We start from the raw sequence: 107071 nt of genomic DNA on the forward strand, positions 1-107071 counted from the left end.
CCTAACCCTAACCTCCCGACCCACAATCTAACCCTAACCTCCCCTCTCATAGCCTAACCCTAACCTCCACTCTCATAGCCTAACCCTAACCTCCCCACCCACAGTCTAACGCTCCGCTGCCGGACTGTGCAAAATGTCAGCATGTTGACATTTTACATATTAACATTGTAAACATGTCGACATTCTGTACAAGCTGACATGTTCATTGTTGACATTTTAACAATGTTGATATAACTGTCGACCTTATGAATATCAACATTGTAAATGCTGACACTTTGATTAAATTTTCACTTATGTCTATTTAGATATACTGTACATATCTACAATCTCCCATTTGCTCTGAGTGATTGCTGCATGCCTTGCATCATTTACTTGAAGGGTTTCTTTGAACACCCATGACATTTTGCAGTAGAAAACACCAAATTAAATCAGCTATTCTATTATTTTTTTTTATTTCTCAGGCTGCTATTCAAGATTTATAATTCTGCACAGTGCCATGTGTCTACCTTGGCAACCACAGTCACCTGGCACAAGCTGTAGTGAACAGGGAAGCTTTGGAATGACCCCTGAGATCTGTTTGCAATGTAGAATACTCCCACTCTGCCTTCATATGACATGCTGAGTCTGTGCATTTGGCTGGCAGACACAGAAAATAGATGTTTAAAAGGACCAAACTTACTAATTACAGACAAGTTGTATATGGGATTTAAACAATTACAGCAGTGTCTAAGAATAGTTTATATGAAACCATAACATTTAAAGTAAGAACGTTTTGCACTGCATAAAGGCTCTGCGACAGTGGGGACTTGATTTAGTTAAAATTTAAGGTGAGCACAGTCCATTTTGCAATCTCCTACTGCTCAGGTGCACAATTCATTACAAGGAAATAAACAGTCTGCACAACTCTATATTGTAAAGTATAGTATAATTAGATCAAATAATTTTTCCTTTACTGAAAGGAGGAATGGGATAACAGAAACCAAGTAACATTTGTGTACTTTGGTGCAGAAAAAGAAAATTCTACCAATAATATAGTGAATCTTTGCATGTATAAATAGTATATTCTAATTCTTGAAAAACAGCTAAATTAACCACGAGATGAGTTGTGTGGTCTCTTCTTGCAGGTAAAGTGCACAAAGCTATTCACTTGCAGACCAGCGAGCAACCCACAAACAGCCCCTATGCCGTTGTTAAAGCTTATTTCAGGTTGCAGCCTTCGGGTATGCAATGAGAAATAAGTGTTCACTGCTGCATCTGGACCTATTTGCAGGTTGTTCACGGATTTGTAAAGGAATAGCTCCATGGGATTTGAATTGCGCCACGTGAACTGAGGGCCTGATTCAGAGATTAACGCTAATGCAATCGCAGCTGCGATCTCTTAGATCGCATTAGCGGAAATATGCTAATGTCTTCCAAAGCCCTTTCATGCATGCTTAATGGCTAAAAATTAATCAATCTGTGTAAATATCGGCATTGCATAAATCTCGGAATCAGGCCCAGACTGCAGGACCTAACCTGTGGCTAATTGAATATGATCCAAAGAGTGTCAGAAGCCGATTCACTTAACGGATTGGTTCTGTAGCAACTTTGCATGATGTGTTTCCACAAGATGATTATGGTTACAATCTTCACTATTTTTTGCTTGTATCTCTTAGCAGGGGCTTTTTAAGAGAGGAGAGGGCACATGTGCAGACTCAGTGTGGGCCCCTTCCTCTCTGGCAGCACATTAGATCCCGACAAGGTGTTAGAATCGACTGCACATGCAGTCCTTACAGTAAAAACATTCTGAGACCATTGATGTGCGGGGTTGCTTCTCAGCCAAGGGAGTGGGATCACTCACGATTTTGCCTAAGTACACAGCCATGAATAAAGAATGGTACCAAAACATCCTCCAAGAGCAACTTCTCCCAACTATCCAAGAACAGTTTGGTGATGAACAATGCCTTTTCCAGCATGATGGAGCACCTTGCCATAAGGCAAAAGTGATAACTAAATGGTTCGGAGAAAAAAACATCAAAATTTTGGGTCCATGGCCAGGAAGCTCCCGAGACCTTAATCCCATTGAGAACTTGTGGTCAATCCTCAAGAGGCGGGTGGACAAACAAAAACCCACAAATTCTGACAAACTCCAAGCATTGGTTAGGCAAAAATGGGCGTTCATCAGTCAGTATGTGGCCCAGAAGTTGAGTGACAGCATGCCAGGGCGCATTGCAGAGGTCTTGCAAATAAGGGTCAACACTGCAAATATTGACTCTTTGCATAAACTTAATGTAATTGTCAATAAAAGCCTTTGAAACTTATTATATGCTGGTAATTTTACTTCAGTATACCATAGTAACATCTGACAAAAAGGTCTAAAAACAGTGAAGCAGCAAACTTTGTGAAAACTAGGGGTGTGCATCGGCCACTTTTCGTGTTTTGGATCTGGATCTTTCTTCGTGTTTTGGATCTGGATTGGTTTTGCCAAAACCACCCTTCCGTGTTTTGGGTTCTGGGTTTTGTGTTTTGGATCTGTATTTTTTTGAAAAAAAGCATAAAAACAGCTAAAATCACAGAATTTGTAGGTTTTTCTGCTCCTATGCTATTATTAACCTCAATAACCTTAATTTCCACTCATTTCCAGTCTATTCTGAACACCTCACACCTCACAATAGTGTTTTTATGTCCAAAAGGTTGCACCGAGGTAGCTGGATGACTATGCTAAGCGACACGAGTGGGCGGCACAAACACGTGACCCATCTAGGCGTGATACTGCAGTGGCAGACAGGATGGCAGTTTGAAAAACTAGGCCCCAAACTGTACATAATGCAAAGAAAAAAAAGAGGTGCAAGATGGAATTGTCCTTGGGCCCTCCCACCCACCCTTATGTTGTATAAACAGGACATGCACACTTTAACAAACCAATCATTTCAGCGCCAGGGTCTGCCACACAACTGTGGCTGAAATGATTGGTTCGTTTGGGCCCCCACAAAACAAGCTGGCAATTAATCTGTCCCTGCACAAACTGGCTCTACGGAGGCAAGATGTCATCCTCATCCACCGATTCCTCACCCTCTTCAGTGTGTACATCCTCATCCTCACAAAGTATTAACTCGTCCCCACTTGAATCCACCACCACAGGTCCCTCTGTACGTTCTGGAGGCTGGTCTCCCTGGAAGAGCTGATAATTCATTTTGATGAACATCATCTTCTCCACATTCTGTGGAAGCAACCTCCTACGCCTTTCGCTGACAAGGTTCCCGGCTGCACTAAACACTCTTTCGGAGTACACACTGGAGGGGGGGCAACTCAGGTAAAATAGAGCCAGTTTGTACAGGGGCCTCCAAATTGCCTCTTTTTCCTGCCAGTACAGGTATGGACTGTCTGACATGCCTACTTGGATGCTGTCACCGATATAATCCTCCACCATTCTGTCAATGGTGACAGTATCATATGCAGTGACAGTAGACATGTCAGAAATTGTTGCCAGGTCCTTCAGTCCGGACCAGATGTCCGGACCAGATGCCCTGCATCACCGCCAGCGGGTTGCTTAGGATACCTAAGTTTTTTCCTGGCAGCCCCAGTTGCGGGAGAAAATGAAGAAGGAGCTGTTGACGTGTCACGTTCCGCTTCAGCTGACAGTGTGTTCACCAGCAGGTCTTTGAACCTCTGCAGGCTTGTGTCGGCCGGAAAGAGAGACACCACATAGGCTTTAAACCTAGGATCGAGCACTGTGGCCAAAATGTAGTGGTCTGATTTCAACAGATTGACCACCCTGGAATCCTGGCAAAGCGAATGAAGGGCTTCATCCACAAGTCCCACATGCCGAGCGGAATCGCTCCGTCTTAGCTCCTCCTTCACTTTCTCCAGCTGCTTCTGCAAAAGCCTGATGAGGGGAATGACCTGACTCAAGCTGGCAGTGTCTGAATTGACTTCACGTGTGGCAAGTTCGAAGGGCTGGAGAACCTTGCACAACACGGAAATCATTCTCCACTGCGCTTGAGTCAGGTGCATACCCCCTCCTTTGCCTATGTCATAGGTGGATGTATAGGCTTGTATGGCCTTTTGCTGCTCCTCCATCCTCTGAAGCATATAGAGGGTTGAGTTCCACCGCGTCACAACCTCTTGCTTCAGGTGATGGCGGGGCAGGTTCAAGAGTGTTTGCTGGCGCTCCAGTCTTCGGCACGCAGTCGCTGAATGGCGAAAGTGGCCAGAAATTTTTCGGGACACCCAAAGCGTCTCCTGCACGCTGTCGCTTTTCAGAAAATTCTGCACCACCAAGTTTATTGTGTGAGCAAAACATGGGACGTGCTGGAATTTGCCCAGATGTAATGCCCGCACAATATTGGTGGCGTTGTCAGATATCACAAATCCCCAGGAGAGTCTAAGTGGGGTAAGCCACTGGGCGAGATGCTGCTACTGGTGACGTTGCTGCTGTTGCTACGTAAGGTGATACATCTATCCAGTGGGCTGTCACAGTCATATAGTCCTTAGTCTGCCCTGTTCCACTTGTCCACATGTCCGTGGTTAAGTGGACATTGTGTACAACGGCATTTTTCAGGACACTGAGGACACTTTTTCTGACGTTTCTGTACAGTCTCGGTATCGCCTGCCTAGTGAAGTGGAATCTAGACGGGATTTGGAACCGGGGACACACTACCTCCATCAATTGTCTAAATCCCACTGCACTAATGGCGGATACCGGACGCACATCTAACACCAACATAGCAGTCAAGGCCTCAGTTATACGTTTTGCTTCAGGATGACTGCTGTCGTACTTCATCCTCCTCGCTAAGGACTGTTGGAGGGTCAATTGTTTAGTAAAAGTAGTGGTGTTCCTACTTCCTCTCTGGGATGATGAACGACTCCCAGCAGCAGCAACAGCAGCAGCGGCAGCAGTAGGCGTAGCAATGCAGGATCCTCCGGAGGAATCCCGGATAGGAGAGTCAGTCATGCCAGTGACATGGCCTGCAGGACTACTTCCGATCCTGACTAAGGAGGAAATTGACGAGGAGGGAGTTGACGGTGTGGTTTGCAGGCGCTTGGATACGACAGGACAACGGGATTTAGGTGTCCCTGGACTGCTTACGGTCTTAGCCAAAGTTTCTGAACTTGACAGTAACTTTTTATGAACGCGCTGCAGGTGCCGTATAAGGGAGGATGTTCCTAGGTGGTTGACGTCCCTACCCCTACTTATTTCACCTTTACATATGGTACATATGGCAAGACAGTTGTTGTCCGGATTTGGATAGAAATATTGCCAGACCAAAGAGGTGGAATGTTTGGTCTTCTGCCCAGGCATGACCGTGATGGGCTTTTTCATCCCACGGACAACAACTGTCTCCCCCGGAGCCTGATTTAAACAAACCACATCACCATCAGAATCCTCCTCGCCAACTTCCTCCTCAGCGCCAGCTACACCAGTATCCTCATCCTGTTGTACTTCAACAGTGACATCTTCAATTGGCATATCAGCAAGTGGACTGTGGGTGCTCCTTTCAGCACTTGCAGGGGGCGTGCAAATGGTGGAAAGAGCCACCTCTTCCCGTCCAGTGCTGGGAAGGTCAGGCATCGCAACCACCACCACACTTGGACTCTCCTTGGGGATTTGTGATATCTTCTTAGAAAGCACAGTTCTTCGCTGTGCTTTTGCCAGCTTAACTCTTTTGATTTTTTTAGTGGGAGGAGGGCTTCCATCATCATGTGAAGCTGAACCACTAGTCATGAACATACTAGGGATCGACCTTAGCCGTTCCTTGCCACTCCGTGTCGTAAATGGCATATTGGCAAGTTTACGTTTCTCTTCAGCTGATTTAAATGTTTTTTTCAAGGTCATTTTCCTGAACTTTGTCATTTGGGATTGTATGTGCCCTCTATTATGACATTGGGCATCGGCCTTGGCAGACGACGTTGATGGCATGTTATCGTCTATGTCATGACTAGTGGCAGCAGCTTCAGCACTAGGAGGAAGTGGTTCTTGATCTTTCTCTATTTTATTTTTATCGGAGAAAGTTTGGTCCTCCATTTATGTTATATCGATTTGATATATACGTGCGGCTAAACACAGAAAATATTTTTTTATTTTTGCTGGAGAGTAGTGCACTTTGTGGGTTACACCAGCCTTTAAGAAATGAGCCAGCCGGCTCTTTACTTATGGGACACAGGCGCACGCTTGGCGCTGCTCCTTTGTTGATGCACGTGCGGCTACTGCGCACACAATTCACAAACACAGAAAATATTTTTTTTTTTGGTTTGGACTGGAGTGTACTTTGGGGGTTACAGCACCCTTTAACGGTCAAGCCAGCCGGCCCTTATGACACAGGCGCATGCTTGGCACTACTTTGTTGATGCACGTGCGGCTACTGCGCACACAATTCACAAACACAGAAAATAATTTTTTTTTTGGTTTGGACTGGAGTGTACTTTGGGGGTTACAGCACCCTTTAACGGTCAAGCCAGCCGGCCCTTTACTTATGACACAGGCGCACGCTTGGCACTACTTTGTTGATGCACGTGCGGCTACTGCGCACACAATTCACAAACACAAAAAATATATAATTTTTTTAGCACTTGGGGGGAGCACCCCTGATGGACAGAGCACCCCCTGGACAACACTACAGCACCCCTTTAGGACTGGGACACTGCACAGGACTTTGGAGTGGACACAGCCCCTATGGACAACTGACTGCACAACACAGTCCAGCCAGCCCCTATGGACATTGAAGTAGTGGACACAGCCCCTATTAACAACAGCAGCACAGCACAACACAGCCAGCCCCTATGGACTTTGAAGTAGTGGACAACAGCAGCACAGCGCAGCGCAGCGCAGCGCAGCACAGCACAACACTACTCTGCACTACACTACACTACACAGCCCAGCCAGCCCTAACTCCCACCCTCCCTCTTCACTGTCCACAGCCGAGTGAGAAAATGGCGCCGACGCGGGTACCTTATATAGGATCCAAAATCTGCGAGACTCGGAAGGCGGGAAGATGACGTTTTGCCTCGATTTCAGAATCCGAGTCAGGCGGGAAAAGTCGAGCCTGACTCGGATCGGACTCGGGTCGGGGGGGCTCGGGGGGGTTCGGATTTCAGAAATCCGAACCCGCTCACCCCTAGTGAAAACCAATACTTGTGTCATTCTCAAAACTTTTGGTAATGGCCGTACTGTCAATGCTGTTGCCATCTCTATTCCTCCTTTGTTGATCTCCACTGCGTCCTTGGTAACAACAGCTGCCACCGAAACATGGGAAACAACTGTCCTGGCTCTTTTTTACAGAATTTGCAAGACACTAATGAGAAACAATGGGCTATGCACAGTTTTTTCATACGGACAGATAGTCACAAGAGTGCCTGTGCATTATACAAGCAGAAGCCATCTCAAGAACCAGCAGTGGAAGCAGGGCTGGAACTACCATTAGGATGCTACCTGAAGTGCTGGATACTTGGGGGCGCTGCGGAAAGAAACCGAAAATGACTGCAAACTGCAGACAAATGGATTACCAATAATAATAATAATGTATTTAAAATAAAGCAAAAAAGTAATCATAAAATAATGTAACTTTTATAAAAAAATATATATATGTGTGTGTATGTATGTAAGTATGTATCTATATATATATATATATATATATCTATATATATATATATATATATATATAAAATCTGTTTTTAAATTTTCATTGTTTCTGTACCTGGAAGCCCAAGACCAGGTTCTGTATGTGCCAAAGAGTCCACGACTGGCCGGGAATGCAAGTTGCTGTTTACTGCTTCCATGCTGTATCCCTGGGGTACTGGGCATGGAATGGGATTGTATTACCTGCTGTTCAAATTCCAACAAGGAGAGACCGACAGGCTGAGGTAAGTACTCTAACCCTCCCCTCTCCACACACCTTTAGGGGTGCTGAACCCTAACCTCCCCCCCTAGTACCTAACCCTAACCTCCCCCCGTCAATGCCTAAACCTAACCCCCGCTCCCTAAACCCCTTAACCCTCCGGGGGGGGGGGGGGGGCCTAGCCCTAACCTCCCCCCGGGGGTGCCTAACCCTTTTTTTGTTATATAAGAAAAGATTTTGGGGATAGAAATGACAAAATGCAGTAGAGACCTGGCAGAGCATCACCAAGGATGAAACCCAGCGTCTGGTGGTGTCTATGCGTTCCAGACTTCAGGCTGTGATTGCCTGCAAAGGATTTGCAACAAAGTATTAAAAAGTGAAAGTTAGATTTAGGATTGTTTAGTTTGTCCCATTACTTTTGGCCCCTTAAAAAGTGGGAGGCACATATAGAAACCGTTGTAATTCCTACACCGTTCACCTGATTTGGATGTAATTACCTTCAAATTAAATCTGAAAGTCTGCAGTTAAAGCACATCTTGTTTGTTTCATTTCAAAGCCATTGTGGTGGTGAATAGAGGCCAAAATATGAAAATTCTGTCAATGTCCTAATATTTATGCACCTGACTGTATATGCATTAAGATGGTAACAACAGGGGTAGCTTAATTTATTTCTATAGTGCGTATTTTCTTTTAATGACCAATACAGTAGATTATACAAATATTTTTTTTACCTTTTATTTTTTTTTTGTTTCCAATATTCTGCAAAAGTGGAGTTGAATTCCCAAGCTTGGGTTTAAATTCAACTGCACATAGTTGAAACAGCAGAACCAGGTCATGCATGTGCATATGTATTCTTGTTAAATAAGTAATAATATTTAAAAAGATAAGTCTATGGACCAGATTCATTTAGACGCGATAAGCCCTGTTTTGGCGATAAATTATCGCTTTTGCGATAATTTTGAAATCGTGCAATTCAATTATCGCATGTGCGATAATTGCATAGTCAGAAACCGGCGATAAGTTTTCACCATCTCAGAGCAAGTGAAAAAAATGCAAAGTCCATATCTTTGGCTAAAAATGTGGGGATTTGTTTCAGAACCCTATGGACGCCCCCTCCCCCTACCCCTAATGATATATTAGCCACATTGGGTATAAAGTAGTGGGCCTGGTATTTTGGGGGGCTGTATGGATGGGACAGGTGTTTTAAACATTGCAGATGGCTGCAGCAGTTGTATTTTTAATTTATTTTTAAAAGTGCACTTTATAGACACAAAAATATACTTGCACCCATTTTAATGAACCCCCAATTTACATCCAGCAGTTATTTTCTTACAACAAATGAGAGTTATGGTAAAACTTACCTTTGTTAACTCTCTTTCTTTGAAGTCTATAGGGTCTAAGGGATACCTTGGGGTGTAGATGGTGGTTAAGGACTGGACACCAAACAGTTAAGCTTCTGAGCTCCCAGAATGCTCCGGTCCTTCCCCCCCCTATACGCCGCCCCCGAGCCTGAGGCAAAAAAGTTTAACAAGCCCATGGCAGGAGGAGGAGAGGAGAGAAGGAAGACTGGTATACAGAAGAATCACACTCTCACATCAAAGAAACGGGAAACCGGTGGCCATAAACATAACCCATAGCAGCCAGGTGCGTCAGGGCGGGTGCCCTGTGGACGCCATAGACTTTGAAGAAATAGAGTTAACAAAGGTAAGTTTTACCATAACTCTAATGTTCTTCAGGGTTCACAGGGAGTCACATGGATACCTTGGGGATGTCCCAAAGCAGTATTCAAGGGTGGGGATGCTTCTGAGCTGAGAGGAGAATCCTGCATCCAAAGAAAGCATCTTGAGAGGCAAAGGTATCGAAGGCATAAAACCTAAGAAAGGTCTGCACAGAAGACCACGTGGCTTCCTTACAGAGCTGTTTAGCTGAGGTGCCACGGCGAGCTGCCCACGAGAGACCCACAGAGCGAGTGGAATGAGCAGTGACAGAAGCTGGCACAGGAAGGTCCACCTGTGAGAGAGCCATACGAAGCCATCTGGCCAAAGTCTGTTTGTTGGCAGGCCAGCCCTTCTTCTGGAATCCATATAGAACAAATAGAGTATCTGTTCTCCGAAGAGAATTGGTACGGTCCACATAGATCCTGAGGGCCCGGACCATATCCAATGAGGCCTCACCGGCCGAGAGGTTTGGTGACTGAAAGGCCTGGACTACAATTTCCTCATTAATATGGAAACAAGAAACAACTTTGGGAAGAAAACCAGGGTCAGTCCGAAGAACAGCCATGTCCTGATGAATAATTAGAAATGGGGAGCGACAGTAAAGTGCATCCAAGTGTGGCACCCTACGGGCGGAAGCTATAGCTGGAAAAAAAAGTCTTCGCTGAGCCACTTGAGTTCCGCAGATTCCAAAGGTTCAAACTGAAGGCCCTGAAGGGCTTGGAGAACCACTGACAAATCCCACGGCGCCACTAGCAGGACAAAGGGAGGTTGTATACGGAGGACACCCTGAAAGAAGGTTGGGACATCCGGTAAAGAAGCAAGGTACTGGCACTGTGATTAGTGCAACCCAACAGTATGTGACAGTCTTCACAAATGATACACCAATGTGAAGCACATTAGCCCTCAATACACCGGTATGCCAGGGCTATAGAGAGGGATAAAAAAAAAAAAAGGATAGACATAAATTGTACTGATTAGGAAGTACCAGACAGACTGACAGCGCTAGCATAAGTCACATTCCATAGACAAAAAACATGTCCCATTAAGGCTTCATTCGACATGATCTGAAATTTTACAAACCTACTGAATTTCTGCCATTCAAACTCAAAAAAGCAATGAAATTCCGATCATTAAGTCTGATGCCATAATGGACGTGTTCTTTACGCAATACAGATATGCTATGCCATCACACCCTGTGGTTAACCGCAGGGAGAGGTATGTACGGGGGGCCGGACCCAGCGTCTCACCAGTGAGAGTTGTGGCTGAACCTGGAGAAGATGGCCGCCGGAGCTCTCTGAGGGGGCGGGGGCAGAGAGCATCTCAGAGCAGCTAGACCTCGGAGGAATGGCGCCCTGAGCTGAGGGGCCGCTGTAATAGGGAAGGCTGACCCCCCCTAGCTGATTTTTGAGCACAGGGACCCTGGCTTCCCGCACCATATGTACCCTGTTGGTATAGTGGATCACACGGATGGCGCCGGTGTGCACACTCAGCACCTCCGGTCTGTCCCCAGAGACCGGAGGTAAGACTGCCCATTCACGGGTTACCGCAAGTGGTAACCCACCTTACCTGTCCCCTGGCTTCTGGGCTACAGTCTGGGATCCTCCCGCGAGGCCAGCTAGCTATGTCCCGGGAACCTGCCGAAAGTGTCAGCATATAACAGCTAATTGACACAATTTAAGAAACCAAAATACTTTTATTACGGCCGTTAATACACTTCTATATTGATTTCATATGTCAGGCTTTTTTGGGGTTACAGAATGATTTCAAAAAAGAGGGGAAAATTTTTCACAGGTTTCACCATGAAAAATGATTGCACGTATGCGTTAACGCACCAAACCAGCGATAAGTGCGATAAATTTGCTGGCGATAATTTATTGATTTATCGCGTCTAATTGAATCCGGCCCTATGTGTGAGGAGCTAAGAACAGTGTTGGGTACTGGATCCCAGAAGTCGGGATGCTGGCGGTCAGAATACCGGCAGCGGAGTGGTGCCTAACTCTAGTCCCCCCTGTCTGGAGCCTAACTTTGACCCCTCCCACAGCCTAAGTCCCACCGGGGTTCCTAACCTAAGGCACCTAACACCTATCCGTCCCCTCTATACTTACATTTGGGATGCCGGCTGTCGGGATTCCGGCATCGGCATCTCCAGCCATGACGGAATTCTGTCTCCGGTCTTCCCACACTGATTGGGATTCCAGCTCGAGATCCCGGCAGTCTGTATCCCGGGTGTTGGTATATTAACTGCTTCCCGATGTTCATGGTGACCGTGAGGAGGTATGCTGGTATGCTCACGTAGTAGGACAATTATTCATCTCCACATTCCAATGCAATGGCAGTTGTAATGCATAGGTGATTTGCATACAAAACACGGACAATATAGCTATCTAATTAATTTGTGGCTGACTGTTTTTATTACTACTGTAGATATTTGCAATGGTGGACATAACACTCATGAGACTACTATACATGCTGGGACTTACGCTGTGCTTGTATAAGTTAAATAAACCAAAGACACTGTTATTGTGTCACATAGTGGCCTAATCTTCATACATATCATACATATATACCAAGCTTATGCATGCCATTTGATGTTAAGGGCTCTATTCATGCAGCAGTGAAAATCTCTATCACTCATTCACTGTAATAACAGGGCTTTTCACTGCTTTGTTTAATTCACAGAAGGTGTTACCATGGACAAATCTGAGATTTCTCCAGTGGTGCCCCCGATTTAGTGTAAATATCACTTTCTTGAACACTAGTATGGTGAAAGCAATTCAGAGAAGTATGGAATAGTCAACTTTTAGTTTCACTTCTCTTGAAATATTGGCATCTATTGCTGGCAAAATGGGCCTCGATGTGGGAGAACAGCAGTGAAGACTGCTGCCTTCCGGTCATCTCTCCGTGCTCTCCACCCCCTTCAGTGACTGCGGGCAAATCAGATGTGTCCCACAGTGTTGGAAAATCCCAGTACTGTGCCCAAAATGTTTATCTCTATGGGGCTGACCGAAGTAGAGGGCAGTGACTTCAGGATGTGTCTGCTGCCAGCTGTCAGCATCTAATGGGAAGCCAGCTGGCCTGGCACAAGAGGTCAGTAGGAGGCATGGATGATCGCTCTGTTAGTTGGGGCTGCTTTGTTTCAGACCTTTGGCATCCGTCTACACTACGAATGCACAATTGTGATTTCATTAACAGGGTTTGGCACATCGCTGGGACGGGCTTATTTGCTGGATGAAATTATACCTGAATCTCCTGGGAAAAAAACAAATATTTTTGCTATAATGAGTAGCGAGCTATGTGAAAAGATTTCACATCAGTATGAGCCCTAGCAGTTTCATGTCTTCAAATGGCTGCAACTTGTCTCTGAGTGATGGATCTTTAAAATCATATTGTGCCAAATTCTTTTTTGTGTTATTTCTGACAACTCTTGCACCCGATACATAGACATTAACTATTGCAGAAATCATTCCATTTAGTGGAAATTGTTAATGAAGTTGATTTTCAAAAATGCAAAACGTGTGCATCTTGCAGTTCATATGCTACTTGTTCCTATATTCGCCCAAATGCACCTGTATTTCTTCTTCGGGGTCCATGGGGTCCACAGCTATTACATTGGGGGTATATTGATGTATCCAGGTACCAAACAGTTAATCCAACCTCTCAGCTCCCAGGATGCACCAGGTCCTCCCCTATATACCCCGCCCCTGGTTACAGGCAGTCAGTGTACTGTTTGGTGCGAGAAGACACCGTACTTAGCAGTGGGACTGTGGGGCAGTTCCGAAGACGAGCTTTGTTTTTTTTTCCTTTGTAAGGGCAGGCGGCACGTGTTCCTCTGTCTGTGGCAACTGAGCGTCTGATAGATGCATGGGTCTCCTGCTCCATCTACCGGCTCCGCAACGCTGGTCAAATGACTAGTGCTTTCGGCAGGGGCTTAGGCTCTGGACCGCGACTGGGCACCAGGGATGCAGGTAAGTAGGGTCGTGGGTGGCCGCTGACACCACGGTCACAAGCGTTCCGTCCTCCGGCATGGAGACTGGCCGGAGGACTGCTGTGTGGGCAGCCGGGGGAACCTGGGTCTGCTTTCACAAGACCACCGGGACTTGATGTTCCTGACAGCCGGGGGTTATGGCGGCGGCCATGTCAGTGTGCTGGGTGGGTCCATGCAGCATAGGAGAGGTACGCTTTCCTGGCGGCCCCTTCCCGAACCTGAACTACGGCCCTCACCAGGTTCCCGCATTTGGGTTGCTCTTCCCAGCCTCCAACTATATGAGCCTGCCACAGATCACTCCTGGGTGCTCTCCATGGCTGTTACTCAGGAGGTATTGGGTCAGTATCCCTGTATGCTTCTCCCTTGGGACCGGTCATACAGAAGCTCCATATGCTACTAAGCTTAAGGCTGTTCGTAGGTCATTGAGGAGTCTAAATTGCATAAGCTCTGCTGAGTGTGTGTATATATAATATATATGCATTATTTGTGACTTGTTTTAAATCTGTGTGTGTGTTACAAAGTGTTAACCTATCACTACTGTTTCTCCTTATTGCCTCTGCAACAGGTGTGGGGTGTTTAGGAGAGAAGCATTGTCACGTGTGCTCAGTTCCTTGCATAGATAATTGATTATGTCCAAGGAGTCTGAAAGACAGGTGTGCTGGTATCATGTATGCTCTACCTCTGCTTGGGTAGCCAGGTTATACAGATATCCTACTAAGCTAGTGTGCTTTGTTGTAGTTGATTGAGAGCCTATGGCATAAATGCATTAAGTTTTGCTGAGCTATGTTGCCTTTGTTTGTCTGGGAAGACTGTCAGTTATAACTATACTTCACATTTACTAGTGTTTGTGAAGGTGAGCACATTACATTGTTGCCTTTGTAAAGGAAGTGCTCCAATTGGCCCCAGCTGTGGGCTGAAGGGGCTAAATTGTAAATTACATATACTGGTGAAAACTGGGCTGCCCATCCCCCTCTCCTAATTAATTAGGAAGACTCTGTTTCAGTTGAATACTGACTGGGGGGAAGGGAAGTTGGTCTATCCCTGAGTATGCCTTGTTACTAGGAATCCTACCAACTTGGGTTGATTATGATTCAGTACCTATTTGGCAATATATGCTTGAAGATCTTGCCAAACTGATGTGACCTTATGCTACTGTTGAAAGTTTTTCCTTTTTTCTTCCTAAAAACCCCAATAATTTGTTACAGAGTGCTTCATATGTATGTTTTCTGTGAAGGTGGTCGCTGGGCATTATTAACACTACTCTTGTTGTAGGTTACTTGCATCTCCCTGTATACCTCTCCTTGGATGGTCAGGTTATAAAGAACTTGATATCCTACTTAGCCGTGGTGCTGTTCGTAGTTGACTAAGAACTTATTGCAAATATATATCCCTCTATATGAGTCGGCCAGGGAGCACTCTCGGGTGCTCTAGGTGGCTGTATGCTCAGGAGGTCAGGTCAGTCCCTGTTTGCCTCTCCTGCGGTGTTCAGGTCATACAGAGCTCTCTATCCTGGTGTTTGGTAGTTGACTAGAGAGTTTAGTGTGTGTGTATAGATATATATATCAAATTTTATATCTATGTGCATTTCATATGGCTTATGAAATCTGCCGGGTTAGGCCGGCTTGTCAGTCATAAGCTATCACGGGGGTTTCTCCTCATTTACCCTCTACGACAGGTGTGGGATATATTGGGTGTGAAATTATTGTCACATTGATATTCAGACTTTGAATAACTTTAGAGTTATCCAAAGAAACCGAAATACAGGTTGCAGAAGGCCCTGAGCGGGTGTCAGTATGGCCTGTAAGAGATGTCCTCACAGGATTTAACACAAGATGTATTATGTGGTAGGAGGCTCCTTGGGTTGCCTTTGCCAGAACAGGGCGCAGGTTGCAGACAGATTGGCGGCTCCTACGCGGGCCCTGATAACTGGGTACCTCAGCAGCTGCAACCTACTATATTTATGCCCCCTATGCATCCGTCCTGAAGGGACATGTATACTTACTCTGGTCAAAGATGGCTTCGTTCTCAGCAGCTTTCCAGCAACCGCGGCAAGCAGCTAGGCCAGTACGGCCAATATCCAGAAGGCGGTCGGTCTCGCACGCCGTCCAGCCCTCAGATTCTGGACATCTTCTGGTGATTAGGGGGATACACGGGTCTCCTCTCTAGAGTCACTCTCAGGAGAGGAAGACCTGTTTCCTACGGCACATGTCCCCTCCCTAATTAGAGCGGTCAAAGCTGTGCTACACATTAATGCTATGGAGCCAGTACAAAGAAAGGCTCCAGTGTTCAAACGCCAGAAAGTTGTGAAAGCTCAATTTACCAAATCTGAGCATCTATTCAGAACTTAGAGAGGAAGTAAGGAGTTATCTGGATAGGAAAATCCATATTACAAGAAAGGTTGAGGCTTTATATCCCTTTCGAGTACCATCGGCATCCACCTTTAAATGTTCCACTGATAAGAGACTTGAAGCCTGTCTCAAGGCAGTCCTTTCTCTATCAGGAGCTGTTATCTGCCCGGCCTTGGCTATGGCCTGGATTTCCAAATAAAGGCACAGGCAATCTGTCTCTCGCCATAAGTACGACTGTCCCTGTCATGGGGGTTGCAGATGTACCATCTTAACAAGGGTCGTCCATTCTAGATTCGGATTGGGTACTCCTCATGCGATACCAGCCTCCGCGGATGGGGAGCAGGGACAGGTCGACACACATTTCAGGGAAGATGGATGACAACGGAAAGTAGTCTGTAAACGTCCTGGAACTAAAGGCAGTATTCAAGAGCGCTTGTTCAAAGCTCAGGAAATACTGAAGGAACAGGCCTGTCCAACTACAAACCAAACATTCTGATTTGGGCAGAATGTCATTTTCCAGCGAGATCAGCTGTGTTTATGCCGGGCGTCCTCAATTTGGAAGCGGACTTCCTAAGCCAGTAGGATATACATGCCAGAGTGGGCTCTTCATCCACAGGGGTTTCGGAGCCTTGTGGACAGATGGTGACTTCCAGTGGTAGATCTCATGCCCCAGATCAGTGAAACTTTAGACTGGCGTATTTTGTTTCTTCCGGTTTTCCCCTCTTCCAAGGGTTATCAGGAAATATAAGCAGGAGAGTGCAACAGTAATACTGAGCCACTGCTTGGCCCGGACGCCATGGTTTCACCGACCTACAGAGTCTCTCCATAAACACTCCGTGGCCTTTTCCTTCAAGGCTCAGCCTGGTAACACACAGGGTGTTCCTGCCTGTATCCAGATCTTCCTCGTCTGTCTTTGACGGAGTGGCTCTTGAGACCTCTGTCTTAAAGGGAAAAGTTTTTTCAAAATCTGTAATTCACAGAAACCTTCCTCTGGCTACATTTATTAAAAAATTTGGCACTTATAGTTTCAGCGATGTAAACTGAGAAAAGCTGAACCTAGGGTGGTTAGGGTTCTCAAGTGTTTTCTTGTTGTCAGGCTGGTTTGGACCGGGGTCTCCGTCTGGCCACCCTGAGACTTCGGGCTTCTGCACTTTCAGTTGGGTTCAGCAAAGGGTGTCCCCATTGGCCTGACGTTAGGATATTTTCAGGGTGTTCTGAGGTGTCAGCCTCCTTTTGTCCCCCCGGTAGGCCGTGGGGTTTGGTGTTGGTTCTCAGGACTTTGCAGGCTCCTTTAATCAAACCCTGAAATCAGTAGACCTAAAGTGGTTGACAGCGGAGACAGTTTCTTCTGGCTATCGCTTCTGCCCGTAGGGTCTCTGATTTAGCAGCCCTGTCTTTTCGCCCTCCTTGGCTGATATTTCATCAGGATAGAGCTGTTCTTTGTACTAGGGCCGGGTACCTTCCCGGTTTCATGGGAAATTAAGAAATTGTGGTTCCGGCTTTACAAGCTTCAGGCCTTTCGGCTACTGAAGCATCACTGGATGTTGTTTGTGCATTACGCATCTATGTAGATCACACCAACTCCATTAGGAGTAAGGTTTTTTCTTTTATTTTATTCGTGTTGTATAGCTGTCATAGTTGAGGCTGGCCAGCTAAGAGACAGACTTGGCCAGATGGTTTCATAAGACAATTTCTCAAGCATAAACACAAGCTGATCTTGTTGTGCCGAACACCATCACAGCACATTCTACTCGATCTGTGGGACCATCGTGGACGATGCGTTGTGGAGCCTCTGCAGAACAAACATGCAAGGCCGCCATGTGGTCTTCCGTCCACACCTTTGTCAAATTGTACACATTTGCCTCTCAGGATGCTTCCTGCGGGCAGAGAATTCTCCACTCTACTGAAACACTGGAGCGTCCCCGCCCTAGGGGTACTGCTTTGGTATGTCCCCAACGTAATAGCTGTGGACCCCATGGACCCCGAAGAAGAGGTCCATGGGTTCCACAGGACACTCACTCTAACGCACCTGGTGTTATTGGTTAATTCTGTGTATCTGTGAGTGTTTCCCTCTTTGAGATATTGGTCTAGAGAACATGGGTTCTTCCTTCTTATCTGTTTTGCCTTCTCTTGGTTGGCCTTATAACGAACTGACTGCCTGTAACCAGGGGCGGGGTATATAGGGAAGGACCTGGTGCATCCTGGGAGCTGAGAGCTTGGATTAACTGTTTGATGCCTTGATACATCCATATACCCTCAACGTAATAGCAGTGGACCCCATGGACCTCGAAGAAAAAGAGTTAGCGAAGGTATGTTATACCATAACTCTTATTTTATGGGAAAGGGCTGAGCTCTGCAAGTCAAGAAAATAACGTCTAATGGGAGGGGCAACATTTGTGATGTGAGCTTTGGTCTTGGTACATGATTGCACCTAGTTATTCATTCACATGAAGAAAATAGATTTAGTTTAAATAAGATTGAGGAGGTAGAGGACACATATAGAATTGGATTTCCTGTTTAGCAGTGAGATTGCAAAGCTTGTCTGTATCTGTATAAGGCAGGGGCATATCAAGAGAGGAGGGGGCCCATGTGCAGTCTGTCCGGGGCCCCCTCCTCTCTCTCCGGCGGCCGGCAGTGCACTGAGTGCAGCGCCGCACCGGTACACTCTGGGCACTAGTCCAACGGGAAAAAATAACTTGTCTAATAAATACAGTATGAGCCATTTTTCCTGTAGAATGCTGAGAACTCTGCTAAAATCTATGACATTAATTTACATACTTACTAGAAAAAAGTGTTAATAGTATTTTATTAAAGAATTCTCTATTTAAAAAATATTCACGGTTATGTGAAATGTGTTATGGTACAGTATATGCTCATTTTAATAATCATTTGTTATTGTGAGGCTGGAATTGCTTTCAGGGTCATCTGCAAGGCCTTTACTTGGAGTCCAGTAATAATGTTTCTTCAGTCCATGAAAAAGCTCTGCAAGATAGATGCGTCCATCTACAATATACGGCCGAACATCTGTTGAGGAGGCACTGAGACGACCAGCGGAAAGAAGGTTCGAAAATGCCTGAAGTAGTACATGGAAATCAAGTAAGTGCTTTCTCTGTTTAGGCAACGTTGAACAAAATAAATAGAAAACATGCAGGCATCTATAATTGTGTAAAATATGGGGGGGTTCCAGTTGCCTGGAAACTTCCCTCCCTAGCCCACAACATGATGAATAGAAATAGCATATAATACTAAAGTTGATTGTTTTTAAGATCTCCTCAGAGTCACAAATGAAATGATTTGGCACCACCTGTTGATCCTTAAAATGTGTCAGCCAGTAATGAGTATACTTGTGCACCAACTAGGGGATCTGGAAAACATGCACTGTTAAAGACCATCTATAGGGTCAATTATTAATACAGTATAACAATACACTATCCATCCAGCATATAAGGAGACCAATCTGTACATATGCAGTATGTCCAGGGCAGTGCAAGGTTCTTTTTCTTCTCTTACTTGAAACCAGCAAGGATCATAGTAGAAGATAGGGCCAGAGGTAATAGCACACAATTTGTGGAAGCTGGCGAGACAATCTCTAGATCTAAAGCAGCAATTATTTTAAAGGCAAAACCAACCTGGTTTTTCCTTTTGAACTAATTGTCGCTTTAAACCTAATAACTATCTTGCCAGAATGGCAACAGCTCCTGCAAATCGAGTTTGTTACATTTGACCCTTAGAATTTAGCCTGGGACCAGTAGAGCCATTGAGGACTTCAGCAACTGACACATCCCAGGTAAATATGTTTTAGTTTTCTATATTAGCTCCTTTTAACCATACCCAAAACACATATTTTTTATTTTTTGAATGAGTTTTTCTTTTACGTTGTATTATAATTGCAAATTTAAAAAAAATACAATATACCATGCAAGCATCTTCATCAAGTACATTTCCCCAAATGTAGATGTATACTAGACTATTATTTGCTTTAATTGCATCTGCCAGAATCTTGAGACCTTGTCCAGTGATATTGTTGCTCACAATTGCTAATCTAATAGGGAACAAAGGAGAAATACTGTTAAATATAAAAAAAAATGAAAACATTTCAGACATTTGGAATTTCTATTCTGGAACATTAAATGCTAAATATTTAGGGAATATTTTATGGGAGTATTAATGTCAGTCTGTATGAAAGTGAAGAAATTAGGAACGATGGTGCCCATTTATTAATGATCGCATTTTGCAATGCGATCAGGGCATGCAGTACCGCCCATGATCGCATTGCAAAATGCGATCATAGCGGCCGAATGTATGATCCGGCCCGTTCCTGCGATGTGGCCGGAGGTTGCTGCGCATGCGCAGTCCCACAGACTGGACATAAGCGGCTCCCATTGCCGGCGGAGGGACCTGGGAGATACCTCCGCCGGCTGAAATGCGGTAAGTCCCCATAGGCTACAGCGGCTAACGCTATCTTCAGATAGCGTTAGCTGCTGGTGCCAATATCGGGAATGCTTTGCATTCCCGATATTGATACATTTGGCAGCATCGCATCCCCCATAGAAACCTATGGGGGAGAAGGCTGCCAGCGGCAATGGAGGGATCACAGCAGGTATCTCCAATACCTGTTGCGGTCCCGCCTTCATACATCCGAGGGATACTTAGTATTTGAGGTAAACACCTGTTTTCGGGGAATTTACCTCAAATTCCCTTTGATAAATGGGCCCCTATGTTTTATATTTTCTTCCATTATATTGTTATACTATGGGGAGTGTAGTACTGACGCTTTGAGGCTGCTGTTGTAGGAATGAATGGCTTCTGCAAGGTAGATTGCGCCTCCATCCTCCATCCTGTTTGATGTCAGGTCTAAGATCTCCAGGGTTGTATTTGTCTCCAGAAATTTGGCCAAAAAGTTAACACCATCACAAGTTATCTTATTGCTGAAAGGGTAATAGAGAAGCATATTTCAGTGTGTATAACGTTAGTACTAATCACAAGCCTTGGTGCATATGAGTGCTGCATTTTTCAAGGCTAAAAACTCCCCCAGCGTTTTAAAGTCATCAGGCGTCAGTATCATGGGATACTTTCCTCACTGGCCCCTCTTCTGCTCTGTGTCTGCTTCAGTTTGTTGATAACCTGGGTTTCAAAGCCTCTGTAATACCCTTTCAGACTAGCAGCAAAATCCTGGGTTATTGCATGTGAAAGTGCAGCAACCAGGGATTTTGCTTTGTCTAAAAGGGTCCTTAAAAAAAAAAACCCCGAGATCTACCTGGGTCACGGTGTAGTGTAAACGGGTAACCTGGGACCCATTTACAGCATAGGGGGAGCCGGCGCTTGGAAATGATTTCATCTCTAAGCACCGGCAGTGCACTTGTGTGCAATGACATGGCCGACCCGAGAATAAGCAGCCGGTCTGAGTCAGGTCGCATCCGGGTTGGACCTGCATTCAAAATCCCTGGTGTAACCCAGCATTTTGATATGAAAGGGGTATAAAAGGTAAAGGTGCGGCTGAATGGGATGTCTCAATGTAAACTGAAGATTTTGAACTACAGGGTAATGTTAAGGCCCCCATACATCAGCAATTGATTGCAGCAATTCTGCAAATTGCAATCGATTGTGTATACAAATCTTTCCCTTTTTTCAATCAATTGTGGCAATTCTGCAATCTGCAATCGATTGAAAAAGGGAAAGATTTTTATACACAATCGATTGCAAATTGAAGAATTGCTGCAATCAATTGCTGATGTATGGGGGCCTAAACATATAATTCAATATAGAGTGTAAAAGCAAATGGTTTAACCTGGCGCTGACCAATATATGCTAAAACTGCAGCTCTCAATATAGAGTGTGCCTAACAAAGTCATCTCGCTTCATGAGGAACCAGTCTACTCAGCTATAGTATTTGTATTTAAATGAGTCATGCAGTGGAGTGGAAGCTGTGACATTAAAGATGTTGCTTTATTAGCAATTTGTGCTGTGTATGCATATATAGCGTTACATGAGTGTTTGGAGTTCATCATTTGTTGTGAATTATTTGTTTGTTTTTAATTGCATGTAAACTGGTTATTTTAGTTCACTACATTAAATGTAGTGAACTAAGTATGTACATAAGTAATTATGTACATAAGGAGGAGGTTTATCGTTTAGGCCAGGAAAGGAAAATAGTAGTAGTCTGTGTCACTTCTTAGAGGTGGCGGGTGTGGTATGATAAGTCGACAATCAGAATGTCGACAGCAGAATGTTGTCGGTGTTTGAATGTCAACAGTCAGAATACCGACATTGGCTTTAGGTCAACAGCCAATATGTCAACATTAAAAAATATCACATGGGTAAAATGTTAACATGTTCATATTGTTGACATTTAAAATGTCAACACCAGTGTGTCAACATACAATTTTTTGCTTATTTTAGCCTAACGCTAAGACATTCTGGTGTCGACATCACATTATAGACGTCAATATTCTGAACCTGCCGACATTCTGGTTTCGACATTCTGAATGTGGACATGCTCACAGGATCCAGAGATGGCACCTTCTCCAACAATATTGTGTCAATCACCCTATATAACTAGGGATAAATCAGAGCCGGTGGCCTAGGTTGTGTGCAGAAGAGAATGGGCACTAGAACCACATGTACATCATTTGGATTTATCATTTGCGAATTATTGAAAGGAACGTTACCAGCTTAGGTCAAGATATTTCAGAGTGCTGTTCTCACATAAGCCTTCACACAGACGCTCAACTCCAGAATCTGTCATCTCATGTTTAGATAGATGGAGCTCCTTCAGAGTATCATTCACCTTCAACATCAGAGCTATGTGAATCGTCGTGTCTTCCTTAAAGAGAAAATACAACAATATCCCTGTCAAAATATAGTTTTTTTTAACAGTGTAAAAATGTAAACCCGTACATACAGTACCTGTTGCACATAGAATAACGGGCGATTTAGATTTATAGACTTTATAGAGTTGCTGTGTTGTAGAACTGTGGCAAATGCTATTAAACTTTGGATACCCTGTAAGGACACACACAAACACACAATTCAATATATCAAACTAATTAAAAACATAACTTTAATAAAACTTTTACATCTAAAAAAAGTGCCAAGCTTTAAAACATTTATGCACACAAAATATGAATTTATTATCTCAAATGATATCTATGGAAGTAATTGTATTGAAATGCCGGCGGTTCAAATACCAATTGCGGATGCCCGACAGGATGAAGATCCCGACTGGGGCAGGGAAGTACTATTCCGCTCCCCTGTTTTCCCCTAACCCTCCATTAGGGGTGCCTAAAACCTAAAACTCCCGGGATGGTGCCTAATCCTAGCCCCCCCTTCCCGCACCCTAAACCCAACCCTCCTGGCGGGTCCCTAACCCTAACAAATTATTATTTATCCTAACAAAATGGAGAACATATCACCCATTGTTGTATTATTTATGTGATGTAAATAGGATGCAGTTTCTGGTGATGAAAATGATATGCAGCATGCCTATATTCTGCGTGACTGCTGACACTGTAACCTAGCATTTCGCATGCATATACACCCGCAGTAGCACACAGAATATAGGCATGTGCATCAGTGGCATATGAAGGTAAAAAGTTACAGTACGTGCTATCAAATCGCACGGTCTCTCATGCATTGCAGTACGTGCTATCAAATCGCACGGTCTCTCATGCATTGCAGTACGTGCTATCAAATCGCACGGTCACTCATGCATTGCAGTACGTGCTATCAAATCGTACGGTCTCTCATGCATTGCAGTACGTGCTATCAAATCGCACGGTCACTCATGCATTGCAGTACGTGCTATCAAATCGCACGGTCTCTCATGCATTGCAGTACGTGCTATCAAATCGCACGGTCTCTCATGCATTGCAGTACGTGCTATCAAATCGCACGGTCTCTCATGCATTGCAGTACGTGCTATCAAATCGCACGGTCTCTCATGCATTGCAGTACGTGCTATCAAATCGCACGGTCACTCATGCATTGCAGTACGTGCTATCAAATCGCACGGTCACTCACGCATTATGTTTAACGAGACTTGTAGTGAACAGAGGTAAGATGAGTGTGTACACATTTGTATATACACTCCTCTGACCTTTAGCTCTTATGTGTAAATTGACTAAATTGGCATATTTAAAGTACAGTATCTTGTTGAGGAGCATATCATGATAAATAAGGCTCTACAGCTGCCATGCTTGGGATGTGTTCTATGAACAACTTATACTAACTGAGCTGAGGGTGGTAACTAACTGATCATAAGTGATAATAAATAATAATGATAATACGTGATACTAAGTGAGATGAAGATACTAACTGATGATACTATTTGAGGGACGAAAAAGAGACCAGTTCCTGCATGTGGACATACCAAGTCACAGTCTCCAAGGTCTAGTTCTTCAAGGGTGGCATTAATTTGCAGCATATTAGCAAAGAACATCCCGCCCTTGTTTCCAATTTTGTTGCCTGTCATCCTCAGGCCTCTAAGAGTGTCATTCCTCTGAAAGAAAACAAACATCACGTAAACATGAAACAGAGCAATATCTATTTTATTAGTCTTTTTATAGCGAGATCGAATATAATAATAATAATTCTCTCTGCTTCTGTACACCAGTAAGAAAGCAATGAAAGGGTTATTGGCTAACTTACAGCACTGCTATTTAAGGGCTGTTGGAAAGTTTGCTGCAGGTTTCCTCACAGATGGAATCTCAATTTATGTGTGTAACATAACCCTGAGGGGGTATAAGTCTCTCTTTGGCATTCAGGGCTGCCAAGACATCGGGAACGCCCCTGGGACTAAGAGGGAGTCGTCACATGTCTGGGTGTGGTCACAGCCCATTCGGGTCCTCTGCAACCGCAAAGTTGCACCACATGCAGAGGGGGGCGTGGCCCTGCCTTCTTGGGGGCGCTACACCTCTTGCACTCCCAGGCTCCCAAAGAATTCTGAGCTCTTGTACATTGCACCCACACCCCCACTCTAGGCGTCCTTCAAGGTATTACAGCTCCTCTTAGAAACATAGCGAAGCCTTTGTCCTATATGGCCTACCCTGTAATAAGCAGATGGGTATACATTGTTTGACTTTGTGTTTGTGTGGTTTTATCACTGTTTCATTGCACTGCTATTGCAGTTACTAGATAATTCTTTCATCGCTATTGGGACATATTTATTTCCTAATCACCTATGTCCTCACACTTTCATTTGAGGAAGGAAGGGACCTGGACAGTATTTTAGATTTCTACTAACATGGTGTGATGATGTTACTAAGTTAAGGAAAATAAAATTGTATAAACTTTCATTTTATGATAAAACTGAAGACTTAGTAGGATATTGAAAAGATGTGAAAGTGTGACAAACATCAAAAATCTAATTTACTTACATGTAAGGCTTTAGCAATGTGTTCAGCACCGTCTGTTTCAATGTCATTTCCCATAAGATTTAAATGATGGAGAGAGGAACCATCCTGACAAAATAAGAAATATGGTCGTCTGTCCTGGCATTAGCATTGCATTAACAATAACCTATTCCTATAACAGCACACGCATAGTTTTAATGTACTTTTTACAACATACCTGAAGAAACTTTGCAATGTGTACAGCACCATTATCTGTCAAACTGTTGAACCTCAAATCAAGATCTACAAAAATGGTTTTATATAATGATTAATATTGTAAGATGGCAATACAAAGATCACACTATAATACATACAGTAGATGTACAATATTACATTACATTTTACTGTAGGAAAATACCATACAAAATTATTCAATATCTAACAGTGACATTCAGTATAAATGTCCCTGTTGTACAGCTCTGCATACTATGGTTCAGAGTTTATTTTATTTATTAACAGTTACTTATATAGCGCCCGCATATTCCGTTACGCACAAGACAGTTTTGCAGTCGGATCACATGAATTTTAGCATCTACGGGTAATTCAAAGTCTTACACATCTCAGTAGTATCTCACTTGCGGATGAAAGGGTGTAACTGGATGGCAATAGGGCAGTGGTTCCCAAACGCAGTCCTCGAGGCACCCTAACAGTTCAGGTTTTAAGGATATCAATGCTTGACCACAGGTGACTTAATTAGTACCTAAGTCAATTTGATTTAACCACCTGTGCTCAATCATGGATATCTCTAAAACCTGAACTGCTGGGGAGCCTTGAGGACCGCGTTTGGGAACCTCTGCAATAGGGCATTTACACGTAAACTTCACTGGAGACGTTGTCAGAATTGAGGGCTATGCAGCGATCTGTCTGACTCCAAATGAATCTCTTGCACCAGATATATAGGCACACAGGTGTGTAGCTAGTAGCAGTCCAGCCTCATAGACGCGTGTAACTTGCATACAGGTAAATATATTCTGTTATTTCCGTGCTCTGCAATGTGGATGCAAGTATGTCATCTCTAACAATACATTGCATTTTCTGTGATGTCTTTTACATAAATCACAAAAGACCTACTTGTTATATAGAGGTTTTGTTTCAATATGTGAGAAATGATCAGGAAATCTTCATCTGTAATTCGCTTGCTGGCCAGCATATCATTATTTCCACAGATATTTAAGGAAGAAATATATTGTCTAGAGAGAAGACAAATTGCAATTCAATAGCCAGCACAATAACCTTTATATGAAAGACATAGAAATATATATCTATATCATATGGAAATACACAATTTTTGTGTGCACTTATTTTGACCTGACCTCCCTTCCCGATAAGAGACTCACTGCTTCATCTCTGGCTAGAGAGGGCTAGGATGCCGTATATAAATGGCCGTGTGCTGCCTCTCTAAGGCAGCGCAGGGCTACAAGGATATCGGAGCTCCTATCTCCCTCTCTGCATCCACCCTCCCACACATGGCGCTCTGAGGCAGATACTTCCTTTGCCTATGGAAGTTAAGTCACAAGTCTTGATTCCTTACTCTGGTTTAGAACTAGATGTTTCTCTGTTTGCATTATGTAATATCATTATTGATCTGCTCTATATTCTTGCAATAACTGAACTTGCTCCCTCTTCCATATGACTAAACTCTAACCCTGAGTGGTAACTGTGCAGAGTACCAGTTAGCATATTAGCGCTAATGGAAAAGGGGTTGCGATAGATGAAAGCAACCAGTAGTGCGGCTCCTGGTGTTTACAGAAAGCTTTCTGGGGAACACGTCTTGTTGCAGAAGTATCCTGATAATATAAATCTATATGACTTAATCATAAGATATTTACCCAGGCAGTTCTACTTGTAGAAGCATTTCCTCAATGACAGGATTAATGGCTTGATTTAATTCAGTACATGCCTCATGATATTGCTGGCTCAGACCTGTAGACATGGCTAAAAAAACATTTTAATGACATTACTTTTGTTTTACAGCATTCAATTGATTAGTACAAAATACAAATCCTGCAGATTACATCAAAAAGTTGAAAGACAAGAAGCTAAAATGATATCATAGAGGCCTCATTTACAGCTTTTGATGCATATTGCACTTCGAAATGTAGAATATGTGTACAAATGTCACACTTACTCGCCCAGATCGCATTAAGTATGTGAATATTGATAAATGGGCCCCTTAGTAGTAAATGCAAATATAGCATTACATACACAATACTGTATAATGTAATTAAGTGTCATAAACACAAGGGACAATAGTTTCTAAATAGTCATTGATAAATGTAGATGTGGAAACTGCAGTTTTTGCATGATTGTATGTGTCCCCACTATGTACTAGCAGCCTAATGCAGGAGATTTCACTGAAATCTGCAAAAAGCTAATTAGTGAAGCTTTTTGGAGTGTGGCCCCATTGGTCTATTCCATGCCGAGATGGAGGCATTCTCACAGATGAGGGACCGTGCGATCCCTCTCCCACAGCATCTGTCCAGCTCCGGTAACTGACACTACGCACACACAGTGTTGGATTCCCAGCTGGAGTCTTTCACGAACGTGACAGACTACTCCAATGTTGCCAGGATGTAACTCGCAGGGACAGTACCAGGAATAATCTATTTCCATATTACCTCAGGAGCTATTTTGGGAGCTCCGTTTCTGCCCTAAGGCTGCTATCTTATTTACCCACACGTACCCTTAAGGTGCCAACCATATATCCTATAATAATATGCTGGTGGGGCATTACATACACAAAGATGCATACAGCTCAAAATAATGCCGTAGAATGGCATTTACTGATTGTAGTGTGTATACAGATGCGTGTGCATTCTGTGCACCTCAGAATCAGCCCCACTGTGGCTAGTGAAACCACTCGTATGGAATAAGGGTCTCATGCAGACTGCAACGTGAATCCTGAACATAGGTGTAAATGTAAGTAGCAAACATTGCGCTTGTAGGTTATGTTCCGTATTGTAAAATGCCAGCGCAGCAAGGAAATTTTTTTTAGTAATACATTTTTATTCACACAAAACAAACATAAATATAGTAATAGAATGCATAAGTGGCCCAAAAACAATATTATGGGTATATGGTGAGAATAAAAAAGTGTAGATACAGCGGCAAGGTGCTGGTACAGCGCATCATGCCAGCCATCATAAACAAAAGAGCAGCCCCAATTTATTTTAAAAAGTTAGTTCCTATGGCGCAAACTGCTCTCCCTCAAGCCACCACAGTCTCATGCACACCATCACCTATAATGTGAGCTATACAAGCATAAAGAGTAAAAGTAAGAACAATACCAGACATACAGATGAGATACAAGTATCCTTTTTTTTCACCATATGGCTTGAGACGCAGCTCCGCCACGGATGGCGATTCCTGGACTTTCATACTTACAGTATTTCAGAATTCAGCGGGAGATGTACTAAGCTCTGGAAAGTGATAAATTGGAGAGTGTTAAACTACCAGCCATCCAGCTCCTAGCTGTCATGTTACAGGTTGTGTTTGAAAAATGACAGGAGCTGATTGGTTAATAGTTTCTCACTCTCCAATTTATCACTTTCCAGAGCTTTGTACATCTCCCCCTTAGGGGCCCATTTAGCAAAATTTTCGGGGTTTTTTAGCTTAAATACTAAGTATCCCACAGATATATTAAGGAGGGACCGCAGCAGCTATCTCCGATACCTGCTGTGATTCCTCCATTACCGCTGGCAGCCGCCTCCCCCATAGGTTTCTATGGGTGATGCGATGCTGGCAAATTTACCAATATCCGGAATGCAATGCATTCCAGATATTGGCCCCCACATTTAACGCCATCTGAAGATGGAGTTAGCCGCTGTAGCCTATGGGCTACACCTCGCATAATTAACAGGCGGAGGGATCCGCCGGGACCCTCCCTGGATATGCATGTGCAGCATCCCCTGCACTGGCCGGCAGCTCTCCAGAGACATCGCAGGGACAGGCTCCTTTCGGAGCTTGTGTCCCTGCATGTTTAGCCGCCGGTTCAAATCCTGACAAGGAGAAACCGAGAGGCTGAAATCATGACAGGCTGAGGTAAGTACTCTAACCATCCCGTCACCCAACCCTAACCCGCCTTTAGTGGTGCCTAACCCTAACCTCCCCCTCTAGTGACTAACCCTACCCCCCCCCGTTAGTGCCTAAACCTAAACCCCGCTCCCTAAACCTACCCCCCCCCTTCCCCTACCCTTACGACTCCCCAGGGGGTGCCTAACACTAAGTCCCCTCGGGGTGCCCTAAACCTAACCCTCCCCCCCCTGCAGCTAACAGAACGGGCGCCCGTACTTACCTCGATCGGGCCCGCTGCGTTCTGTATTCCGGCGTCAGCAATATGACAGGCGTCGGTATCTTCATGCCTGTCATAACTCCTTAGCTGGCGTTCCGGTCATATAACTACATCCCGTTCAGTGCAGGCACCCTCCCTCATCCCCGAACATGCACAACCTGTCGATATCGACAGGTTGGCCTGCATGTTCAGACGATGACAAATGTCGACAACGATGAGCGGGAACGCGCATCGCTGGTCGTTGCCGACATTTTTATGCACAATTATGGTGCGTACACACTAGATGATATGCTCCCTGAGCGATATCGTCTAGTGTGTCCCCGGCAGGGTGTGCTCAATGTCGTTCATGACATTGAGCACACCCGCTGAACGATATCATTAACGATATCGTTCAGCGCCGGGCTCTCTTCCCCCATTCCCCAACATGCAGCAACCTGATGATATCGTCAGATTGGCCTGCATGTTAACCCGATGAATGATGACGAACGACCCGCGGGAACGCGCATCGTCGTTATCGTTCATCGTTTTGGTGATAAAAATGGACGATAAAGTGGACGACTGAACGATAACGATATCGTTATCGTTCAGTCGTCCACTCTAATCGCCCAGTGTGTACCCACCATTACTGCACGATTAATGAGCGATTGAATGATCTCGTAATCGTTCAATCGCTCATTTTTTTGTCTAGTGGATACGCGCCTTTAGTCCATGGCACCCCAAACAGAACTATTTGCCGTGATTTGAGGATAGATGTAAGTGGACACATCTGTAATCAGGTTATAATACAGGAGAGCTATACATACACAAAGCAGACACACACTCTGGGCCTGATTCAGACCCACTCGCGAGCGCTGAGCGCTCGCAAGCGGGTCGATGTTGCTCAAGTGCGCATGCGCACGACGGAGGCGGCTCCGTCGTGCGCATGCACGAGACCCGAATAACGACGGCCAAGCCGTCGTTATGGGTCTCGCACCAAAGGGGGCGTGCTGTCGATGGTAATTGACAGCACGCCCCCTTTGGTGGGCGTGCCGGGGGCGTGGCTGCCCAGACGGAGGCGTTCCCATGGGAACGCTTACCGTCTGGGGCTGGCCCCACTGACATCACTAGTGATCAGTGGGAGTGCTTTTGGCTCTGATAGAGCCAAAAGCACTCCTGGGCTTGCGGCAGCGAGACCTTACCGCAGGGTCTCGTCGCGGAATTGGTATGAAATACCGCCTGCCGCATGGCCGGCGGGTTCGATTCCCGGCAGCGGCAGCCCGACATCAGCAGAGATCCCGGCAGCGGAAGCCCGACAGTGCTGGAAATCCCGATCGTGGATAGGTAAGTATTGTCTAACCTAACCCCCCTAACCCTAACCCTCCTTAGGGGTGCCTAACCCTAACCACCCCCTTCCCCGCTGCCTAACCCTAAGTCCCCCCCCCCCGGGGTGCCTAACCCTCCCTCCCCCTAGCCTATCCCTCCCGGGGGGTGCCTAACCCTAAGTCCCCCCCGGGAGCCCTAAACCTAATTGTCCCCCCCCCCCCCCCGCGGCTGTCCACTCGCGGCGCCCGGCATTGCTACGATTGGGATGCCGGTCTCCCGGGGTCGGTGACATGCCGGGCGTCTACATCTAGACGCCCGGCATTTCACCCGTGCCGTGATATGATAGTCAAGCAGCTGGCTGCCGGTATTTAGGCAGTCGGCTTCCCGATTGCATATCCTCGTCGCAAGCCCGATGGTATCGCGACCATCATTTTGGCCGCTCGCTATAGCTGTGGGTGGTCATCCACAGCTATGCGAGCGGCCAGGAGGCCGCTCCAAAAAGGAGGAGGGACCGCCCTGATTCAGAGCGAGCGCTCTGTCAGAGCGTCCGGCTCTGAATCAGGGCCTCTGGGCCTGATTCAGAGCCGCTCGTAAGCGGCCGCTCGTTCGCTCCGAGCGATGTTCGCACATCTGCGCATGCGTATGGGTTGTAATGCGCGTGCGCCAACCAGTCAGTGTGGTCGGAAATCGTGAGCTCGCAAAATAGCGAATGCCTGCTAAACGGGCGTTTTGAGGGTGTGCATAATTAACAAAGCAGCGTCATCGACCACGTCAGTTGGTTGTCTTTTAGCCTGAACTGCTCGCATGATTGCGGTAGGAAAATGCTACCACAAGAATAGCGAGCAGTTCATACGCCTTTCGATGTACTCGATTAATCTAATAAATAGCGGAGATGATGTATGATGCGAGCGGCCAAGGGGCGTCTTTACAAAATAGCGAGCGCATGTTTCGTTCGCTCGCTCGCTCAGACATAGAGGCGTCAACAGACCGCAAAGAGCGAGCGCTCAATTTAAATAGCCAGCCCCTTTTTCTGAACGAGCGAGCGCAAATAGCGTCCGGCTCTGAATCAGGCCCTCTGTTAGCAACACGGATAGTACACAGGTAACTACCGCACAGATTACGCCGCTTCCTATAGCGCAGGTAGCAGATGTATATAGTATATACAGTATATATTACCTGGCTGCTGTAGTCAGGAAGAATGTTATGTCGCTGCCTGAGCCCGGTCTCCGGCTGGGACTGTTTGCCTCCCAGTTGTCATGACCACGGTGCAGCAGCCGCCCGACTCTCTCCATCTGCTGCTCAGGCGGGATAAGTTACCGGTCCGGGGCTGCCGCCGCCTCTGTCAGACATTGCACCGTGCGGCGCTGGGGGACGCGGAGGCTGCTGTGCAGGTAGGAGGATAATCAGGGTTATTACAAAGTAACTAATAATAATGCAGCAGGTAACCTCACTGAGGCCTCTAATATACAGACTCTCTCACATTGCACTGTGTTTGGGATATGAGCAGCAGGGACACTGACAGCAGTATTGTAATATTATAACTACGGGCTTGATCCCTGGTAACGCTGTGTGGCATACATACAGTAATGCCAGCTACCAGGGGCACTACAGGCTGCAATGCTAATAAAGGCGATGTAGCACATTAGCAACTTCTTCACTTGTCCTTTCTTGGAAAGTTTGATACATTAGCAACCTGGACGTTTTATTCACTTGTTTATTTTGTTTACGAACCAGCACTTATTTCCTCTACAAATAAAATGGAGGATTTGATGAAAAGTGTAATGAGAACACACGGGGCACACAATCACTGATGAAAAGTGTAATGAGAACACATGTGGCACACCATCACTGATGAAAAGTGTAATGAGAACACACGGGGCACACAATCACTGCTGGGAAGTGTAATGAGAACACAGGGGGCACACGATCACTGCTGGGAAGTGTAATGAGAACACACGGGGCACACCATCACTGATGAAAGTGTAATGAGAACACATGTGGCACACCATCACTGATGAAAGTGTAATGAGAACACATGTGGCACACCATCACTGATGAAAAGTGTAATGAGAACACACGGGGCACACAATCACTGCTGGGAAGTGTAATGAGAACACAGGGGGCACACGATCACTGCTGGGAAGTGTAATGAGAACACACGGGGCACACCATCACTGATGAAAGTGTAATGAGAACACATGTGGCACACCATCACTGATGAAAGTGTAATGAGAACACATGTGGCACACCATCACTGATGAAAAGTGTAATGAGAACACACGGGGCACACAATCACTGCTGGGAAGTGTAATGAGAACACAGGGGGCACACGATCACTGCTGGGAAGTGTAATGAGAACACACGGGGCACACCATCACTGATGAAAGTGTAATGAGAACACATGTGGCACACCATCACTGATGAAAAGTGTAATGAGAACACACGGGGCACACAATCACTGCTGGGAAGTGTAATGAGAACACAGGGGGCACACGATCACTGCTGGGAAGTGTAATGAGAACACACGGGGCACACCATCACTGATGAAAGTGTAATGAGAACACACGGGGCACACCATCACTGATGAAAAGTGTAATGAGAACACACGGGGCACACAATCACTGCTGGGAAGTGTAATGAGAACACAGGGGGCACACGATCACTGCTGAGAAGTGTAATGAGAACACATGGGGCACACGATCACTGCTGGGAAGTGTAATGAGAACACACGGGGCACACAATCACTACTGAGAAGTGTAATGAGAACACATGGGGCACACCATCACTGATGAAAAGTGTAATGAGAACACACGGGGCACACAATCACTGCTGAGAAGTGTAATGAGAACACATGGGGCACATAATCACTGCTGAGAAGTGTAATGAGAACACATGGGGCACACAATCACTGCTGGGAAGTGTAATGAGAACACATGGGTCACACAATCACTACTGAGAAGTGTAATGAGAACACATGGGGCACACACTCACTGCTGGGAAGTGTAATGAGAACACATGGGGCACACAATCACCGCTGGGAAGTGTAATGAGAACACATGGGGCACACAATCACCGCTGGGAAGTGTAATGAGAACACATGGGGCACACAATCACCGCTGAGAAGTGTAGATCACAACTAATGTGGGCCATAAATCTACAGCCCGATGCCCTGTTCTGCCGGCGCCATATCGATTGAGCGATCAAAAAAGGTTGATCAGCAGACAATGTGATTGGCTTTCCGTCGGTGGGTCAGAAAAATAACAGCATGTTAAAAATATCCGACTCGCCGATCCCAATAATTTTTGGTCGGGATCAGTGAATCGAGGATTCCCAACATAGAAATTCCTCGATTCCACGACCCCGATGTGGCAGAATGGGGAATTGTGGCAAACAAGCGCAGATGTATGGGCTCCATTAGAATGTTATATCTTAAAAGGGGGGCGCTTAATGTTGAAGTACATTTCACACAATTTACATTTAATAAAGATTAAAAATATATACCTGTGCACCTGCTAGGTAGTCTGGAAAACATGAACTGTTTGGGGTCCTGAGGGCAGAGTTTGAGAACCACTGATCTATGATGATGATGAAGCACAGCCTAAGCCATCATAAAGCAGAACGTAATGGTACAATGTGTGAGGCGTTTGTACTTGTGGTTCCTCTAGGATGTGGCAGCTAACAATCATCTAACATCTGCTCAGGGGTGTTCTGAGATATCTGTTTGGTATTAGGTTATGAGGAATATAGGGAATTCAAAACTACATTAGGGACATTGGCATTGTTTATAGTCTAATAATGATCTAATTTACACTATTTCTATTTTATTACATGCATTATGTGGCCAATTCTGAGTTGCACGCAAGTCATCTGCAATTACACATGCACCTAGTCCATAGAAGTAAATGTGGATGTTCACCTGTATCAGCCTGAAATCAGACATATCTCTGCATATGCAAAACTCAGCATAAGCTGCAATTCTGTCTATACACCCTTAACACTACCTTACTAAACTGTCTATGTGAGAATGCCCCATTGCCGCCCAGGTACACCAATTCAAACGCAAGTTGAGTTATGACTTAGAAGCGTACAGTTCTGATTTAAACATCATCTATGCAGCATGCACAGTGCTAACAATGTGCCAGATCCATCTACACAGGTTGTGCGGATATACGTGCAATTCTGCATCATGTATGGTCCTACACTACTGTTAGGCAAATATAGGTATTTGCCTGGGGCACCAAAGTTATCTAAATGATTTTAATGCTTCACAGTGAACCCACAGAGATCTCTGGCCATTGTTATGAAGGAGAGCTAGCCAGCAGCTTTTTATATGTGATACTGCTGTCTGCTGCTCCTCCACAGGGTGGAGCGGTACTATTTACCCGGGCCCGGGCTTGATATAGGGGCCTGGCGCCGTCCCCTCCCTCACTCCCTCACTCCCCCCACCCTGTGTGCTGGCCTGCAATGGGATACTGCTCGTGGCTGCTGAGCAGCAGCCACAGCAGTCTCCTATGCCTGTGGGGGGAAGTGACACACTGATCGTGCCCCCTTCTGCTTTGCGCCAGGCTGAGGGGCTCACAGCGCCCCCCTCCCTTGCGCACAGCGCTGCTTCAAAAGTGTTCTCTTTTTCTTTAGCTCAAGGGGAAGTGACCACTCCTCCCGTGATTAGGCCACACCCCCTTCACCTGGGCTCTCTACGCCCCTGCTCCTCCATACCAATGCGGCACTGTAAAGGCGCATATTCACTACACGATATAAATGGACAATTGAACGATAACAACATCGTTATCGTTCAGTCGTTCATTAATCGTGCAGTGAATATGGCGGCAACGACCAGCGATGCGTGCTCCCGCTGGTCGTTGTCAGCATCTGTCATCGCCTGAACATGCTGCCCAACCTAACGATATCGTCAGGTTGTGCATGTTCGGGGATGAGGGAGGGTGCCTGCACTGACCGACATATCATTCAGTGTGGGCCCAACATCCTCTGCACAGTATAATGAACAATTGAACGATAACGATGTCGTTATCGTACAGTCGTTCATTTGTCGTGTAGTGGATATGCGCTTTAAGTGAGGATGCCACACTTATTCCCCGCCTAGCAGGGTACAATGTAGTAGGGATTTATGTAAAGTGGCCGGCACACTCTGGAAAAAGACTATCCAGGTCCATTTTATATGCTTAATAATTCTATTTCTGTTTTTTTTCTATTTGTAGATTATAACATAAGTAAAAACAGGACTGAATAAATGCCTGAATTTAGTCCAGATACACTTGGTAATATGGCCAATGTTCGCTTTTCAAAAACTGTGACCTCTGTTTTCCTGGACACTAAAGAGCAGACATGGGAGACCGTTCACGTAAAACAAGAGTCTGAGTTACGCAGTCCCCTGAAATATCGTGTCCTCTTCATGGATTCAGCTCAGCAAAAGTATACAGAAATCCCTGCTCCTGTTCTAGATCTGGAAGACCTTGAAGAACTGCACTTAGAGAAGAACCAGATTAAAACCCTTCCAAAAGAAATCTGCCATCTTCGGAACATTAAAGTTCTGTACTTAAATGATAATAATATAACCCATATTTGTGAGGAGCTCGGAGAGCTGAAGAATCTCTGCAGGTTAGACCTCAGCAGCAATCCGCTTACATGCAGTTCTTTGGATGTTATAAGCAAAGTACATCAGCTTCGCGAGCTTAGACTATATAATGTAAACATGGAAGTATTTCCAGTTCAGTTATGCAAAACCCTCCATCACTTGCATCTATTGGGTCTGTCCCACAACAACCTAAAGTCACTCCCATCAGAAATAGTTAATTTAATACAGCTGAAAGAAATCTATCTGCAGAATAATAAATTTGAAGTATTCCCAAAACAGATATGTGCTCTTCACACTCTAGAAGTTGTTGATCTTGAAAAAAATAAGTTGACCTCTCTACCTGTTGAAATTGGATCTTTATCCAGTCTTGTTAAGTTGTTTGTAAATTACAATAAGCTGTCATTAATTCCAAATAAAAACTTTCAGTGCGCAAAGTTAGCTGTTCTGGATGCCTCTGGTAATCGCCTGCACAAACTTCCCCACACTCTTAATGAGTTGAAAGAACTAAATGAACTTGGACTGTCAAATAATGAGTTGAGAACATTTCCATCTAGAGTGTGTGCATTGCAATCTCTCAGTGTTCTCTATCTGAAAAACACTGGCTTGTCCACGATACCTGCTGCCTTTGCTAAATTGGAACTGATCAAGATATTAGATCTTAGCCAAAATTATTTCACTGAATTTCCCCATGTGATTTGTGAACTGAAGCAACTGCAAGTACTATCATTGGATGATAATTTAATGTGCACGGTAAGAACACATAATACCTAGTTCCTTAAAGTAAACTTATTTAGAAAAAGTGATGAATACAATTTACATTTGATTGATGCAGTGGAAGCGATGTAGTAATGCTGGCGTCTATGTGAACCAGTCAGCCTGTATACCAACATCACTATATATTCTTGCTGCAAAATGCGCTATAGAGCAGTACTTAAAAACAGGTATACATTGATGTTGCATTAACCGTTTTAACACTATTAATAATGCACATTTAACGTATTCTCTTTATTTGCGTTTGGAGCTCACTGTAGGTAACCACAAAGCTTTTACCCGTAGTAACCGTGCGGTATAACCAAAGAGCTAGTAAATGATGGTAACCACTGTATTGGGGCGGTTCGGTATGTTTTGTCGACATTCATCATGTTGACATTGTGCTAATGTGGGCCCCGGTGTTGCGGCGCTGACTTACATGCATTTCAGCTCTGTCAGTGCAGCGGTGTCTTCTGGTCCGTCAATGTGAGCTGATACAGAGTTCTGGTGGTGTCATAAATTGCAGTGGTTCTGGTGGTGAATACACTAGCATCGCAGCCTAATGCTAACCCTACCCCCACAGCATAACCATAACCTAATCCCTGTAGCCTAACCATAACCTTCCCCCGCAGCCTAACCTTCTCCCCACAGGCTAACCATTACCTTCCTCCCGTAACCTAACTCTCTCCCCGCAGACTAACCATAACCTTCTCCCCGCAGCCTAAACCTATCTTCGCAGCCTAACCATGACCTTCCCCCGCAGCCTAACCATAACCTTCCCCCGCAGCCTAACCCTCTCCCCACAGGCTAACCATAACCTTCTCCCCGCAGCCTAAACCTACCTTCGAAGCCTAACCATGACCTTCCCCCGCAGACTAACCATAACCTTCCCCCCGCAGCCTAATACCTAACCATAACCTACCCGCAGCCTAACCCTCCCTCCGCAGACTAACCATAACCTTCCCCCCCACAGCCTATCCATAATCTCCACCCCCCGTAGCCTAATACCTAACCATAACCTTCTACCCGCAGCCTAACCATAACCTTCCCCCCCACAGCCTATCCATAATCTCCCACCCCCGTAGCCTAATACCTAACCATAACCTTCTACCCGCAGCCTAACCCTCCCTCCGCAGACTAACCATAACCTTCCTCTCCACAGCCTCATCCATAATCTCCACCCCCCGTAGCCTAATTCCTAACCATAACCTTCTACCCGCAGCCTAACCATAACCTTCCCCCCCACAGCCTATCCATAATCTCCCACCCCCGTAGCCTAACTCTCTACCCGCAGCCTAACCATAACCTTCCCCCCACAGCTTAACCCTCCCTCCGCAGCCTAACCATAACCTTCCCCCCGCAGCCTAACCCTAATGACAACATTCTGCATAATATTGGCCTTTCACATGTCAACATTGTGAGCATGTTGGCATTGCTCAGATGTCGACATGATACATGTTGATATTTCAACAATGTCAACATCATAACTGTCGACATTTTGAATGACAACATGGTGGCTGTATCCCGTACTGGGTATGGTATCACTAGATAATACTTTCTAGTGTTGTAACTGTTTACATGCATTTATCTAATATTAAACATTATTTTAACATAATTATTTAATGCCAGAATGTAACTTACCTAACAAGTACAGATCTTATATAAAGATACATTAGAAACTATGTTTCTACTTATATATTTTCAAGTTAACTATACTGAAATCACCAACATAACTATAATTTCAGAACGCAAATTTTTAGCTTTAATCAGCAATACAATGTCTAAAGAACATCCCAAAATGCAGTAATGTGTAAATAATAATGCTGTAGAATATTACTGGACAGCCTATGACATACCCAAATGTCTGCAAAGGGGACAGTTAGGCACCAGCCTCCTTCTCTGCTCTTATTATCAGAGATGAGCGACTGTAGTGATAGATTAATGGTGTCTTCATCAATGCTGAACATTGCAATCACAGCAATGCATTATGTCATATAGCACGATGGGATCTATTTATTAATAGTTACAATGTCCCCAATAAAGTTAACATTCTATATTGCGGTATATTGTAGCGATTTAGAATGGTTTTAGTAATTTATCAATCCGGGATTAACGTTGCCAGCGAATAGTTCAGGCAATTTGCACACGGGCAGTGATACTTGACCCTGAGGGGATGCTGTATAGTGTCTCTGGCTTTGCAGGTCCCTATTGCCAGCGAGCACTGGAAAAACAGGGATCAGTCTTCTCAAAAAGAAGGAGGCAGAAGTAACCCCTTTCTCCTGCAAAGAAATTAGGGAAAGGGGGTTATCACTGATAACTATGTGACTGATAATGGTATATCACTAACTTACATAATCAGTCCTATGATGATTCTCACTACAAAGGCTAATTATCCTGCAGGAGGACAGACTGCTGTACTATCATGCTTAGCTACCTCTCCTCTCCTCTCCTCTCCTCTCCTCTATCACATTATTACAAATATATTAGTGGTGCTGACTTACCAATGGAAATTTATTTCTCTTTGACCTTTGGGTCAAAAGATCTTGAGCCATGCCCCCAACAGTCCAGGTCTTACTGAGGCCTTTCTAAAAAAAATTAGATGTTGTGTTGTGTTGTAGGTAAGCAGAGGGCTTTTACTCTATGAAATTATAGGGTGTGATAGAATATGTTCATGATCAAAATGTCAACATTCAGAATGTCAGCATGAATGGGAGGTAGACATGTTACATGTAGATATTCACATAATGGTTGTTCACATTGTGAATGTCGACCATGCAGATTTGCGGTGCCGAGGTGATTATGGGTAGATGTACTAAGCCTTGAAAAGTGATAAAGTACCAACCAATCAGCTCCTAACTGGACTATACAGGTTTTGTTTGAAAAATGGCAGTTAGGAGTTGATTGGTTGGTACTTTATCACTCTCCACTTTATCACTTTTCAAGACTTAATACATCTCCCCTATTATGCCTAGCACTAAGCTAGCCCTAATGGCAACCTAACTGTAACCCTAAAATCATTGTTGACATTCTGAACGATGATTCAAAAGTATTAGTGGGAAGTGATGTTTTTACTTTGGGTTCCTACTTAGGACTGCAAATGGTTCTACAAAGTTTTTGTAAGGTGGCATTTCAAAATATCAAAAACAATGTATGTCCATGGCTATCAAATATGTGTATTTAGACTAAATATATACGTTCAGCATCCACATATTTCTGTCACTTGAATGACTACTCATTTTGAGAAAGCACCCAAGAGGCATAATGCAGCGATTACCGGGCTGTTCATCTGGTAGTTGGGGTAACACAGTTTTACCCCAATGTGCATATTAAATATAGAAATCTCTATCTATCTGATTTGGTGAGAGTATCATTATTTGTTTTTACTGTTTCTGATTTATCTTGCCCTAAAATTACTTGCATAGGTCATGTGTATGTATTAAATTTACAGTAGACAAAACCACTATTCATTAGATTTGCGATAGTTGTTTTTTGATTTATAAAATCTCTCTTCAGTTTGATAAAAAGGAACCTTTCCTTAATCTAGATTGCGCCAGAGGTGAAGTGGTTAAACAAACTTACCTACCTGGGGATTACTGGGAACAGATTTGCTGCTTTCCCAGAAGAAGTGTTCCTGCTGGAGTCCTTGGTAAAACTGTATATTGGGCAGGATCAAGGGATGCGACTCACAAGCGTACCAGAAAACATTTCCATGCTCAAGGTAAAGTATGGCACATTTCATTTTATTTCCTGTTTACATTATGTAATAATGAACAAATGGAGCATGCCAGAGATATAAGGACATTTCTAGATATAGTTTACTATAATTCCTTCTCTAATGCATGGCAACTCTTTTTGAATGTTCGGGATGCTCCTAGATTTTGGCGAGTCAGTGTGCAGAGGTAGAGGCCTCTGGTGATGTGTATCATGTCCTCTCATCCCTACCCACCAACAGGAATCACATCATTTAATTGGCTCACCATGAATTTTAAGACCGTCATCCTGCTTCTCCTGGAGGATATGTTGGCAAGATACCGTACCTAATAGGAACCACCTGGGGGATGGGCTCCTAGTGCACCCAGTGTCCTTTCACTGGTACTTGGCTTTGTGTTACAGTACGTCTTTAAATTGTACTACAGGTTGAGTCTCCCATATCCAGAATGCTTGGGACCAGGGGTATTTTGGATAACGGAATATTCCCTATTTTGGAATATTTGCATTTAATAATGAAATATCTTGGGAATAGGACCCAAATATACAAACAGAATGCATTTATGTTTTATATACACCTTATACACACAGCCTGCAGGTAATTTTATACAATATTTTAAATAATTGTGTGGCTCAAACAAAGTTTGTGTACAGAACTGAAATTAATTTGTTTCGTATACACACAGCCTGTAGGTCATTTTATACATTATTTTTAATAATTTGTGCCTTAGACAAAGTTTGTGTACATTGAACCATCAAAAATCAAAGGTTTCATTATCTCAGTCATGCCAAAATTATTCCGTATTTCGGAATATTTGGATATGGAAGACTCAACCTGTACTGACAAGCAGTCTGCTGTGTATAGGAAAATATCTCACTCATCATGAACACAAAGTACTCTACTTAAAATATGTTGAGTTTTCAACCTTCTGATACTTTTACACTTATCACATTTGTTTGTGTTTGTGTAAGTAGCTCTTTAAAGATGGAAGTTTATATGTTAATTTTAATAGTCTTTTAATATAGCTTCATGTAAAGGGCACATGTAGATATTATAGGGACATGTTTTGGCTGAAATATGGAACAAGTGCAATCTTTCTCACTGCATTAGTTATATATATATAGTATGTATACTTTTGAGGATGAACACTGGAATGAACTGTTCTTGTTTAATCCAGAATCTGCAAGAGTTGTACATTGAGAACAATAATCTTGACTGTCTTCCATCCACATTGAGCCTGATGCAAAATCTTGTAGTCCTGGATGTCCACAATAACCTTCTAAAGAAACTGCCAGATTCCATCTGCCACATCCAAGGTATTATTCCTTTCTGACACGGATTTGTGAGAAAAGGGGGGTTGGCCAACCGCACAGGTTATATCGATAGCCCTCAGGTTTGAGTCATAGCTCATCTGTGCATTTATTGTGTATGCATAAAGGGGTGCTACCAGCTACACAATTACATGGGAAAGCGAGGAACAGTGAAGTATTGTAGGTGCTCTAATCCATTTAGATGATTACAGGGAAAGTAAATCTAAAATATAACTTTTATTATTTATACTAAAATTTTACAAAACACATAACTAAAAAGAGATATAAAAATATACAAGGTGAAAAAAGGCAGAATATGTGAAATAAAATAGAAAAGGGATAAGAGCTCAAATTACATGATTATATGAAAATAAATTTCCACAGTAGTCCCTAATGCTGGGCATACACGGTCAGATATAATGCCTGTCAGACAGACATACATTTTATTGATGGTATCGGTATGTAACGCCGGCTGTCGGGATGCCTCCTGTCAAAATACTGACAGCGGCATCTGATGGCTGGTATCCCGACAGGGGGTCCCTGCACCCTTACCCTACCCATTAGTGCCTAAACCTAAGTCTCCCCCCTTGGTGCCAAACCCCCCCCACCCGTGGTGCCTAACCCCCCCCAAAAAAAAAAATAGAACCTAACGCTAATCCCACTATGCTATCTAACCCCCACCCCCACCCCACGGCAACGGGCGTCCCTAACTTAATTAGTTTGGGCTGGCGTCCTTCTGGATTCCAGTGTAGGGATTAAGATAGGCATCGGTATTTTGATGCCTACCTTAAATCCCTCGTTGGGATTTAGACCGGCGGCATTGCGGCCACCGATCTCTTATTGGCAGCCTGCCACCCAGCAGATATAGTGGCCATACACTCAGAGATATTTCACAGTGTATATGCTCAAGATATCTGGGTTCCTTCACAGGATACATTTCCCCGTTCCTCTCATGTGAAGGAACAGGTGAAATGTCCGCCTGCGGCTGTGCATACACTGCCTGATGTGGCCAAATTGTAACTTACAAAATATCGCATTTGACAGACATTTGCTGATCAATCGCACACATACACAGTAATTTATCAGGGCGATCCGCCGATATTAGGTGGATCTCCCAGATTATTAAATATCCAGCATTTATAGTTAATTATAGGGACACTATATATAGGTCACTATCAAAGTTTATTATGTGATGTCTTATATTACTTCTAATAAATAATATTCAAGATTTTATATGTTGTCCCCTTTATGAAATATAGATAGTACATTGAAAACTCTTAAGCTGCATACACACACAACGACTTCAAGGGAAAAATGAACGAAAATCGTTTACTAAAATCGTTCAGTTACTAAATGTAATGAACGATTTTTTTGAACTACAAACGATTTTTGCATATTCCCTTACTGAAAATCGTTGAGTTGGTCAGTCTGACTGAGCTACAACTACAAACGTGAACGCGCATGAACAATAATCGTTCATCGTTCATCGTTTTAACTCAGAAAATTAACGATTTTTTCAATGATTGAACGATAAACGATATCGTTATCGATAATCGTTCAAAAAATCGTTGTGTGTATACACCTTTAAACTGCATATACACACAACAATTTTGTTACCAACGATTTTCTGTCAGATTATCTGTCAGAATTTTTAAAGTGTAATGAATGATTTTTTGAACTACAAACTATTTTTGTAACTTCCCTTAATGAAAATCATTCAGTTGGTCAGTCAGAATGAACTACAAACGGGAACGCGCATGAACGATAATCGTTCATCGTTATAACTCAGAAACTGAAAGTTTTTTTCAACGATTGAACAATAACGACGTCGTTATAGTTAAATCGTTCAAAAAAAGTTACGCATGTATGATTCAGAAATCAATAATTTATGATTACCTAAATACAATGAGGACCCTTACGTGAGCCCTTTATGTGTGAATCTATTCTACAGTATATATTAAATGTAAATAACATACTGATATTTTATTATTAAAAAAAGCCCAAAGCATTGTGGGCCCGATTCAGACCCGGCCGCAAGCGCTGAGCGCTCGCAACCGGGTCGATGTTTGGCCACAGGGCATGTGCACGACGGAGACGGCTCCGTTGTGCGCATGCGCGAGACCCGGCTAGCAAAGGGTGCTCTGTCGCTCCGGGTCTCGCGACGAGCTGTCGATGGTGAGTGACAGCTCGCCCCATTTGGTGGGCGGGCCGGGGGGGGGTGACCGGCCAAACGGAGGCGTTCCCAACGGAATGCTTGCCGTTTGGGGGCGGCCCCACTGACATCACCAGTGCCAGAAGCTCTCTGGGGCTTGCGGCCACAAGACCCTACCACAATGGTCTCGTTGCTAGCCCGATGGTCGCGATGGTTTTGACCATCGCGACCATCAACCTGGCCACTCGCTATAGCTGTGGGTCACACAGCTATGCGATCGGCCAGGAGGCCGATCCAAAAAAAAAAAAGCCCTGATTCAGAGCGAGTGCTCTTTCAGAGCGTCCGTCTCTGAATCAGGCCCTCTATCAGCTGTGATGTATAAATCATCTCTCAAAATATTAATGCGGTCCTAAAATATTAGTGCATCATTTAAATGTAATATATTCTGAAGAATAGATCCTCATATAAAGGGCTGACATAGGTCCTCATTGCTAGTCAGGTCAGGTATATGTGCATATGCTTATGCATACAGGTCAACATCATTGCAATTTTGTTAACATGCCTCTATTGTACTTGGCCTACAGTATGCTTGTCTGCCTCTTCTCGCCTTCACTCCTTGTATCCAAGTGCAATAAATCCAAAGTATAACAGGCCTTCAAGCGCATGTATAGACATTTTTGGCGTGCTTGCACAGTGCGAAAATACATATATTGTGCAAAACAAAATAACAAAAACATGTACATGAGCCCCTATATCTCTAACTCCACTAATTGTCTTTTTCCTTATTCCTTAGCAGTAGCTGCAGCCATAAACCATTGCACTGTCCTTGCAAAACTGACACAGACTCAGCTGTGAGCCCTGTAGTTGAATGAAATCTATATAATAATTGTGTAATGCTGTCTCGTCTCCACAATGCGTGTTTTGTGGAAGCTGGGCGTAACGCCCTATGAGAGAGGTGACCCAGGTATGCCTGGTCCACTATACTAGTACATTGAATATTTCCATTACTTCTAGAAATTATGTAATATTTAGACTGAAATAAGATGCTTTCTTACCAACTTAGTGGTCACTTAATGAAGACTATAGGCAAATAGGACATAGGCATGTACTTAGTCAAGTGTGTTTGATCTGTTTATCCAATCATACTGTGCCAAATCAAGTCCAAATGAATTGGATTAGATTTTGATTAGGTATGTGGAGCCCACCAACACAGTACAATAGTTGGTTAATCAGACCATCCATGTAGCTTTAATTAGGTGGCATAAAATTAGCACAAAGAGGAAGGGAAACCGGCAGCAGCCAAATAAGATGGAACTTTACTACTGCTCAAAATGTGCGATAATTTTCTTATTTCATTTACAGATGTACCAAAGGCATAAAGCAGCAGATTATAATTTCACTGTTTTGTGTTCAGGTTTGCAACAATTGTTTCTTCAGAACAATCACTTGTCCAGTCTACCAGACAATATGGACATGTTACACAAGTTGGACCAGCTTTTACTAGAAGGGAATCCAATGCAGGATCCGGGGTTGGAGGTGTGCAGCCTAGGGAAAACTGCTGTTTGGGAGTACTTAAAAGAAAAAAGACACAAAAATCTAATGGCTACAAAGGTAACAATTATAAGTACTCTATTGGCTCGATTGAATTGACCGCAAATTAAATAGTGCCGGGAGGGAGCTCCCAGAGCTATTAAATTCTGCTTGCTGTTAGGTCGTGGAATGCCCGTTCTCCCGCCCCTCGCGCCTTAAACAGGGTGTTTAGCCGCGACAACAGTCATTCTCCAAGTAAACTTCCCGGCGCGCTGCTGTTTTCCCAGTGCTAAGGGCAGAAAGAAGCATTGCGCCTGTACTTTTGTCGGATTTCTGCTCACACCCCTGGAGGGGTGCGAGAGGAAATCCTTAACGGCACGCTGAATTGAATAGTTCTGGGAGCTCCCTCCCGGCACTATTTAATTTGCGGTCAATTGAGTCGAGCCCTATGAACTATTTCAATAACATGAATTTAAGGCAGAGGTTCCCAAACTCGGTCCTCAAGGCATCCTAATAGTCCAGGTTTTAAGGATATCCATGCTTGACCACAGGTGACTTAATTAGTACCTCAGTCAATTTAATTTAACCACCTGTGCTCAACCATGGATATCTCTAAAAGATGAACTGTTGGGGTGCCTTGAGGACCACGTTTGGGAATCTCTGATTTAAGGCAATATGCAATGAGGGATTGGCCATAGGCCTTACTGGGACTTTTCCCGATAGGCCGTTGTCCTAATGGAGCCTCCTTTTTTTCATCCACTTTTTTTTAAGTATTTCATTTTTGTTGGGTAAAACGAGACTAGTGGGCGGCAGTTCATGGCCACCCGGAGAAAGTTACTTTTCGATCCCCTTGTAGGGCCGTGCAGCCTATTGCTGTAGTGCATGGACCCTACCTGTTCTCCGAATCCCCCTCCCCCTAACACTCCATGGTGGGAGCAGGACCTGACCACTTCACTATACTGTACACATGGTGCCACGGAGTGCTGTTTGTAGCAGGATAGACATGACTCATACAGGAGTGTGCTGTGCTGAGTGCATGTGGATAAGGCAGCTGAAGTGTGTTTGTGTGTGTAGGGGGGACGACGACTGGGGTGCAAGTGCCTAGTTTATGAAGCATTCCTGTAGTAGTTAAGAGGGAAATGTATTCAACTGAGCACCACTGTTTGTTTATGTACTTATTTAAATATGTACCATAATAAAGTACTGTTAGTATTTTTCTTGTAAGTTCCAGGCAACTAGGGATGGATTTAAAGAATAAGATCAGACATCTGGCAGATGACGACTTTCCTCACCATGGAGGGTCTTTCTTATATGAATAATGGCCTGTTGTGCAGGTGGCAACACAATATCTAATATTTCCTGGCTTAAACCAGTAACCTACTCTTAAGCTGGGTACACACTGACCGATATATTGGCCGATCAATTGATCGGCCAATATATCTGCTGCCCGTCGGCCAGTGTGTACCAGCGATATGTCTGTGAACGACGTAGTTCACAGACATATTGCATTGGCTGTGCTGCACCGCCGATGGACAGATATATCTGCAGACCACCCGTACACACACAGACGCGGGGAGGTGGGCGGAAACTCCTCCGATCCGCCTCCTCTTATACACTGAACACAGATGATGGCTGTTCAGTGTGTACGAACAACCATCATCTGCAGATATATCTGTTTAGTGTGTACCCAGCATTAGACCTTTGCTACAAGATATTTACTTTAAAGCTGCCTTCACTTTTCATTTGGTGAAATCCAAAGTTTTTCCATTTTTGTCACATGAGGCTAAATCTTATCTGAAGCGCTTTTCAAAGCTGCCAAGTGCCTCAGCAACTAAACTTAAATGGCAATTATAGTCTGTACAAAACCATTAAAATGTTGTGTTGCCTATAACTACCTCTTTAAATCCAGCTTTGGAAACTGCCGAAGACACAGCAACTTTGAAAAGCACTGCAAAGTAAATTTAGCCCATAGACTTTATAATATAAATATTCACCTCTTATTTATTGGTTTAATTGATTATCCTGATGGTGACATCAGATTTTTGTCATCCTAGACTGTTTTACGTGAATCCTGATACATTTTCTTTTTCTTTGGAGTTTCTCTGTATACATGAACCACTAGTGGATTATCGCTAACTCTGGAGGTCCATTTGTCACAAGATAACTTCTTGCAAATCAGTTCTGTTCACCCATCAGCCCATGCCTTGACCTTGGGATACTGTGTGTATTTTATGGCGGTTCCTGAGGTGCCATCTTTAATATATTGCGGTCTTAGGGATTCTCTTTGTACTGTATTTAGGTATGTTTGATTGGCGCTGAGTTTCATACAAAAAGGATCCAATTGGATATGCAGCCAGGAACAGCAGGGGCTTTTCAACAGAGCTCCTCGGACAAACGATATGAAGAAAAAGGGGGTTGGTTCCGGCGCTTCCTTTAGATCTACGGGTATCTTGATGTTTCCCTTTACCTCGCTGAATATTTTTCTACCAGTAAAAGGAACTTTCCCTTATTAAACATACTTTGTACTGTATGGCAGACACCGCCATGCTCTATATATAGTATGGCAGTCACTGGGATATTATCTGTACCATATGGCAGTCACTGGAATATTATCTGTACTGTATGGTGGTCACGTGGATACTCTTTATTGTATTGTGTTCACATTGGTACTCTTTGTGTTGTATTGTGGCTATGGCTAATAGTATACGAACCCCACCTATGTTTGTGTTGGGCCTCGCCCACAGTTTATTTGGTCCTGCTTACATCAGGCCATTGTAAGAGGTTTTTCCAGGCCTACTTTAAGTTCCCAATCTGTCTCTTGTAATGTGAATGCACAACACAATAACTTTCTGTAATGTAGGCAATTCAATACGTTTTCTAAAACAAATTATGTGTGAGTATATGTTCATTTGGGATGCCAGAGCTGGAATCCTGACACCAGTCAGAATCCCAGATCCGGCATCCCGATGGCTAGTATTGGTGTTAGGGTTTTATTTTAAGTCACATCTTGCTACTCAGGATAAGCTCACAGTGCCTAAACCTGTTGCATGTGTTTCAACTGATATTGATATCATTGATTGACATAAAAGCTGGTTTTATGTTTACCAATGCGTGCTGCCATTTTTTCTATGGACCTATATAAGAATATTATGTGTTTAGAATACCTAGATTGATTCTCCCCAATACATTATTGTTATCTCTGGTGCCATTTCCCTGCATTTCAGACCAAGCAATCATTAGTGGTCTCTTCCCACCAACAGCTCTTAAAGACTTTATTGAACATTCCATTATGGAATAATTACAGCTCCCTCCTCACATGATGCTATAAAATGTACTTCTCTAGTGCATCTATAGTAATATAGCGATAAAGGAAAGAGAATGGTGGGTACAGTGACACTTTTATCTATCACCTCATACAGTATGGTGCTCCCAATTCTTTGTGTTTTTCCTTTATTTCAGATCCAGGCGTTGTGGCGCGGGCTGATGGTCCGGAAAGGACTCGGACCCTTTGCTTCTCTACTTCAGATTGGTAAAAATGGAAGTAAAACGAAAAAAGATAATAAAACAAAGGGTAAAGACAAGAAGGGTGGTGTAAAAGGAAAGAAGAAATAGCATAGAGCTGTCATCTGATTAAACATTACAGATTATAGCACATTTTACGCAGTTTGAAATTTGTGATTCAGACAGCTTTGTTTTATCATTAAACATAGGTATAACAGCATACTACCTACTCTCCCAGACTGTCCGAGAGACTCCCAAATTTCAGCGAGACTCTGGGGACTTTTCCAGCATGCTGCTCAATACTACCCACTTCCACAGTGATGTGGGTAATCCAGGTGGCTTGATGATGCAATCTGCATTGAATCAAGTCATTGTGGCTTCGTTCCCTACTTTGCAATGCTGGGAAATGCTGCAGAGACGTTGCCACAATGATGGGATCATGGTGCCAGGACCCCTGCACTACCCACCTGGCTTTCCCCTCCTGTAGGAAGCAGCTTAAGTGTTGTCAGCAAGTATGTTATAATGTAATATATTTTATTAATAATTCTAAAGGTTTTTTTTTTTTTTTTTCAAATGTAATTTTTATGTTTTGGTGTATAACCAACACACAGGTACCCAATTCTACATGTATTTCAGAATAGATTGCAAAGATGTATGCTTAGTAAAGTTTTGAGGGATGTCTAATTTGAAACTAAATACAATAATATTGTATGTGTATTTCAGAGCACCATTTGGATATGGTGCAATATCTGTGTGTGAAGACTAAGCCAACATATAGGACCCAATCAGTCAAAGAATACAGCTGTCTCTTAAAAGTAAAATTATTTTCATTATATGGCCATTGTGAGAGATCACTATATTTGTCAGTGATATCCAATAGGCAGAAGATAATATCACTTGGTGTCTTATCTAGCTATAGTAATGTGTTGTAAAGTCAGTGGCCTCTTGAGCCCAAGTGCTACATACTTTTAAAGCAATGACAAATGTGCCATTAGTATACCATGTTATAGACTAATTCTTTATTATGTCATTATAATCTATAACAAATAAAGCGTGCAAGAAATTCAGAGAATTGAGCAATACTCCACAGCACTGTGAAATATGTTGGCGCTGTATAAATAAAATACAACATCCTGAAAATACGCCAGCATTTAACCTTAAACAGAATACATGCAACTAGGTGGTGTCTCAATGGATTCATTCTAAGTAAAGGCCAATAATTAGGTTATTCAGCACTTAAAATCTAGAACATAACAATCTTGCTTGCCACCACTAAAACCTACATTCTCATTAGGTGCCTATTAATTTTAATTTGCGGTGGCCTGAAAGCAGCTGTCCGGGTTGGGTATGAAATACCGACGGCTTAAAAGCCACCGGTTCAAATCCCAACCCTGGAATCCTGACAGATCAAAATCCAGGCGCCGGCTGGTAAGTATATTTAACCCTCACCTCTCCCCCCTCCTAACCCTCCCTTGGTGGTGCCTAACCCTAGGACTCTGGGGGTAGTGCCTAACCTCCGCACCCTAAACCTAACCCTCCCGGGGAAGGGGGGTGCCTAGCCCTAACATTCCCCTTCTCCTAGCCTAAAAATAACCCTCCCAGGGGGGTGCCTAGCCCTAAGTCCCCCCGGGGGTGCCTAAACCTAACCCTCCCAATGTGGCTAACAGCTCGCGACGCCCGGCTTACCTACGTTCGGTATGTCGGGCGTCTTTTGGCGTGGAGCTAATGATAGGCGTCGGGATTTAGGCATCTTTATTTATTCCCATGCCGGGCTTTCAGTGTTGGGATTCTGGCATTCGGCATTTCGACCGCCGGCATTCTGACTACATCCACAGCTGTCCAACGATCCCTAAACTACACACTTTTGACGCTAATTAGTAGCAAACGTTTACAATGACAGGCAGGGTCAGAGGAGGCAAAATGGTTTCCTCTTGGCACCCTGTACCTCCTTCCAATAGGAAGGAGCCTGACTCTGTGGCTTCAGCGTCAGTTCTCGCAATCTAGTTCCGGAAACTTTCAGTTTTTGTAGCTTGACGAATGAATGGTGGCCATATCAGGACTCCAATGTGGAATGAGCCTTTTACTTTTTCTGCACGTATAACAAGCTTGTTCACTTTAATGAGTAGACCCATTATACATTATTAGAGAACTTCACACCCTGCGCAATAGAGATCAGTGTATATCCTTCTTCCTCAAGTCCTTGATATATGATACCACCATGTAAATAGTGTGATGACCAAACTCTTTGAATGACAGTAATGGTTATATTTCAGAGCTTGGTCAGACAAGTACTTATTCCTAATTGTTTTTGTGCTTTTTAGAGCATAGAAATTAAGGGCCAAACAATGAAACCAAGCCAAAGTGTGTCAGAGTTAGACACATACAAGTGCTTTTTTTTTCTTTATATTTTTTAATGTTTTTAATGTGTTATTTTTCACTTACTATTCATAATGCTATTTGGAGAGTTCTGCAACACAATTTTATGTTTACAAAAATGTGTTTTATTGTATTTATTACCCACAAAAACAGCTCTGTTTTAAATACACAATAAGATCTCATAAAATCTGAAAGCTTTAATCACTGGTAAATGAGTACATGTCCATAATTTAACATAAAGATGGCCTCTCTTCTTTGGGAGATCAAAGAGAATATTTGTGATAATCAGTGTTGGGGCTTTGTGAAGACACATGTAATACCTGTGTTTTTTTCATGTATAATTGTATTTGCTTTTATACATAGATCAGTCATAGTGAATATTGATGTTACATTCCCTATGGATACGGTTCAGCTGCTGCTGCTCTGCTGCTGACAGTACCCAGCGCTGCATTCCCAGTTCCCTGAGTTTAGGCAGCTTTTGCAGACTGGATAGTAAGTGAATGAACCATGGCCCACAGTCACGGGTAGAAGCAGGTCTCAAGCTAATATCTAATTCAACAGCGTTCTTCAGAGCAGGCACACTCTCATAGAAAAGAGACCAGCCTTCATCAGGGATGGTATCATTGTAGGCAAGGTCCAGCTGCTGTAAGTTGTCCAGATGACCGGCTTGTGCTGCTGATGCTGGAATACACAGAGAACACCTAATTACTTACAGCAGTTTGTATGATGTAAGTAATATTATTGTGGGTTAATGTATATTTGATATTAAGGATTCTAACTTTATTTATCTATACTAATATTATAAGAACATGGTGTATGTTTGTTCCATGAAAACTGCATCACTTTGTAGTGGAAACTCCTAGAAATAACCTGCACTTTGTTTCATCTCAATTCATCAAGATAAATCTGTGCAATAACAAAAACAAAATGTATTGACATCATGGATGTAAGAGATAGGTGTGGCAGCATGCACACAGCCGGTAAGGGGTGGGGGGGAGAGGTGAATAGGATAGGCTTACATAGCAGTCTGTGCACAGGGCACGCAGTAATATTGGTGTTAGTGGTGCCACCAGTCTGTATAGCGCTGCTGGTCACGTGGGCCACTATGCAAAGCAATAGAACTAGTACACGAGGTGATTTCATTGTAGGAGAAGCCACGGGCAACAGCTAGTATCAAATAAGTATAATAGAAAATCTAAGGAACAATACAGTATTGGGTCTCAGACAGTAGGAGAAATATGCAATACTCCCTTCTTCCTATTACTTTAGCCAATCAACACATCTCTTACCAAATGTGCATTATTATTATATACATTTAATGTCACCCTCTTTTTTTTATGCCATCCTCTATAAAGCAATAGCTTCCACCTGTGTACAATCTGGCAGTATATAGAGGGAGCACATTATAAAGAAACTGACAAGATTTAGCAGTGATGACAAGAGGGTGTATTCTGCAGATGCAGAACATATGTAATGCTGGAAATATGAAGACAAAAGTCCTTACTTTGTAACTAATTGCTTTCGCCATTATAATATGAGTCCATCAAAGAAAATTATGCTACGTGTATGCATTTCTAAAAAGGCGCACATAGAGGGGTGGAACTACCATTAGTTGTCTTAGTATCAAGGGGTGCATTTACCACTGGTCCCAGGGCCATCTCTACCTATAGGCTAAATGGGCAGTTGCCCAAGGGCCCCTGGATTCCAAGGGCCCGTGGCCGATAGCACCCCTACCCCCATCGCATAGCTGCCACCGCTGATAGTCCTGCATGGGGAGGAGGCAGCAGCGGGTACTGACTCAGGGCCCATAGCCGCCGCTGCACCCCTGCTAGTGTCCCCTGGGCCCCAAGTGTAGGGTAGACCGCAGTGAAAGCGGTCTGCCCTACACAGGCATAGGGGGATTACTACTGGGGGTAATGCATAGGGGGGGCCACTACTGGGGGCACTACATAAGAAATTTGTTGTACTGTACATGTTCAGACTTTGATTTGTGTTTTTTTCCTGTAAATGATTTCTGTTTTTCTGCCGATAGCCAACACCCCCCCCTCCCCCGGCATAGCCTCCACTGATAGCATCCCATCCCCGGCAGAGGATTGTTTGATAGGGGCCCCAGTGCATTGCTTTGCCCAGGGGCCTGCACTGCTGTTAAGACAGCCCTGACTGGTCCCACAGATGCGGAGGGAAGTGAAAATAACTTGTCACCTCTGGCTTACTGCAGCTCCCTCTAGTGAGCAGGTCATGACTTTTGTCATAGTAACCAAAAGGAAACAGTAGGCTGATTTATATTGGTTACTATAAAAGCAGTTACAGTCTGATCAATACAGGGAGCTTCAGTAAATAAGAGGGGAGAATTGTCTGTTTAATACGCATGGGAGCCCATACAACATTTTGTTGTAGGGTACACAAATCTCTAGTTATGGCCTTGTGCACACAATGTTAGCATGTTATCCCACCAATTTGGTTTGACACTGTTATGACAGATACTTGTTAATATGAAATGTACAGAGATACCTAAAACGGCCAGATCTTGTGTAAGCAGATTGCAGCTGCTCAGTAGAAGGCTTTGGAGAACAGTAGCATTTTTCAGAGTTTCTGAAATCAGTTTCAGGTTTCCTCCAACACACTTATTCCAGGAAAGATCCAGCTTTTCCAGGTCCATTAGATAACGCGAAGCTTCAGCTGAGGATACAATCATTGTTTTTATTATCTGTTATCAGATTCATAATTAAGCACATAGTTTGCATTTAGGACCAGAGTTTTAGATAAAAAGGCATCAATGAGATGAAGTTGAGGTGACAATTTAGGAAAGCAGTAGATCACCAGTTTCCCACCTGTTCCTCTATTGTCCTCATAGTTAGCCCCCTTCCCTAGATCAGTGTCATACACAGCAATCAAGATCTGCAGATTAGGTAAGTATGGTGGTGGGCTATTAGTGTAACGTGATAGCGAGGGTAGTAATGTGATATAGGTTTAGCTGTTAATATATTGTAGTGCAAGCTATTAGGTTTATGTAGTGGGGCTATAACTGTAAGTTGAAGGCTGGTAGGGACTATAAACGTAAGGAGGGGTTATTAATGCAATGTAGGAGTCGAGCACTAATAATGTAATGTGGTGAAGATTAGATGTAATGTAGAGGCTGTTGATGGCCATTTATTTAATGGAGCAAATATTGTAATGCAGTAGGATAATGGGGGCTATCATTGTAGTGTGAGGATTGGTGGTGCTATTTATATAATGTAACAGCATGAGGGGGCAGTTCATTTCATATGAAGTCTAATATGGGATTGATGGGGACTATTTGTGGTAAGGATAAAAGGGACTCATGACATAATGAAAATCTGATTGTCATGTTATGAAGTTTTATATGCTGGTGAGGGAGGTGAAAGCATGGAGACACAAATACTCACATGTGTCCCCACAATGTTTATAAGTAACCCTATATGCATTACAGTGTTCACAAACAAAGACCTTTCGGGCTGGAAGCAGTAAGAAAATACCAATGGAAAAACAATTTTTCATAACTACTGAAAATATTTTTTAAACAATAAATCCATACCTAATCCTGCAAAAGAGTCTTTCTGTAAGGCGCAGTTGCTGAAAATCACAGATTTCAACTTTGGCAAAAAACGTAGCCTGCTGAAGAGATGTTCAGGGGAAAGTCCGACGTTTCTGTTGGATGATATATCCAAGACTTGGAGATTGGATAGCAGGGGTATGACTTGGGCTACAAAACAAATATATACATTTATTGTAAACATCCTCTAAAAAGTGTTATCGCTTCTACTGTATAGATCATGTTTACCTGATTTTTAGCGATACAATTTTCTCCTAATGTTTTTATACAGTACTACAATGGCAATAGAAAGTTTGTCAATTATTGTATTTTTATTTCTGCATCAATTTGACTTATACGGATCTGATCATAATATGGGTCAAAGTAATTCAGGATAAAGATATTTCTAAAGGGTCCTCATCTTTGTGCTGTTTTAGCCTATTATAATTCTTGCTAAAAATACATACAGTAAGGACACTCATCCTCACTATTTTAAATGTTTATTTACATTTTTAAACCCCACTTTCACCAGCTCAAGAGCACTCAACAATTGTAGCATAAAAATGATATTTTAAAATAAAAAGTAATTTAAAAAAAAGTATTATTGATAATAATAATAATAATAAAAATGTTAAAAAGCACAATAAAATTACTCAGTGCTGCAACATCTTCTCCGGTAAGGCAGCACTGATGAATATCCAGTAGCTCCAGCTGTTTGAAAGCGGTTAGATGCACTGCAGCCTCTTGGAATCCACCCCCTGTTGCCTTATTGCATGAGAGGTCCAGCCTGCGTAAGAATGGCCAGTACTGGAATGCAGAACCTGGAGGAAATAAAAGCAATGTTTGTTCCAGTTACAGTTCAACAAGTATCAAAACAATAAGGTCACAAGTAATTTGTATATCTTGTGCTTTTAAATGAGAAAGTAATATGGCTCAAATGAAGAAAAAATGGATGCATGCAGTTGGACAATCTCCTTGAGAAATTCTTTAAAATATTTAATCCCCGCACACAGAATTAGCATAGATACATATAACTACATGATACACTTAATCATATGCTGTAATAGGATGCATTCATGATACTGGTGGGCGCTATCCCGCCCGATGATATCCAGACACTGACATCCTGACATGGGACTAAAGATAGGCGTCGAAATCCCAACACCTATCATTAGCCCCACTACAAAATCCCAACACCTGGCATACCGAACGAAGGTAAGCCGGGTGTCTTAGCGTTTAGCCGCGGGGGGTGAGGATTAGGTACCTCCGCCCCGGGAGGGTTAGGGTAGGGAAAGGGGGAGTTAGGGTTAGGCACCACTAGGGGGGGTTGGGTTAGGCACCCCCCCCAGGTTAGGTTTGGGGTGCCAGGAGGGGGGGGGGTTAGGTTTAGGCACTAACGGGGGGAGGTTAGGGTTAGGCATCGATTCCGCTGTAATAACTGTAGCTTTGATAACTTGCCATTAATAAGGTGCATCTTCAGGCTGTTATTATTACATATCCCTATAAATTCTATCACATAAAGGAATGGGATTATTTGAACATACTAAATGTAAAACTTTCAAATATCCCTTTAGCCTGGACATTTATAAAAGAAGTTTAGGATTTTTTTTTTTGAATAGGGAAGTATATGGGTAACTGCTAAATTAGGTATTCTCCGATACTAGTTTATCATGTTCTTCCAGGCTTGGTGTATATCTGTTAATCATTTGATGCAGAACATGATCCATTTACATCATGTAGGCCCTGGGGAAACCTTCCATACTATGTAATTACCTGACAAAGGACTGGTAAACTAGAGGAAGTGGGTGCAAAGCCAGCATTTGTAAATAAAACACGTTAGTTAATTCCATCATGCAATTATTAAAATAAAATGTGTAGGCTTATATCCTGGAAGTGCAAGCGGCACAATAGATTGGATAATTGTAATTTAGTGTTGAAACAATTACTGTAGGTAGTGTTAGGCACTTGAAATCAAGTTATTGAAAAGAAAAATATATGTATTGGTGGGCGTCTGGATAATGTTCCGTAAAGGTGCAGAGAATTTTGGATTCGCAGAAGCAGTTCTCAGATTACTCTTCAATAGTTGCTGGAATATCTCACCATGTTAACAGAGAAACATATAGGGCCCAATTCAGAGATTTACACTGATGCAATCCCAACTGCGATCTCACGTATTTCAATTGCTAAAATATGCTAATGACTTCCAAAGCCTCTCCAAGCATAAAGATGCCCACTGCTGCCTTCTCATATCCATCAGCCAACGTGCAACAGCATAAACACATAAACATCGGGAACATTGACGCAGATTGGGCAGCTACGCAGCTTCTGAGTGAAGTCTGACCTGTCTCAAACACTGCAGCTCTCATGCTGTAAAGGAGATCGCAATGGTTAATTTATGCAAGCCCCTGAAATGGAGTTTAAACGGTCCCAACACTCCTCCGTTACCTCCCCCAAACGCTGACAACCCATCACTCACTTTGCGAATATATGTATCCTCTGTGCAAGCATAATCTCAAACCTTTCGTGTGTGCGCAGTACGGATTTCACATAATGACTAACAATCACTCGATCAGTGTAAATATCAACATTGCGTAAATCTCTAAATCAGGCCCATAGACTGCAAATGGTGTAATAATATTAACACATTATCACCCAGGTGGAAAAAGATGATACAGTGTAAAACTAGACCCCCATCCAAGATGGGTTAAGATGTAGATATCGCACAAATATGGGGAACAGAACCGCTCTATCAGTGGCTGCCAGGTATTCAGCGGTGAAGGACAATTCTATTTGTTTTGGGGGGTTTTCCGCTAGAATTCAAGTTATACATTCTGAGGCACTAGCTAGATTATGCTTGTAATGCTGGGCATGCACAGACTGATGAAATGTCTGTCAGTCTGTCCAGTGGCGTCACTAGAGGGGTGCGGCCCGCATCGGGTGTTACCCTTCAAGGGAGTGACACCAAGAAGAGCAGTCCATCCTCAGACACGTCCGCACACCCCTTTCCCAGGCACCACCGCCGACTCCATGAGCTATAGTCTGTACAAACTGGCCTTGTCCTGCACGCCACCGCCGGGGGTCAGTTCATTCTCTTACCGCGGCTGGCGTCCAGAACCACACACAGGCACAGAGAATCTCTCATTGCATGAGAGGCACTACTGGGGGCACTGCATAAGGGGCATTACTTTGGGCACTGTATAAGGGGTGCTCCTGGGGGTACTGTGTAAGGGGCACAGAATAAGGGGCTCTAATACAGGGGACATTGCATATTGGGCACAAATATAGGGGGCATTGCATAAATGGGCACTACTACATGAGGGACTGCATAATTAGCACAACATTGCTTAAGGGATACTACTACTGGGGGGTTGCATAAGGGGCACTACTACTAGGGGCATTGCATAAGAGACACTACTACAGTGGTCAATGTATAAGGGGCACTACTGTGTGTCGTAACATGAATAAGGGACACTACTATGTGGTGTAATGTGAATAAGATTGTGCTGCTGTGTGGAGTAATTTGAATTGGGGATACTATGTGTGATTTCAGCAAGACAGACCCCACGTCCCTTACTGTGAGGTCGTCCCCCTTTTTTTGGGTTCGGTAGATCACAAAAGGTTTTAGTTTTAAAAGTAGATCACTGATTTCAAAAGTCTGGCCACCCCTGCCCTAGATGATGTACCCAGCCTAACATCGCTGGCGATGGTGACCGTGCATCGGGAAGTACATACACACTAGCCGATGCAGGAGAGCGATGCAGGATGCCATGCTGCATTTGCTGGTTATCCTTGCATCAGGGCCAACCAGCAGACATCGCTGACGATGGCGGGTCGCACATATCGGGCATACACACTGCCCGATATACGCTGAGGTGAACGATATGTTGGTCCGGTATGCTGGAATTATGATTTAGAAGTGAAACTAGTACAAAACCATTACTAAGTATTCTGTGTGGTGTGATACAGGAGGAGGCCCATGGGGGGGGACACCTTTGGGTCTGGCACACATTGTATCTGGCAGCTTGACACCCAGCAGATATCAGGGCCATACACTATGTGATATGTCACAGTGTATTGGCCACGATATCTGGGTTCCTCCCTTGGGGAGGATACACTTCCCTATTCCTCCCCTGTGAAGGAACAGGGTAAATGTCCATTGGTCGGCTGCGGTAGCACATACACTGCCCGATGCGGCTGTCCTGTAACGTGAAAATATCGTATAGGGCGGATATGCTGGACAATTCGGCATGCCCGACCGATGTATATTTTCAGATCGGTCGTGCACATACGCAATATTAGATGGATTGCCCAGATAATTGTATAGTGTATGCTCAGAAGGGTAATGGGTGCAGGGTGTGCGGGGCACCGCACACCTTGCACCCATAAAACTACCCTCTCCGGTGTCTGCGCCTGTAAAAACGGCTGGAAAATGTCCGCCGCTGCCATTTTCTCGTCGTTTGCGCAGTACAGGAAAAATTGCCACCGCGGCCATTTTCCTGGTGACCTGTGCATGCGCAATCGACTCTGGGCACTCTAGTGCCCAGAGTCTATAAGTGCGGCGCTGGCTGCACACCACTCATTGCGCAGCCAGCCACTGGACGGAGAGGAGGTGGCCCGTGCCAGAGACTGCACATGGGGCTCCTCCTCTCTAGAAACGCACCTGATGTCCAGCATAACTGATGTAGGTGTTTTCAGCAATTATCCGTTTGATTTAGCACACATGTAGAACAAGTTGGACAGGTTGCAGGTAATCTATAGCAGGTCATTTTTAAACTGTTTGTCATAGATATGCAAATGAGTTTGTCCAGCTGGATCATTGCTTGGGGTGTATGTATGTATTTATTTTGGTATACATGCATATAAGCAGCTATTAGCAGATGCCACCTCTTAAACAGAGGGTCATATAGTGCTAATATCACACTTACTGGAGGATGACTAGGAGAGGCACTATTCTGTATAAAAGGGATAAAATTAAATAAAAAATGCACTTTCAAAAGCTTGTTTTAAACACATTAAATACACAGTTTGACCCGTGAAGTATACCATTATTTTAGACTATGACATCTATCAGATATTAAATACTGTGGGGCTTATGAAGAGTTTTACGTCATTTCCCCCCCATACTTTTCTCTTTTTATTACTGCATATGCGCATCCATAGCCATGCCTACTGAGGAATGTTTTGTGAATGATAATCTGCAGCCACTTATGATTGGCTTAATGTGTCTGATTCCCTTACATTTATGCAAATACTATTGTAATATTGGTGCTGTGACCTATTATTACGCTGATATTGGCAATCCATCTGCAGCAATAAAGTATATGTCCATTTCATCTTTTAAAAGGGAATCAGTTGTAACTATTCTTTTGAACATATTAAAAACTTTAATTTTGAATTTTGTCTTTGTATCTAGGTCTATTTCATTTTAGAGTGGAGTCACTAGAGGGGTGTGGACCGCAGCGGGTGTCAACATGCTAACTCCTCCTCAGTGATCTGGTGCTGCACTGTGATGTTAGAGTGCAGCGCCCCGCTCCCAGACACTGAGGAGGAGCCGGTAGTGTGGGGAGAGTCTCTGGTGGCAGCCCGGCATCGGTGGGAGTGATGAACACGCCCCCAGATGGTGAAACGGGTGTGCCCCGAGGCCACTCCACTATGTCAGTGAGACCATGTCCCATTTTTGGTTACATGCACCGGAGGAGAACTATTGGCTGCATTGGGTGTTACCAACCCCAGTAAAGCCACTGTACATGGTGAATGCAACTTTATTAGTTATTAATAACACTGTGAAAATGAATAGTTATGTAACATGACAATATTTCTCCTGTATTGTATATAAAAGTTTGTACTGTAATTTTACCATTTACTTCTACAATTGAGAAACCACACCACCTGCTGTAACCCTGGCTCAGAAGTAAAGGAAGTACATGCTACTAACCTTACGTATATTGTCTGGTTGGCAACCTAAACAAAATGCACCTTTTTACAAGGTGTATTTTGCATTTGCGGCATACTTGCCTTTTTTCGAAAAAGCATTTCAGGGAGATTTTGAAAGCAACACCTATAAAATTGTCTTACATCCAAATGTAAATGAGCAGCCCAAAACAGTAAGATCTATTTGTTGAAGAAAACACACAGATACTTATCAGAAAATGCATGTAGCCGCCATAGGGATCATTGTGCCTTATAACCAATGCAGGGAAATTATACTAATGATCCCATTTGATTTTTTTCTTTTATAGATATATATATAACAGCTCCATAATGGGGGTCAGGGAGATTACTACTATTTAAGGTAGTCTCTCTAATAATCAGGGAGAGTTGGCAAGAATGATTTGCGGTTTAGATGCAAATTCTGTCTAACGCAGTTTAAGCCAGTGTATTTGTAAGTACATGTTCCAACACTGAGGTGTTAAGACAAATAAGATCTGGACATTACTAGGCTAAAATAATCTGTTTTATGTAGGAAACTCCTGTGATCATGGCATGATGTATCCTACCTGAGCTCTGAATAGATCTTTGTATGTATGCAAGTGCTAGGGATCACCATCTACGTCCAAATGTAAATGAGCCCCAAAACAGTAAGATCTACTTGTTGAAGAAAACACACTGATACTTTTCAGAAAAATGCATGTAGCCATAGGGATCATTGTGCCTTATAACCAATGCAGAGAAATTATACTAATGATCCTATTTGAATGTATATATCTCTGTTTTTTTTTTATATAACCACTTCATAATGGGGGTAACATGCAATCAGGGAGATTGATAGACTCTTCAGGCAGACAGGGAGATTGCTACTATTTCAGGGAGTTTCCCTGACAATCAAGGAGAGTTGACAAGTATGCTATAGAATACTATAAGAGTGAGAGTCATCAGACATAAGAATTACAGCAATGGCCTCCTAAGTGCATTGTAAATTATTCCTCATGTTTTGCTGAAAATTTTGGGCTCATCTGTGTTCTGAAGTGTCCCTGCTTAAGCCAAGGCCAATATAAATACATTCTGCTACCAGCTTTTACATTAAATTATGCTTTAAATAATGTTTTTTTGTTTGTTTGCGTAATACAAACCAAATAGAAAAAAAAAGGTAAGAAATGTAACTACTAACTCAAGTACTGGATGCTGTCCTCACGTAAGCCAGTGGCACGGAGTTTTAACACAGACAAACAAGTGCAGTGTTTGAGTTTGTCGGTGATATTCTTGAATGCACTTCCAAGTGCTTTGTTCTCGGAAAGGTCCAACACTTCCAATCTTGGCATTTTGCTAACAGCAGATGCTTAAAAAGATATAAAGTAAGTTACTCAAAATAATGCAGTATTGATTACACTAAAGTACATTAAATATTCAACATACATTGTGGGGCGAATGTAATAGATGGTGAGAGACATCAGCGAGAATCCGGCAACTCTGCACTTAAAAAGTGCCAATAAATTTAAATGGCAAACCCAACCTGGTTTTACCTTTTAGGTTACAGGTTGAGTCTCCCATATCCAAATATTCCGAAATACGGAATAATTTTGGCATGACTGAGATAATGAAACCTTCGATTTTTGATGGTACAATGTACACAAACTTTGTCTAAGGCGCAAATTATTAAAAAATATTGTATAAAATTACCTTCATGCTGCGTGTATAGGGTGTATATGAAACATAAATGAATTTCATGTATGTACACAAACTTTGTTTAAGCCACAAAATTATTGAAAATATTGTATAAAATGACCTGCAGGCTGTGTGTATAAGATGTATATAAAGCATAAATGCTTTGTGTGTGTATATTTGGGTCCCATTGCCAAGATATTTCATTATGGTATGCAATTATTCCAAAATACGGAATATTCCGTTACCCAAAATACCCCTGGTCCCAAGGTTTTTGGATATGGGAGACTCAACCTGTATATTGTTGCTTTAAAAAAAAACAACAACAAAAAAAAACGGTCATACTTGCCAGAGTCTTGACCATGCCTGCATCTTGCAAGGTACTGTATTACACTGAAGTGCTAAGAAACATGGGATAGATGACTAGTATCATGTAGGATCCCCTCTACCAACTCAACGTGGCAATGATTCCACAAGTGGATGGAAGAGCTCAGGAGATATGTTGACCCATGCCATCTGGATAGCTTCTCACAGCTCCCTGATATTTGTAGGGGGAGGATCATGGGTGCGAATGGACCGCTCCACCAGGTCCCATTAGTGCTCGATTGGGTCAATATCGGACAAACATGGTGGCCACACCATTTGACTGTAGTCTCCAGAATGGACCTCAGACCCATTCTGGACAACTTAAGACCAATGACACTGTGCATTATCTTTCTGGAATATTCCATCGTTGTTGAGGTACATGAAGTTCATGAAGGACTGCAAATGGTCATCAAGCAAAGTAAAGCAAAGCAGCGGTTACCAGTCAAGAATGTGTTCAGGCAGACCACCAGACATAACCCATGCCATGCAAACACACCCCGCATTATTATGCAACCACGACCAGTCTGCACTGTTGACAAATGGGGTCTGCAGTACACTTGAACACTACCATCAGCCTAAAACAACTGGATCCATGACTTATCGGACCACGCCACATGTTGCCAGTCCTCCAGGGTGCAATTAGCGATGTCAGGAGCCCAGGCGAGGCGCTGTGTCTGGTGTCTTAGTGTTAACATGGGCACTCTGGTGCGTCTTCTGCTCTCATATCTCATGGAAGCTAAAGAACGCTGCACTGACCTGCTGAATATGCGTCTGGTACCTCCTGCATTGAATGTGGATGTGATTTGAGCCAGTGTCACTTGTCTGTTACCACAGACAATTCTTGCCAGACACCGCTGGCTACTATCATTAAGCACCCGTAGTCAGCAACTGTGCTGCCAACTGTGTGTAGTAATACCTTCCATGAGGTATTTCCGGTACACGCGTGACACTGTAGATCAGAGGTGGGGAAACTTTTTTTTCTGCCGAGGGCCATTTTGATATATATAACATTATTTGCGGGCCTGGTGCAGGCCATGCTCCCTCCGTGTGATGTCACACGGGGCAGGCCCACAATCGCCGGTGATTACAACAATGCCTGGAGCATCCTGAGGATGCTCTGGGGAGCTGTAAGGGCAGCGGTGTGACTGTCTGAAGCGTCCTAAAGATGCTCCAGACGGCACTGCTGCATAGATTTTGGTCGCAGGGTGCTGCCATTATATCCAGATGAGGCTAGCAGAAAAAAGGCTCAGAGAGCCAGACCAAATGATACTGGGGGCCTTATACGGCCCCCGGGCCTGAGGTTCCCCATCCCTGCTGTAGATCGTGGAATGATAAATGTCCGCACAACTTCGTATATGGAATGTCCCATCCGTCCGGCACCCACTATCATGCCATGCTCGATTAGTAATTGCCAATGGCTAAACTAATTTACAGAAGGAGTTTTTAGCCTGTTTTTAGGTGTCTTTGAATGGAGTCAGAGCACACTAAATAGCAACCATCATCTTCTGCACATGTGAGAACAGGGCTTCCTGTTAGATGGGCAGTATCATTATGTCAGTATGGAACTGGAGGCATGCAAGTAGATAGGTTGTTATTACTAAAGATTGGTTTTTCAAAGCCAGCTTTCGGGCTGGAATTAAAAGAGCAATAGTAATACATGATGATGTGTGTATTACTATTGCTATTTTACATCCAGCCCTCAAAGCTGCCAAGAATCAGCGGCTTTGAAAAACCAATCTTCAGTAAATATACCCATGAGCGTTAGATAGTAAAACGGACAGGGTCCTTCAACATCACAGATTAATGATTTCAGACTCCTGTCACACTGATGCTGGTGAAATGTGCTGTAAAACACACTTCTATAGAGATTAAAGGCCTGATTCAGAGATATACGCAAACCCAATAGTTTGAGTACATATTTGATGCTCGGTTGACTGGGCATGCCCTGGAGCTACAGTGCACATGTGCTGCGATGCAGCTGCGACTCTGGTCGCAGTGTAGAAGAAGCCGTGGCCTGATTAACAGACCCTTTGCAGATGGGGCAGAGACAGCCTGCATCCCAGAAACTGGGGGTGCGTCGGCCCCATTTTTTGGGCACGCCGAGGCCAGGGTCTGCGTCTTCCCTGGTCCCTGCAGAGGAGTTCCGGCGACCATTCTGAGTAAGCTTAGGTTTACACAGATGACCCGATGATTCGTCCTCCAACACAACTGTGCATCACAGAAGCCGGCAGGACGAGTCTATTTACATAAGATGAATCCTGCAGCATTAGCATATGTTAGCATCACTGCTGCTATCAAAGACAAAGGAGCGCCGCTAACAACGTACAACTCTGAATCAGACCTTAAGTTCATACATATAATTTAAACTCTCACTAAAATATGTATCTATTATTTAGATCTACAACATTATTAAATGTCTGATTACTAATTACCTTAGTTTTGATTAATTTATTGCTGTCTATCTACAATTCAATCAAATTACTGGTTAATGTAAAAAGTAATACTAAAATATGGTTTATAATTGGTTTACGGTGCTGTATTTAGAAATAAATGGCGTTACCTAGTGAGTCCCCATCTTTTGCTCGAAGGTTACAATCTGTTAAATTCAATGTCTTTAATTCAGATTTGTCTGACAAGTGCTGAGTAAGAGTGGACAGGGCTCCTCCCAGATCACTGTTCCATGATAAATCCAGTACTTGCAGATTAGGAATGTACTGCAGTGATTCTCCTGTAAAGAATAGAATAATAATGAAATAAATCATTAGGAATCATAAAACCCCCATAATCTACAGCAGATATTGAAGTAATTGTTAAGAACTGATTTCAAATATAACTTAAAAATAATAGGAATGTAGTGAATTCATCAATTCAGTATACATTATTTGGAAAATTGGCCGGCATGCATAAATAAGAGTAAAAATAGTCCTGGTACTGATTGTTATATAATATGTTAATACATTTCCATTATCAAAGTAAAATGTATTGTTATCCAAATAACCATCTTTTATATGATGTGCCTGTAAGGGAATTATACCTAACGGATTCACAAAATTCTAACCAGCTAAACTATTTCATCTAATAGATCTTAAACTTATCAGGAGAAGACCTGATAATATGGTCCATTGACCTATACATTCTATCCTCTGAAACCAATCAACAAGAATCAAGGGGAGATAGACCTCCAATGCACGGAGATTACGGCCTTAGCTGCACTGTTGAGATATTTCAAAAGTGATTATTTTTTTGTACATAGCTCAAGGCAAGGTAAGTAGGTTCAAAAGCCAAAATTCAGGCCCATCTGGGACATAAGAGCCTAACATTTTACACGCGACTGAAATTACCCCATCCCAGAATACCATCAAGACCAGACTTGACCACCATATGTGAAGGGGAGTTCCCCCCCACATCACCAGTAATTCACAGACACTTCCAGATACATTTTAGGCAAAATGGACAGACACCAATACCATCGAGAAATACCTTAAGAGGAGTCTCAATAGTTAGTATGTTGGGTATAACTGATATCCATGCCGAGATCTCCCTCTCATTTTTCAGTAAATTTTGGTACAAAGCAGTGGCGTCTCCAGAGGTGGGATACAGCTTAAGGTGCATACACACGGGACGATGTGCTGTATGAACGATATTGGTGAAAGATTTCCCTTGAACTTTCTGTAGTGCAGGACAAACAATATTGGGTGCACACACTGATAGATATCTTTAAAGATATATTTTAGTGAAGTCATCCTGTCACATCTCTGAACAGGTAATTCTTGACAATATTGTCAGATTGGCCTGCATGTACGGATGACATCGCTAACGACCCGCAGGAGCGCGCATCAATGAACAATATCGTTATCGTCCATAAAAATCGTCTAGTGTGTATGCGGCTTTAGTCCAAAATTCAAATAGGGGAGCCACACCAACTGCCCTGCCAACCAGGACTCACTGGCAGTTGGTGTGGCTCCCCTATTTGAATTTTGGACTGTACTGTAGCCCCACCTCTGGAGCAACCACTGCTAACAAGGAAAAACGTTTTTCAATTAAGAGTTTATATATGGTGGATAAAACATGGAGATGGAGAAGTCGGGGATAACACCAATAGCTCAAAAGGCATCAGGCTGTATGTCCCTACAGAAAGAAGGTCTTTTGTTTGAGGAAAATGTTGTACCTGGAGGTACCGACATATCTCATTATTGGGCAAGCCGCACCATTTTCCCAGTGATTTTTGCAGCGCTGCTGCCGCTAATGTGGGACTTCAGAGAGGTAAGTATTGCAGAAATAGGTGCAGTGTGGGCCCGTGTGCACCTCACACTCTGCACCAATTATAGATATGTCAGTGACAGTGGTATGTAATGTGCTTCAGCCTGGCTGTCTTCCATTTATATAACTATCAAGCCAAAGTAAATGGACATCTAAGAATACAACTCAGAATAATCCAGATACATATTTGTTTTTAGGGAGGAAGTTGGATAATAGTGAATATGTATGCAGCAAAGAAAATTATGCCTCTCCCACACCTTCAGTGTCAATATACTGTATGTGCTTGGGAAATACAGCAATAATTATATATAACAAAAACTCCTCCCCCTATCTGTAAGTATATTTCTTATCTGCCTAAATATGTATATGGTGAATATATCTGGTCTGCTACACTAATGTACATAATTGTGGCTTATGTTGTTATTAATATTACCTTACAGGCAATGCGTAACAGTGGAGAACGTACATTTTTTTATATATATATATATATTTTTTTTTTTTTTTTTTTTTGCAAAGAGCTGGCACTCCAATAGCTGTGTCTGGTTTAATTACGCCCAGTGCCTTCCTCATTAGCTTACCCAAAGAGGTGTATAAACAATCTGCGCTAGTATGTATGAAAAGCGGCTCAGTTCTCAAATTGGACAATAATAATTTTATATATGTATATACAGTCAGGTGCATAAATATTGAGACATTGACAGAATTTTCATATTTTGGCCTCTATTCACCACCATAATGGCTTTGAAATGAAACAAACAAGATGTGCTGTAACTGCAGACTTTCAGATTTCATTTGAGGGTAATTACATCCAAATCAGGTGAACGGTGTAGGAATTACAACGGTTTCTATATGTGCCTCCCACTTTTTAAGGGGCCAAAAGTAATGGGACTGTCAAATCAAAAGCTATTTCATGGACAGGTGTGGGCTATTCCCTCGTTATTTCATTATTAATTAAGCAGGTAAAAGGTCTGGAGTTGATTCTAGGTGGGACATTTGCATTTGGAATCAGTTGCTGTCGACTCTCAATATGAGATCCAAAGAGCTGTCACTATCAGTGAAGCAAGCCATCATTAGGCTGAAAAATCAAAACAAACCCATCAGAGAGATAGCAAAAACATTAGGTGTGGCCAAATCAACTGTTTGGAACATTCTTAAACAGAAAGAACGCACCGGAGAGCTCAGCAACACCAAAAGACCCGGAAGACCACGGAAAACAACTGTGGTGGATGACAGAAGAATTATTTCCCTGGTGAAGAAAAACCCCTTCACAACAGTTGGCCACATAAAGAACACTCTCCAGGAGGTAGGTGTATATGTGTCAAAGTCAACAATCAAGAGAAGACTTCACAAGAGTGAATATAGAGGGTTCACCACAAGATGTAAACCATTGGCGAGCCTCAAAAACAGGAAGACCAAATTAGAGTTTGCCAAACAACATCTAAAAAAGCCATTACTCTGTTGGAGTTTAGTACACATAATAATTAAAGTAACCTATCTGGACAATATAAAATTTAGCTATAATTACTATAGCTTGCCTTAGAGGGTTTAGATAAGAGCTATAAAACAAATAAAAGATCCTAATAGTTCTTACAGAGAGAGGGTAACACATATCAGTATTTTGTGATACTCAATATAAACTATTATTGGCAACACGTGTGATTCGATTAATACTACAGCACTAACACACATTTTGTTTCAATTGAAGAAAAATCACCAATTCTTATTTTATTCACACTTCTCTATTGTCTTATGTTTTTAACAATATTTTACTGGCACTATAGTTAAATGTACCCATTTTAAAAGGGATTAATAAAAGTTATAATTTATTATTTTTGTGCGCTACGAAGAGACAACTCTTTTCCTCTTTAGTTGTAAATTACCTTCACCACTAAAGAAGTCCTCTTCAACGACTGCCCATCTGTTTGGCCAGCGCTGCCTCTATCTGCCTGTCTCCTGTAAGTTTGTCTGTCAGTTTGTCTGTCAGCGGCCACTTGATGCCACTGATTCCAATTACACCCTTGGACTACTCAAAGAAGGTGGAGCAGGGTGTACTGAAGGAGAAGCAGTAGGGCAGTGATGTTGCAGTGCCGCACCAAGTGGCATACACCACTTACAGTAAATGCCCAGGATTGTTGGAGGAGCTTTTTTAATGTCAACCTTACTAGCTATGTAACTCTATGCAGACTAGTAAAACATTGAAGCCCCTGTTTGCAAGAGCTTGCAGTCTAGAAATAGTGAAGGGCAAAGATAACTCCAAATATCATGTGTATTATAAGAAATGTTCACCCAACTGTATACAAATTAATACATATAATTATATTAGGAGGTAAATTATTTCCATTTCAAGGTGATAGGCTGTAATTATTGAGGTCCTTTACATCACTGGCTGCATTTGACATAACTGCACGTAGTCATTGAAATAAACTTACCTAATGCACCAGCATCATCACCAGTGAGGCCACAGTTACTTAAACCTAGTATTCTTAATCTACTGACAAGACAGAGGTTCGGGGTCATCAACATAAGAGACCCACCAAGCGCATCATTCCAAGAAAGATCAATTTCTTCAATATCCGGTAGAAAAGACATCAATGAACCTGCACGTAGACGAGAAAACACACAGATATAAAGAAATAGTATTATAAAAAAGTGACACATCTGTCTATGGTCTAAATCAGCAATTCTCAAACTGTGGGTCGTGACCCCAAAGTGGGTCGCGTCCATCTCAGCTTGGGGTCGCGACTCACATGGGGTGAGGTTAATGACGACTCTGAGGAAAGTGAAACCAGTTGAACTGTCTGTTATTTCAGACTCCTCGGATCACTGGCTGAGAGATCCGAGGAGTCATCAGGCAGCCCCGTCCCACCCCAGTGCTCAGCTTCTCTTGTCCTCCTGCCCAGCAGCAGAAACTTACACACAGGCAGCAAGCCTCAGCAGCAGACAGACTCAGAGGAGCCAGCTGCCAGACTCTCTCTGCAGTCTGTGCAGATGTTGTTAAGTAAGTGCAGCCTGGGGGACCATTGCTGCCAGGGTGGGAGGACACAGAATGTGTGTTGATTGCTGTATAGGGAGAAGAAACTTCAGCAGGAGGAGGAATGAGGGGAGTGCTGAGCACAGACGGGAAAAAAACAAATTTATTAAAAACCCATTACCTCCCCCCTGTCATCCACTGCCTCCCCCTTGAAACGCACTGCACACTCTGTCTTTCTTACCTACTACCTCCCCGTGTCACTCTCTGCCTCTCCCTGTCACCCACTGGTTCTCCCTCTTACCCACTGTGTCCTATGTCACCCTTAACCTCCCACTACCTCCCCAGTCACCCACTGTCTTACCTGCCACTCGTTGCTGCTCCTTGCCACCGACTGCCGCCTCCTGTCACCCACTGCCATCCTCTGCTTCTCCCTGCCACCCACTGCCTCTCTGTCACCCACCGACACCCTCTGCCTCCCCCTGTCACTAACTGCTTCTCCCTATTACTCACTGCCTCCTATGTCACCTATTGCCTCCCCAGTCACTCTCTGCCTTTCCATGCCATGATTTGCCTCCCCCCTATCACCCTCTGTCTCTCCCTGTCATCCAGTCACCCCCTGCCACCCACTGTCTCTCCCTGTCACCGTCTGCCTCCCCATGTGAGCCACTCATTCTCCCTGTTACCCACTGCCTCCTATGTCACCCTTTGCCTCCCCAGTCACCCACTCTCTTCCCTGACACCCTTTGCTGCTCCTTGCCACCCACTGCCTCTCTCTTTCACCCACTTCCTCCCTCAGTCACCCACTGCTTCTCGCTGCCACCAATTGCCTCCCCCTCACCCACTGCCATCCTTTGCTCTACCTGCCACCCACTGCATCTCCGTCACCCGACATCCACTGCCTCTGCTTCTCCCTATTACTCACTGCCTCCTATGTCACCTATTGCCTCCCCAGTCATCCTCTGGCTTTTCATGCCACCCTCTGCCACCATCACCCACAGCTTCTCCCTGTTATCCACTGCCTCCTACGTGACCCTTTGCCTCCCCAGTCACCCAGTGTCTCCCCAATCACTCTCTGCCTCACCTTGCAGGGAAAGGGGCTTCAAAAGGAGCTCGTCCCTACAAGGTCTAAATGAAATGATCGCATTAGCGCAGTGGCGTAAGTTCATACCAAATGCCCGGAGGCAAGTTATAATTTGGTGCCCCCCTAAAACAAAAGGGAAAATAAATGTGGTGCATATCTATCTATCTATCACATATGCACAAAAACACTAATATAGAATAGCCTTAAGTGGGGTGACTATATTGTGGGCAGTAGAGGAGGCGCCTCCATTGTCTCCCATAGTTCTGACCCTGCATTAGTGGATACCTCACTTCAGTTTTGTGTCTCCATAGTGTTACTGTGCATGAGCGGTCTGCTGACCACTCATGTGCGGCAGTCATTCTGCAGTAACTTGCTGTGGTCCTGTAATAATTTTTATTGTTAGACGGGGTCCCAGAGCAAAAAAGTTTGAGAACCCCTGGTCTAAATCAATAATGACCAACATGACTAATTCATATTTAATAATGATTTAAGTCTAAATTCATAATTTAAACCTCTCAATCACTTCACAGTTTAATCAAACCCGTGACAATATATCTCTCAGTGACAAAGTGACAATAGATCCCCATTACCTTCCCCAAGTAGCATTAGATACTATCAGTGGCGTTACCCATCCCCCTCTCTCCCATGCAGAGAGCAGCGGAGCATGTCTCAGTGGTGGCTTGCAGAGATCAGCATAATAGTGCTCAAAGGGGAGCTGCAGTTCCCGTTTCGCACATTTGCATTCGGCGCATGCACTTCACAATGCTGATCACATGGCAATCTTGGATGTGAATTTAACACATGTACACAACTGGTTTCCTTTTAAAATGCCGGGCAATGGAGGAGAAAGGCACAGTGGCATGGTATGCGACCAGGATGGTGAAAGCACTTATGGCTGCGGTCAGACTGTGCCAATTAAGAGGTTGAAGACTTGGGGCCTGATTCAGAGATGGACACAATGCCAATATTTTTGCAGAACGAGCAATTGTTTGCTATTACACATGTGCGAATGTCGCACTGCGTACGCGCAGTTACTCTTGTACATATGAATCACTCGCAAAGTCAGCGACTGGAAGTCGGTGTTTGGCAGAGGTACAGGGGGTGGTTAGGAAAACGCAAACGTGTCTGACCGCTTAAACGCCATTTCATGGCGTGTATAAATTAGCCATTGCGATCGCTTTCAGAGTATGAGAGCTCTCTGAGTGTCAGAAGAGCTGCAGTGTCTGCGGCTGGTCAGACTTGACTTACATGCTGCGTGACTGCCCAATGTGCATTGATGGTACCGATGTTTACGCTGTTGCACGTCATCGGGCGGATATATGAAGGCAGCAGTGGGTGTTCCCTATGCTTGGCTATGCCTTGGAACCATTAGCATATTTTAACAACTGCGATTCATAATAGTATACAGATGCAGTTGCATTATCTTAAAATTGGAATAAGGCCCTTAGTGATTTTTGCATAAGCCTAATAGGACAAACACCTGTCCTTGCAATGTGTAAAAAGTAATGTGATGCCGGATCCACAGGTGGCACGAGCATGCGGGTATTGTTATTTGGAAAATGTAGCAATGTGTAGCGCACTGGGCCGGCGACAGGGAGGGGTCTAGGGGTACAACTGTACCAGGCCCCGAGGTCCTAGGGGGCCCCGGAGTGTAACCACTGCCCATGCTGCTGCTGCAGTGATCAGCAGGGTGCAGGCATGTAGGGGGCCCCTGCTAATCACTGCAGCAGCTAGTTAGGGGGCGGGCTGGGCCAGGGTGCCATCTGTCAGCCAATCAGTAGAAATTAACTGCCGGTCTGTGTCACTCACTACTGGTGCTGGCCGCCGGGGCTTGGAGAAGCTCAGAACTGTGGTGGTGGTGGGGCTACTGCCTGATGACTCCTCGATCTCTCAGCCAGTGTTCTGAGGAGTCTGATGTAAGCTGAACTGTCTCTTCGAATCACTGGCTGAGAAGTCATCAGGCAGCCCCGACCCCACCCCAGTGCTCTGCCTCTCCAGTCCCACCCAGCAGCGCTGCAGTCAGGAAGTTGAACAGTCTCTGCAGAAGTTGCCCAACAGTTAGGAAGCTCCAGCAGACTACTGCCGTGTAGATAAGTGCAGCCTGGGGGGGAGGGGGGAGCACAGTGGTGGATGAGGGCAGTGTGGGATGGGGATAGGAGAGGACAGTGTGGGATGGGAGAGCACAGTGTGGGATGGGGATAGGAGAAGACAGTGTTGGATGGGAGAGCAGTGTGGGGGATGGGAGAGCAGTGTGGGGGATTGGAGAGCATAGTGTGGGGTGGGGGGTGGGAGGGCACAGTGAGGGATGGGAAAAGAAAGAGCACAGTGCGGGATGGGGGAACACAATGGGGGATAGGAGAGCACATTGTGGGATGAGGTATGAGAGAGTATAATGATAGATGAGGGGAGCACAGTGGGATATGGAAGGCACAGTGTGGGATGGGGAGCTTATATGTTTTTATATATATATATATATATTCTCTCCCTTTCCCTCCCTCCCCTAATACCAACCCCCATGATGCTTGGGTTAAGTCTGTTGAGAATCAAGTAGCCGGCGGAGTCAAGCGAGCACCACGAGGCAAGAAAGGATCCGGCACATGGCGGGCTGAGGAGTGGCGCTGACCCAAAGAAAAGACACCCAGGCAGGCAGACATAGAATAAGGTAAGTGTGGGGCATGGAGGGACACTGAGGGCATGGATGGACACGGTGGGGGCTCAGAGGTTCCCCAGAGAAACCAGATATAGTTAAGGCAGACTCTCAAGCGACTGGCCTGTACCTGCCAGGGACCCGGGGATGGCGGGCTGCTAAAAAAAATGGGTGTACCGGGCCCCATGATTTCTGTTGCCGGCCCTGGTAGCCCATAGACTACAATGTGACAGTGTTAGAGGTGCTAACACCTCTAACAATTAAACATTTAAATGTCTTTATTACATGTGCCACATGTACAAAAGTCTTTCTCGGTTTGAATACGAGTACCATATGCTGTTGGGTGGAGTAGGGCTGCCAACAAACAAGAATTACAGTTGTAGTGCTTATAGCATCTGCAGTCAACTAAACATCAGTGTTTACTCTTGCCAGAGCCAGCCCTAGGCATAGACAAACTAAGCAAATGCCTAGGGGCATCCAAGCCCGCCTGGGGCCGGTAGAGGTTTGGTGCAGGCACGGCCGAGGTACCTGCTGACGGCTGGGCAGAGACTCTGGCAGCTGCTACGGCCAATGCGCAGCGTCCACGATTGGAGCTCAGCTGACAGCTCTGGCATTAGCAAACAGTGAGCGGGCAGTAGCAGAACAGCCTGCGGCAGTTTGCACGGGTGAAGCACCTTGACGCAGCTAGTGGTTAGCGCCAGGCCAGCTCGGATGCGTCACACAATCAGAATGAGCTTCTGCGCATGGGCAGAGGCTCATTCAGGACTTTAAGTAATGGTCGTGGAGTAGTGAGTCACACCTTGTGGATCTGGGCTCCGTTTCCAACAATCATCACACACAGTTGCGGCCAGCCATCCTGAGACGGGAAAAGTGGGTCCGCCGCCCACGACTTGCTGTACCCTGAGTCGGACAGCTCTGCAGGCTTCGCTCAAGTAAAGTAAATTTGAAACTAGGAGAGGACTGGGGTGCTGTGGAGCTAACTGCTGGGAGAGGGGTGCTCAGCTGAGATAGGGGTGGTGGGTGCTGATACTATGCTATGGTGGGATAGTCTTTTTTTTTTCTGGGTGAGAGACCCTTCTGTGAGGCCACACCCCTTTTCAGGATCCCATGGGGAGGGGGGCACCACCCAAAATCTTGCCTAGAGCACTAATCTGGATAGGGCCGGCTATGACTATTGCTGCAAGTGTTCTACCTACCGAGCTCTTTTAGATCACCAGCTGTCAGACTGCAGTTGTTCAGGTTTATGTAATGAAACTCTGCTTTCTTCCCAAACTTTTCCATAAACTGTGTCACCTTCCACCATCCAGCTGTTTCGGAATCCAGCTCATCCTCTCCTGTGCATTGAACAATACAGTATTTTATGGTATTATTGAATAGGACAAACAGCAGTATAACCACAGATCACATAGAAATGATCACTTATTACATATTTTCAGTATTGTTTTGTGTATGATGTATTTTTTTTTAAATATTGGCCCTCATTCAGAGCCGCTTGCTATTTGCGGTCGTTCGTTCTAAAACAAGGGGTGGCTATTCAAATGAACCGTTCGTTAATTGCGGTCTGTTCACGCCTCTAAGTCTGAACGAGCGAGCAAAACTTGCGGTTGTAATTTTGAAAAATACGCCCCCTTGCCGCTCGCACCATACGTCATGTCCGCTATTTATTAGATTAATTGAGTACATTGAACAGCGTATGAACTGCTTGCTGTTCTTGTGGCTGGTTTTTTCAACCGCTATTTTGCGAGCAGTTCTGAGTAAAAAAAACAAGTGACGTGGTCAATGACGCTGCTGTATTAATTATGCACTCCCTTAAAACGCCCGTTTTGACCTTTAAGCACGCCTGCATTCGGATTTCCACTCCCCGTTTTCAAGCACCTTCCCCTGTTACCACCCACATACGCCTCCTTCTGTCACTCAAAATAACAGGCATTCGCTATATAGCGAACAAACGATTTTCGGCCGCACTGACTGGTTCGCGCATGCGTATTAAAATCCGTACGCATGCGCAGATGTGCGAACATCGGTCAGAACGAACGAGCGGCCGCTTACGAGCGGCTCTGAATCAGGGCCATAGTTCCTTTTAGATAAGTGAAATGGGGGTGTATTCATGAAGCAGAGAAGAGCCCTGTTTAGCTGAAATCAGGGCTCTTCTCTGCTTAGTGTAATTCATAGAGCATGTTACCGTGTATAAGTGTATTACTCTAGCGGCACCGCATCACCATACTTTTGCATGGTGAGTGCTATTCATAAAGGAGCAGAAAGCTCAGCTATCCATTCCTCTCCTGTGGTACAGATTCGCTATCTGAGGATGGCAAATAAGTACCGCAAGCTGAACAGAGCAGGGAAGTTACAGACTTCCCTGCTGTCTGCCTGGCACTGGCTCCGCCCCCTTTTCCCAGTGTCCATTGCAGCAGGTCTGACTTGACCTGCTGCTCTGGGACGCTGGCACATGAGCAGTAAGAACACAGGATATATCGGGCTCTCGATAGGTCTGTATTCTCACTGCGTCTGGGATCGCAGAGGGGCCGGACACCGCCCAAAGACGTCAGACAGGTAGGTCTGTATGAATGGCTAAAAAACATCACTATATATCGCATCGATTTTTCGGTAGCCAGTTCATGTTCTTAATGAATAGACCCTATGATGTGAATGATGAACAAGTCCCTGTAAAGTGCTAATATGTCTGCTACAGATGTGTCCTCATACACTATTGCTGCAATCATGCCAAACAGCCCCTCTCGGTGCGCCAGGCCCTGTGCAACTCAGCTAGTGCAGAGTGTCTTTTTTGCCCAAAAATGTATCTTAGTTGCACTTTGATGTGAATAAGACGCACCAGGGGACTGCGCTGATCAATTTGATATGCAACACTTGTATATCTGCATTTCACTGAGTCTGAATCTGTATACGAAGTGCTATGATGCAGCAGCCAAGTTCGATTGTGCTTCATTTCCAGTCTCAGTTGCAGACATATACAAGTGTCGCATATCAAATTCATTATTATTATATTTACAGTTTGTTCATTGAAAGTCTATTTTCAAGGTTTTATAAAAAAAAAATATATATCTATATATATATATATATATATATATATATATATATATATATATATATATATATCAGGTATGGTTTATGACCTACATTCTTCAGGTTTAAAAAAAAATTAAATAAATAAACAAAAAAAAATTTTTTTTCTAACCCTGGCTAGAAAGCATTAAAACATGGTTGATCAAGGTTTCTAATCATAGCAATGTTTCACAGTATTAATATAATATGCAAGATTACACTTTTTCCCATTAAATCATTCATGTAAATAAAACGGGTTTAAAAAAATAAGACATTTTTTTTTCCAGCCCTGCTACAACACAACACCAAATTGGAACAAGGGGTGGCTTTACTAAAGGGTGGTTCACCAAAACTGACAGATTTATTAATGGCAAGCCCGCTGAAATACCACCAGATATATAAGAGTTTAGAAATTGCTGCAGTACAAAGCGCAATCTTGATTTTTCACTAGAGTAACCCTGCCACTGTGCACATGTTGTGAGGTGCCTGTATAGGTAATACAACTCTCCTCCATCCCTTTCCTCTGCCCAGACTAGTTCATGGGTGAGGGCACTAAGGGCCTGATTCAGCAAGGAACGCAATTCTGCTTATACGCACGCACCACAGTTGCTAATATCAGCGGTGATATTTATATGTGTTCATTCACATTGCGAACGGAGCCTGACATAAGGACGCCCACTTCCCCTTACTCACATCCGTATACTTGGGCAACATAGCAAAACAATCAGTAACATCGAGTAACATCGGACCCATACGCACAGTTAATGCAGGTCAGACCTCACTCAGGAATTCCTAACTTCTGCGCACGCTATAAGACCTCAGGCGGCATCTGGTATCGCAGTGGCTAATTATGTACACCCATGTAACAGCGTTGAAACGCACTGGCATGCCTGCATTCGCCCGACCATCCCTCCCGTCACCACCCACAAACGGCACTTCTTGTCAATCACTCTGCTCTGGGTCTGCGTAATCTCTGCAAACGCAGTTCCCATCGCAATTGATAGTTTGCTCACGCACACTGTGATGCATATGCAATGCTAATTAATTGACAGATTTGCGTGCGTATTAGCAACTGCGTTCCTTGCTGAATCAGGCCCTAAATGTACAAGGGATTCCCATTCATGCAGATTATACAGCAAAGGCATTAAGTAGACCCGGGTGTTGATACAGCTGTAATTTGATGTAGTGCAACACAATAGATCACAAAATGAATTGGGTGCCAAGCCGTCTCATATCTCATTATAGACTATTTATATACACTTCCTCCAGAACATATCTTGGGCTACAAAATAACATAAAGTAGGTTTTGAGCTCCTTGCTCTACTCCAGCACATAACGTAGGTCATGAACAGGGTTTCGGAAACTTTAAAATTAGAGGAGTAAACACACTTCTTTGCGGGAATCTCCTCTCCCATTATCTCAATGCTTGCAGACTCTAAACTTCCCATTAGTCCCAATTCTCTGTGGTGTTTCACAGTGCAGTGGTTCATAAAGTGAGCATAGAATGGAGTGCTGGACTCCGGATGTCCTCCCGCAGGCCCTGGGATGCCATGGACACCCCGCATGGTTTGATCTGCATGACGAGCCCGGGCCCATGTGTCACAGATGAGATTGTGACCTCTCAGCAGACTGCAGGCCGGGCATCTCTGTGCAAGCAGGAGAAGCACTCCAGGAGAAGGGCATGCGCCAACATAGCGATAATACAATTTCAAAAGTAGGGGCTCATTGCTTTCCCTACACCCTGCATGCTCCCATTTTCATTTCTCACTTGGGGCCTATTTATCAAAGCATATTTGCAGGATATTCCGCAAATATTAAGTACTACCTGAATGTATTTACAGGGGACAGCAGCCAGAGCCGGATTAAGGTGAGGGCGACAGGGGCGGTCGTCCCTGGGCCCCCACATATAGAGGGTCCCCCACACAGGGTCGATCTGACCCTGTTGAGAACAGGTGTCCAGCGGAACCTGTTCCCGGATCAGAAGTCGCGGATGTTCTATTGCATGCAGCTGCACTGTCAGTGCGGCTGCATGCAGCACAGACTCTGAGCTGGCCGGCTCCCGAATCCCCTCATCAGCGCCATGTGACACATGTCCGTGACGCTGAGGAGGGAACCCAGGAGCAGCTCTGCCAGCCGGGACACTTAAGGTAAGAGAGGCTGGTGGGAGGTGCGGGACCAGACTTAGGGCCTGATTCAGAGCCGAACGCTCTGACTCAGGGCCCTCCTCCATGAAAATGGAGCGGCCTCTTGGACGCTCGCATAGCTGTGGGTGACCACCCACAGCTACAGCGAGAGCGTCCATGATTATGGTCGCGATGGTCAAGACCATCGCGACCATCGGGCTTGCGACGGAGACCCTGCGGTAGGGTCTCGCTGCCGCAAGCCCTGCAGTGATTTTGGCTCTATCAGAGCCAAAATCACTCCCACTGACATCACTACTGATGTCAGTGGGGCCGGCTTCAGACGGTAGGCGTTCCCATGGGAACGCCTCCGTCTGGCAGTAACGCCCCCGGCACGCCCACCAAAGGGGGCGTGCTGTCAATCAACATTGACAGCACGCCCCCTTTGGTGCGAGACCCGGAGCGACGGAGAGCCCGTCGCTATCCGGGTCTCCCACATGCGCACGATGGAGCTCCCTCCGTCGTGCGCATGCGCAGTGGGGCAACATCGACCCGCTTGCGAGCGCGTCTGAATGACCCCCTCAGTCACAACGCTGTGTGGCCGCGGGGGAAATGGAAGGCACAGGCGCCGTGCGGCTGCGGTGGAAAGGGAAAGCACAGGCGCCATGCGGCTGCGGAGGAAATGGAAGGCGCAGTGCGGCTGCGGGGGGAAATGGAAGGCGCAGTGCGGCTGCGGGGGGAAATGGAAGGCACAGGCACTGTGTGGCTTGGGGTGAGGGGGCATGGTGGAAGGCACAGGCGCCATGTGGCTTGGGGGTGAATGGAAGGCATAGGTGCTGTGAGGCACAACTTAGTTGCCCCAGGGCAAGCCTTAATCCGGCCCTAACAGCAGCAGATATTGGAGATATCTGCTGCAATCCCCTATTTTCATTTGCAAAAGCAGCCCCATAGGTTTCTATAGGGGCTGCTTAATGTCTAATTTACCAAGCTCCGGAATGCGAAGTTACACTCCGCAAAAATGACCACTCTCCGCTCGCACATTCACGGTCAGCAGACTGCACATGTGCAGGAGCATGGCCGGCTCAAATACCACAAGTATTAGAGATTAGTTTAGTCACACATTGCAGGAATTGGCTTCCATCGGATTCCCTGTCCCTGCGTGTGTATTTTCATACATCCCAACAGTACATAATTTCTTATTGTCGCGATAACAAATTACAATTATTGGAGTCTAAAACCACATAAGTAATAAATGTGTCACTTTGTGACAAAATAATGGCTGTTGTTGTACGGTGCTCTACACTGGTTGGCGCTCTACTCACATACGGACCTAGCGTACATATTGGGCCAGTCCTGGCCATACACGCTCCAGATGCCCGGGCCCCCTTCCCTATTACTGTAATAAACAGTGTAAGTCGTTTAATACTATAATGGGGAAAATAGCAACATTGTGTCCTGTGATAATAATACACAGCTCCATACTGGTCATGGTCAGCACAGTATGCATCTAGTGAGGGATGAGGCAAAACAAATGGCATAACCGATAACCCCCACCACATGCACTGAAAAGTGTTGGTGGTTCTTCCTGACCCCACTTGTCTATAGGACTCTGGGTAATAAATGAATAAGACACCCATTAAAAGTGATAACACCTTCCAATTATATGTATTTTAATCAGGACCCTGTCATTAATATAGCAAATAGAAGTAACAAAATGCTACACAGTAAAGTCTTGTGGCAAGTGGAAGCATTTGCTATACACTGAAGAAATATCATTATCAGTGACTGCCGTTTCTGCGGCAATAATATGGGATCCCCCAGATGATGACATGTTCTCACCTGTTGCAGGGCTGGTGTCCACATTCTCCGTATTATGGTCACCGAGTGTAGACTTTTTGTCAGGTGCTTGTTCATCCTTTTTACTCGCTGTCTCACTTGCATCCTTATTGAACCCCTTGAAAAATCTCTTCACTTGGAATATGTCATTCTTTCCTTTATCTGACTTTTTTCTTTGTAGCTGGCTGAAGATCATATCGAATGGAGATCTTTTCTGTCCCTCGCCCTCCTTCTTCTCTGACCCTTGCAGAACGTAAATAAGAAAATCATTATTTCGCTAGTAGCCAAACATCTACATTTAACATTAATGAGACATTTAATTATGAAACAATTTACATTTAATAATAATAACAGAGACATTTAATTATGAAACAATTTACATTTAATAATAACAGCATTATTCCCACTAATTTACCAACATTTGTATACTATTGCTGCTGAACAGGTGGCTATGACAGCAATATTACAGACATACAGGGCAGGGGCGTCTTTAGAGAGGAGGGGGACCCATGTGCATTCCCCGTCCTGGGCTCCCTCCTCTCTTCCCAGTGGGCAGCAGCCGACTGACGCGGCTGGCCGGCCACCGGAGCATTAGTAGACTCTGTGCACTAAAGTGTGCCCGGAGTCTACTGCTCGGCTTTTTGTACAGCGCTGACACCCGGCGCAGGACCTAGGAGAGGTAAGTTTTAAATAATATGGGTGCAGGGTGTGCGGTGCGGGCCCCCCCCTGGACCCGGGGGCCCATGTGCACCGCACACCCTGATACAGGGTCGTAACTAGGGTGATGTGACATGTGCCATGCACAGGGAATTGCAGGGCAGTGGGCGCTGGTCAGGCCTGTCAATTTTCTGTTTATAGTCATTCTCACTTGTAGCTTCCTCTCTTCTTTTTTCCCCAGCATCTCCTGGCCGCCCCTATCTCCTCCCTGGCCAACTCCTCCTCCATCATTTGGCCACCTCCCAAGCACCTTCAGTCACAGCTCTGTTTACACATTTCAAAATACAGTCATACCTGGGACATGTACTTATCACCTCCCACATGGCAGTCAGACACCTTACACATGAATGTAAATATAGGGAAAGGAAAGGAAGGAAAGTATCTGCACACTAATAATTGAAATGTTAAGCCCCTATATCATCAAAGCTAAATAATTAAAACATAAATAGTGGGGGTGCAGCCCTAATCAACCAGATTAGATCATACAATTAGGGAAAAGGGAAAGGAGTTGTTTTGGTGGGCGCCCACCAAAACAACTCCTTTCCCTTTTCCCTAAATTGTTTGGCGCCCACCAAAACAACTCCTTTCCCTTTTCCCTAAATTGTATGGCGCCCACCAAAACAACTCCTTTCCCTTTTCCCTAAAATGTATGGCGCCCACCAAAACAACTCCTTTCCCTTTTCCCTAAATTATATGGCGCCCACCAAAACAACTCACCCTTTTCCCTAAACTGTATGGCGCCCACCAAAACAACTCCTTTCCCTTTTCCCTAAATTGTATGGCGCCCACCAAAACAACTCCTTACCCTTTTCCCTAAATTGTATGGCGCCCACCAAAACAACTCCTTTCCCTTTTCCCTAAATTGTATGGCGCCCACCAAAACAACTCCTTTCCCTTTTCCCTAAATTGTATGGCGCCCACCAAAACAACTCCTTACCCATTTCCCTAAATTGTATGGCACCCACCAAAACAACTCCTTTCCCTTTTCCCTAAATTGCATGGCGCCCACCAAAACAACTCCTTAGCCTTTTCCCTAAATTGTATGACCTTACACATGGAGCCATCTGTCCCATAATTTCTGATGGCAGCCCTGAGCACAGCCACCGATTCCTGACCCAGGTGTTACCTACACACCTTGCGCATCTTATGTCCCTAAAATAGAAGGGGGGGGGGGGGAGCAATGCTCTTTCTGGCCCAGGGCACCAAAAAGTTTAGTTGCAGCTTTTATTTTAAGGCATTGCTGGCCAGGTGCTACACAACTTTCCCACCATAAGCAATTCCTATGCCCAGCAAACCATGGTACAGGTTGAGTCTCCCATATCCAAGTATTCCGAAATACGTTATATTTTTAGCATTACTGAGATAGTGACACATTTGACTTTTGATGGTTCAATGTACACAAACTTTGTTTTAAGCACAAGAGTTTTAAACATATGGTGTAAAATTTCCTTCAGGCTGTGTGTATAAGTTGTATATAAAACATAAATGCTCTCAGTGTTTGATTTGGGTCATACCCAAGACATCTCATTATGGTATACAAATATTCCAAAATACGGAATATTCCAATATCCAAAATACCCCTGGGCCCAAGCATTTTGGATATGGGAGACTCAACCTGTACTTATTCTGACCCATATTTTGTGTAACAGAGAGACATGCCCACTATTTATACCTTTAGGGGTTGTGGTACAAAATGTTGACATTCAAAATGTCAACATGAACATTATGTCAACATGTCAAATGTAATTTTCATCAGATTTGCGCCCTACCCTAACTGCAGCCTAACCCTAACCCCAACACTAAAATGGACTGTTGACATTGTGCCTGTTAACACTCACAATTTTGACACTATGTCCATGTTGACACTGTAATGGCAACATTATGATTGCCAACAATTTGTCCATGTCGACCATCTGGTGTTGACATTATGATTGCATACTATACCTTTATTGGCTTAGATTTCCAAAATTGTATTTGTCATTTTATAATGTACATTTATATTGGATAAAACATACCTCTAATAGGAATATTTGTCTATGGCCGATATTTAGATCAACAACTGTGCTTGTGTGATCTTTCTGTGGGTCTGTATATGCTCAGGCAACATGGCACCAATTTCAAAATTGCTTCAACGCTCATATGTATGTCATTAGAAACATCATTGGTCATCCACCGATGGACGATGGTTTTCCCAGTTACCCATGGGCCCGCCAACCCCAGGCTTTCATTTTACACTGGCACTGCAGTGCAGAGCTAGTCCAGTCCAGTCCACTGTCGGGATGGGTACACTCGCCGCTTTCCTTGCCCGCCCGCTTCTAGCTGTGTGCACACTGCTGACTTCACAAGCTCAGCTGTCAGTCAGCAGTCCCACCTACTCACTCTATGTTCATAGAGAGGCAAGGCGGCTACTCTGTGTGCATGGCCTCCCTCCCTGCTTGTCAGTCACAGTCACAGACTGGTAGTCTCAGTTGCTGAAACGGAGTCAGTTACGAAAATGTTAAATAAATATAAAGTAAATAATTAACACAACACACACATGCAGCCAAGGTCCCTGTCCCCTCCCAGTCCCTCCCTGCTCCACACACTGAATTATCTGTTATTATTTATGTATAGTTTTATGTATTGTGATTGGAATGTGAGCTGTTTATTTATGAGTTTCTGGTGGCTGTATACTTGGCCAATAAAATTGATTCTGAATGACACACTAGTCCCTCATTCTGAGTCTGGCAGAGCAGCTGGGTCCCGCAGCACTGCAGGTTATGCAGCAGTCAGAACAGAAAGGAAGAGAGAGCCCAGAGGCGGCACCACGCAAAGTGGAGAAGTTTACTAAATTCTGTGGGATTAATCTGCGGCTCTGCATGAAACAATGATGGTAGGCACCGTCAATGGTATGACATTGCATAGTTTCATACCATCGATGGTAACCACAGATTTTCAAGTGTCACATATCAAATTAATCAGCACAGTCTCCAGGTACGTCCTAGTCACATCTCACTGCAACTAAGATGCATTATCAAGCAAAAAAGGATTTGCAGCACTAGCAGAGTTGTACAGGAGCTGGCACGACAAGGGCTGCTTGGTGCGATTGCAGCAAAGATGTATGAGGACAAATCTGTAACTATTTATGACTGTATATATTGTATGTATGTGTGTGACTGTATGTATACATTATATGTATGTATGCATACCTCCCAACCATCCCAATTTTGGCGGGACTGTCCTGCTTTTCAGGGGGAAAGGTACGGAGGGAACTCCCACCAGCTGTGCGAGGCTGGGGAACCAATTTACCCTTCCCCCAGTGTGACAAGAAAAGGGGACATGATGTGTGACCATGCACTCATTTCATGTGCACACCAAAGGTATCCGAAAGGGAACGCGATCCCCATGTCCCAAATGATGCTCTTTAGAGCCCCCCCCCCCCAGTCTTAAGTGCCCGGGTGCAGGGGGCAATTAAGGATGACTTGTGATTAACTCTACATTTGCCCCATTGTGAGGGAATATGCTGTAAACATGTAATTGTACACCCAGCATTGCTAATACTGCTCTAAGAAGCAACTCACTCCATTATTTATACTGAGAAACAGAACCGGCTGATAAAGACAATGTAGCACAATATAAAAAATATGTATCAGGATATAAAATTAATATAAACCACTTCTATGTTGTCCCAGAACACACATCTATTCTACCTGCATGTATGTAACATACAGCCCTGACGGACAGCTCTTTATACAACTTGCCCTGAATGTACTCACAGTGTGCATATACAGTACAGTATTCTTTATACAACTTGCCCTGAATGTACTCACAGTGTGCATATACAGTACAGTATTCTTTATACAACTTGCCCTGAATGTACTCACAGTGTGCATGTACAGTATTCTTTATACAACTTGCCCTGAATGTACTCACAGTGTGCATATACAGTACAGTATTCTTTATACAACTTGCCCTGAATGTACTCACAGTGTGCATATACAGTAGGGATGTGCAGGCTCGGATAGTACAGTATTCTTTATACAACTTGCCCTGAATGTACTCACAGTGTGCATGTACAGTATTCTTTATACAACTTGCCCTGAATGTACTCACAGTGTGCATATACAGTACAGTATTATTTATACAACTTGCCCTGAATGTACTCACAGTGTGCATATACAGTACAGTATTCTTTATACAACTTGCCCTGAATGTACTCACAGTGTGCATATACAGTACAGTATTCTTTATACAACTTGCCCTGAATGTACTCACAGTGTGCATATACAGTACAGTATTCTTTATACAACTTGCCCTGAATGTACTCACAGTGTGCATATACAGTACAGTATTCTTTATACAACTTGCATTGAATGTACTCAGAGTGTGCATATTATTTATACAACTTGCACTGAATGTACTCACAGTGTGCATACACAGTATTGCCACTCCTGCTTTCATTTTCTCAGGATTACAGTCAGTGCACCTGTAGAGAACAGTGCACACATTAGCATACCTTTCATGTCCATATCTATCCAGCCCTTTACAGAGGTTGTGTGGTCAAAGATGTTGCAGCTGCTGGAAAGTTCCCGTTTGTGCTAAGATTCGGAGTCTGATTCAGCTCTTTCCGGTAGGAATTTCATCCTTTCCAGCAGAAAGTTTTAAATCTGAAGCTAATCGCCTGCACATAAATCATGGTACATTCCTTTCCACAATACAGGACGGGAGTAATAAGGTGTGATCATGTAGCCAAACAAGCTCCTCTGCTCAGACAGCCTTTTGTACAATGCAGCAGTATGGTATGTAACTACCCAGGAAATATGCAGCAGGTGGACTTTGGCTTGAAACTTCCCACTAGGTTTGAGTTGCCAAGAAGAATGCTTATAGTTATAATGGTCTTGAGAGGCTGAGTCAGATATTATCTCAGGTTACAGATTGACAAAAAAAAAAATGCATTGTGTGCATTATAAAGCCAATGCATAAACAACTTTAAGTTGTATATTTAAAATTATTTGTAGAACTTAATATTGACTTATATTTTCCTAATGTTTTTGTTAAGAAAGCTACTTTTTATTTGCTTGGTGTACTTTATTATTATTTTTCCAGCAGTATGTATCATCCCAGGGTCTGTAGCATGTCTGCGATCTGTACTGTAGAGGTGAGTGACTCTGCAGTGTTCTGGGAAGCCTGATCTGCACTGACTTCAAAGGGAAGATTTACTAAAGGTCGATTTTATGGTTCAGGGTCTAAATCACACATTTACTAACTAGATGATTTTGAACATCTTCTTTTTTTTTTTAAACAATGTCAATAAGTCATCTCTAAAGGTGCGTAAAACACTTGGCAATATTACTGAGCGATTGCACGATTACGACTATAATGTCAGAAACGACCAGGGATGAGCGCACCCGCTGGTCATTTCCAACATCTATCATCGCCTGAACATGCAGGGCAGTCTGCCGATAACGACAGATTGGCCATGTTCAGGAATGATGGAGGGTACCTACACTGAACAACATATCGTTCAGTGTAGGCACTACAGGGGATCAGGAATGACTGTACGATTACGATGTCGTAATCGTACTGTCTTTCCTAATCGCTTCGTGTGTACGCACCTTAAGTGAATGTGTGATTTAGACCCTGAAATACAAAATCAACCCAACATCGACCAAAAATCTACCCAAATTGACTTTCAGTAAATATAACCCTAAATCACACATTTACTTTGTTGTTTTAAAAAATTTGTCAAAAATCATCTATTAGTAAATGTGTGATCGACCTTAAATATACCCCCTAGTCATTGTCCAGGCTGACAAAGGTGACCCACCTAAGGAAAGTACTATAGCTAAGACCAGGGTCAGATTGCCCATCTGGAACTTCTGGCAAATGCCAGAAGGGCTGATGGCCAGATGAGCCAGTCCGGCGTTAAACCCCGCCTGAGCAGCTCTGTCTCCCGACAATCTGCTGGGCAGCACATATTGAAAGACGAAGGCGTGCCGTGAGGCCACGCCCCGTGACTTGCGGCACATGCCAGTGATGTGAAAAACTTCAAGGTGCCTACATGCATAGCGATGTGCTCACGATCCAACCTGAGGCACGATTTCCCCTAAACTCTCCCCAGGCAGCTCCCCGTCAGTCGTGGTCACGATTTGGAGTAAAGAATGTCCGGTCTGACTTAAGATCTATCGTGCATCCAGTGCACTGTGGGCCTGATTCAGAGCCGGACGCTATTTGCGGACGGTCGTTCCAAAAAAGGGGACGGCTATTTAAATTGAGCGCTCGCTCTTTGCGGTTTGTTGATATCTCTATGTTTGAGCGAGCGAACGAAAAATGCGCTCTCTATTTTGTAAAGACGCCCCTTTGCCGTTCGCAACACACGTCATCTCCGGTATTTATTAGATTAATCGGGTACATCGAAAGGCATCTGAACTGCTCGCAGTGCTTGTGCGGGGACGCGCATCGTGATCGTGAGTAGAAACTCACGATTTGGGCATATTTTACAAGATTTGTCATCACGATTCGTCGAAATCGGGCAAATCGTGTAAAAAATCGCCATGTGTGTAGGCACCTTAAGCCGCATATCCATTAGCCGATATTTTGAACTACATAACGATATCATTATTGTTCATTATATCGGCCATTGGATATGCCATCAATGACCAGCAATGCGGGGTCCCGCTGGTTGTTGACGACGTCGTACATCGCCCGAACCTGCTGTCCAACCTGACGACATCGTCCGGTTCTGCATGTTCGGGGATGAGTGAGGGAGCCAGCACTGAACGATATCGTGCATGATATCGTTCAGTGTGTGTGCTCAATGTCGATAAGGACATTGAGCACACCACTGCCGGGGACAGACTATACGATATCGCTCATGGTGCCTTTACGGGACTATTCATGAAGTAGAGAAAAGCCCTGTTTAACTGGAAACAGGGCTTTTCACTGCTTTGTTTTATTCAGGAAGTAGGTTACCATGGTGAAAGTTCAGCTTTTCGATCCACTGAAGTGCACAGATTCACCATCTCAGGATGGCGTAATCAGTATTTCCAGAAGAAAAGAGTCTTAGGACAGGTCGTTAGTTACCAGATCACAGTGACGTGTGGTGAGGTCAATGGCTGGGGAGGACCTGGCTAGTATCAGAACCATATTTACGCACATATATGAACCCGACAGATGAGCATGTCAGGGAAGTCTGCGCTATGTTGTACACTGTGCACGTTTTGTTGTAGTGGAGAATGGGACCTTTGCGTACCCCCGTAAAAGGGGACGTAGCCTCACATGATATGACATGCCTGTGAGCCACTCCCCTCCTGTTTTCGTCACTCTGGGGGAATGCCCGCTGTCCCTCTCATCAGTGAACAGAAGCTGCGCACATGTGAATGAGTCTTTTCTTACCTACTGTATATGATGTCTCTGCAACGGGTACCCTGAAGAGATTGAACCTTCCTGAACAGGCATTGTCTTGAGTCAGTATTCACTATTCATGTAGGAGCTCACATGGTTCGGAAGCCACCCGTTTGCGTTTGAATAAAGAAAATATCATCATTACCTGATAATACATAGTAACATAATTTTTGGGGCAGGACAAAATGTGAGTTTCCCTGATCAAACAATTTTATATTAATAAAATATATTTGCTAATTAGGTATAATTTGTATCAGTAATATGGTTTCTTTAGAATTGGTGTCTTACTAAAGACTACTGTCCCCCAGCCTGAAATACGAACACACCCCAGCCCCATCATCTGACACAGAACAGTATAAACTGTAGAAAAGCTCATACAGCATCTCCAGGACATGGGAGTACCACCGTTTCTGAGGGTGAAGAGACTAATGGTGAACACGCACGGTCAGATTTTTCTTCAGATCTGAATGATAACGATTTAAAAAATAGTTAAATCGTTCATATCTGAAGGAAAATCTGACATGTCTGAACGATGAACGATGCGCGTTCCCGATGGTCAGATAACGATATCTGACATCTGATGTGCTTGCAGTCAGATTTGGACGATTCCATTAATTTTAATGCAGTCAAAAATCGTTCATAGTTCAAATCGTTGGTCAAATCGTTCACATCGTTCCTCTGACACATCTGACAAATCTGACTGTGTGTATGCTCCATAAGATGAGGCTACCCACAGGATCCATGAGATCACTGCTTACACGGAGCAGAGAGCAGATAGATAGGGGGACCCTGTGGTGACAGCTGATGGGGGTAGCTGGTCTATCATGTCTCCGCAAGTTCTGGCAGTGGCCTGGCTGTGGGTTGAAGTACCTAGGGCCTCCCCTCTCATACTAACACGCCCATACCTACATAACACTCCCATACTATGCTACATCTTTGTCTGATTAGCCATCCCGCTGTAACCCCCAAGAAACGCCCAACACATTTCTAATACACATCTTTGTGCCTGTCAGTATGAAACAACTTGAGTTAAAGTAAAATGTCAATGTAGCAGTCAGCGCACACATTGTGGGTCTGGATGGTTCTTTAATTGCAGCTATTGTAGCTTTTGGATATAATTTGGAAATATATAAATAAGGGTTGGTAGCTGTAGTAAGAAACGTTCAAACATCATTAGACTGTTGCATGCATTGTTAAGCTCGGTACACATTATATTGGATGATATTTTGAACGATTTGTTGATTTTCGACGGATCGCAACGACAAATTGTTCAAATCGTCCAGTGGGTGTGCACAATTGCGCGCTCCCGTAAGTCGTTTGTCGCGTCTTTGGTCGGCCCTACATGCTGCTCAATCTGAGGATCTCGTTAACGATTTTAAAAACATTGTGCAGTCTGTACGCTCTACTGAACGATCAGGCAATATGTTAACATTATATAGTAAACGATCTAATCACCAAACGATGCACTATATATCGTTCCGTCGTTTGTTAGATTGCACAGTGAGTATACATTATATAGTTTGCCCGGGAGTTAAAGGAAAATCGTTGACAATATTGCATCGTTTGCAAATCGTCTAATGTGTACCCAGCTTTAGTATTGTGCGTTTGGAAACTATAGCTGTATTTATGTTTTTACTCACTAGGTGGAGCCAGAGTCAGTAATAATTGTGGTACAGTACATTATGTTGCAGTTCTAATGAAGGATCTAATAATAATAATATAAATTATTCTCAGATGTTCGCTTCATAGATGTTCCTATATGTCTAGTCAGCTTGAACACTTGAGTGATATTAATCTTCCTCTTTAAGCTGCCGTCATTCACTACCAAATGTAACTTTTCGTGTTATTTATACCTATGGAACTGTATAGATTTTGCAATCTTCTTTGAGAGACTATTGTACTGTGGGCCTTTTTCACTACCGTACACAAATGCGATTATACACGCAATCTGATGATTGTTTTGCACTGCTCATGCTCCGCAGTGCGCGAACTTGCCTCTGCAATGGGGACTGCGATTGCAGTGACTACGCAGACCCATTGCAGAGCGATTGACAGGAAGTGTCGTTTGTGGGAGGTGACGGGGGGTCTGCAAAACGCAGGCATCCAAGTGCATTCGGTCATCGTTTCAGGGGCATGCATAAATTAGCCACTGTGATGCCGTACGCATAGCGTGTGTGGAAGTTAGCAAGTGTACGTGAGGCTGCGATGGTATTCGATTGTACCAATGGGTTTGTAGCCTTGCTAAACATTATAGATGTGTGCTAAGTAAAGTGTGCTTCCTTATGTATTGCTGCGACGTGATAGTAATCGTATTGGATTAGCGTACTATAGCAGTTGAACTGCGTGCGTAATCGCAATTGCATTTGCAGTTGCGTTCCGTAGTAAATCAGGCCCTGTATTCCTTTTTCTTATATTTCTACTAACAATTCTTACTCAAAATTGTTGGGAAAAAGAAATAATAAAATTAATAGAAACAAGGGGCAAAGTTAAAAACAAACAAAAACAATTAACATTAAAAAAAAATTTGCCTAGCAAACATCCGGGAGAAAATGTTGTTTATTGCTTTATATAGGCAGTAAACAGTTACATAATAAGGTTAAAGAAGTGTCACTTATATAATGGCAATACTCTTGTTGTCTGGTCTTCTTACACCTCCATGGGAGATGTAGAGGGGAGGTATGAAAACGAGGTGGATGTGGGATACTGGCACTATCTGAGATGTTAGTAATCAATTGGAGATATATCCTCAGATCACACGGTGTCCATAAGTGGTCTTAGGGCCTGATTCAGACCCGCTCGCGAGCACTATGCGCTCGCGAGCGGGTCAATGTTAGGCCACTGCGCATGCGCACGCCGGAGCCGGCTCCGACGTGCGCATGCGCGAGACCCGGCTAGCGGCGAGCGCTCCGTCGCTCCGGGTCTCGCACCAAAAGGGGGCGGCAGTCGATTTTGATCGACACCTCACACCGTTTTGGAGGTGTGGCGTGGGGGTGGCTTCACAAACGGAGGCGTTCCCATGCGAACGCCTGCTGTTTGTGGACGGCCCCACTGACATCACCAGAGAGCTTCCGGCCCCTCACCCAGGGGACTTTGCCACGCTTCCCGGATTTGGCAATGCCCCCAGTACCCAAGCCCTGTTGTCCTCTCAACCAGGGTTGGTTCTATGCATACTCATGGTACGCAGCTGAGTAGGGTGCCACATAGTGGAGGGCGTGTTAAGTTTTTATTGTGTAAAAAACCAGGCAGCGGGCCGCGGGCAGACTGTGTCTCTGTAACACAGCTGCACCGCGCGTGTAGTGCTGACCGGACGGAGGGCCTGATTCAGACCCGTTAGCTAGATGTGGCCGCTCGCTCCCAGCGTATGCAAATTCAGCTAAGTGACGTCAAGGTATGTGATCGTACGGCAAGGCATAAGCACGCGCACTATGTCTTGGTGATCGATCACTTTGTGTTTATAGACACCCACCAGCCAGTCTTTAGCCGCCCACTAGCGAACATCATCTCCAGGAAGTATATACAACTATCAGTACATCGGGAACCATCGAATCACACCACAGCGCTTGTGGTTCACTGTACCCTACCGCAAGCACTGCGAGCAATTCTGTGTAAAAATCAACCAGGTGACGTGTACTCTGACGCTGCCTGTTAATTATTCACGCCTCTGAAACGGCGTTGAAGCACGCCTGCGTTCGCACCTCGACTCCCTCGTTACTACTGCCTTGCCCTTGCCCACAAAAGGCCTCTGCTGTCACTCATTTCACTGGGCTGCTTTTGCTGGAAGAGCGAGCGCCTCCTGATTGCTCAAACTAGTTTGTGCACGCGCACTGCGATGCACACGCATGTGCAAATGCATAACATCGGCCGTGTACGAGCGAGTGGCTGCTTGCGAACAGGTCTGAATCAGGTCCGGAGATCAGTCAGCACTACACAGTGACAAACACACAGCCAGCGGCTGTGTGTTTATTTTAATTAGCAGCCAATGAGAGTCAGACAGACTCTCATTGACTGCTGCGCCCACTGCCGAAGCCGGGCTGGAGCTCATCCATGTATCTCTCCCATAATGCAGAAGGGGCCGGCCCGGGAGGCACTACTGGAGAGGGGAATATTACTGGGGGCACTACTGCCCGGGGGACTACTACTGGGATCACTACTGGGGGGGACTACTACTGTGGGCACTGCAACGGGTGACCACTACTGGGGGCACTGCATAGGGGGGGACTACCACTGGGGGCACAGCATTGGGGGACTACTACTGGGGGCACTATATAAAGGGCACTGCATAGGGGGGCTACTACTGGGGGCACTATATAAGGGGCATTGCATAGGAGGGACCACTACTGGGGGGCACTGCATAGGGGGGACTACTACTGGGGGCACTGCATAGCAGGGACTACTATTGGGGGAACTATATAAGGGGCTTACTACTGGGGGCACAAGGGTCAGTGCACAGGGGGGCACTGTATAAGGGGCACTGCATAGGGGGAATCACTACTGGGGGCCTGCATAAGGGTGACCACTACTGGGGCACTGTATAAGGAGCACTACTGGGGGTCTGCATAAGGGGGACCACTGCTGGGGCAAGGGGCGCTGCATAGGGGGGACCACTACTGGGGGCACTGCATATTAGGGAGTACTACTGGGAACTATATAAGGGGCACTACTGGGGGTCTGCATAAGGGGGACCACTCCTGGGGCACAAGGGGCACTGCACAGGGTGGACCACTACTGGGGGCACTGCATAGGAGGGACCACTACATAGGGGGGACTACTACTGGGGGCACTATATAAGGGGCTTACTACTGGGGGCTACAAGGGTCACTGCACGGGGGGGCACTGAATAAGGGGCACTGCATAGGTGGGATCACTACTGGGGGCCTGCATAAGGGTGACCACTACTGGGGGCACTGTATAAGGGGCACTACTGGGGGTCTGCATAAGGGCGACCACTCCTGGGGCACAAGGGGCACTGCATAGGGGGGACCACTACTGGGGGCCCTGCATAGGGGGATCACTACTGTGGCCTCCATAAGGGCGACCACTACTGGGTGCCTGCATAAGAGGGACCACAACTGGGGGCATTGCATACTGGGGGCAGTGTATAAGGGGCATTACTGGGGGGACTGCATTAAGGTGCATATGGAATGGTAAGGACTGTTCCCAGAGTGGCGAAAAAAGAGGGTGTGTCATGTTGACACGCCCAATTTTTCGATGCGTGCTGAAGGCGCGCGCACATAGGTGGGGGAGGCTCTATTTTATAATTTGCCCTGGGCTCCAAATACCCTAGTTATGGGCTTGTAATGGGCTGCGGCCCCTTGCTTGTAAGAGGCGACATGACGTCACGCCGCAAACAACAAGGCTAAGGATGAACTACGCGGTGGGAGGAGAGTGGTAGCTGCAGCCTGTGTTTTAGAAGGTTCGGCGCTGGTGTACATAGGGCCTGATTCAGACCCGGTCACTAGATGAGGACGCTCGCTCCCAGTGTATGCAAATTCAGCTAAGTGACGTCAAGGCAGGCGATCGCACGGCAAGGTATAAGCCCGCCCAGTATGTCTTGGCGTCCGATCACTTTGTGTATGCAGACGCTCACCAGCCTGTCTTTAGCCGCCCACTAGCGAACGTCAACTCGACGAAGTATATACAACCATCGGTACATCAGGTTCCAGTGGAACTGACCGCAGTGCTTGCGTTTGACTGTACCCTACCGCAAGCACTGTGAGCACTTCAGTGTATAATTAAACCAGGTGACGTGTACTATGACGCTGTCTGTTAATTAAGCACGCCTCTGAAACGGCGTTAAGATGCTCAGGCACGCCTGCGTTCGCACCTCCACTCCCCCGTTTCCAGTGGCCTGCCCCTGTTACCACCCACAAACGGCTTGACCTGTCACTCATTCAGCTGGGCTGTCTCTGCTGGGTGAGCGATTGCTTCCCGATCGCTCGGACTAGTACGTGCACGCATACTGTGATGCATACGCATGCACACTTTGCAAAACATCGCTCACTCCGAGCAATCGCTTGCTAGCGAACGGGTCTGAATCAGGCCCATAGTGTTTCCTGCTGCAGGCTGAGGCGGCATCACTGCCCATCCGGGCCGCCAGTGATGCTGAGGTGGGCATCGTCGGAGGGGATGCAGTTCAGCCAGGTCAGCCCTTTACTTACTGCTGTGTGTGAGAGATAGAGAATGAGTGACTGCTGTGTGTGAGAGATAGAGAATGAGTGACTGCTGTGTGTGAGAGAGAATGGGTGACTTTTATACACCTGCATAGTAGCCATATCTATCATTAGTAAAAATTGTAAAAAACAGGCGGGTAGCTGCTTTGAGCAAGCGGTGAATAATTGCCACTATTCACTGGAGAGAGGGACTGGCGGCATGCCCAGCAGCTCACGAAGGACATGCATCCAGTGTGAAAAAATGGAGTGTTGCTCATGGTTATGGCTTTTTCCACGAGACCACGGCCCCTTAATTTTTTTCGGCACGTGCAACAATATGCCTGGGAGCGCCAAAAAATATATTCGCTTACCAAAAAATTTGGGCTAGGGATGGCCCTGTTCTCAACGGCCCTGATTATACCAAGAATTACAAAACCAGCTAGAAACAGAGCATTCAAACAATTTAACACCCTGTTGCCTTACTACATCAGGTTTTTGGGGACTAGCTAGGCTAAATGCACAGATGCTGTACCTCCTGGTTAAGTTTCATTTTCTCTACTTCTCAACTTACCACTCTTTTCCTTTAAGACACTGTTTACTGAGGTCCCCCAACGCCAACAAAGATCTTTTGGCATGATATCCCTATCTCCCAACACCATGTAGCCCTCACATCCAGCTTACAGTGCACTCTCACACAGCTTATATTGCTCTCTCACAGGTCCAACCCTTTCTGTACAGAAGATATGAAGCTTCCATCTGGCTGATGCTGCAAAGTAGGGATGGTGACTGAAGAGTTTACCATTGATGGTCTCCATCGATGGTGCCATTAGTGTTTTACATTGATGGCATTAAACCATTGATGGAAAACCACTGATGATTTGAACCATTGATGGGCATCCCTGCTGTGTGACATGGTGGGAAGCAGGCCAATTAGGGAAGGAGGGTGGTACAATGGTGGAGGCGGAGCTAAGTAGCAGGCTAATCAGGGAGACTGAGCGGCATGACAGAGGGCTAGCTAAGCACTGTGCCTCTTGCTTTGCGGATAAAGAAAAACATGGCTATGCCTCTGCTAATGGTGACAGAAATCCGTTGGCCATCAAAGGTAAAACTATTGACCATCGGTGGCCATCCCTTGTGCATAGAGCACTTTGGTTGGAGCTGTATACAACTGAATGCTTAGATAACCTATGGGGCAGGCTCTGACAGTGGCTCACCAATTCTGATAATGGTTTTCACTGTAACAAAATGACACACAGCCAGGCAGAGAGGGACAGTAGGCCCTGTTGCTTTTCTCACTCATCACAGAAACACAGAATATAAATATCATACAAACAAACAATCCCTGCTTTATTTTCACCTTACTGTACATCCTAGTGACACTGACATGTTCCGCACTGTCTGTGATGTGAATGTGCAGTGCAGCCCACTAGGATGCCAGAAGCCATTTGTCCAATAATGCAATAAAGAGGACTACCTACAATTCACTAGGTAGAGTGATAAGCAGGGCCGGATTAACAACGGGGCTGATGAAGCTGTAGCTCCAGACCCACCATCAAAATAGACCCTACAACAGCATGACAGAATTTTTTTTTTTTTTTTACAGAATTCTGCATTGGCCGACTGTGGATGTCTGGCTGCTGCTGCTGTTGTTAGTAACTGATATAGTAGTATACATAATGCAGGGCAGGCTGAAGCACTACTAACAGTTAAACAATTATATATATATATTTATATATTTTACATACTTTAAATATTAATAAATACACATATTATACTGTGTGTATGTATATATTGTGACACAGTTAGGTTAGGGGGTCCCTCTCCTGGGTAGAGGACTCCTTCCTTTCAGACACAGCAGCTGGGAAACAGTACGCCAGACTGGATGCAAGTACAAGCTGGTCGGCGCCAGTCTTTATTGTACAATGTCAGAAACAAACATAAAGAAAACATAAACATAAATCCTAGCCCTGTCGGGGCACTAACTTCACAGGTAGTTCCCTCACTACCAGAACCTGGCAGGGCCTAATGCCCTCACCAGCAACAAGGGCACAGCACAACACTTACAGTTAGGTTTTCAAGTGTCTCTGAGCAAACTCCCTGTCTGCTCTCCCAGGTGAGACAATCAGCCCTCAACACACTAGGCTTATATTGGCCACTCTCAGGTGGAAACCCTAACAAGCCTGTTACCAGGCTGCGAGAACCAAAACCTGGAGTGGTCGTGGGTGGAGCCCTCCCTCTCCTCTCACCCACAACCCCCAGGTCCCAAACCGGCTTTTCAAAAAGCCGAAACTCAAGCCTGCTACACTGCAGACTTTCTCCTCGGGGTTTAAAACACATAAGACAGGAATCTTGGACAAATGTACCTGCCACAGACCACTTTACCAGTGATCCTATCACATGTCCCCCCCCTTTGTTTCGACCTGTGGGGCGGAACAACTGAAGCCCCCAAACAATGAACGCGTGACAACGCATCAGCATTGGCCAGCTGGCTTCCTGGCCTGTGTTCCACTGAAAATGTAAAAGTTTGTAACCATCTCGTAATTCTCGCATTACTGTCCTTATTTTCGGACATCCACTTCAAAGGGGCATGGTCAGTGATCAATTTGAACTTTCTTCCAACCAAGTAGTACCTGAGAGCCTCTAATGCCCACTTTATGGCCAACGCCTCCTTCTCCACTGTGGCATAGTTTCTCTCATGTACATTCAACTTTCTACTTAGATAGAAAATAGGGTGTTCCTCACCCTCCTTGTTCTGGGACAGGACCGCTCCTATACCTACTTCTGATGCATCGGTTTGTACTATGAATTCCCTGTCAAAATTAGGAGTCATCAGGATTGGTTGGGAACACAACGCTACTTTCAACTCCTGAAAAGCTTTCTCTGCCTCAGGACTCCATTCTACCATGACTTTTTGTTTGCCTTTGGTCAGGTCAGTCAGTGGGACTGCCATGGTGGCAAAGTAGGGTATAAACCTCCTGTAGTACCCCGTAATTCCCAAGAAGGCTCTCACCTGCTCTCACCTGCTTCTTATTCAGAGGCCGTGGCCAGTTTTGGATGGCATCAACTTTATTGAGCTGAGGCTTTATCAGGCCTCTGCCAATGGTGTATCCCAGATATTTTACTTCCTCCATGCCTAGACAACACTTTTTTGGGTTGGCTGTCAAACCTGCCTTATAGATGGAGTCCAAAACTGCTTGTACCCTGGGTAAGTGAGACTGCCATTCAGGACTATGAATGACCACGTCATCCAAATAAGCAGCCGCATACCGTCTATGGGGCCTTAGAATCCTGTCCATCATTCTTTGGAAGGTAGCAGGTGCCCCATGTAGCCCGAAGGGCAACATCTTGTACTGAAACAAGCCCTCTGGCGCTGAAAAAGCTGTCTTTTGTTTGGCGCTCTTGGTTAATGGTACTTGCCAATACCCTTTGGTTAGGTCAAGAGTGGTTAAATACCTTGCCATCCCTAGTCTCTCAATCAATTCATCCACTCTTGGCATTGGGTAGGCATCGAATTTTGAAACACTGTTCAACTTTCGGAAGTCATTGCAGAAACGCACACTCCCGTCGGGCTTTGGAATCAACACAATGGGACTTGACCATTCTTCAATAACCCCTAACTCTAGCATATTTTTAATTTCTTTCGACACCGATTCTCTTTGTGCTTCTGGCAACCTATAGGGCTTTAGATTAACTTTAACCCCTGGGTCAGTGATGATGTCATGTTTAATGACCGAGGTTTTCCCAGGTACGTCAGAGAACAGCACCCTATTTCTGATCAGAAACTCCTTGACCTCTTGTTGTTGAATTGCCGACAGGGTTTTTGCCACTGTCACTTCGGGAACTAAGGGCCCTGGATTTACTGGAGGGGCTCGGACGGCCGACAGTGCCGTTCTATCTTTCCAGGGCTTTAACAGATTTATATGGTATATCTGTTCCGGCTTTCTTTTCCCCGGCTGGTAAACTTTGTAATTGACCTGCCCCACTCTTTCTAAGATTTCAAAGGGCCCTTGCCATTTAGCCAAAAGTTTATTTTCCACAGTGGGAACCAATACTAACACTCTGTCCCCAGGAGCAAAGCTGCGTAACCGAGCATTGCGGTTGTATACCCTCTGCTGTGCCTGTTGAGCCTGTTCCAGGTGCTCTCTCACTATCGGCACTACCGCAGCAATTCTCTCCTGCATTTGAGAAACATACTCAATCACGGTTTTGTAAGGACTAGACTGCCCCTCCCATGTCTCTTTGGCAATGTCTAGTAACCCCCTTGGGTGTCTCCCATACAACAAGTCGAAGGGTGAAAACCCGGTGGAGGACTGGGGAACTTCTCTTGTGGCCAACAATAAATACGGCAATAAGTAATCCCAATCCCTACCATCCTTGTCGACGACTTTCCTAAGCATGTGTTTTAACGTCTTGTTAAACCTCTCGACCACCCCATCGGTTTGGGGGTGATGAACCGAAGTTCTTAACTGTTCAATTTTGAACAGGCGACATAACTCTTTCATGACTTTTGACATAAACGGTGTACCCTGGTCAGTTAGTATCTCCTTGGGTATACCCAGCCTGCTAAAGACATGAACTAGCTCTCTGGCAATGGTCTTGGTTGACGTATTGCGCAACGGGACCGCTTCCGGGTACCTGGTAGCGTAATCCATTATGACCAGAATATACTGGTGTCCCCTGGCAGACTTCATTAAGGGTCCAACCAAATCCATTGCTATTCTTTCAAACGGCACCTCTATAATAGGCAATGGAACTAGTGGACCCTTAAAATGTGGCCTGGGAGCATGATACTGACACTCAGGGCAGGATGCGCAAAAGTCAGACACCTCTTTATGAAGCCCGGGCCAGAAAAACCTCTGCATTATTCGCTCAGTGGTTTTCTCTACCCCTAGATGGCCTGCAGTTATATGACCATGGGCCAGATCCAACACTGTTCTTCTGTAGGCTTTGGGAACTATTAGTTGTTCCACAATATCTTCCCCCTTCTTAGTCACCTGATATAACAAATCCTGACACATTGCCATGTGGGGATAGGACAAAGGACTATCAGGGTCCACGGGTTTACCATCAACTACTTTTACATTCTCCCTGGCTTTTACCAAAGTAGGGTCATTCAACTGCTCCACGGCAAAGACTTCTCATCTGACCATCAGGCAGACGATCACCTGGCCCAACAACACTTCCCACCTCAATGGGAGGCACATCAGTTGGTGGGCCACCGTCACATTCCGCATTCTCTAGTTCGCCAACCATAGTACAAAAAGGGAATAACTCTGACTCAGAAGAAACTCCCTCCTCCACTACATCGACAAGCTTCTCAAATGGATCGGGGTTGTTCACCTCTGGAACAAAACGGCTTTCCCACAACTTCCAGAAGTGAGCAAAGTCTCTCCCCAATATTGCATCGTACACCAGACCATGCACCAAACCCACAGAAACTATAGCAGAGCCACATGGTGTCTCGATGTTCACCTCGGCCGTAACATAATATCGAGTATCCCCATGTATGCAGGTCACACCAACAGTTTTCCCTGTATGCCTCGAGGGGTTCACCAGCTCAGCTTTTATAAGTGTCACCAAGCTACCAGAGTCTAACAGTGCCTCTACTCGGTTGCCATCTACAGTGAGTACACTTATCAGTCTCAGCCTGCCGGTCAGCCGTACAGGCTGTCTGTGCAAAGAAAGACCCCCTGCGGTAGACATGAGCAGTATCACATTGCATAGGTTCAGTTGTAAGTGAACAACTAGCGGCAATATGGCCGAAGCCACCACATCGGAAACACTGAGTCATATTAATGTCTAGTCGTTTATGGGGCAAGAACCTTCCTGGCCTGGCAGGCCTGTCTCCAGGTTCTACACCCTCAGTCTTAGGTACATTCCACCGCCCAGCACCCTTCTCCCCTGGAACAGTCTTACCAGTGTCTGTGGGAGTTCGCCGGTGCGCCATTGGGGCTCGGTGGGGCATACTCATCAGCTCCTCAGCCGCCACGTACCTCTCCACCAGCTCGACCAACTGGTCCGCGGACTTAGGGTCTGCATGGCTCACCCACTTGCGCAGAGTCACAGGTAATGATCGCAGGTACCGGTCCATCACGACCCTTTCCACGATCTGTGGTCCCGTCAGCGTCTCGGGCTGTAGCCATTTTGAGATGGACGAGGTCATGCATCTGTGAACGTGGAGGCTTGTCCCTATGGAACTCCCAGCGGTGGACCCGTTGGGCACGAACAAAGGTGGTGACTCCCAAATGAGTTAGGATCTCCTGTTTTAGTTTTTTATAGTCCTTGGCATCAGCCAGGCATAAGTCGAAATATGCTTTTTGTGGCTCCCCAGACAAAAAAGGTGCCACCAGACTTGCCCACTGCTCCTTGGGCCAACTCTCCCTTTCGGCCGTTCTTTCAAATGCGGTGAGATAGGCCTCCACATCATCGCCCGAAGTCATCTTTTTTAGGAAGTGACTGGCTCGTACGGAGTGAGTGGTGGTGGGAGGACCAGTATTAACATCTCTGGGCCGGGCGACCAGGTGCTGTACCACCTCTTTTATGGCCTGGCTGTTTTCCGCTAAGGCCTGGCGGGTTTCCTCGATGGCGACCTGTTGTTGCCTCTGGGCTGTCTCCAAGGCCAACAGTTGCACCCTGGTGGATTCCTGCTGAGCCCTGGTAGATTCCTGCTGAAGTTGGTTCGTCTCCTGCTGAAGTTTGTTCGTCTCCTGCTGAGCTCCTGTAGCTTGGAGCAAGGCCTTAATAATTTCCTCCATTTTGTTCTGGGGTGTAGGTTGGAAGCCGAACCTTGCCTCTCTGAGCATTGGCTGACGCCTCCTCTATGGGACTTCAAGGACACAGTGTTATTTCCACACTCACAAATTGGGTGTCTGTCCCTTTAATTTTTAAACGGAAAGTTTTCCTCTCGCTGCAACTTCAATGTGTGTGGGTGCCCGCATTCTCCACCATATTGTGACACAGTTAGGTTAGGGGGTCCCTCTCTTGGGTAGAGGACTCCTTCCTTTCACACACAGCAGCTGGGAAACAGTACGCCAGACTGGATGCAAGTACAAGCTGGTCGGCGCCAGTCTTTATTGTACAATGTCAGAAGCAAACATAAAGAAAACATAAACATAAATCCTAGCCCTGTCGGGGCACTAACTTCACAGGTAGTTCCCTCACTACCAGAACCTGACAGGGCCTAATGCCCTCACCAGCAACAAGGGCACAGCACAACACTTACAGTTAGGTTTTCAAGTGTCTCTGAGCAAACTCCCTGTCTGCTCTCCCAGGTGAGACAATCAGCCCTCAACACACTAGGCTTATATTGGCCACTCTCAGGTGGAAACCCTAACAAGCCTGTTACCAGGCTGCGAGAACCAAAACCTGGAGTGGCCGTGGGTGGAGCCCTCCCTCTCCTCTCACCCACAACCCCCAGGTCCCAAACCGGCTTTTCAAAAAGCCGAAACTCAAGCCTGCTACACTGCAGACTTTCTCCTGGGGGTTAAAAAAACACATAAGACTGGAATCTGGGACAAATGTACCTGCCACAGACCACTTTACCAGTGATCCTATCACAATATATATATATATATATATATATATATATATATATACAGTATACACACACATATATATTGTGATATCTTGGGGGTAATTTGCTCGGCAGAGGGTGGATTGGTGCAGTGCTTAGGTGCTTAATTAGGGTACACACACAGCTTTCCAGTAAAATAAATTAGATGGTGCTTTACTTCCAGCAGGGAAAAACAGGTACAACACAAAGGAACAGAAAAAAATAAACAACCGAGCCCCTGTACAGGGCGTCTAACTCACTTCTTGAACCCTCTCTATGTGGTGCAGCTAGTCTGGCTTGGCTGCCACAGCTATACAAACACAATCTCTGTGCCTTCCCTGTATCCTCCAGGTATACAGTAGGCCCTGGCTTCCTCAGCCTGCAGCCCAGCTGCTTCAATGTCGCACGGTCTGAGAGTTTGGGGTACCCCCTGCCTCCTGCAGTTACAGACCCAGGCCTCCTGGACCCCAATGGCTCTGTGGCTGCCATAATCCCACATAGACTGTTTCGCACAGCAGCCTGACTGGTCTACCCTATCATCGGCACACACCGGAGCTCTATCCACAAGGCAACCCCTAGACATAATCCCAGAATCCTTTTCTTCTTTTTGTGGGCAGATCTCTCCTGCCCCACACAGAGTCTGCTTCTCACCAGTGCCATCTCTGGTGATACTGCCACAATATATATATATATATATATATATATATATATATATATATATATATTATAGCATGGATGACTTTTGGATGTCTGAAATTAAGAGATCGCCTGCAATGTTATGATGAGAGCATGATACAATGGCAAATAAAAGCGCAATATTTGTATAAGATATGGAGGGGCAGTTGCAAGATTCCAATTTTCGTCAAGGTGCATACAAATATAATACTTACCAAGCTAAGTACCCAAACTGGACAGTCCATGGTGCCACGGAATCCCAATCACATTCTTTGTTTACTGCTCACTTGTGGTGTGTGTGGTCCATTATGTCAAATCTCGACCTGTGATGTCATTACACGCAATGAAGCAGCACCAAGGATGGTTCGGTGTGGGTTTTTAACTTGGTATGTATTATATATGTATGCATGCATGTATGTATGTAGTGTTTTTTTATTCAGTGGTCAATGATATACCAATTCTGTATGCTTCATATTCGCAAAGAAAAGAAGGGATTGATGTGGTTAAATGTATGCGGGTAGCTATGCCCTCCAACGGCACAGACCACACGCCCACATCACTGGTTACACCTCCATATTAGTTGTCACAAACCCGCCATACTGGTTACACCCCCTGCGGCGGCACACAATAGGCCCTTCATAAATGTCAGCTCCAGGCCTATCAGGAGCTTAACCTGGCACTGGTGATGAGTCACACATCAATGTAAATTGCAAAATCAACTCTATGAGAACACAGTAGCTAACTAATGACTTTATTACATTATTCAGGAACATTGGGCCTGATTCATTACTGATCGCAACTGCAATTACGCATGCAATCGGCCGATTGTTGCATTCTGTGCATGCGTATATATCGCAGTGCACATGCGCAAACCGGCCACTGCGATCAGGACTGCGAGCGTACGCAGACCCATCGCAGAGAGATTGACAGGAAGTGCCGTTTGTGGGTGGTGACGGGCGGAGGTGGTTGGCGAAACACTGGCGTGTCAGTGCATTTGAACGCCGTTGCAGGAGCATGCATAAAAGGTCAGAGCATATGTGCATGATGCTGCAATGGTACTCGATAGTACAGATGGATTTGCAGTCTTGCTAAACATTACGGATGTGTGTAAGGTAAAGTGGGCATCCTTATGTTATGCTGCGACGGCATAGCAATCACAATGGATTACCATATCATCACAGTGAGACTGCGTGTGTAATTGCTACTGCAATCGCAGTAGTGATCGACTGGTTCCTGTTAATGGCAGCAGATCTTTCTAGGTCTGGTTTCAAAGTGGACATTTTGAGGTGTTATGTGAAATGTCTGTCTGGAGTGTACCATGGTGGATCTGCCTGACATGTATGGGGTTGTTGGTCAATCGTTTAGTTAAAGCAAACAGCTTGGACTTTGTAGAAACAATCCTATTAAAAACAAAGTTAAATAATTAGCCTGACTTGTATTTACTGTTAAAAGATTAACTTGGATTCTGGTACTTTGCCTCACAGTGACTCTTTAATATGACATGCTTTGTGGGGAATTAAAACCATTAGAACGATTAGTTCAGCAACATGGTTTAGCAGGAAGGAATTGGCCGGAGAATCCCAAATATCAAACACAATCTAGTCAGAAGATCAGAACATACGTCACTGGTTCTTAAGGCAGCCTGTGTTGGCTCAAGTATATAAACCAATGACAGAATATAGGCACATGCTAATAGCGAATGAGTCATACATACAAGGCTGTCTTAACAGCAGTGTGGGCCCTGGGCAAAGCAATGCATTGGGGTCCCTACCCACCCATTCACGGGAAAAAAATGTAAATAGTCAATAATATTAAACCTTTTCATTAACTCAGCTCTCACACAGATCCAGATGGTGGAGGCATTCTCATTAAGGCATTCTCATTATTGCTGCAATAATACCATATCATACTTTGATATGGTATTATATCATATCATAGTATGATATTGTATTATTGCACCAATAAGCCCCGACATAGTGAGATTTTGTTGGGTTATAAGTATAGCGAATTGCGCAGTCATTTGATTCATGCTGCGCAGCTCAGAAGCAGTGCAGTCCTTACCTTTGTGGTGGGTGTGGGCAGGGGCGCTGAGAGGGGGGGCATAGGCAAATGCAGGGGGGGTTTCCGTCTGCCTGGAAACCCCCCTCCTCAGCCCACACCATGACCACAATAGAAATAGTAATATAATAGATTGTTACTAGTGCTGCATGTTCTTATCAGTATCACAAATGAAATAATTAGCACCACCTGTGGATCTTGTAACAGGTATCAGCCAGTAATAAATAACCTTTGCACTACTAGAAGATATGGAAAACATGCACTGTTAGAGATGCACTGCTATAGAGCCCAATACTGTATATACATATACAGTATGTCCAGGGCAGTGCTAGGTTCTTCTGCTGCTCCTCCAGGCTCCCGGACTTGCTCCAACAGTCTGGAATGGTGCCTACATCTAAAATAAATACGTTCAGCTCAGGCAGGATGGCCCTACTGTCACATCTAATGGCTTACTGTGATCACTGGTCCTGTATATGCTGGAATTATTATTATTTTTTTTTAAACCAATAATTTTTTATAAAATTTTTGAATACACAATAAATGTACATTATATAAACATTGTAAACATTACAATAAAAATAATACATAAAAAAAATGTGTGTGGTTTCTCTTCGCATCATCCGAATATCATGTATACTATGGAATTATTACACACAATACACTTTGTATGACGCTTATTAAAGCTAGTTAAGTAATAATTCTGCCCTCTTCATTGACTGGCCACACTCGCTCTAAAATTAAGCATTTGGAAACCCCCCTCTGGAAATCTTGTGTTTGCCACTGGGGGGGGGGTACAGTTTACCCGGGCCCGGGCTTCCAGAGGGGCCCGGCGGGGGCCCAGGTCTGGTACCGCCCCCCCCTCACTTCCTCCCTCCCTCCCTCCCTCTGCAGCAGCCCAGCACACAGCGTGTGCTGGGCTGCAGCGGGAGATTGCTTGCGGCTGCTAAGTAGCAGCCACAGCAATCTCCTATGCCTGAAGGGGGGAGCGATCACACTGGTCGTGCGCCCCCACTGGCTTTGCGCCGGGCTGAGGGGCTCACATCGCCCCCTCCCTGCAAAACACTATTTTTTTTAAGGGGGCGTGGCCACGCCTTCTGAAATTAGGCCACGCCCCCTCTTTACCGGGGCCCCGCGTGGCTCTCTATGCCCCTGGGTGTGGGTGCACCTGTGGCCGGGTCTGGAGTCGTCGGGTTAGAGGCAGTGGCTGGCAGAGGAGTCTCCTGAGGAGGCTGAGACCGAGACAGGTCCTCCGGGTCCGGGACTCGGGTCTACG

The 107071-nt window shown here is 44.7% G+C and overlaps 3 protein-coding genes across 3 annotated transcripts; 1 reads left to right on the top strand and 2 right to left on the bottom strand.

Moving 5' to 3' along the window:
- Positions 1 to 18689: 18689 nt before the first annotated feature.
- LRRC34 (leucine rich repeat containing 34) lies at positions 18690 to 32077 on the bottom strand. The gene is made up of 11 exons (XM_088452320.1): positions 32024 to 32077; positions 27084 to 27189; positions 26326 to 26444; positions 25433 to 25497; positions 25240 to 25323; positions 24234 to 24362; positions 22772 to 22867; positions 22534 to 22688; positions 20638 to 20793; positions 19781 to 19907; positions 18690 to 18938 (listed from the first exon to the last, which is right to left on the bottom strand). Exons 2-11 carry the CDS (start codon positions 27185 to 27187, stop codon positions 18744 to 18746), a joined length of 1230 nt encoding a protein of 409 aa, XP_088308446.1. The 5' UTR covers positions 27188 to 27189; positions 32024 to 32077; the 3' UTR covers positions 18690 to 18743.
- A 118-nt stretch (positions 32078 to 32195) lies between these two features.
- LRRIQ4 (leucine rich repeats and IQ motif containing 4) lies at positions 32196 to 49503 on the top strand. Its single transcript, XM_088452321.1, has 6 exons — positions 32196 to 32238; positions 36064 to 37190; positions 40735 to 40908; positions 42077 to 42215; positions 45776 to 45972; positions 49351 to 49503. Exons 2-6 carry the CDS (start codon positions 36096 to 36098, stop codon positions 49501 to 49503), a joined length of 1758 nt encoding a protein of 585 aa, XP_088308447.1. The 5' UTR covers positions 32196 to 32238; positions 36064 to 36095.
- Positions 49504 to 51950: 2447 nt separating this feature from the next.
- Positions 51951 to 86777, bottom strand: LRRC31 (leucine rich repeat containing 31). The gene is made up of 10 exons (XM_088452377.1): positions 86477 to 86777; positions 81268 to 81507; positions 75442 to 75579; positions 69976 to 70143; positions 65847 to 66014; positions 62430 to 62597; positions 55975 to 56142; positions 55325 to 55492; positions 54280 to 54447; positions 51951 to 52449 (listed from the first exon to the last, which is right to left on the bottom strand). The coding sequence occupies exons 1-10, from the start codon at positions 86487 to 86489 to the stop codon at positions 52133 to 52135; spliced, it is 1716 nt and encodes a 571-aa protein (XP_088308503.1). The 5' UTR covers positions 86490 to 86777; the 3' UTR covers positions 51951 to 52132.
- Positions 86778 to 107071: the final 20294 nt, after the last annotated feature.

The sequence above is a fragment of the Taudactylus pleione genome, unplaced genomic scaffold (assembly GCF_031769625.1).
Source record: "Taudactylus pleione unplaced genomic scaffold, aTauple2 ptg000037l, whole genome shotgun sequence".
Taxonomy (NCBI): domain Eukaryota; kingdom Metazoa; phylum Chordata; class Amphibia; order Anura; family Myobatrachidae; genus Taudactylus; species Taudactylus pleione.

Coding starts and splice junctions, on each gene's coding strand:
- LRRC31 (XM_088452377.1), bottom strand. Junction 75,580..81,267: donor GGACACCAGCCCTGCAACAG/GTGAGAACATGT, acceptor TTCAATGCACAG/GAGAGGATGAGCTGGATTCC. Junction 55,493..55,974: donor AGAAGATGTTGCAGCACTGA/GTAATTTTATTG, acceptor TTTGTTTTGTAG/CCCAAGTCATACCCCTGCTA.
- LRRIQ4 (XM_088452321.1), top strand. CDS start 36,096: ATGCCTGAATTTAGTCCAGATACACTTGGTAATATGGCCAATGTTCGC. Junction 42,216..45,775: donor TTCCATCTGCCACATCCAAG/GTATTATTCCTT, acceptor TTTTGTGTTCAG/GTTTGCAACAATTGTTTCTT. Junction 45,973..49,350: donor AAAATCTAATGGCTACAAAG/GTAACAATTATA, acceptor CCTTTATTTCAG/ATCCAGGCGTTGTGGCGCGG.
- LRRC34 (XM_088452320.1), bottom strand. CDS start 27,187: ATGTCTACAGGTCTGAGCCAGCAATATCATGAGGCATGTACTGAATTA. Junction 25,498..26,325: donor ACAAAACCTCTATATAACAA/GTAGGTCTTTTG, acceptor CCATTTTTGTAG/ATCTTGATTTGAGGTTCAAC. Junction 22,689..22,771: donor CGTTATTCTATGTGCAACAG/GTACTGTATGTA, acceptor TTTCTCTTTAAG/GAAGACACGACGATTCACAT.